We start from the raw sequence: 144,179 nt of genomic DNA, 5'->3' as shown, positions 1-144,179 counted from the left end.
CTCCCCGGAATGTGCATTGCTATCAGAAGATGGCTGGAAGAGATCACCCACAGCCACACTCTGAGCGCTTCTCAACAAAGGGGATAAGACTTGGTTCCTCCGTGTTTGTTGTTGTACCAAACTACTGACATATCGTCTGTTTGAATTGCAATTGTTCCCAGAGGAGGAGCTGTTTGAAAGACTTGCAATCCTAAAAGCATTGTTCCAGAACATTGATATGCAAGTTGGCCTCTAAGGGGGACCAAGTGCCTTTGACAGTCTTACCCAGAAAATGCCCCCCCCACTCTATCTAGGAGGCATCTGTGGTCACTATGGCCTTGAGTTCTTGAAGGAAGAAGGGGTGGCCCAGGAGAATTTCTTTGGAATGAATCCACCAAGCTAAATCCTTCCTGCAATGGCTGGTGATCAGAATCTGGTCTGACATGGGTTGGTATAGCATAGACCATTGAGATGCCAGCAGCCATTGTAGAATTCTCATGTAAAATCTCACTAGGGGAACAAGAGTTACTGTTACTGCCATAAAATCTAGAGCCTGTAAGATTAGTCAAGCTGGTACTTTTTTTCTGTGGATTATCTTCTGAACCTGAGTTATGATTTTTTTGAAGTCTCACTGGAGGAAGGGATGCTATGGTTGTTGTCATATTCAGTATTGCCCCTGCAAACTCTAAACTTTGAGTTGGAGTCAGTTGAGATTTTTCAAGATTTACAGTTATTGCTAGGTACCCACAGGTCTGTCAATGCTCATGCCTCTATCAATCGTTGCCTAGTTGGACCAGTAATGAGCCAGTCATCCAAGTACAGAAACACTCAAAATCCCTGTAGTCTCAAGTGAGCTGCTACTACTGCCATACATTTGCTGAGCACCCCAGGGGCTGTGGTAAGACCAAAGGGCAGCACCCTGAATTGGTAATGACTTGTTCCCAAACAAAAGTGGAGGAATCTTTTGGAGTCCTTGTCCAGTTTTATGTGCAAATATGTATCCTGAATATCTATTGAGCACATTCAGTCATCCTTTTCCAAAAATGGAAGAATGAACTGTACCATGATCATCTGGAATTTCATTTGCTGAACTGATTTGTTCAGCATGCTGAGATCCAAAATTGGTCTCCAATCCCTTTCTTTTCTGGCACTAAAATGAATCTTGAGTACATTCCAGATCTTCTCTGGTCTGGTGGGACTTCTTGGATGACTCTTTTTTTCTAGCAGTTTTTGAATTTTTAGAACTGCTGGTTCCCCTCTGACTAGGTGTAGCATAGGGAATTATTTTGCAGATGGGGTGAGGACTGGAAAAGCATATGCTATAACCTCTGGATATGATCATTTGCACCCATGAATCTGTTGTTATATTTAGTGAGGCATTTTGGTGCAAGCATAAGCATCCTCCAACTGCCTCAAGAGGAAGATAATCAGGCCCTTTTCAGAAACGCTGAAAAGGCTTACCTGGGAAGGAATCTCTGAAGGCCTGATTATGCAGACCACCTCTGCCAAGTGGATGGCATCCTCCATTGTAGCCCCCCCCACCCCTGAGATAACTGGCACGATGTGTGTCCTGGAAAGGCCCTTGTGATTTTTTTGAACCACATCTTTCCACTGCTTCTTGGTTTCCTGGAAAAGGACCTTTGGGAGGGGAAAAAATGTATGCTCACTACAGAAAGGGTCTTACCATTCTTCTCAACCTGGATAATGTCTCTCTAACTATTGGGCCAAACAGAGACGATTCATCAAAAGGTGCATTGATGAATGAAGGTTTAAATGGTTCTGCAATGGTTCCACAAAGTCACAAAGGTGCATCCAGTCATGTCATCTTATGGCTATGCCTGAACCTGATGGCCAGGTAATCCCTTTGGCTACATGTGCAATGAGCCAAATGGATGAATTTGACACAGACTCCAGGGTGGCCAATTAGCAAGCAACCTTGTCTTGGACTTCCTCAGTAACTGCTCCTGTGACGGCATCCAACAACTCCTTGATCAGATCTCTTTGGAGTCTGGAAAAATATGCCAGGAAATTAAAAGACCTTAAAGCAAAGGTTGATGAAGTGTAAACCCAATTTCCAAGCTTATCCATCACCAGAGATTCTCTGTTGGGAGGATGGCTAGAGGAACTCTCTTCAGCAAGTTTTTTTTTGTGGCAGCCATTATTTCCATGGCATCTACCGGTAAACCTTTGGCCCAGAATTGCTTGTCCTCAGAAATGGATTAAACTATGTCCAGTCTTTTGGAGATAGGTTCAATGTTGTCTGGCTTCTTCCACACCCACTGCAAGATCAACTGAATGAGCTCATCAGCAGGTGGAGTCACCCAAGAGGTATGTAGGCATGTACACCAACTCCTCTAAGGAAGGATTTTGGGACTTCCAGTCACCCCTCTGTTTCAAATTTTTCAGGATGTCTGGATAGGAAGATTCATCAGTGGGTGACATTGGGGACCCTTACTCCTCATCAAAATCAGTGTCTTCAGTGACCGATTCCTGTGGGGAGTCTAAGTGCTTCATCTTGCACTTTTTCTTCTGAGGAACTTCCTCAGGGGGATAGTCTGGGGAGGTATCAGAAGAGGACAGAATCTGAATCTGTGGGAATTGCAGATTCATTACTCTCTGCCTCAGTGGAGAGACAGGTAAAATAAGGGAATAAGTGACCACTGTGGACAAAACTCTCTCCCTTTCCTCGAAGTCTGGCTCCCCTGAAGAGAGAAGGAAGCACAGAACTGAGAGATACAGCCTCAGAACTGTGGTCACTCCCTGGTCTAATGAGAGAGCCCCCAAGACAGAAGCTGGGGCTATACTGATCCAAGCCAAAACTTGAAGGTGCAGGCATGGCTCCAAAAAAATTGGAGTTGACCTCAGCTCCAGGCCATGGCAGATATGTCTCCAGGATGGCTCTGGATCCACAGGAACTCAGGGTAATAATCAGTTCTGAATGGAGAGAGATCTCCAGAACCAATACAGTCGGCACTGCATGACTCAGAGCTGACATCTGTAAAACCACAGAGGAGGTCAGAGGAGGAGTAGTTAAGGGGGTAAAAGCTGAATCTGTTCTGAGACCCAAATGGGGTCAATGCTGAGGGGAGTCCTGTAAGTCCTCTCTCCCACAGAATTTTATTCACTAATCTCTCCACATCAATTTCTGTGATGCTTTTGGTAGAACAGATAGATGCCTGAGAAGGTGATTCAGGTTATTGGAAAAAGACCTTGGGTAATTCACCAGCAAAAGGGTCAATAGATGGTGAATAAACCATTCTTGGCAACTCAGGTTGTTGACTTGTCTATGCAGAGGTAGTCAGTGTTGAAGAAAAGGTGGTAATGCATTTTTCCTCAGTAGGTATTAAATTTCCTGTTTGTATGGAAGATTTTGGTGTTAAAGTCTTAGGCGGTGAAGCAGTTGTTGGTACCGATTACTTATTTTCCGATACCAAAGTTTTTGAGCAAGAATCCATTGGATCCAATGTACTTTGTGGAGACAAGGATTTATGCTTCTTGTGAGTCAGTTTCAAGGGGATGACAGAATTGAATTGAATTAAAGATGATGAAGAAGAAGGGAAAGAAATATCAGTTTTACTCTTTTCAGCAGATATGGCTTCCCCAAAAGTTGAAGAAATTAACCCTTTCAAGATTAATTTATTTGTTCTCTCCATTAGAGCTCTAAGGCTAAAGCTGTGGCAAATGCTACAGTCTTCTTGAAGATGTATGGCACCTAAATAATAGATGCACAAGAGATGTGAGTCTGAAAAGGGAATATTGTGGCCATACTCACACTACTGGCATTTTTTGAAGCTATCAAGGCCTTTGGGTTTGTCAGCCATAATGATGGAAGATGATAACACCACACTTCTATGTATCTAGAGAGGGAGATAAGAAAACTAGAAAGGTTTTTTTTTTTTTTTTTTTGGAAAGAAAGAATAAAGAAAAAGGGGGACTATCAACAATGATAGTTTTAGGTACACTGAAGTGTCCAAAGAGAAAGCAGAACACACACTCTAAAGAAGGGGAACTATCAAGAGTGATAGTGTTGATACATGTAAGTGTGTGGGAAGGGATCGACAATGCTAGTAAAGGTACACTGATGTACGGACATGTAGTAAACGAGGAAAGCAGATATTTCTAAGAATATTTTAACAGGAAATGATAAAATGTTAATAAAATGAGCTTAACTTGAGAGAGGAGTCTGAAAAGGTGGCAAATGAGATCTGAGGTAACTATGGGTAAGGTTGAAGCTTGAGTGTTTTTGGTCTGTGCAAGCTGTAGTAATGACCAAGTCAGTTCCGATATCAGAACCAAACCCATATGTCAAGGATAAAATGAAGATTGACAACGTCAGATTATAGGCTTAAAGACGTTAATTAAAGCAAATACAAACTGATAAAATGACTTTAAAATCATATCAAGAAATGAAAACACTTATTTATCATTTTCTATCTAATAGAACTAATACAATGAAAAGGTAATATAAAAAGACAAAAAAAAAAAAAACAACTTTGGAATTATTTGATCCTTAGCTCTGAGCTGACTGGCCTGGAACTGGCCCAGTGCAGTCTTGAACTAGCCTGACATACACTCCATACACAAGATGGATTCCATGGCTTAATAACAACAGCTCAATAGCTAGACCACTTAAACAGTGTAAATACTGTGCAGCTATATATTGGAATCACTAATAAAGGATTAAAGACCTTAGCTAAAAGAGATACAGACAGTTAAAAATTAAAACAGGCAGTCAAATGGAGATGATTGATGTCTGGTATATCAAACACCCCTGTTTTTGTGTGAAAAGATCCTGTCTGTAAGGAAGCTTGTGGTAATTGCCCTGGCCATTTCCAAAAGAACGGAGAACCATGGCTACCTGGGACAGAAGGGAGTCACCACAATGATCTCAGGAGATTCCTTCTGAATCTTCAGAAATACCACGTATATTAATTGAAAGGTGGAAAGGCATACAGGAACATTCCTGCTCATGTAAAAGAATAGGCATGCATTTTCCAGACCCTCTTGCATGGAGTCCTGGTGCAAAACCTTGTTGTCTGAGAGGAGGCAAAGAAATATAATTGAGGAACTCCCCACAGATGGATCAAATCTTGGAAGACCCCCTGATCTAATTTCCATTTGTGAGGGTCTGCACAGTTCCTGCTTGGCCTGTCTGCCACACAGATTTGCTCTAACAGAATGTAGGATACCCATAGAATGAAATTGTGCTGGGAAGCTAAATCCCAAGCTAACATGGTTAGTCTGCAAAGGGGTATAACCTGGTTAACCCTTACTTATTTAATTACCAGATGATGGTGATATTGTCAGTAACCACTTGAAGAGGTCCCAGGGACCAAAGATGGTTCAGAGGATTGAGTGCCTTTATCAGGGAAAACATCTCCTTGGCATTTATGTGCTTGTGTCTATCCTAGGTGTCCCATGCCCCCTACACTTTTATCCCTCCTGAAAATGCTACCGAAGCAAAATTTGAAGCATCTGTGTTGACTGACTGCTTTGGAGCTTGGAGAGAGAGAGAGAAAGGGTGACCTGGATTTAGGAATATCTGTTGTCTTCATAAAATATTTTTCTTTGCACAAACTCCAGTGCTAGAATTTGAAAAGATAAACAGTGTTGATGCTTGGACCAAAGAGATTTCAGATACTACTATATCTCTCTTAAGTAGATTCTTGCAGAGGGTATCATGAGAATCATTGATGCATGAGACCTCATATCCTGAGGTATTCCCTCACTGTAATCAAAATATGACTGGAGAACCTTAGAAATCATTCTAAATAACAATCTATTTTTTCCTGTGGAAGAAAAGCTCTTTGAACTGAGGTGTCTAGTTGAAATCATAGGAACACAGCTATGTGTGAAGGAGTCAAGAAAGATGTCTGAACATTCCCTTGGATTCCCATCTTGTGTAAAAGAACTCTCACCTGAGAGAGATTCTTGATAATTTGAAAAAGTGTCTGCAAAGATAAGCAAGTTGTCTATATGTGGAAAAATGTGGATACCCTATGGCCAGTAATGAGCTATAATGGGAGCTAGACACTTTATGAACACTCTTGGTGCAGTGGATAGGCCAAAGGGTAAGGCAGAGACCTAATAATGTGATTCAGACACAACACATCTTAAAAAACATCTGAGGTCTGAATGAATAGGGATGTCGTGATAATCATCTTTTAAATGTAGAGTTACTAGGAAACTTGAAAGAGGAAGAAGAGGTAATAGGCTGTGCAGTGACATCATTTTGAATTTGGGCACTATCACAAACAGATTTAGGAATGAAAGCAACAGAATTGGTCTCCAAGCAAATTGGGCACTATAAATATATTTGTGAATGAAAATCCTTCCCTACCTCGGAAGAAGGAACTGATTCCATCACTCCTTGGGGCAGCATGTGTTGATGAACAGGTGGAAATAAAAGAGACTGATTGGGGGATGAGGAATGACCTCCTGAAAAGGAGGAGTTCCCTTCCACTGCCTTCTGTAACCTTTGGAAATGATTTTCAGAAGCAATTTAGCCTGAAACAAAAAGAGAGAAATTGAGATTGAGACTTTCTTGAAGAAAAAAGGAGTGAGGGTGGGTGTGGGGGGGGGTGTCACAAAGTCTGTTGAATAGTCATTAAGACATGTCAGACTCTACTTGTTTTGGTGGGGGGTTCAAGACTTTATTTTAGGACTCTCCTGCCATTTCTTCTTAAATGACTATTTACCTGAATTTTGTTGAGACTGTTTATTCTGTTTTTTTACAAAAATTGGATGAGGAGATAGAAAATGTCTTGGACAATGAGGAACACGATGGATGAAAAATCTTATAGATTACCTGGATCAGCTTGCCCCTTTCCTCTGCAGCAGAGGGGCAAAACACTAAATCTCTATCCTAGGGAGAATTTAAAATAGCATTTTTAACATGATCTGGCAGTTACTGAGAATACAGCCATGCATCCTCCTTAAAACAGTACCAGTGGCCATAGTTATGTGAGAAGTATCAATAGACACACACTACAAAAAATGAGTAGTGACCTGTGTAATAGAAAAAGTAAAGTAATTTACAACAGATTTTTTCCTCACAAGAAGAAACTGTACATTAAACATTCATAATATTTTCACAATTTGTCAAAACAGTTGTTAACATATGAGCATGACAATTCAAAACTCTGAAAATCAAAGTTGCAGAAATATACACTTTTTTCCCATACCTATCAATAATTTTCCTATCCATATCAGAAAGAGTAGGAGTGGAATTAATTATGTGCTTAGCAACAGAAGAATCAACTAAAGCTATAGCTGCTCAGTCAAGTTTGGGAATTGTGTATGAAACTTTAAAAGGCTGAGGAACTTCATACATCCTATTTGCCTTTTTAGGGGCAGCTGGCTGACTGTCAGGAAAATTGCAGACCATAACATACACATCCTCTAAAGCAGACAGGACAGAAGGAATGGGTGTAGATTCGGGAAAGTCCTTCTGTAACAACTCATATTATTTCCTGAGGGACTTAAAAACCTCAGTGTCCTCAGTGATGCTGCCAGCCCAGCTAGGTGGAATTTTGTAAATAATTCTATGTAATTTGTGAATATTTGTTTCCACAAAGTACATTGGATCCAATGGATTCTTGCTCAAGAATGGTTTATTCACCATCTATTTACAAATGTAAGAAAACTATATGTTCTGTCGATATTAAACTACTGTTGCAGAAGTGTGTGTTAAACTGTATGTTCTGTACTAAGCTTCAAGAACGTAACCACAGTGTACCCTACTGGAAAAAAAAACAGATTTAACTTGCAAACTCTAAGAAAAAAAGTGAATAGTTTTACGATTGTGGTTATCTCAGTTTCAAGGCAGCTATGAGACACAATGTCCACAGCTAGAAGTTCTTTCTATTGTCTGGAAACAGAAATAATTACAGGATTCAAATCTAAAAGTGTTTAACTGTTTTATGACTTACAGTTCTAGGCAAACTTCTGAGAGATAAGTATTTTTTTCACAGAGAAATGTTAAATTCTGTTGGTATATGTTAGCCTTGGAACTGAAGGCAAGTGACAAATAGTGGCGTCATCCAGTTGATCCAGCAGTAATGTGTTGTTAATTTAAGAACTATCTGTCAGAGAAAGTCTATGCATTTTTTATTTATCTTTGGACCTAGAAACATCCTCTCATCAGCACTTCTGCCTTGCTAGTAGTAAGTATTAGACTATAGTAATCTATCTTTGAGATAGATAGGAATATAGTACATATTAGTTTATATGTTTTCTGTATTTATTTGAGACTGCCCTGCAATTTTGTTTTAAAATATTTCCTGTGATTCTGAACTCTGCAGTCACTGTGTTGAGTTGAGCATTGTCTTGTTCTTTTATTATCTATTATAAAATATATTTAAACCTTTTAATTGTGGCTGGTTTGTTTAGAGATATTTATGCTCTTAGAGTACTTTCATATGTATTTGGTGACACTGTACAGGCCACTCTTAAATAGCCTTACAAGTCTTGCTCACACTTTCTATTTGGATAATAGGAACATTACACAGCAGAATTGGTCACCCTTTGTAAGGGCCTTATAGTAGCTGATAAAGAGCTGGTTGGTGACAGTGATAACTACTTTATAGTCTGGGCAGAAGGGAGTACAACTAGTAAACCTGTGCCAGCCCCCACCCCCCGGAGTGTCAGTGCGTTTGTATATATATCAAATCTCAAAGTTTGTGTGTGTCAGCTACTTGGGCAGGGACAGGAAGCAATGGTTGGGCAGAGAGTGTGCTGGAGGTTTTGGCTTGACCGATTGGCTGAGATCTTAACCCTATAGCTATGCGAGTGGGGAGTCTTATTGGGGATCTGGAGGATCCCCCAGACTGACTGTGATCTCTGTTTGCTCTTAAGGGAAATGTTACTTTACTGTTTGTGTACTTGTCATTCTCCCAATGTGCACGTCCTTCACTGGTGCTAGTGGTGAGGATCGAGGCTCCTTGATTACTGGGCCAGTGCAGGGGTGACACATCCTTCCACTGAAAACAATTGCACATTCAATCAGTAGTCTAAGAAAAAGGGAAACACTACAGGAGAAACAGAATGAGCTTCCTCTGGATCTGAATCAGAAATTTAAGGAAAAAAAATGGATGCATCATTACAAGAAAGATCAATAACCTGAATATAACCCTAATCAAGACCCAGTTAAGTACTGCTATCCAAAGAAGTTTATTTAATAATAAATATTTTGATTTAGATTTGTTGAAGGAGAGTCCTGAGATTTTTGGGAAATTTGTTGTTACTATATTCACTTCACCTAACACTTCCTTAGAGTTGGGTAAGGTAAGTAAGACATCATCAGCAAACATCATTATTTTAGAAATATATTGGCCATATATATTTATACCTCTTATCTTTGGGTTATTACATATTAAAATGGCAAGTATTTCTATGACCAGAGCAAATAGGATAGGGGACATGGGACATCCTTGTCTAGTACCTCTAGTGATTTGGATTGCTTTGGAAGTAAAGGAACCTAATTTGACATATGCTAAATTATTTTCATAGATTTTCTTTATCATTGTTATAAAAAAGGGGGGCAATCAAATAACTGTAAGACTTTAAATAAATACCCTCAATTTAATGAGTCAAAGGCTTTTGAGTATCTAGACCTATTATCTATGCTTCATGGTTTCCTCTGTTGAGGTAATCTATCAGAGTTTAATACTCATTTAATATTATCCTGTGTATGCATATTATGTATGAAACCAGTTTGGTCTTCATTAATTATTTTAGATATGGGTATTTTCAATCTATTGACCATAATTGACATAAATAGTTTATAATCATTATTCAACAAATAAATTAGTCTATATGAGTTTCAATGATTAGAGTCCTTATTCTCTTTTAATATATGGGAAATTACAGAATATCTCCAAGAAGGAGGAATATTTGCTAATGTTTGAACTTTAAGAAAGGTTTTATGTAGGAGAGAGATTATAGAAGAAGGGAAAAATCTACACATTTCGATAATTAAGCCATCTATTCCAGGTGCTTTAATAGACTTACTTCATTTAATCCCATCATACCTCTCAACCTGGAAACATCAAAAATCCAGACAAGGCCCATGAAAAATAGGTACAAATCGGTACGTTGATTAACATCTAATTTGCATACATGATTATGTAACCCCACCCATCCTGATGAAATTGTGGGATACCAACTTTCAAATGCAAACTGAAGAATAGACAACCAAAATATGGCACCAGAGTTCCCCTGCAGCCATTATAATGTTCCATTACCTGGCTATTTCACCCCATTTACCATAAACACTAATGTGTGCATAGTTTGTGATGGTCCTGAGATGGCATTTATACTAAGAGTCATTTGGCTAGGGCATGGGAAATTTTCATAACTAATTTTTAGTAAATTATATGGAATCTTTTACATCCACATGAGTTACCACCATTTCAGACAGATGGGACTCAATGTAAAGTCTCATCTAGAGGATGATACCTTAGGAGCACAGAATAACCTATACCACACTACAGAAAGTGTAGGTTTTCAAAAATACAAGTGTTGAATTCTTAAGAAATGATCGAGTAAATAAAAGTCAACAGGAGACTGCTTATTCTGTAATGTATGTGTATGAAATGGAGTGTGAGAAAATAACAAATTTATACACACTATTAAGTATGAAGAACTACATAGAAACAGCCTAGCAAAACAAAAATTTCCCTGACAGTGTACACCAACAAGAAAAAGGCAGGAAAATGTAATTATAAGTATCTTAAACTCTACAGCACATTTAGAAGAACATAAGACTAGTGAGGATTGTTATTGAACAAGTAAAGGGCTCAGGCTACTTCTGGTAAAGGAATTTATGTACAGAACTTTTGAATGGTTTTCATGGTTTTATGATCAAATGAAATGTCAACTTCATTAATGTGCAGAAAACTAAATGATATTTATATAAATTGATGAACATATCCTTGATTTATATTCTGACTCCCTCAAGGAAAAATAAAAATGAAATCAGAAATAACATTCACATATTAGACTCGGATAAATTTAGACAACTAAATGCATAGGTCAATTAAATGGAAAGTAGAAAGACTAAACTAGCAGCTTCAACAAAACAGATTGGGACAGAATGTCTGTAAAAGACTTCTAGATGTTTTTCATGTTTGAAAGGCATTGGCTTATTATTTCATAGTAATATAGCATATTGCTTTTGGCTTGGTTTCAGGTTTTGATCTAGCATATCTATATAAATGTGCATTCTTCACTCTAATAATATAAACATATTCTTTCCTCTGTTCACAAACAAATCATTAGACCTGTGTGCCTAAGAGTGACAAGCTGTCAACCTTTTGTTTTGAGTGAAGAGTGTAATTCTACACTCCATTGAATATACTATGCTATGTGTAGGGGATCCCAGCACTGTATTTTGAAGGGTCCTTGTGTCCTGATAGACATATGCATTTAATGTTCCTTTAATATCACAAGTTAATATGCATGACAACTTAATTACTTCACAGAACAAATAAGTGAATTACTTAGACCAGAAAATATCTGACAGGATGTTCTTTTCCTTATAAAAATCAATGATGTTAGTTGCATATGCATTTTGGGAGTCTTCAGACAGGTTGGAACAGTTTGATAGCTGCACTAAAGATGTTACCAGTAGCTATGGGATTCCCTTTTTCAGGTGCTTTACTCCATCGCAGCAAGAAGGTTAACTCCCACAATGCAATCACGAGTAGTGGTGGCATCATTTAAAAAATTTCATACAGCTTGTTAGCAACAACAACTGTGTTGTCAGTAACTACATTGTGCCCTTATTGGTATCAAATTGTCCCACTAAGAAGGTCCCCTTTCTTTTTACAATCAGGAATAGTGTAAAAAACAAATGAAGAATAACTGCTAGGAGAAACAATTGTGCCAACAGGCTGATGACTGTATAGATCAAACATATAGTCTCTATTTTTATAGTTCAACTCCATTTTCTTCATGTTTCTCATTGGCTGTTTATTGCAGCCACAACACACACAGACACACACACACACACACACACACACACACACACACACACACACACACACACACACACACACACACACACCTCGTTCCTTACTTGAGTGTCTTTCCATTGACCTGAAATGCCGATACATTCAACAGTGCTGCTGCATAAATCCATTTCTTCTAAATGCTGCCTTCCCCTGAACTGCTGCCTATAAACACAATACATTCCTTTTGTTTCCCCTGAACTGCTGCCGATAACTTCAGCAGTGCTGCATAAATCCATTTCATCCAAATGCTGCCAATAAACACAATCCATTTCCCCTGAACTGCTGTCGATAAAATCCAGTTGTTCCCGGCTTCCCACTCGCATTTGCAGCTGGCCAGCCAGAAATGAGCTCCTTGAGCTCAGTGCCAACTGGCTGGTAGCCCTGATGGAGCTGGCATCATCATGCATGTGATGACATCAGCTCTGAGCATGAAAATCAAAAAGCAAAAGGAAAAAAAAAATCGGAAATGAAGGGGTGCCACTCGGGAATCGTGGCACCCCTTCATTTGGACCCCAAAACTCGGTAAAAACCGAGTAATTTGGGATGGTTGGGAGGTCTGAATCCCATCTATAATTTCCTTTTGAGAAATAGTTTTTTGCAGATCTAACTTAAGTTCCTCAGGAATTCTTGTTATGTTGGGAACTATATTCTCTATCTTCTCACATTCATTTGCACTTATTTTATCTTTATGATTCTCTGCATAATGCTAATTAAAAGCCTCCAGAATGTCCCCTATGTCCGAGACTTTTTTCCTTTTCCCTTCATGAAAGATACTATCAATGTTATTAATTTTTGATTGTATCTTAACTTTCATAGATAAGTTATGAAGATGCTTAGGAGAGGTAGCATAAGTTTAATTTCAGTTTTTCCATAGCTAAATTAGTTTTATGGGATAATATTTCATTGTATTTCTTATTTGCTTCTTCTATTTTCTTCTTATTATCTGTAGCAATTACGTTTGTATTAGATTTAAGAGATAATATTTGATTTTGGAGTTGCTGTAACTCTGAGTCCCATTCTTTAATTTTATTTTTGTACCAGCTAATGGTTTTACTATATAGATAGGCCTTAAGAGAATCCCAAACCATAATTGTGTTTGCTTCAGGTTTTTAATTAATCTCTAAAAAAAGCTGAAGTTCATAAGTTATCCAAGATTTAAAGTCTTTAATTTTTGTGATATATGAAGGCATCCTTGAAGTAATAACTAATTGATTGAATTCCAAGTGTGTTGTTAACAACAGGAAATTATGATCTGAAAAGGGACAAGGTTGTATTGAAAAATTCAAGACTTTGAATAAAGATCTTGTGAGATAAAAATTTTATCTACTCTAGTTTGGGTACCATGTCTATAGTCCTAGTGTGAGAATAGTAAAGAATTTGGTCCCAAAGCATTCAAGGTATCTTTTAACTTAAACATTTCTGTCCATTTTTTAACTGTTTGACTAAGGACAATAGTCTAGAAGATTTCCTTTTGGTAATTTCTGTAATGTCTGTGATACATTTGAAATCACCTCCTAGTATAATATTACCTTTAGAAGTAGTTGTAATAAAGTCTAAGTGTTTCTTAGCTAGTCCAACCCCCATACCCGGGAACCAGTATAAATTAACCAGGGTCCAAATTCTATTATTAAACTTAAGCATAACTAAGGCCATGAGTCCATCATTATCTACATGTTTGCAAATGATTTGGGGAATTAAGAAAGCCTTTTTCCATAGAATTGCTAATCCTCTGGTCTTATTTTTATAAGACGATTGAGCAAGTATTGTGTATTTTTTAGGGTCTCACATAAATGTGTCATTTGAGGAGTAGAAACATTCTTATTTTTTTGTTTCTTTTTGACAAAAAAAAAAATGGGTGCGCTATGGCACCCAAAGGTATCATAGAACACTGAGAGAGAAAAGTAAACCAGAATTTTATTACAGTCATTAAGCACTTCCATCTTAAAATAAGACTTCTTCAGAATAAAAGATATACTTCTAAGACCAGTATTTATACAGAACTCAAAGTAATTAATTACATTCATTAATATATGAGCTTGATAATTCACAGTTCTGAGGGCGGATGTATCAGAAAACTGTCAGGTATGTAAAAACATCTCCTATGGTTGGCAACAAAGAAGGAATAGAAGTTTATGGAAAATCCATGTCTATTAAGTCCTAATATTTCCTCGAAAGAGGAATGACTACTGTCTTGCTCTGACTGATACATACTGTTCATCCTAGAAGCAGTTTCAGAAAAGGAAAATTTCTCTATAGGAGATTCTGAGGAATCACTTTCCTCTAAATCATAATCTGGAACATGGGCAGAAAAAAAAAACAGAAGATGTCCTTTTCCTGTTCTTTCTACATTCGTCTGGCAGGAATTCCTCAGGAAAATGAGGAAATTGCCCTATGTATTTATTTGTTTGTTTGCTTAACTATATATTTCCACAAAAATGCTAGTCACATTTAAAATGTTTTAAAGCCTGCAATAAACCTCTAGCCAAAGTAATATACTTTCCATTATCAACTGCAAAAAAACAAAAAAAAACTCTGAGCAGGGTAAGAGTTTAACTTTATGCTTCGTTTTTTCTAGGAACATCCATTGAAAGGGGCCATGGTACTATTTCACAGAATATTAAAAATGATAATAAAATTTATAAAACAGTGTGGAAGGTATTCATGAGCAGGAACTTATCTGTCCAATAATGTAGAGTAGAGCTGACTGAAAATTTCCCAAAGCCCAAGAGGAGAGCTCACAAAGGACAGTGAGAAAAAAACTGAAGATTTTGAATCCCAACCTGCTGATTTTTCCCTTGTCACCTCATGTCATCAACAACCTAAGCACATGTGGAGGGGCCCAAAAGCTTTGGAAGACTGGCTGGCTGTTATATCCCTGACAGCATGTAAATCATATAGCTATAGCTATAGGCCACTAAAGCAGTGATTTATGATGAATATCAGAAAGGATTGAGACTGATAGACAGACTAAAGGTAGAAAAATGCTGATTGGGATGGCTGGGGAATAGACTGGAGTAGGAACTGAAACACAAGGTAGGGGAGCATCATTATGAGGGGTCTCCACTAACTCCTGTTAGGTAACATATTGTGGCCTATAAGTGGTATCCCCACAAAATAAAAAAAAATCATTCCCCTATTATTTCAGACCACTCAAGGTCACAATGGAACCCTCCAGGTTTCTCCAACTGGACAATTTCTGTCACCATGTGAAGAGATATGCGTGGAGGCAGCTACATACTCAGCAGGGGATAGATAGCAGGGTAGATTGATGGCAAGGTGACTGCTGCTACATAACAGCCACAGTTGTGGCTGACACAACATAAAATAGTGACATAAATGGAGATAAATAAAACAACAAACCCCAAATAACCATAAAGGAAGAATAGCAAGCATGAGAGAGACACAACTAGGGAAACATTAAAACATCTGTGCAATACTGTCAGGTACAAAAGTACCTGAAAGAAATAAAATGCTGCCCTATCAGACCAAACAGAATTCTAGGCAATGGGCATGCCTCTTATTTGGATCACATGTGTGTGTGCAGGAGACCTATGCAAGTGGTGCAATGGCACTTGAATGGTGGTGTTTGTGAAGTATGCTGGGTAATCAGATCAGTGTGCTCTGTATGGATAGCAGGGCTACATCTGTAGACACAGAAATGTAGACAGTCAAACTCATAGGTGTGCTGTAGAATATGGCAGATGGCATGCTGGATGGGTAACCAGTTGCAATCATATGAACCTTGCCCTGATCCCGTGAACACCTCATAGAGTTTGGGTGGGTGGTGACAGAAGGGTGGTCTATATGTACAGTGCATGAGTGCCAGGAGGTGTGCAGTTCAGACAGAAGAGGTTTCTGTTCTACCAACAGGATACTATTACAAAAATATGTCTGAATCATAACTATATACTGATACACTATTGTTAGCATATATTTACCCTGTAACTGAAAGTTCATCCAGTTTTCCCCTATTGGCTCAGAAGCTGAATAACATATCCTGAATTCTAGATCTTATAAAACTCAGCAATTATTTTAAATAATATGACAAAAATCTGACATTGGTTCAGTGAGTGAATCATTCCCTGCTACAATTGGTCTTCCTAGTGGGCTCCTCGCATTTTTATGGATTTTGGGTAACTTGTAAAAATATTGCCTTACAGGATCCTGCACTGATACAAAACATCTTTGGAAATAATCCCTTCCTCATAGGTGTCTTTCAAAAAATTATCAGTTGGAAGGGATTATCTTTGCTGAGTTTTATAAGATCTAGAATTCAGGATATGATAGAGTTTTTGTCAATTATAGGGGACATGCAGTTGGAATCAGGATGGCTTCTTTGCACTTTGGATGTTAAAGCATTGTACACTAGCATTCCATACTGGGCAGAATTAGTGGCCATCGAACATTGGTTAAATAGTGCATCTATATACTGTCCAGGGTGCAATACTTTTCTACTATGTCTAACAGAACATGTATTGATGAAAAATTAATTTTACTTTAAGAAAGAATGCTATTTACAGCTTAATGGTACTGCTATGGGGGCATCCTTTGCACCTATTTATGCTGACCTTTTATGGGGTTTGTGGAGAAACAAATCATTTATGATAATTTACATAATATTTATTTGGAATGAATGTACTTCTGGAGGAGGTATTTGGATGACTGCTGGTTGGTCTGGAGGTCAGATGCTACCTATTTTTTTTTAATTTTTACAGTCTTTAAATGAAAATAAATGGGGTATACAATTTACTGTGCATCATGACACAAAGAAAATTACATTTCTAGATGCAGAGGTACGGGTGGAATCAGATGGGACACTAAGTAGTTGTGTCTTTAGGAAATTTCCAGAAGTAAATACTTTATTGCAGGCCAACAGCTGTCATCCTCCACATTTGGTAAGAATATACCAAAAACAGAACAGTTTCTTAGATTAAAAAGGATTTGTTCCTCTGAGTTAGAATATGTTCAAGAAGCTGAAGATTTGGTTTAGACATTTGTTGACAAGAGTTATAATTATACAGATGTCAGGAAAACATTAAGCTCCATCGAGGACAAAGATATGAAGGTGGAAAAGGGACCTCTAAGGTTGACACGAAGTTTGGAAATAACACCAAATCTTTTATGGATCGTGTGAGAAAATATTGGCATATATTGCTTTTGGATGAAAATTTAAGTAATATTTTACCAGCCAACTGTCTGTTCACATTTGGGTGTGGAGAAACTTTAGAGGTTGGTTTAACCATTATAAAAATATAGAGGCAGGTTCTACTATGGGTCAATTGTCACTTGGAGGATATTTAATTAAAGGATGTCAAACTTGTGGACATTGTAGTAACTGTAAATATGTTTGTAAAACTGAACAATTTTCATCTTCGAATACACCACAGGTTTTTGATATCAGAATGTTTGACAACTGTAATACTGATAGGGTGATAATTTTAGCCACTTGCAACTGCTCGGCTTTTTATATTGTCAGACTTCTCGTCCTTTAAAATTTAAGAGCACAGAACATAAAAGTGATATTAGATGCAAAAAAAATTTCTAATGCTGTATATAAACATGCTTTGCAACATAATACTGCCAGGTTCTATTTCACTATTATTGATAAAATTAGTTATAAGAGGAATAATAAAGGTGGATGGCATCAGGTGTTGGAGCAAAAAGAAAAAAGGTGGATTATAAGGTTAGGGGGCCTGTTTCCACCAGGGTTAAATGATTATTTGCGATTGAAAAATGGGATGCAAGTAGAAATTATTTAATAATAGGATGTTTTATGTGGTTCTTTACACTGATGAAGGCTTATGTAGCCGAAATCGGTATGTGAACATGAATAAAATATTTTCCAGGAAGTAGGGTGCTGTCTTAGTTTGTTGTTTGTTGGATACTATAGTGAGACTGGGCACCTGCGGACTATACTTGCACAGAAGTGTTGTTTTTTGCTACTGACATTCACACCCATCTAGGATTAAACAATGCTCACTTATAAAGTCAAGCCTTTGGCATAGGCCCAAAGATGTCTTTTTCATGACTCTTTCTGTGGACTATGGTGTCTTCCATTGTCTTTTACTCATAGCAACTGCTTTACAAACAAATTTCCACACACATAGAATTGTGCACATACATGTGTGCACACACACATACACAATTCCCAGTAAAGGCCAGTAGAGTTCTTCAGTTCCCTAGAGCATTCATCCTGGCATGGAAGTACTGCTACCACTCTGAATACCACAACAGATCAAACACAACAGCTATCCGACTGCTCTTCATTTAGCAAAATACAAATTAGAAAATAATAGTACCTAGTGTGCTCAAATGATCTCGTAGAGGTAAGTATCACAACTTTACTAACTGCAGTGTTAATAATAATAATAATAATACCCTTTTCTCAGACAAGAATCAAAGCAGATTAATTCATAATTAAACTAGTCACAGGATCTTAAAGATGAGTTAATACATTTTTACTTAGAAAATAAAGAAAACAGTACTGATGCAAAATAAATATGTATAAGTTAAGACAATACAGACATGGCATGAAAACACAAAACAATCTGATTTGCAGCTAAGTAACTACCCTAGCTGTTTCTTACTGAAGGAATATTTGCCTTAAATATACTAAGTTAGTATAAGACAGAATTCAAACAACGAACCTCATAGATGTGTCCCCAGTCTCCAAAGCAAAGGTCAGTATAAGACAAGATGGCTCCCGTGGCTTTAGTTCTAAATATATGCATCTCAGCTCATCATTCCATTCCAACACAAAACTTGATGTAATCAGATTAAAACTTTTCTTTTCTCACAGGTATAATTACTTACATCAGATTGTATTAGTTAATTTTCAACAAAAAATAGTTGTAATCAAATAATTTTTTAACCTTCCCAGATGAATGCATTTGCATACTAATTATTGTTTTTTTTTAGTTATGACCATCTGCCTCTTTGAAATATAATAATAATAATAATACCTATTTGTTAACTAGATAGGCCGACTGGATACACCATCACTTTTCAGCAGCAATCCAGGAGCAATGTCTGGTTAAATTACTTTCTCAAGGTCACACAGTAGCAAATGAGGGCTGATAGAATCAAACCCTGAACCACAGAAACATAAGGTCACAACCTTAACCTCTGCATCAACTGCATATGCATTAAATATATGGCAATTGCATTTTTATGGTCTGTGGTCCTCCTGTCTACAAACCATTGTGCGACTTAGTTATATGCAAGCAATTAAATCCAACCTGACAAACTGCAGTAACACCTTACAGTTAAAATACAAGGGGCACACATTCTTTTTCATTGCCTTTTCTCATTCACAGAGGAAGGTCACGTGATTATACACAATTTTATGAGACTGGAACATGAAAATATTGCATAGTAACATAGTACAAGCATTTGTTTACAAAGTTTCCAACATTTTGAAATAAGAAAAAATATGTATCACATTTTAATCAGGTTTTCTACCCTTGTACCTGAATTCTCCTCCAATAAGAACCTAAAACAAGTCTACTGAATGCAAATGTCAAACAGTGCTGCTTTACTCAAAGGTGCACTGTTTTGATATACTATACTCTTCCCTTTCTTGACAGCTTATCTGTATTGGCATTAGTATTAAAACCTCTGTACTGCAAAAAGTCATATTGTAGGACTACAAGGGTAAATTCCATCTTTGAAGCACTACCTTCTGCCCACTTGCTCTATGTAGGTAGTTTAAAGAGTTGTAGTCTGTAACCACTATGAATTTTCTGCCATAGACGTAGGATTATTACTTTCTGCAGAGCAAAGGCTTTGCCAAGATACTTCTTCGCTATGGTCTTATAGGACTCCTCTCTTGGGTGAAGTCTGTGCCTCAAGTACACAACAGGGATCTCTTCTCCCTTTTAGTGAAAATGGTTATGTACAGCCCCCCACACCAGAGTTGGAAGCTCTGGTTGGAATCTGTGCAGTGAATTCATGACTATAATCAGGAGCTATCTGTATAGTGAATTCACGACTATAATCAGGACTCTCGAGAACAGGGAGACCACTCTAAGCTGACTTCAGGTTTTGAAGTGACTGCTCACAGGGTGAAGCCCAGACAACTGTATTTGGTCTTTTTTCCTGATACGGTATATAAAAAGAAGTAGCTACTGTACTGTAGTGGGGAACAACTTCAGATAGTACCCCTCTATTTGCAAGAATGCCCTCAACTGGTTCTTGATAGGAGTGGTGGACCATGGTCCAATAGCTTCTGTCTTTGCAGGTTTCTTGCTTAATCTGTCCACTAGATTAATAGGTTAATAGTTGTATATTAGGATCTATATTAGAATATTGAATGTTCTAAATAGCAAACACTCACATGAGCGAAAATGCAGGACCTCAAAAATGTAATTGTGGCAGCTATGGTCTTTTCATCTAGTACTTCTGATGGCATTTATTTTGCAGATGTACAAAAGGTTCATCAAAACAGGATCCGGGATTCAATGTATACCAGATAAATATCACCACTCAGAAATCTGTATGATACTGACTAAAGAGACAGAGCTTTGATACAATCAGTGTAAGACATTGTGTTTACTCCCTGTATTCTTGTTGCAAGGAAACTTTATGGATGTTACAGTTGCTGCATGTTCAGGTACATACCAAAGGGGTCATTATACTTTATGATGGATCCGATGAGAGACAAATACAGTGGTACATTGGCCTCTCTGGACCTAGATGCCACACCCTTACTTATAAGTTGAGTTTTACCCAAAGCTTTAGCACCAGGTGTTTTTTTGTGTTAGACCTTCCTGAAGGGTGCTGTCATCTTGGTGGGGCTTCAGTGACTGCTCCCAGTTTATGATCATCTGCAAACTTGGCTTTAACCTCCAAGATGTAGATGTCAAATGGGATCAGGCCCAGGACAGATCCCTGAGGGACTCCAGTGTTTATTGGCCTCTTTGTGGAGGTGGTCTCACAGAGCCCATCCTCTTGGGTCCTATTCATGAGCCAGCTTGCTATCCAGTGTGTTATAAAGGAGTTTATGCTTAATTCCACAAGATTGCTGACAATGCCCGATTGGTGTATTGTATCAAATGCTTTAGCCAGATCTAGGTAGGCAGCATGCACCACTTTTATTTTTATTTATTTTATTTATTTGCAGTTGGTTAACCAGGATAGTCCATTGGGCCAATCAGAACTCGTTTTCAATGGAGTCCTAGGGAGAAAATCTCCAAAATAAAGGTTACAAAAAGATTACAGCCGTTTACAATTTCAATTATTTGTACGTTAAAGAGAAAGCTTCAAAACATCGGTAACAAAAAGATTACAGCAGTTTACAATTTCAGTCATTTGTGGGTTCAAGACAAAACAAAGATTAAGCAGTTACAATGCAATTTTTAGGTTTCATTTTGTAGAAAAGCAAGATTTAAGCAGGTGCAATAAAAATTTTCAGTTTAAAGTTTGTAGAAAAACAAAGCATTGCTGTAGTAAATATATAGTTTCTTGAGTGGAATAGTAGGATTAGAGAATTAGAAGAGGTTATTTACAGTTGGCTTATTATTTGGTGTCTGGTAATATATGATATAGTTGCTTGTAGGAATTGGAGAATAGGCTATGAGGAATGGGAGCAGGAGCATTCCCATGAGGATTTTAGATGTGAGTGCAGTGATTTTTTTTGCGTGCACCATGCACCACTTTTCCCTCATCCATTGCCTTAGTGAACTTTTCAAAGAAGTCCAACAGGTTCAGTAAGCATGACTTTCCTTTGACAAAGCCAAACTGGGATGGATTCATGTCTGGAGGTCTCCCATGTCCTTGCTGATAATTTCCATGATAATTCTTTGTATGGCATGGCAAATAAGACTAGTCAGACTAATGTGTCTGTAGTTTTCAGGATTTGTTGAAGGCCCACCCTTATGCAGGGAGATGAACATCTCAATCTTCCATTCTCGTGGTACAAAGCCTGCTTTAAGACTAAGTTAAATAGTGACTCCAGAGATCTTAATAAGTTGTATTTTAGATATATTTTAGACTATTCAGGAGGCAAACTGAGATGTTACTGGGGCCCGTTGAGGCTGTTTTCTCGGCTTTAGTAAGTGCAGCCAGTACATGCTGCCTAGTTACACTTGTAGGGGGGCTATATTTGATGATGTTTTTTGGAAGACTGTTGAGGTGAGACGGAGTTAAAGTTGGATATGAATTTGGCCATTAAAAGGTCTGCTATATGGCCAGGCTTGGTGAATGTAGGTTTGTTAACCACCAATTCAGCACATTGCTCTGTTCTGCTGTTCTGCCCTTGAGGTTTCTGCCTTAGCTGAAGAAGCTTTATGGTCATATTTCACCTAGGATGCTATCTTAACCTCAGATTTGACTTTGTTTGACTTAATTAGCCTTAATTGCCTGTTTTTTTTTGTTTATCATTTTTGGGAATCACCATTCCTGATTTTGGCTATATATATATATATATATATATATATATATATATATATATATATACATGTATATACACATATATATATACACACATATATATATATATATATATTTGTTTTTTTTTTTTTTTTTTTTTTTTTTTTGTATATCCTGTTTAATTTGGTTTGTTTCTGGAACTATTTCTGGGCTTACTTTTGTTAGCCTCTGTGCAGCTATTGAGACAGTTGTACAGAGTTTCAGAGAGCAATTCAGTGTCGGCTGATGTGTTCTTGGGGTTTGGAGGGGCACTGCATTTTAAAAAGCCATCACTTAATAAAATGTAGTTTGCTTTGGAATGATTTCTAACTGTTACTGGTTTTCCTGGCTTTATGGAGTTGACTTTGATTTTGAAGGATACCGCTTTATGAACAGACCTTCCCGGAAGGAAGAGACATTTGGGGGTTCAGTGTTCTCCCATATTTGTGAATATGAGTTCCAGTATATTAGAGCCTGTAGTGGGCTTAGTCACTATTTGGTCAAGAGTATTCATATGTACAAAATCTAGGAATCTCTGTGCCAATATATGATGGCATGTAAGATTCCCAGTCTATAGAGGGGTAATTAAAGTTTCCTTCGAGTAGGTTGTGAGGTTGGATGGTAAGTGTCTCCAGTAGGTTCAAGTATGCATTGTGAGCCTCTTGGGACATGAGGGGGGGTGACCTATAGCTGGCTAAGATATGGTATGGGATCTGTGGTGATCTGCACATTCAGGAACTCTAGTCCTCCATCCTATTTGACCAAACTAGAGGTATGCTTGTTATGGATGAATATTGAGACACTTCCACCATTAGCCCTTGTCTGTGCAGCTACTGGTCTAAAAGTGTGGAAGGCACCGAAACCTTGCACTGCCAGGGCATTATCTGCCACTTTAAACCATGTCTCAGTAACTGCACAGATGTCATTATTCTTGAGTTTGAAGAAGGCTTGGAGGGAGTGTAAATTTTTTATAGGATCTTGACATTGAGCAGTAACACCTTGGGGTTAAATTGAGTTGAAATTTATTTGTATAAATAGAGAAGGATTTAGGAATGTGATGAAAAGCGTGCACGAGATTTTCTATGTTTATTTATTGTTACTATTCAAGTAGTAGTACTACAGAACTGCAGAACTAAAATCCATCTTTAAAGAATTGCATTCTCCCCACATGCTTTATATAGGCACTATGAAGGGCTGTATTCTGTAACCACTATCAATTTCCTGCCATACAGGTAGGGTTGTAGCTTTTACAGAGCTATGGCTTTGCTCAGATAATCCTTCTCTATACTCCTATAAGATTCTTCCCTGTGTTGAAATCTGTAGTTCAAGTACACAACAGAGAACTATTTTCCCTCTGAGGGAACATGGTTACATACAGCCCCCATGCCAGAATTAAAAGCGTCCATCTCTACAGTGAATTCTTGACTGTATCAGGACTGTCTTGTACAGGGAGACCACACAAAGCTGACTTCAGGTTTTGAAATAACTGCTCACAGTCTGAAGTCCAACAAATGCTATTTGGTCTTTCATCTTTCTGTTAAGGTCTATAATACATATTATCTATTGTATTGTGGTGGGAAACAACTTCAATAGTACCCCTCTGTCTGTAAGAATGTCCTCACCTATCTTGTGATCAAAGTGGAGGACAGTTTTTCAATAGCTGCTGCTAACATTTTCTAGCTTAATCTGTCCAGTACGCACTCTGTGACCCAGATATGGCACCTCTGACAAACTGAACAGACATTTTTTAGAGTTAATGATTGCATTTTCCAGTCTTCCTAATCCCTCACATACATTCTGAACATGCTCTGCCCATGTTACTGCAGATCAGATGGCAAAGTCATCTAGGTAAGAAAAAGCATACTCTCATGTTTTTGCTAGGATGTGATCTAACAACTTCTATGAAGACATTGAGGTGTTCTTCGTTCCAAAGGGCCTTTTTATAAACGTATACAACCCAAGTGAAGTCACAAATGCTATCCTCTCCCTATCAGAAGGTGTCAGGTGTACCTGCCAGTAACCCTTGGTCAAGGCAAAGATATTTAGATTATTATCACCACTAATCTGCTCTAAGACATCATCTGTCCTGGTTACAGGGCAAATATCTACCACTGTGAGATGGTTCAGTTTTCTGTAGTCTACAAAGAATCTGATGCTGCCATCTTTATTAAATACCAGCATATCTTTTGAGACCCAGGGACTGATAGTTTACTAGATTACCACAATTTCCAACATATCATAGACTTCCTTTCTCTCTGGACTTACCTAACTCTTTATGACATGTTTTAAAGGGCTTTTATGATGACTTTTTAGGGTCACATGTCCACAGTTTTCTCCACAAGATGGATACTATCCATCTTACTGGTAAATATATTCTCAGATTCCTGCAGTTTTCCTTAGATTTCTTCATCCAGGGTAGGAGATAGATGCTGGGAAATGTTTATGCCATGCTGTAGATCTACAAGGCTAAACTCCAGCTTTGAAGCATTGCATTCTGCTCACTTGCTCTATGTACGCACTTTAAAGGGGTGTAGTCTGTAATCACTATAAATATTCTGCCATACAGATAGAAGTGTAGCTTTAGCATAGCCAAGGCTTTGTCCAGATACTCTTTTTCTATGGTTCTATAGGTTTCCTCCCTTGGTTGAATTCTTTGTCTCAAGTACACAAAGAATTGCGTATATTCCTTTTCTATATAGACATTTATATTTATGTTTGCATTTATGTTTATACATCTATATATTTTTTGCTCTTCAATGTACTTTTCTGGTTTAACTATTAGGGTCATTCAATGAAGCAGGAAGAGGCACATAAAAAAGATGCTGAAAAAAGACTATGAAACCTTAACAGTGACCTCTCAACCTCTTTGAGCAAGAAATCTGAAAAAAAACATTAATAAAAGTGGGACAAAGACCCCAAAATAGGGACAGTTTTTAAATAGTGTTTTTACAAACTTAGAAAGATGATAGAATAACAGGTTTTGCATTAGCATAAGTTTTCTGAAGGTAATGAAGTCTGAAACTCAAATGTCTGTTATTATTTTCTAACTTCAGTCTTCAATGATTTGCCATTAATTTGCCAGGAAACCACAATTTTACGGAAAACAGACAACAAATATCAGGCAAAAATCTGGACATTCTGCAAAATTCTGTACAGTGAAGAGATTTGATTCTAAGGTGTTAGCATAGTAGAGAATATCAAAATATGAAAAAAAAAACATTCTTGGAGCTTCTAGGCAGAGTTTTCCTACAGGCAATTAGTTTAGAATCTGTAACTAGTCAAATCTCGCAATCTTTATTTTCCTCATTTTCATTAATAATTAATCCCTGGTTTAGGAGGCTTGATGATAATAACATAGAAGCAGATGGATTCCTTAAACTAGACAAAAGGAAAGAGCAGTGGGATGAGGAAGCTGTGTTTATATTTAAGGAATGAAACACCTCCAGAAAATTCTAGTGCTTCCTCAGCCATAAACACTTTTGCAATGGACACCAGATGCTCCTTTTGAGCTAGTCAGACAATATCTCCAAAGTTTTTATATAAATTCTCTTGTAAGAGGATCTGTTCTAAAATGCTTAGCTGGTTGATTAGCCTCACTATACTCCACTTTCATCATCTCATTTGTACTCATCATAACGGTTTCTTATTTTAGGATTCTAATGTTTATGAGACAAAAGTGTATCCCAGAAGTACTATTAACTGAAATTGCAATATCAACAAAAGTGTTGCAACAGTAAACATATCAGCATGCTGCAGCTAATACATATATGTGAATTATACAGGAAGCACAAATAAATATAATTCTAATTGTTCTGAAAAAAATATCTTCATTTTGTAATATCTGAAATCTGGGACAATTAATCAAATAGTAGAAAGCAAGATAAAAAAAATTGCCTCAGCTGTGCAAATGGTAAAATTATGATTCATAGGAAGAAGAGACAGATTTAACTGTGTTCCCTGGAATTGACATTTACTTCAAATAGAGTGGAAGGACTGGTATTAAGAAAAATGCAACTATAAACATCAGTGATGTACAAAACTAACAAAAATCACACCAGGATATTTAAAGAATAGCATAGGTGCTTAAATTTAAACTACCTCTATGATAAAATGAAATTAACAAATTTGCAAATCCATGAAAACATGCAACATGTGAGCATAGTATTTGCATTAATTATCCAAATAATTACCAGGAAACAGTCCATTCCTTCATTAGCACAAGTTCATTATTCTGAGGTGTTTTAGAATTTAGAATAAGGTTAGGCTGGAAAATACTAATATGGGCGGCCTGAACTCCAGGATGTGTTAAATACTAGAACTGCTAAACGTTTTTCCCATCAATTATTCTACTGCCATACTGAAATCAATCATATGAATATGAAAACAGCACTAGCAAAGAACGGAGACCATTTTTGTTTACATGCTGCTTTGTGAAATTTTATGACAAAAAATGAAAATGTAAAGGTTTTCATTAGCCAGAGGCACAAATAAATAATAAATGGAGTTACAAGTGTAGTATACGCACGCAGATTTGAGAACTGAATACCATTCCTTGTCAGTTGCTTGAATAGCTTCAGAAATAAGAACAATGTCATCTGGAATTTTTTCCTTGCTTATATCAGCAATTAACTGTGTATCTGCAAGAAAAAAAAATAAATCAACTATTAAATCTCCTAATAAATTTTTCATATAGTGAAAATAAATTGATTTCACACTCTTCTCCAAAGGAGAAAAAGTTAACTGTCACTAAACTTCAAAGCTGCTATTTTCAGGATGAAGAAAACCCATCTCTGCCATTAATATACACATTAGCTATCTTATATACCCAAAACATGTATGAAAATGGAATATATGGCCAAACATTGTTTACTACTTTGATGACAATGAGTCTATTGATGCCAAAAACAATAACAATCATGTGTCAGCAAAGGCAATAGACAGTAGGGGGTCTATATTACCATGTCAACAGGGCTGTTCATTGAATGCCCTTATGCTGACATGTATACACCGGAATACCAAAATCTTGAACGGCCAGAAAAGTGATTTTTTTTTCCAGTTAAAATAATTACTTGGCCATTGTCAGGAATTTGCTTTTTCCTCCACTGTAGTGGCATATTGGAGTTAATATATTTAAGTAGGGACTTTGGGGGTTACAGCCCCCCACATCTTGGGGTGTGAGGGGCAAAGTCTCTCACTTCATTTTGTCTGTTGGTTTGTTTTGTTTATTGTTGGCCCAGAGATTTTTTTCCCTTGGAAAAAAAATAAGTTTTGTGGCCGTTTGAGATATTGGTATTCCAGTGTCTATGTGTAAACGCAAGGGTGTTCAATGAACAGCCCTGTCAACATGGGAATATAGATCTGACAACAGGATATGTAGTTCTGTTTCATCTGTGTAATATGCCATAAAATACCACATGCAGTAGGTCTTATGCCTACACCCCAAAACATTATTTTTCTATAACTCCAAGGTCTCAGCATGTTGGAAAAATGTAAATTCCCAACTTCGCCTGACTAAACATTATATCTTACGTTAGGGAAAATAAGTATCAGATTTGCAGACATAATAATACTAGCAGCCATTTTTTTTTACTAAGATTTATGCACAAAGAGCATATCAGTTAAGCAATTGTTCTTTATTTTCAATGAAAATAAACTTTTCATAAGAAAAATGAACTGAAACTTCATTATGCGGTTACACCTATTCAGGGATAATACAGTTTTTCATAAATGCCTGACTTTTTTAAAATGGAGCACAAATAAGCAATAATTATTGTCAGGCATTTATTATTTGTGATGAATGACATCTTTAATTTTGGTGTAGATTTCTTTTTAAGAAAATTATTTATTGATTTAACATATATACAATATATACACAAAAGGAATAAATCCAATATCACATATTATTACACAGTGTTGAAATACATTAAATTATCAGACTAATCTAATATAATTATCAAATTAAGTATCTTGGTATTTCAATGGCAACATTTCAAGGTTATCCCAAAAACTAGAAGTCTTAATATGATCTATAGATCTTATTCTAATCACTTCTTTTTCAGTTTTACATAACATTGCTGTTAAACATAAAACTTCTTTAAATGTAGGAAATGAGTTTGATTTCCAATTTTTTGTAATATTTTTTCTACTGCAAGGAAACAACAAAACATGTTTGATGTTTGGCCTTTACAGGTATAGGAAGTAGAACATTAATTAGTATTGTTGCTCTTGTTAGAGAACAATTATCAGACCATAACCATTTAAAAATAGTTATCTCTTCCCAATAAACATTTGATTTTCACAATCTTTAAACATATGTGCCCAATCAGCTTTTACATCTTTATTGCATCTCCAGCAAACTGAATAAGTCACTTTAACAAACTTAGACATTTTATAGGTTGTAACAAACATTCTTTGCATATATTTTCATATAAAAACTTTCCAATACAAACTGGCTAACTGACTTAAGTAACACAGCTTTATTCTTGCCATCAGTTGAGTTAATCGATCCACCACTATCTAAAAAATTCCAAATTTTTGAATCCAAGTTATTATTATTTATGATTAACTTGTATAACTTGGACAGATTTTTGTTGTAGGCTGATTTACATTTGATGGTAGCACCTATATACTCATATAATGGGGAACAGTGGTCTGTTCCTTTTCATCCATATAACCTATACATTCATCTAATTTCTTTGTAATAGATAATATTATTTGATTAACAGATTCATTCAACTTATAATCTTTCATTAAATATTCTGTTGACTTAGTTTTCCCTTTTTAAAGCAAAAAAATAACACTAACCCATTCCTTTTTAGCAAATTCATATCAACATTGTTTTAGCTTTCTATAAAGTTAGAGGTGTATACAATAGGAAAACACAGCATTTTCCATTTTAAAATTAATATGATTTTAAAAACATGATTTTTAACTGTTTTTAGGATTAATCTCATATTTGAACAATATAAATATTGCAAAGCTTCTTTCAAGCATATGTTTTAATAACCAAATGAATGGGATGTTGCATACTTCTAATTTATTATATTTGTTAAATGTATAAGAATTTAGTATAATCTGTTCTTGAATGGTTTTCCATTGACTAGCATGCATTAAGTCTAGCCAAAATATAATAGAGTTAACATTTGCAGCAATGGAATAAGGTTGTACATCAAGAAAGCTAATACTACCATATGCCCACAGTGTAATATACTGTTTGTAAGCTATTTTTGGCTTTTTAAGGTACCATAACAATCAAATTAATATTTTTTCTATTTTCTCTAGGATCCTGAAAGGTAAAAAAAAAAAAAAAAAAAAAAAAAAAAAACACTCATTCCAGTTTTTAATAAGGAGTAACATTTCTTCAATTATTATTTCAGAATTATGATTAAAATCTTGGTCATGTCCCAATAAAATTTTATTCTTAATTATTTTAAGTCTTGTCCTACCCAATTATATTTATATTTATCTTTTAACTTACAATATAGTAGTTGATTTAATATTGTTTTAATTCTATTATTATTATTACATTTTAGCAATACTTCTTAAAATGTTTTCAATTTTCTCATTTCGTTCTTCAATTGAATAGTTTAAATGCCTTATAGTCAGTAAAACATCATCTGCAAACAGCTGCATTTTAGATTGACAATCATTAATTGAAAGAAAATCGGTTTTGCCATTGTTTCTTATACTGTTAGCTAAAGTTTCAGTAACTATTGCAAACAGTAGAGGAGACAAGGGACTTCCTGGTTTTGCACCTTTCTTTAAGGTAAATGCTTGATAGATATAAGATCCAATTTTAATATATGCTTTGGAATCTCTAGACAAGTTTTTTTTTTTAATATTCCAATAAATTGCTCTAAAAATGCAAATGCTTCCAAAGTTTTGAAGAAATAGCTCCAGTCCACAAACTCAAACACTTTCTGAATAGCTAAACTAAGTATTGCCAGTTTTTTTCTTCAGTTCATCTGCTAAAGCTAAGAGAGTTGCTACCATTTTAATATTATCATGAGTTAATCTATTGACTATAAATCAAGTTTGATCTTTATTAACTAACTTATCTACTACATCTCTTAATCTTAATATGAAAATGGAAGCAACTATTCTATAATCTACATTTAGTAATGAAATCAGGCTAGAATGAAACTAGCTTTTTTATCTTTTCCTTGTTTAAGTATAGGTGAAATTACAGAAAATGTCCATGATGAAGGAATTATTTTGTCAGTTGGATTTATCATGAAAACCTCACTGAGTAATTCTAAAATATTTAGCAGAAGTAGATTATGTAATTCCATACTTAAACCATCTAATCCTAGAGCTTTTCCATTTTTAAGTCTTTCTAAAACGTCTGTAACTTTTATGAAGGTAATAGTTTTTTTCAACAAGAGACAATTGTTAATCATTAAGTTTATTAATATTATTCTTTAAATACTTAGCAAGTTTGCAATCATCAGGTTTATTATTTTTATCTTTATTGAGATCCTCATGGATCTTTTTAAATATTAAGCAGTTCTCTGTGTCTGAAGTAAGTTTATTAGTGTGAAGGATCCAGATATTATTGATTTGTCCCTTTTTGCTTAATATCGTACTTCTATAAGCTTATCAGTGAAGATTTTATGGAGTCATTGCATAACTTTGTAATTTAAATTTTTTAGTGCTTTCTCCACTTTATGAATTAAAATCGATTGATGTTTTGTTGTTAATTTTTTAATGAATTCAGTATTATCTAATTTCTTTGTTTGCTGTTCAAACCTCATTTTATATTTGTCATCTTCTATTTCTAATATCTCTTTGCCCCACTCTTTCATTTTATTGTATGCATTTTTAAGGAGTCAAATAGTATAACTTTCCTAACCTGACCATCATCATTCAAAGATAAAAAGCTATCAATTATTTCCTTAAGATAACTCTTAAATTATTTTTGTTTCATTAGATATACTGGAATTCTGTGAATAATCTGAAATATCCTTAAATCCATTGATATGTTAATACTTAATACATTATGATCAGATAAAGGACAAGGAATAGCTTTAAAATAATTAACTTTATTAAGCAAATCTACAGAGGCATAAATCCTGTCAATTCTAGTTTGCATCCCTGATGCAGATTTCATACTACTCAGAAAAAAATTATATACAAAAAAAGAGATTTTCCTCACAGTCCAAAATCCACAATATACAAATGTTAGCCCTTATATTAGTAAAACAGTGGTCTCTTTATTTTCTCTGCATTTCTTTCTTTCATTTGGAGTTAAAGTGAAAATACAAAATAAAGGTCAAAAAGCAAGATGGAGTAAAAAATCTAGAATAATTTGCCAAAAGCTAACAAGGAAAACCAACTACAAATAAATATATACAAAGGAGATGGAAGAAAGTGTAAGCTGAAACAAGAGTGAAGCCTTAGTGATTCATATTTGAGGTATATGCATTACATGAATAAAGGTACAATAAGCCTATTCTTCCAGACATTTAACTATATTTAACACTGTACTTAATTGGGTGGCCACGGTGGTGCAGTGGTTAGCATTGTCATCTCACAGCAAGAGGTTCTCTGGTTTGATCCTTGGCTGGGGTGCCTTCAGTGCGAAGTCTGCATGTCCTCCCTGTGGTCGTGTGGGTTTCCTCTGGGTGCCCCGGTTTCTTCCCACATCCCAAAGGTATGCTGCAGGTGGATTGGACACTCTAAATTGGCCCTAGGTGTGAGTGTGTGTGAGTGTGTGTGTGTGTGTGTGTGTGTGTGTGTGTGTGTGTGTGTGTGTGTGTGTGTGTGTGTGTGTGTGTGTGTGTGTGTGTGTGAGTGTGTGCCTTCTGTGGAAGGTTGGGCGACGGTCTGGCAACTCAACACTGTAAAACTCCACTGCCAATCATGAGCAGACAGGTGATCCGCTGTGGTGACCCCTAACCGGGAAAAGCCGAAAGAAGAAGAAGAAGAACACTGTACTTAATTCATAGGGACAACTTCTTAGGTAGATACAAGGCTTGCTATCCAGGTGTAAATTGAGAAGCCTAGCCCAAACCCGCAACTGTTCCCAGGCTTTGTCTTGTTAATTAGCAAATGAGGGCTGAGAGAATCAAATGGTGTACCACAGGATCTAAAGCTTGCTGCCTTAACCCTCTGCACCAACTGCCAGTACTCACAGCTGTTGCTGTTTCCTTCCTTACCCTTTTTGCTTTAACCTCATTTTCTCTCTAGAATATTTCTGTGAATTCCATTTCTACCCCCAATTCTGCCAGACCATCTCACATGCCTAGAATATTCTCTGTGCAGTAATTTTTGAAAACCAGGAAGTAGCTCGCCAACTGTGCCCATATCTCGCCCCTCCCCATTGCTCCCACTGCAGTTCTGTTTCAGGATGTTACTTTCACATCTACATCTTCTGGACATGATCTAATGCATTACTATTATGTTGCCTCCATGTCTTTTTGGTCTTGGATGGGAAGACCTCTAACATCTCTGGTTTCTGATCTTAGCCCTTCTTTTCTGTCCCATTCCTTCCTACAGTCTAATATCCTTTTCTTTGCATGTCTTCTACAACTGCACGTAGTACTCATAGTCTAGACTGATCATTGCAGTGTAAAAATTAATGATTACATTTCAGTTTCTAAAGTCCAGCTCTGTCACTAGTAGTCCAGCCAAGGTGTGATCAACCCATACATTTAAACCTCTCAACTTCTTAGTGCAAGAAATCTGGTCAAAGACAAAAAATATAGGGGAACATAGGCTGTAAAATATGGGCAGATTTTAAATAGTGCTCTTATAAGCTTAGAAAGTTTCTAGAATAGCAGGTTTTGCATTAGCATGCATTTTATGAAGGATATAAAGGCTGAGACTAAAATGTCTGTCATTATTTAGTGACTTCAGTTTTCTCCAATTTGTCAGAAAACCACAAATATTATGAGTAACACACCAAAAATATGAGACAAATATATGCACATTTGTTTAGACTGACTTGCTGCTGCCTCCTTTATGCCTATTTAGGAATTATATCTAAATCCTTTTCTAGATTTCTCTCTCTTCACTGATGTGTATATTTTGTGTTTCAAGAAGAGATAGCTTTATCCTGTTCTATATGTCCTCAGATATATGTAACAAACTGAAGATGATGGTGTTTGTCATTATAAAATGTCTTGTCAGTTATGCAGTCATATTATTAGTAAAAAATTTCCACTAAGGCAAAACAGAAATATTTATAGATACCCAGTTATGGATTTATTTGAATTTTATTTGTATTCATTCATCTGTTTAATTATTTTTAACTGACTGCGTTGGTGTTCTAAGCATCATAGTTGCATTTTTACAAGCATGTTCTAGTGGCAAGAACACACTTATACTTAGATCATTCTATGCCATACTTTAGAAATGGTCATTTAGGTGTACATTTTAGGGGTCTACTTTAATTAAACGAAAGCGGAATCTGTTGAATACGAATCTGTCGACACATAAACAGCGAAACACGGAAATGTCGAATGCACTAAATAGTGAAATCGGAAATATCGAATTGTCATAGTTGGCCCGTCTGCGGTATAGCTCCGTAAGGTAAGTGTGTGATAGTTACGGACCTTAAGGTTAGGGTGCAGGTTAATGTAAGCGCATAGATAGGTAATGTATGTAAGGTTTATTGTAGGGTTTTAAGTGTATGTGTGTGAAATATTTATTTTGTGTGGGTATAGTTCTGTAGGGTAAGTTTGCGGTAGTTACAGACCTTAGGGTTAGGGAGGGGTTAAGAGTAGTGCATAGATAGTTGTGTATGTGGGGTTTAGTGTAGGGTTACAAGAGGGGTTTTGGTGCTTTAATTTAGGGTTAGTAGTAGGGTTTTGGTTAGTGTATGTATGCGTTTTTTGTTGTGTTTGCGTATGTAGTATGTTACGGGAGGTGGGTTGGCCGGCTATTGCGGTTTCAATGTTTAAATTTCGCGGTTTTGCGTGTTTGACGTTATCACGTTTTGCTGTTTATGTGTCGACAGATTCGTATTCGACGGATTCCGCTTTTGTTTAATTAAAGTAGACCCCATTTTAGATAACTGGCCATATTTTTAGACAAGTGTGAGTAAAATGGAATGCAGCAGATGCAAGGAGGATGCCTGGTACATTCAAAAGCAATAAGCAAGACAAACATGCATGGCAAACTGTGTGAGGTTTATGATAATATGGGCAATAGTCAAAATACAAGAAAATAAACATAAATAATAGTATTTTGTTGCAAGTGGAGCACCCACTTAAGTGGAATGATGGTGCCAAGTTGAATTAGTACCATTATTCAGAGATGATAGCTTAGGGGCAGATGGTATGGTGAAGTCAAGCAGTGTAGTAGCAGACTTGTATTATGGAGTCTTCTCTGTAGGTGAAGAAGCACAAAGAAGTTGAAAGTAAAGAGAAGAGAAGACAAACCACAGGAGAGAAGGATGTTATCATGGTAAATATATACTCCCAACAGAGATATCAATAAGGAGACTATTTGATAGTGGAGTAGTTAGTCAGAGTTTTGAAAAGCTTGCGACAAAATAAGAAATGATGTAGAAAAAGAAGGGGATATGGAAGCACTAGTTAGTAGAAATCATCATGGCGGCTGCAGTGGTGCAGTGGTTACCATTGCTGCCTTACAGCAAGAGCTTCTCTGGTTTGATCCTCAGCTGGGGTGCCTTCTATGTGGAGTCTGCATGTCCTCCCTGTGGTCACGTGGGTTTCCTCTGGGTACTCCAGTTCCCTCCCACCTCCCAAAGACATGCTCTAGGTGTACTGGGCACTCTAAATTGGCTCTAGGCATGAGTGCATATGTGTGCCTTCTGTGGAAGGTTGGGCCCTAGGCTGGCAACTCAACACTGTAAAAAACTCCATTGCCAATCATGAGCGAACAGGTGATCCGCTGTGGTGTCCCCTAACTGAGAAAAGCCAGAAGAGGAAGTTAGTAGCAATCATCTAATGCATTCCTGTTTTTTTTTCAGTTATTGCTCTCAACATGTTATACTTTAGAATACTTCTAGAGTAATTAAAAAAAAATAAATAAAAATAAAAAAACAGGAAGCTCCATATAGTAAGAAAATATAATTATGTAATTTGAATTTACCATAACAGCTGATGTCAAATGATCACTGCTGCAATAACTTAGTAATTTTGGTTATATCCTGCTAAAGATATAATGAAAAGCCAGCTTCAAAACCTTCAGAGCACATTCCACTCATTCAAACTGTCAAGCATCTCAAGATGGGCTGACTAAGGGGGTCTATATTAGAACATCGAAAGTTCATTATTTCAAATGTTCTAACATCGAACCCTGTTCAGCGAACGCTGACAACATCGAACATTCGGAACAGCAAATTCTTTCCCTAAAACACATACACACAACACAAGCACACCAAACAAACAGAAATCCACACACATATACCCAAAATCTTGCAGCTAACCCTACACTAAACTGTACAAACACCACTAACTATCCACCTACCTTAACCCAAACCCTAACCCTAAGGTCCATCATTATCGCACACTCACATCACCCGCGCCCTAACCCTAACTCACCTAACTCACCTTACCTGCCCTAACCCTCACGTCACACAATCGCACACATACCTCCCTTGCACCCTAACCTTAACTCACCTAACCCACGCCCAATCACACACTTACCTGACCCCGACTCGTAACTTTCCACCACAGCGCTGAAAATAGCAAAACGACAGAAACAGACAACCAAATTCTTTCCCTAGGAAAAAATTCAGTTATCTGTCGTTTCGCTATTTTCAGTGTTCGCCGAATAGGGTTCGATGTTAGAACATTCGAAATAATGAACTTTCGACATTCTAATATAGACCTGACTAAGGTAAGTCTGGATGCAAAGCCTTTCGGAGCTTTCCTACTAGCAGAAGGAGGGTGGTTGAACATGGAAAGGACTATGCCAGTAACAACACATAAATGTCTACAACCTGGCATAAAAAAAAACTAAAAACAACTAAAATACATAAAAAACACCTAAAAACCAAGGAGGATTGAGGGAGGCAGTGGCTACTGCAGTAGTGATCCTTTGAACATCTACTGTTATGGTAAGTTTAACTTATGCAAGCGTACTGCATTCTTCATATTCATCTTCATATTGATCACTGCTGGAGTAGCTTTACCATAGTTAACTCCATTTGGGAGGTGGAAGGAGAAGAGTCAAAGAACTCCTGTAAAATGGTCCTAGCAAATCTTGATCTGGACCTAGGGAAGGAATCAAGCTTATTATGCTTATAAAAGTTCATACAGAGGAAGAAGTAACAGCTTCTAGAATATTTGTACAATCTGAACCTTTCCAAAAAGACAGCAATAAAGCCAAGGCCCTAGTTGTAAGGTCCTTGACCCTACCTGGAATAGATTTCTTATGGTGAAGATAACAAAAGGCAATAGCCTTATACAACCATTTGGAAATAGTTTGTTCTGACACAGATTATTTCTTATAAAGGTAATAAGGTGCAAACAATTGATCTGAAAATCTGAGAGATATAGTTCTCTCAAGACAGTTACTATGTTGTCTGTGGACATCCAAGGTATGGAGTATCTTTTTTTCCCTCATTTGTAGATTCAGTAAGGAAAACAAGGCAATGGATAGTTTGGCTTAAAGTAAACTTGGATACCACTTTAGGCATAAAAGAAAGAATACTTCTCAAAGAAACGCTGTCCCTATGGAAAATGAGGTAGAGTTTTCTCACCATAAGAGCTTGCAACTCAAATATCCTTATTGTGAATTATATTCCATAACCCTCCCAAACAACCTTACTACTATCATAATAACACTCCTGTTTCCTTTTACCTAATTCCCAACTTCCATTTAATCTTTTAACACCAATTTCCATCTACCTTTCTCCCTCCCATATTGCTTTCTATGGTATTCATTCATAGTCACACTCCTTGCTAATAGTGCCAAGCTGTTCTACAGTGTATCCTCTACTTTTTCCCAAATAAACCCTCACTTCTTCCTATTTTACCTACATTCTTATACTCTAGCCTTTTAAACCCCTTTATTCCTTACATTCCAGAGAAGATACTAGGACAACCTAACTACCTTCATAGAAAGTAACTCTTTCCTACCTACCCTCTATCAGTTTTCAGACTGCACCACTACTAAATATCATTCTGCAATGCAACTTCTTTTTCCTTCTTGAACCCTACTTCCACACTACCTGACAACTACAACATACAGATCCCTATATTTAATCATGCTACTCCTCAGCTTATCCTCTATTTTTGTCCTGCTGCTGGGTCATATCTCATCCTACCATGACTTTATAATACCTCTCAACATCTCTCCAACTCTGTCCCAGCCACCTATTCATACGTCCTTCCTTCCCTCTCCACACATAGCACTGAACCTATTTATGTCCCTCATCTTTACTCCAAATATAGATTGATAAACTACATTTCAGCTCAAACAAAAACAAAATTAAGTTGAAAAATACTCTCCAAAAAACAAGTATCAATAATTCCCAAATATACTAAAATCCTTCTAGGAGTAGACATTCATCCTAATCCTGGCTCCACCTATCACAATGAACATCAAGACAATTATCTTCCACACAATTTCCTAATCCTACAACAGTCAGTTTACAGCCCCAGTAATCTGACTTTTGTTGCCATAAATGTTAGAAGCATAAGAAATAAAATTGCTGAAGTATATGCCTGGATTACCCAACATAAGCCTGATATTCCCGCTGTAATTGAAACTTGGATTAAACCCAGCATACATGACTCCAAAGGTATACCTCCCAGTTATAATATCATCTGTAATGAAGATATAAAGAGGGAATGTGGTGATATTGCTGTAATATTTTATATCAACTACCGCATTTCCCCCTGCCCAAAGAAAAGAAAAGGCATCTGCCTTCCAGATCTTCTTGTGTAGAGTCCTGGAACAAAATTTTGCCAGTAGATTGCCAAAGAGGAGGCTAAAAGGTTTATTTAAGGAACTCCCCACAGATGGACCAGATGCTGGAAGAACCCCTGATTTAGAGTCCAATCATGAGGGTCTGCTCTGGTCCTGCTCAGCTTGCCTGCCACAGACGTTTGCTCTGATAGAATGTAGGGTGCTTTAAAAGTGAGATTGCTCTGTGAAGCTATATGACTAGCTAACATAACTAGTCTGCAAAGGGGGTACAACCTGGTTTACCCTTGCTTACTGATGTAAAACATGACAGTGGCATTGTCAGAAAAACTTTGAAGAGGTCCCTGGAGCCAAAGGTGGTTCAGATAGTTGAGTGCTTTGTTCTCCTAGAGCTTACATCTGCCATTGGTGTCTCACACCCCTGCACTTTTATACCTCCTGAAACTGTGCCACAAGCAAAATCCAAAGCAGTTGTGGTGACTGACTTCTTTGGAGCAGGGACGGAGAAGGAGAGACCGGGATTTAAGAATATCTGTTGTCTATTGTCTCCACTAAAAGATTTCTCTTCTGACAATCCCCAGCATTGGGATTTGAAATGAAAATGGAAGTTGATGCTGGGACCAAAGTGATTTCAAATACCAGTGTATCTTTCTCATGTTGTATATTGCCAGGGGTATCAATAATTATAGATGCCATGTGACCCAAAATTGTGACATATTCCTTCACAGTGACCAAAGACTGAGTGGAAAACCTTAAAAACAGATCTAAATATGGATCTATTTTTCTCTTTGAAAGAAAAGCTCTTTGAACAAGGTGTCAAGTTGACATCTCAGGAACATAGTCCTGTGTGAGGGAGTCAAGAAAGACTTTTGACTGTTCTTTTAGAATCTCAGCTTGTGTGAGAGATCTCTCATCCAAGAGAGAGATTCCTGACACTTTGAAAAAGACTCTGTAAAGATAAGCAAGTCATTTAAATATAGAAAATATGGATACCCTGCAGCTTGTAATGAGCTATAACTGGAGAAATGTCTAAAGTCTGGATGAATACTAACGCGATGATAAAATTCTTTTAAGTTGTTACCAGAAAACTTGTAATGAAAAAGAAGAGGTAACAGGCTGTGAAGTGAAATTATTTTGAATTACGGCAACATCACAAACACGTTTAGGAAAGAATGATCCAGAATGGGTCTCTAAGCATTTTCTTTATTTGGCACGACAAACATCCTTGAATAAAAACTATTCCCTATTTAGGAAGAAGGAACTGGTTCTATCAGTCTTTGGGACAGTATGTGATAAAGAACAGGTAGAAACAAAATAGTCTGATGTGAAGGATAAGGGGATGATGCCCTGGAAAGGAGGAATATACTCCCACTGCTATATGGAACCTTGATGAATGATATTCATAACCCATTTGTCTTGATGCAATCTGTTAGCAAAGAGAAAAACAGAGATTAAGACTTTCTGGAAGAAAAAGGGGGCCAGGGTGAGAGTGGGTTACAAGGTGTCTTGAACAGCTATTCCGATATATTCTGTTTTGGGAGGTTAGAGACTTCTTTTAGAACTCCCTTGAGATTCTTTCTTAAATGTTTATTTACTTGAATTCTGTTGAGACTGTTTATTCTGTTTTCTGCCAGAAATGAATGAGGGAAAGAAAGTGCTTTAGACCATTTGGAAAAGGAGAGTTGAAAAATGTTATATATATTCCCTGGCTCAGCTTGCCCCTTTCATCCCACTTTTGATCACCTCTGTAGCACAGGGGAGTAACACTAAATTCCTATCTAAGGGAGAATTTAAAGTTTTACTTTTAACATCAGCTGAAAGGTTCCAAGAATGCATGCAAAGCTCCTGAAAACAGTAGCAGTGGTTATAGCCCTGGAAGAAGCATCAACAGACCCATGTACACACTCTACAGGGCATCCATGGATTTGAAAATTTAAGTTATTATGAAAGACTGAAATATCTGAACTTCTACAGTTTCTCATATAGATATTTAAGAGGGGACCTTGTTCAGTTATATAGAGCATTTATTTATTTATTTATATTTGTTGACCGGGAGTGTCCGACTGGACGTAGGTCCATTTTCAGCGGAGGCCCGGGGAGAAAAGCTCCACAGTTAAAATAAACAGACAGTAGTTACATTGGATTACATAGCGATTAACAATTTACATAGCAATTACTTACAACATATTTACAGATGAAGAACATAGTACATCAGTAGACAACTAGAATCTTTATCTGTGAAGTACATAACAGACATTAACAAATGTTACAAGAAGAAGTTCCTGCTGTATAATAAGTACTGGCTTATGAGCATCTGAGCTTGCTATAATCAAGGTAGTTAGTGGAGTGGAAAGAAAGGTAGTGGTTGGATGGGGTGGGTGATATTAGAGTGGGAGTTGCAAGGGCATAGCCAGCATGTTTTTAGGTGCGCTTTTAGTAAAGTTTTGAAGTGAGTGCATGATGGTATGGAGGTAAATGTGGGTGGGAGGAAGTCCCATAATTTGGCTATGGTGCAAGAGAATAGTGCTTCACCATTTAGAGACAACTACCTCTGGGAATGTCTGGGGTTATCAAAAAATTGTAGAGAATCATCAGACAACCTACACAGAAGAATGGTGACCAGTGCAAAAGAAGAAACTAAGTTATTTAATGCAGATTTTTCCTCATCAAAGAAGCTGTAGATAAAGCATCTTTCATAATTTCACAATTTGTCAGATAAAACGTAAATGAATCCCTCTTTTACCAGAAGCTACTTTAAAAGAAGGATCAAAAGCCCAAATTAAATCCTGAGCCAGAGGCAATAAACTATTCCTGTCTAAAGAAATTTGACAAGAAAAATGGGGGCAACCTTGTCACTAATGGTGGCAGCTGCATCCCCAGAGATGGGCACAGCATTCTAGCACTACATTGAAGCCTTCACTGTTCCCTCTCCTAAGACCAACACAACTGGCTTTCCATTGCCCTCTGAGGGGACTCTACAGCTGCAGAGGATGTGGACTGGACTACATGAAAAGAGACATGGAGGAGCTCTCCGATCTTGTAGCCCAGGCAGGTGTGACCCTAGTCCTGAGTAGCATCCTGCCATCACCCAGAATGATACCACAGTACAAAGACAAAATGATTGACTTTAACAATTGGCTAAGCTTCTGGTGTCATTCTAAGGGAATCCAGTATCTGTCTGCCTGGGATGACATGATTGACAGACCACGCTGCTTTGCCAGAGATGGCCTGCACCTGTCACCCTTGGGATTCCGAATACTGGCAAAAGCTCTTGCCACCCCTATAGTGCCTTTTTTAGGCAAGGTTCAAATGACAAATTTACCACCATAACAGGCACAAGCAAGAAAAACCTGAGGGTAATGCTACTCAATGCTAGAAGTCTAAACCTCAAAATGCACTCACTCGAGACACTCCTTAAAATGGATAACATTGACATCTGTGCAGTGACAGAGACCTGGTGCAAAGCTCCAGAGAGCTCCCCTGCATTACCAGGCTATAATTCATACCACACCTTTCGGCCACCAAACCTGGACCAAAACACTAAAAGTGGAGGCCTGTCCATATTCATTAAAGATATCCACACCTCCAGGCTAGTTGCTCAGCATAATGCATCTGAGATTATCCAAGTTCAACTAACTCTGGGCAAAACCGCAATCCAGATTGTAGCTTGCTACAGACCCCCCACCATGCCCCATTAAGGTACAACCAAACACTCTAATAATGGGTGATTTCAACTACCATACCATTAACTGGGAAAACTACTCATGTACTAACTCTTTTGCTCAACGTTTTCTGGAAATCCCCAATTCCAACACCTTGGATTAACTTATCCACACCCTCACCAGGTGCAGCAATATCCTAGACCTGGTTATCACCAACATGGGTGACCGGTGTTCCACACCAGAGGTCAGCTCCTCATTGGTCAGATCCGACCACAAGCTAATCACCATAGGCATCCACATCCCGCTCCCACCCCCCATTAGGAAAACAACCGTAAAACATTTCTCCAAAGCCAACTTCATGCTTCTTAAGACAGATGTGGCAAACTTCACAACACCCATGCAGATGGACAATAGAGGTACGACTGCTGAATCCTACACAAATGCACTTTATAAACACTTACACGAGTGCATGGATTGTGCTATCCCTAACAGAACCAAGATGCTATCCTCCAAAAAAAGGAAGCCAATCTGGTGGTCTTCTGTTATAAACAAACTGTACATCAGATGAAAGAAACTGTTGCAAAAAAAAGTAAAATCCCACGATTGGAGGAACTCCCTGGTCAGCCTCAGTAAGAAGCTGAGATCCCTCATAAAATCCTCCAAAGCTAGTTAGGAAAATAAAATTGCCACTGATTCTAAAGACAACCACAAAGCATTCTATAGCTATGTCAAGAATCTCAATGGCAACACTCAGATCTGCTCTGAGTTGCAGCACAATGACACTAAATATACAGAACCAACTGATATTGCCAACATCCTGGCAGACAGGTTCAGTGCTAACTTTACCCCCCCTCTCACCCCCTAAAGGGCCCATCTTTATACCGGAAGAATGCAACGTTCCTGTAATCACGGCTGCACAGGTAAAAACCTCATTCTCCAAAGCCAAGAACACAGCATCCATGGGACCTGACAACATCCCAGGCTGCCTTCTACATGAACTACAAAATGAACTGGCACCCCACCTAAGTACCATGTTCAATCATAGCCTCACCTCAGGCTTTGTGCCCATTGAATGGCGCACAGTGTTGGTTATCCCACTCCACAAAGGGGTGGCCACAACAGACTCTGGGAACTACTGCCTTATTAGCCTGATGAGCCTGGTCTGCAAGGCCATGGAACGTCTCATCATGGAACTCATAAACAAAGACATTGGAGATCTCCAAATGCTGGACCCCACACAGTTCGGATTTGTAAAAGGCAGATCATGTCTCCTAAACCCGATAGACTTCTTTGAAGTAGTCACCAAAGCCATAGATGAGGGTAAGGTGGTTTACACAGCCTATCTAGATCTCCCCAAGATGTTCAACACCATCCCCCACTCTGAAATTATAGATAAACTCACTAAACTAGGTATACATCCCTATGTCACAAGATGGGTTGCCAACTGGCTTACTGACAGAGCCCACACTGTGAAAGTAGCAGACTCCAAATCAGACTTCAGACCAGTGACAAGTGGAGTACCACAGGGTTCAGTCCTGGGTCCTCTCCTGTTTGGTATCTACTTCTCTGAAGTACAGGCTAACACAGAAGGTCTTTGGCTAACTAAATTCGCAGATGACTGCAAACTAGGAGCTATAATCCAAACTCCTAACGATGTGGACATCCTACAAAAGGGCCTCACTGAGACAGATGCCTGGTGTCAAAGCCATGGTCACAAGCTCAATGCCAAAAAGTGCATTGTCATCCCCTTTGGCAAAAACTCTGTACCCATGAACTACCACATAGGTGGTAGTATACTTAACACCGAAAGTGTGATAAGAGACATTGGGACACAGGTGGACAGTAGTCTTTCCTTTGATAACCACATCACCACAGTGGACAGGAATCCTTCTACGTGGCACACCTCATCACAAAAGGTTGCTCATCCAGAAAAAAAGAGGTCATTGTTCCCCTCTACTCATCACTCATTAGACCCATTGTAGAGTACAACGCCCCTTTTAGTATGTACCTCACAAGACATCTACAACAACTGGAAAGGCCACAAAAATACCTCACAAAGAGGATCACTGGCCTCAAACAGATGCCTTATGCAGACCGTCTCAAAAAACTCCAGCTTTACTCCGTCGCATATAGCCTACTCAGAGGCAATCTTTGCCTAACATACAAAGCTATGTCAAGCCCAGAGCTGTTGGACATGCTCCACTTAAAGAAATCTCAATCCCTTCGAGCTACACACTCTAGGGACCTAAACCTTGTCACCACAATAAACAAAACATGCTGGAGGGATAGATTCCTGTCCCAGAGACTTCCCATACTCTGGAACAGACTACCTATCTATGTCAAACAGAACTCCTCATTAGCATTCTTCAAGAAAAATCTTGATGATTGGATGGGTAATAGGAAATTCACCCCTGGGATCACTTCTGTGGTTCTGCTTGACAGGGGCACAGGAAAATAATTTTCTTGGGTGGTGAAAGCCAAGGTACCTTTTTGGCTAGGCTTGTATAGGCCCTAGGGCCTATAGCCTAGTACCTACCTATGAACCTATGAACCTATGGTAACCCCCTGTCCACAGTGGCTGTAGATGCTTTCCAGAGGGATCCAGCGTAAGAGATGAGTGATCTGAGGTGCAACAAATGGCCACAGTAGACTCACCCACCTGCGGCTGAGGCAAATTTCTAGCCTGCTGATAAGGCAAACGTTGTTTGCTTTACTTTTCTTTTTTATTGCTGGAAGACAGTCTAAACAAGGGACAGGTAGTCTGTTCCATAGTCAAGCCAAAAATGGTGCCTCTTCCCTGGGGAAGGCAAGCAGCAAATGCTGTTAAAACTACCAGCCCAAAAAAGTTATTTTTTGACAGAAAAAAAATCACAGTAAAAAGCACTTTCAAATACTATGCCAGACCCCCAAGAAAAAATAAACACAATTGCTCCACAGAAAATATGTGTTCAGTTAGCACTACTTTTAAACTGACAGAAAAAAAAAAACAAGTGATGTATTTAAAAATATGTTACAGTCTCAACACATTTCATTAAAGCACTACACTCCTATCTTTTAAATACATTTCCTAAAGAAGAACGCAATAAAGCATCAATAAATTTAAGAAAAGAGAAGTTTTTCCCCAAAGGGAGCTTATCTGCCCAGTAAAGAAAACAAAAGCCAACCATTGATACTCAGACGCCTCAGAGTAACATAATCTTTGGCAGCAGTAAAGCTCTGAAGGGCTTTGTTCCCAAATTTGTCTTTTACTCAGCTCAACTTGATTGTTTGACATTTTGGGTAAATGGAGGGTACACTGAAGTTTTGGAAGCTGGACAGCTGTTATATCCTTGGCAGGATATAACCCATATAGCTAAGGCTACTGTAGCAGTAATCAGTATGAAAAACATCTAGTTTATTGAAAGCACCTTCTTCTTTGGTTAAACTGCAAACACGTCTCAGTAAGATTAGTGTCATTTATGCAGAATGAACAGATAACATAATGCTTAAGCCTATTTAGTTACATGAGTTTGTGCATAACTGAATTGATCAGGTAACCTGTACATTTATTCAGTTGAAGATAACCTGTTGTCTGCAAAAAGAGGAAATGATGTCTGCAGGGATCACCAAGTGAGGTGAGTCAGCAGATCTTGAATGTGATGTTTTGTTTTCCAATAGTAATAGTATCCTACAAAATGCAATATAAATGGGATGGCATAGTTCGATCAAATGGAAAGTATGTTTTGCCTATGGAACAGTGTGCTTCACTAGTGAGAAGACTAGTTACTTTGTATCTGTACCTTAACTGACCAGAAACTTTGCTTATTTTTCATCAGACATGATGACCAAAGGACAAGGTGGTGTTCAGTAAAACTCTTCGTACTTGAACAGATCAGTTAGTTAAACCTGGTAGTCTTTGGAGTTTTTGAAAAGGACTGGATCTACTTTGCTGGATTTTGATGCATATTAATAGCAATAGCTTTGCCTTGTTTGAAATTGTGTCCAATTGTCATTCGGTGAACCTACCAAATAGTCTATAAAATTCATGATGATGAAGAGAACCTTGCAAAATATCAGTGCCATAAAGTATAACCAAGAATTGTGAGTTCCAAGCTAAATCCAGAACCTCATACAAAAAAAGATGACTGCAATTGCCTTGGCTTGGAATCCCAGTCAGTAATAATACAAATTATAAAATATGTTGTACCAACTTTCATTGGGTCATGCCTTTCAAGAAGATAGTCCTCAAATCATTTCTGAGGCCCCTCATGAATAAATAATTTTTGAAAATGGGCTGTCAGAGGGATATGCATGACAAAGTTAAATGCTCCCTGGATATCCACTCATAATGAACCAGACAAGGTAGAGTAGTCCATGCTCTTAAGAAGGTGTTAGTGGCTTGAAACAGAGCAGTGAAACAACTACTGCGTTTTGGTAAAACTAAACTGAAAGTAGATTGCATGTGATGATGTGTCCACCTAACAAATTACAGACCATATTTTTCTAATACTTTCCATAGAATTGGAAAAATAGTAATAGGACTGAAATGATTTGCATCTTAGGAGTTTGAACTTTTTGGAAAATGAGTAGGATTACTTGCCTTCATTGTATAGAGCTATTCCAAAGGTGAGAAAAGAAGGACCCAGGATGTAAACTATAGGGCAGGAATTTGAGAGTGAAGGATGTAATCATGAAGTTTTCTTTTATAAAGAAAGTTTTGAAGAAGTACTTTGACTAAGGCAGCAGAAGCATAATCCAGTTAAAAAGTTGGCTTGTAGTTATTGACTCAGTTTTTGTCCAGCACATTAAAGGGTATAGAATAACCGGGATAATACTCATTGCTTGGTTTCCAAAACAGTGAGTAATCACATCTTTTGACTATATCAGAGCAGGTAGCTGAGGTGTGCTCTGGTACTGCAATATTAAACATACTGTTGTAGATATCATTAGGTAGAGTACTGCTTCCTTGGCAGAAACATTTGGATAACTGAAGAGGAACCTTTGACTACTTTGTAGAAATACTGACTTCGGTGGCTTGCCTTTAAAAAAAGAAGTTATGTACTCACCATAACATTCCATGTTTGTTGTCCAGGATCTCACCTTCTTTCTTGCTTTGTGGGTTCGGAGCAGATACTCAGCTCTGACCCGGCCATATCCTAAAGCTCGAGAGCTTCCACTGGCTCGAGGCTAGACCCCATCCTAACATGCCTAGCAAGAGGTACCCAGATCTTGTTTGTGATAACCCATAACACTAGACTAAACATATATATATATATATATATATATATATATATATATATATATATATATATATGTATGTATGTATACATATACTAATCAGTACCAGTAGACAACATTGGTAGATCCTAAGCCTAACCAAGTCATGAGGCAGGAAGGGAATCATAGCACAAATAGCCAAAATCAAATAATTCCTCTCAATCTTCCAGGAAGGGGAAAAGGTTGGAGGGATGCAAGAAAGAAGATGAGATCATGGACAACAAACATGGAACATTATGGTGAGTATAAAGCTTCTTTATGTTATGTTGTCCCTATATTGCCTTCATTCTTGCTTGGTAGGACAGCATCCCCAGTACCTTCTTTCTTGGGTGGCTCAAGGGAATAGAATCTTCAGAATTGTGGAACCTAAGGATGCCCTGTTCCAGGAGGCCACATCTACCTTGTAATGCATGATAAAGGTATGAGGATTAACCCAAGTAGTTGCCGCACAAATTGAGTCCAAAGGCAGTCTAGCTTGAAATGCCATAGAAGTAGATAAAGCTCTAGTGGTATGCCCACAAATGTTTCCTGGAAGTTGCTTACCTTGAGAGCTATAGACATCTAGTGGAATGCCCACAAATTTTTCCTGGAAGTTGCTTACCTTGAGAGCTATAGACATAGGTGATGGTGTCTGTAAGCCATTTTGATAAAGGTTACTTTTGAGACTGAAGTACCCTTTCTGTTTTGTGAAAAAAAATAAACAATTGGTTGGATTTTTTTAAGTCTTTTGTCCTGTACAAGGAGAAATGCAACTGCATGTGCACATCCAGTTGGTGGAGTCTATATTCTGCCTTGTTGCTATGATTTGGGAAGAAAACAGGGAGTTCTATTGATTGATTTAAATTTGACACAGAGGAAACTTTTGGTAGAAAAGATGGATTAGTTCTGAGAGAAACCCTGCCTTTGTGAAAAACTAAATAAGGGGGACAAATGGAGAGAGCTTGTAACTCTGATACCCCTGAGCTGAGGTAATGGCAGTCAAGAAGATTGTTTTCCAAGTCAAGAACTTCAGAGGACAGATAGCAGCTGGTTCAAAAGGAGGGAGAATCAAGGAGGCTAAGACAAAGTTTAGATCCCAAGGAGGAGGTGGTTCTCTTAATGGGGGTCTCAAGAGGATAGTACCTTTCAGGAAAGCTTTGCATAATATGTGGGACATAATGTTTGAACCCATTTCTCCAACATGATAATTGGAAATAGCAGCTAGCTGAACTTGAATTGTAATTGCAGCTGCCCCTTGATTAAAAGACTCAGTCGGGAATTCCAGAATTTTTGAAATCGGTGCAGTAAAGGGATCAATATGATTTTTGGTTGCCCAACAAGAGAACCTCTTCCATTTGCTGGCATAAATATTTCTAATTAGAGATTTGTGAGAAGAGATCAAAATGTGTCATACTGCTGGAGAAACATCAGGAAGCCTGGCTAAGACAGGAAGTGGAGAAACCAAGCTGTCATCTTGAGGGTCTGAATAGAAGGGTGGACCATTCTTGACTGATGCATCAGAAGCTCTAGAACTGGGTCCAGAATCCAAGGCTCCTCCTGGAGATGGGGCCAAAGGAAGGGGAACCAAATCTGATGAGGCCAGTTAGATGCAATGAGGATTAGCCTGCAACCCAGTGATTTTTCTTTCTGAAGAATGTTGGGTATTAGAGGGAACAGGGTAAAAGCGTAAAGAAGTCCCAGTGGCCAATCATGAGCAAATGCGTTCCTGGGTAACTGTCCCGGTTGGGGGACAAGGGAAAAATAGCTGCTGCATTTGGTATTCATGGACATGGCAAAAAGGTCACAGCAAGGCTGACCCCACTTACGAAAAATTTGATTCACAATTTCCTGTTTCAGGAACCACTCATGTGGTATGAGAATTGCCCTGCTTAGCTTGTCTGCTATCACATTGGATTTCCCAGGATGTGCATTGCAATCAGAAAGCGCTGAGAGGACACCGCCCACTGCCATACTCTTAGAGCCTCATGGCACAAGGGGTAAGATCTGGTTCCACCTTGCTTGTTGATGTACCAGACTACAGACATGTCGTCTATCTGAATTGCAATCAACCCCATCGGTAGAGAGCCCTGAAGTGCTTGCAATGCCAGAAGTACCACTCTCATCTCCAGGATGCTGATGTGCAAGTGGTATTTGTGTTACTGCCAAGTTCCTTGAACAGTCTGTCCCAGATAATCCTCCCCACCCTATCTGGGAAGCATCCATGGTCACTGTGTCTACCGGTTGGGGAAGGATGAACGGCCTGCCAGTTATTACTTGCATAGACTGAAGCCATCACTATAGATCCTTTTTGCAGATCCCATAATGTGGATCTCATGTGACATGGGAAGATTCTGTATGGACCATTGAGCAAAAAGAAGCCACTGCAATATCCTCATATGGAAGCATGCCAAGGGAACTAGTGTTATTGCTGCCACCATTGAGCTTGGCACTTTTAGGACAAATCGCGCTTGAATCTTTTTTCTCCTGACCAAAATTGACATCTGATGTCATATGGTTGACACTCTCTCCTGAGGCAATTTTGCGATCATGTCTTTTGTATTTAAATTGGCCTATATAAATGTAATATGCTGACAGGGCAACAAGGCAGATTTTTCATAGTTAATAGTGATACGTAACTCTGAGCAGAGACAAATTGAGGTGTCCCTTGCTGAGATTAGTCGATGCTCGGTGGTGGCAGTAAGGAGCCAATCATCTAGATATGGAAACACCCGAAATCCTAGACACCTCAGGTGAGCCGTAACTACTGCCATGCATTTGATGAACACTCTGGGGGCTGTAGTGAGACCAAAGGGCAGAGCTTTGAACTGATAATGACTGGCTCCCAGCCAGAAGTGCAGCTATCTCCTGTATTGCCTGTCCATTTTGATGTGGTAGTACGCATCCTGGAGATCAGTGGAGCACATCAGTTGTCCTTTCACAGAAAGGGAAGAATGGACTGGAGTGTCACCATCTGGAACTTTGTTTTCTTGACAGACTTGTTCAGCCTACTGAGATCCAAAATGGGTCTCCAGTCCCCTGTTTTCTTTGGAACTAAAAAGAACCATGAGTAAGTTCTGGATCCGATTTGGTCTGCGGGGACTTCTTGGATGGATCGTTTGTCTAGCAACCTTTGAACGTCTAGGTTTGCTTGATCCCGTAGATTGGGTGGTACATCTGGGATGTATTTTTGTTTTCTGGGAAGAGGTGGCATGGAGAAAGGAACACTGTATCACCTAGATATTACCGACTGTACCCATGAGTCTTTTGTGATACTTTGCCAGGCTTCTGGGTACAGTGACAATCTGCCCCCAACTGCCTCCAGAGGTGGATAGGTGGGCCTCCTTTCAGGAGTGCTGGAAGGGCCTGCCAGAGAATGTATCTCTGTTGCCCTGATTCTGCCTTGGGGGAAAATTCACCACGTGCATCAGGCAAAGCTCCCTGGGATTGCTGGAACCACATTTGTCTGCCTTTTTGACCTTTGGGATAAGGTCTAGTAGGAGCGGAGAAACGTATTCCCACAGCAGAAAGAGTTTTACCATCTTGCTCTCACCTGTAAGAGTCTCTTTTACCTTGGGCCCGAACAGTAATGAGCCAACAAATGGGACATTTGTAAAGGAGGACTTGAGTGGCTCTGCAAACTCACAAAGGCGCATCCAGGAATGTCTTCATAATGCAATTCCTGTGCCTGCTACCCTGCTCACTTCATTGGCTGCATAAGAGACGAGTCGCATGGAGGAGTTGACTATAGAAGACAAGGTTGCAAGCTGGAAAGCAATCTTACCTGAAGCCCCCATAGCTGTAGGATCCTGAAAAGTATCTCCCAGCTCTTTAAGGAGATCCCTCTGGAGACGAGTGAAATGGGACAAATAATTCAATGACCTAAAGGTAAATGCTGCTGATGAAAACACACACTTCCCATATCTGTCCATTGTATGGGACTCTTTGTTTGGTGGATGGACAGAAGAAGAAGTTTCTACTAATTCCTTCTTTATGGCTGCTGCAACCACAATAGCATCGACTGGAACCCCCTTAGACAGGAAAAGCTTGTCCTCTGGTGCTGTGATAAATCGGTTGGGCCTCCTCGGAACCAATTCCATAGATTCTGGAGAGCTCCAAGATTTCTGCCTGACCACTCCCAGTAGCTGGTTGAAAGGGGGAGACACCCATGAGGTGGAGGGTCAGGAGGGTCGGGATCCAAAAGCCTTCAGGTACACGGATTCATCTTCAGAAGGGGGGATAGGATTTCCAGCCACACCTCTGCTTGAGGATGTGTGAAAATGAGACATCCTCTGAGGGGGACCATGGGGACCCTTCTGAGTCCACCAAATTTGTGTCTGAAGTGAGAGACTCAGGGGAGTCTATATGCCTCCTCTTACAAGTCTTCTTCCAAGAGACCTCCTCAGAGGGGTACTCTGGGGAGGTTTCAGAAGAGGGAGGTCACCCAAAAGGGCATCCTGGGGCATTGGTTCCCTACACCTTGGATGGAGGGATGGTGTGGAGGTAGACACTGGCCCCGAAGGTGACAGAGCATCTGAAGTAGAGGGCATAGTGGTCTGGGAAGACAGGACACTCCTCAGCACATCGAAGGCACCACAATCCCAGCCCAAGAGACTCTCCAGCTCCAAAGAGCCCAGAGATGTCCCCTCGCACCAAGGACAATGGCTCTGAGGCTGATATAGGAGACAAACTCACCTGCGCTGAAGCCCCGATTGGGAAAGTAGGAACCAACAAGTGTCCAATCCCACTACCCCCTGGAGCAGACGTGGGAGTCTTAGCCCCAAGATCTCTCGACAGAAGGTGGTATCGAAGAGATCAGAACAGATGGTGGACCTGAGAGACCAATGGTTTTCAGGTTCGATGGTTCCACCACAATAATTTCCATGCACTCTGGCTCCAAACTTGAATGGGTCGAAGGAGGAATCAATGACAACGTAGGTTGGACAGTCGGCTCCACATCCATATGAGCTGGGCTTGAGAAAATTTTTGCCAAGACCGGAGTCTTGAGAAACCTCTTCACCACCCTCTTAAAATCATCATCTGAGAGGCTCCTGGAGGATCGATAGGAATGGGTGGACGAACTGTGACTACCTGTCCCAGACTGGAACAGAGGATACTGAGGTATAGAGTGAACCAGATTTAAGGAGGGGGGCCAGTTTCTATTATGACTCATGGTCGGTTCTGAGGACACTGGAGGAACTGAAGGAGATTGTTTCTTGTCTGACTTGGCCGACTTCGGATCTGACAAACATGTGTGTTTGTCATGAGCCTTCAATGGTTCTGAGCTCAGAGGCAACGAAGATGCTTTTTTGGAGGGCATATCTGATTTGCCTGCCTGATCCTCTTCCATTGATGCCTTGAAGGGCACTTTCAGTAACCCTCTCAGGATCAACTTATTTTTCTTCTCCTGCAGGACCCTAGAGCTAAAACCATGAAAAATAGAACTGCAGGTGAATGGCTACCAGGCAGTACATGCAGCTAGCATGGCCATCGGTCAATGACATCTTTTGAGTGCATGAATTACATTTCTTGAATCCTGAAGGCTTGGATTCTTTAGTTGACTCCTTGGACATGTCTAATAGGGAAGCATCCCTTTATATTTCCCAGCATTGGCTACTGCTGATAGCCCTAAAGATTTGATGTATGTGTCTTTAGTACCTTTTTTTTAAATTTCCTAAGACCTGTCTGAACAGGGCCAGCACACTTGCGGAGCCTACCTAGGCCGTCTTATCTCCCATTTAGAATATTTTCCTGTTTAACCTAAAGTTGAGGTCTTTCCCCCCTTACACCACTAGATGGCAGCACAATACAGTGACTTATTTTCTATAAATCTGCTGAGGTTTGTTCTTCATCTCTGTTAAACTAACCTTATTTTGTAACCTAATTTATCTATTAAAACCAATATAGCAGTCAGTGATTTACAGAATAAAAGTAAACTGGTTTTGATTACCTTTAAAGTAAACTGGTTTGCCTAAATTTACTGTCATAAAACTTCTACAATAAGGTGCTACTTATCTGCCTGATATACTTCAGCGATAAGCTCTCTGGAAGGTCTGATTGGCTCCACACAATTTACTGACTGGTTCTGCCCCGCTTCGCTCCCCTACCCCCATATCCCACCCACCCCCAGTGCCCTTACACTTATACCTCCCTAACCACACCCCCTCCCTGAGCCATCCTATCCCCTGTAACTGTTCATTAATATAACTCCTTCTCATCCCTCCTTAACTACCTTATCTATTATCTCTCTCTTAATTATTATAACCCCACCTCATCCCTCCTAATTTTACTCTATCTACTCTCTCTCTCCTAACACCTATCTTTCACTTATACTCATAACTACTCCTCTCAGGAAAACTATTACCTTTCCTATACTTTAACTTGCTTTTTACATATTAACCCTATCTCCTAGGGCTTACAACTCTTCTTAGCAATATGTCTCTCTTATCTAAAACTATACTAACTAAACTAATATTCACATACATATACTCTCTATGCTTAACCTTCAGCTATCTCCTTACTTCTTATGAAAGAGCTAATTATTTCCACTTTACTAACTGTCACAGACAAACAGCCTTCCAACATCCTAGCAATATTTATACTCATTCAAACATTATAAGCACCCCCAACTACCTACTACCCAAATACCATCGACATACACACATTAACTTCAACAATCCAAACATAAGATGGCTAAAATACCTAAACAACTTCTTATGCAAACCATCACTTGAACTAAAAATGTCAATCCTTAGTGATGGTGACATCCACCCTAACCCAGGACCAACTAACAACTCTACTGACATAACTTATAATATCTCATACTCTACCCCACTTACACTAACCACTGTTTCAAACGCCTTACTTATTGGACATCTCAATATCCGAAGTATTAACAATAAGATTGCCCATCTCCATGCCCTCCTTGATACTCACTCCTTTGACATTCTCTGTCTTACTGAAACTTGGCTGAAACCTGGTACTAAAGACAATGAAATACTTCCCCCTGGATATAACATTTTGAGAATGGACCGCTTAAAATGTAAGGGTGGAGGAGTAGCACTTCTGTTTAAAAATGGACTAAAAATCTCCTCACAACCTTCCAACCCAATAAATGATGATAAAGCTGAAATCCTTACTTCTAAACTACAACTAAACCCTAATAAATCAATCTATATCATCTGTATCTACCTACCTCTTGGCAATAATTACACTAAAATTGAGAATATCCTAAGTTGTATATCTTCTTCCTACCCACAAGAAACAATAATTGTAGGAGATTTTAAATGTGATTGGTCCTCTGTCAATACAAATAATCCTTCATCTCATATAAATCTTCATGGCTTTACTCAGACAATCAATAATCCCACAAGAATCAATAAACCCAATAACAAAGAAAGTATTTTAGACTGGATTCTTACTAACAAACTGCAACAAACATATACAGTAGGAACTTTGCCTGATGATGTAAGTGATCATTCCTTAACTTACATCATAAGACAAAAGAGTGACATTAATTACACCCCTACCTACAGGGTCTCACGTAGCAATAAACACTTCAACCCATTATTATTCCAAAATGAACTAAAAGCCTGTAACTGGAATCTTCTAAAAATCCTAACCCTTGAAGATGCTATCAATTACTTCAATACCAAATTCCTATCAATCCATGACCAACATGCTCCAAAACGATCTGTCAGAGTTAAATCTAAATCTGCCCCCCTGGCTGTCCAAAGAGACAAGACAAAAAATACTACTTAGGAATAAATCCTGGGCTAAATGGAGAACTACAAAAACTATTTAAGACCTTCAAACCTTTAGACAGCTAAGAAACAGCACTAAAAAAGCTGTTTATATAGATAAAAAGAACTATTACTGTAAACTACAGCAAACTCATCATAACAACCCCAAAAGGTTCTGGTCAACCTTAAATTCACTCCTACACCCAGGCCACTCTAGTACACCTTCCCCTTTAGGGGTCGAAAAGAATACCTCACACCAAACTGCCAATGCATTTAACTCCTTTTTCACAGACACCATTAATTCACTAGCAAGTCAACTTACTATAGACAAATCTAACCCTCCCACCAGTATATCTGCTAATCTCCCCATATTTCAACTACAACCTATCTCTACTTCCTACATCCTAAAACTCATCCAAAAACTCAAACCTTGTATCCCATCTGCAGATCAGTTACCATCTGAATACCTTCAAAAAGCAGCTGAAGCAGTAGCTTATCCCATATTCCTCCTTATAAACAGAACCATCAATGAAGGAACCATCCCTGCTATCTGGAAAATTTCCCACATAATCCCATTACATAAAGGAGGCAGCTCAAATGAGTATTCTAACTACAGACCTATAGCACTCTTTATCACCCTTAGCAAAAATTATGGAGAAATGTATTCATCATCAGCTAATGCACCACTTAACTCAATATAACTTACTAGCCAACAACCAACATGGCTTTAGGCCATTTCATAGCACTACCACAGCTCTCCTATCCTTTACCGAGTGTATCAATAGAAACTGCAATAATAGTATCCTGTCATTAGCACTCTTCATAGACCTGTCAAAAGCCTTTGACATGGTAAACCACCATATGCTCTTAAAAACCCTTGAATCTCTCTCTCTATATACCAAAGCTGTTCAATGGTTTACTTCCTACCTTAGTAACAGGCAACAGGCTGTTCTCTGGGAAAACACACTTTCATCCCTTCTGCCAGTCTCTCTTGGAGTACCACAAGGTTCCATCCTAGGTCCTCTCCTCTTCTCTTTATTCATAAATGACTTACATGTAGCAATACCTCAAGCTACATGTATTCAATATGCAGATGACTCAACACTCATATGCTCTGCAAACACCTCCTCTGAACTACAAACCCTAACACAGAATATATTTAGCAGAGTTGAGGCATGGTTCTTGAAACACTGCCTCCTTTTGAATGCCAATAAAACCAAACTCCTGCTCTTCAGGCCTAATAGTAAATCCCCCCACTTAGACTTCTCTATTACTTCCAATAATGGTACACATATAGTCCCTGACTCTACCACTAAACTGCTAGGTATTATAATTGACAATAACCTCACTTTTGATAACCACATTAATAAAACCATTAAAACCGTAAATAGAAAACTTGGCTCCTTATATAGAATTAAAACCTTTCTCACTCCACAGGCCAAAATTACACTCGCTCACTCTCATCTTATTTCTACTCTTCTTTATGCCTCACCCATATACACTAACCTAAAGAAAAATAACCTCACTAAACTGGCAAATGCATACTATAGCATTGCTAGATTTGCTACTTGAAACCCATTTATAACTCACCACTGTCAGAATCTACTACAACTAAACTGGCTAGAACTGGAAAATACACTATTACTCTCCCAACTTACCTTTGTTCACAGGATATTTCACCAACCAAAAAATACCCCTATACTTTCTGACCTTATTTCTCCCTATTCTAATCTAAATTCACTACGCTCCTCTAATAAACTTCTTGTGAAGCTAACTAAGTCCAATAACATTGCAGGTGATTCACTATTCTCCAACACCATAGGTAAATATTGGAATCTTCTACCTACCACTCTAACTTTTACATCATCACCCTTCCTCTTTAAACAAAAGCTCAAACAACATCTAAAAACACTCTGGCTATGCCCATGCATCAATCCCGACTAATCTTATGATTCTACTAATTACTCTTCTCATAATCACCCTCTCTTACCTCTCTCTACTCACTCCCTAGAGTAGACAATCTCAAAAACACCCCTGTTAATTAGCCACTGATATGAATTAATATAGAACGTTGTATGGTTGTATGGTTTATATTTACTTAATCGATTATACTCTTCATGAATGTCTTACTAAAGTATAACTCCCCTATTCTTATGCTGTAAATAAAAGTAAATGTCCTTCCTAGTATAAATTTTTAACTAGTATATTTTAGACTGAACCTAATTTCTGTCTGTATTTTTACTAACAACTTGCTTTCTTTATGTAATGACTTGTTTGTATTAACTTCAATGTGGAGCTTTTCTCCCCGGGCCTCTGCTGAAAATGGAAATATATCCAGTTGGACTAGCCTGGTAAACAAATGTAAAATAAATTAAAATAAATAAATAAATAATAATTCCAGTAACTACCACAACGATTATCTATGACAACAGTTGAAGAAGAAAACACCCAAAATGAGTAGGTATATATATATATATATATATATATATATATATATATATATATATATATATATATATATATATTTTTTTTTTTTTTTTTTTGACAACCCCTCCAATTGAGGAGATGCCTCTAACTTAAACGATGAGCTCCCCTTGAAAAAGGGAAAGTAAAAGAAAGGGGGGGAGAAGCCCTCTAACTAAAATGGATTTGTAAGGGATTAGTAGGCCTGAAAGAAGGACATGATGGCCTCAACAACAAACAGCCAAAAAATAGCGAAAAATAGGAAGATAGACAGGAAGAACCTAAACAACTATCAACCCCTAACTACAGGAAATACTACATTTAAGAAATATCCGAACTGTTCACAACAAATAACAAGAAAAAAACAAAACTTAGCCTCAGCCAGTCGCAGACAATCCCAAAGCTTCAAGTGGCAAACGAGATCTGGGTAACTGTTGCTAGGCATGTTGGGATGCGGTCTAGCCTCGAGCCAGTGGCAGCTCTTGAGCTTTAGAATACTGTTGAGTCGGAGCCGAGTATCGGCTCTGAAGCCACCAAGCAAGAATAATGGTGAGATAGGGACAAAATAACATTATATGTTTCTCCTATATATTAGCGTTTGACTGAATGTAGTCCTGTTAATATCAAAGATGGCCACTTCTGTTCTTGGACTAACTCATACTATAAGCATATCCTCGTAGTAACACAACATTTTAATTCTATCTAATTTGAATGTTAAATTGTAAAGTGTGCAATAACTATTATTACTTGCTTATGGTATGCATTCTGTAATATCAGCTGTACCACATGTATATGTCTTGTTTATCTTCTTCTGCATATTTTGTGAAAAAAAATATTTAATAAAAAAAAAATTGATACAAAGATGGCCAGTTTTCTTGAGCTCAAGTATGTTGGCCTTTGTTAGGCAAGGTACTCCATTGTTTTTAATCTCTGGCATTGTTCAAGAAAAAGTCAGTTCTGAAGTTAAAGAATACATGCTGAAATTAGATGAATGGGGCTTTAACGTTTACATAAAATTGCACCAGGAAACAGTTAAAAACAAATTGCATGGAGTTTGTTTATCTCTTTTAGAGTCAATACTGATCAATGAAAAGTACTATTGGAGGTGGCATGATGATCTTTGAGATCCGGTAATTAAATAATGGACTACAGTCATTCATGCTGTTTTAAAGACTAAACATATAGTAACTTAAGTATGTTTCAAATAATCTGTAGTAGAAGGCAAGTTAATTCTAAGTATAGGGTTTGTCCTTAGCAAAACCTTAAATTTATAAAAGGGGAAGTAATGCTCTGTGCCAAGAGCTGTGAACTCCAAAATATGTTCAGTTGATGTGGGTGGCACTGAACAGAAATCTATCAAGAGAAATATTTTTGCTTAGCTGTGGAAGTGGGTTCATATGGAGAATGAATAAGCTTAACTAACAAAAAATTATGGTTCCATTGTAGAAAGGGAGTCCTTAAGTGATAGTAAAGGAGAAAAGCAGTCTGAAATGTTCTTAGCAGTGTAGATAAGGCTATTAAGGAACTGTTAGAAACCACAGCTCAGTGCATGTTAATAAAAAAAACAATATGCATGTAACAGCTCTTAAAGATAATCAGGAGACATAAAAGCCTGGGCCAGTCCACAGTAGAACTGTAAACTTGTTTGCATCATGTGTGATAATTTCTTCCCTATGTGTTGGCATTCCATATGTCCATTTCTATAAGAGGAGGAAGACAAGCTGTACTCATTTCAGTTTCCACTAATTGCTGCTTCACACTCTGGATCATCAGTCCACAGCTCAGGAGATGCTAATGGTTCATCTATTGGAGGTGATCTGTAGGGGTCAGTGGTGTACTATAAAACGTATCATCTAGAGGTAGAAGGGAGGAGACTGTATTAGTAGCAGGAGGTATGGAGACTGCGTGTTGTTGAGGTGGACTAGCAACTGGATGCTCATATTGGCAAACAAGGAGCATGTTTTGGCATAGCTTATAGAGTGACACAACTGATAGACTCATCACAGCAATGTGGAATATGTTCTGGCATGACTTGTAGAGTCAAACAAATGTCAGACCACACCCATACGGCTTCTAAAGGAAGAACCTGCCAATAACATTGACCAGCCAGGTGAGTTATGCCTCAGTTTGTTGACCACTGGGTTAGCCTTTCTGCTACTTTTCCTCCTTACATGTCATTTCCAATTCTTTGTGCGATGTCAATCTCTCACCATTCCTAATTGTAGAGCCTTGGTCTGTATCTACGTATGTATGTATTTATGTATGTGCCAATCCACTGTCCTCCACACATTTTTTGTGTATGCCTCATCTGTCTGTCTGTCTGGCTACATCTATTTTACACCCTTTTCTGTCTGTCCATGTTACCTGTTCTTCTCCTTCTATCTTGTCCTTTGTCGTGCCTTCATACAGTCCCCTCCTACCTCTTTTACAAAACTTGCTCTATCTCACAAAAATACCTTTCCACTATCGTCTTTCTATCTTTACTTCAGCTTTTGTTTTTTTCACTTTCCTACATTCCTATTCGCCTGATTTCCTCCTCATTTATATGATGAACAGTTTCCAGTTTGCTGTGCACACCCATTTTGGTGTACTTGCTGGCTGCTTTGTCGCAATATCCTGCATGAGCAAGTGTGCTAATATTATCATCATCATCATCATCATTATCGTCATCATCAAGATCCCATCTCCGGTTTCCAAATTTCTACATGGGGTCAGGGTGACATGTCAGCTGTTGTCATCTTTTTTAATTCAATGCCACTCTTCTACATTCTCAAGCAGTCATACCTGACTGTCTCAGGTCTTCTCTCACATAGTCAATCCATCTCTTTGCTGGATGCCCTCATTTCCTCTTGCATTCTTCTTGTCTGTCCCAAATCTTTTTCACCACATTGTCAACTGTATTGCTGCACATGTGCTTGAACCACCGTAATCTGTTCTCTTTGACCTTCTTTGCAATTGGAGCTACTTGGGCTTCTGCCCTGATGTCCTCATTCCTTCTTCTGCCCTACAGTGTGTATCCTACCATGCATCTCAGCCACTTCATCTCCATCAGTTCCCACTGTTGACTGCTCTGTCTTCCCTGCCCAGGTTTCTGTACCATACAGTAGTTGTACCCCTGTTTGTAATACGTTACTTTTCAGTTTCTTTGGCATTTGTCTGACAAACACTACTCCTAAAGCTCTGTGCCAGTTGTTTGCAGCATCTTCAATTCCAGCGTTGACCTCCTCATACTGACTTCCCTTTCCTTTCCTTATTCCTCAATCATCTCCCCAAGGTACTTGAAGCTGTTAACCGGTTCCACTATTTTTCCTTCTATTTCAATTCTCAGAGTTTCCAGATTCCCCCATTTGCTGCAATTACAACGTTCTTATTTGTACTCAGTTTCATCACATGTTCCTTCAGTTTTTCATTCCATTCCCCTATCATTTGCTGATTTTCTTGTTCAGATTTTGCCTGTAATGCCACATCACCTTCATATAACAGCTTACTTTATATGTCCACTCTGACCTGTTTGCTAATGTAATCCACCAAGTAACCTTTTGGAAATAAAGGGATTGGCTAGATTGAGTCCCAAAAAGAGAGAGAAAGAGACTGAATGGCCAAACAAAATGTTCCATTCAATAAGACTGAATTGGTCTGAGATGGCCATTTATCAGAATATTCTCTTTTTTCCTGATGTATGGTTATCTTGTAGTTAGTATATATGTTTGGGGGTGGGGGTGAGATTAGCTCTTCTTCTACATTTCCAGTCTTCTCTTTTTTTCAGTTTCAACAGGGAGCTGTCTACCACCAGTATGAACAGCAGTGCACTCAGAGCTGAACTCTGATGCACACTGATTCATACTGGGAACCCGTATGTGAGACCGAACAGTGTTCATACTTGTGTCATTGGGTCCCTGTACATAGCCTGCACTAATTCTGCCAGTGCTTCTGGAACTTCAAACCATTGCAGGACTGCCCAGATCAGCTTTCTTGGGACCTTGTCATATGATTTCTCCAGGACTAAGAATGCTCAGATAGACTTTTTGCTATTCTCTAGCTTTTTCTTACCTATCTGTTTCCTCAGATGAAAGTAAGTAATGACACTAAATACCTGCCCCTTAGGGCTAAATCACTTATCAAACACTATCCCTAAAATTTTCAATTCCTACATACATTCTAGTTTGTCACTATAGGCAATGTTAGAGAACAATACTGACACAAATTAATTTTAGACAGTTATATGTATAGCCATGGCAACCATTTTGGAAGGGTGGAGCTTCATAGGTTCACAGGTTCATAGGTAGGTACTAGGGTATCAGCCCTAGGGCCTATACAAGCCCAGCCAAAAAGGTACCTTGGCTTTTGCCACCCAAGAAAATTATTTTCCTGTGCCACTGTCAAGCAGAGCCACAGAAGTGATCCCTGGGGTGAATTTCCTATTTCCCATCCAATCATCAATATTTTTCTTGAAGAGTGCTAATGAGGAGCTTTGTTTGATATAGATAGGTAGTTTATTCCAGAGTACGGGAAGTCTCTGGGACAGGAATCTATCCCTACGGCATGTTCTGTTTATTGTGGTGACAAGGTTTAGGTCCCTAGAGTGTGTAGCTTGGAGGGATTGGGATTTCTTTACGTGGAGCATGTCCAACAGCTCTGGGTTTGACATAGCTTTATATGTTAGGCAGAGATTGCCTCTGAGTAGGTGATATGCGACGGAGTAAAGCTGGAGTTTTTTGAGACGGTCTGCATAAGGCATCTGTTTGAGGCCAGTAATCCTCTTTGTGAGGTATTTCTGCGTCTTTTCCAGTTGTTGTAGATGTCTTGTGAGGTACATACCAAAAGGGGCATTGTACTCTATAATGGGTCTAATGAGTGATGAGTAGAGGGGATTACCTCTTTTTTTTTGGATTAGAAACCTTTTGTGAAGAGGTGTGCCACTTTGAAGGATTTCCTAACTACTGTGGTGATGTGATCATCAAAGCAGAGACTACTGTCCACCTGTGTCCCAAGGGCTCTTATCACACTTTCGGTGTTAAGTATACTACCACCTACATTGTAGTTCATGGGTACAGAGTTTTTACCAAAGGGGATAACAATGCACTTTTTGGCATTGAGTTTGAGGCCATGGCTTTGACACTAGGCATTTGTCTCAGTGAGGACCTTTTGTAGGATGTCCACACTGTTAGGAGTTTTGATTATGGCTCCTAGTTTGCAGTCATTTGTGAACTTCATTAGCCAAAGACCTTCTGTGTTAGCCTGTATTTCAGAGGAGTAGATACCAAACAGGAGAGGACCCAGGACTGAACCCTGTGGTACTCCACTTGTCACTGGTCTGAAGTCGGATTTGGAGTCTGCTACTTTCACAGTGTGGGTTCTGTCAGTGAGCCAGTTGGCAACCCATCTTGTAACATAGGGATTTATACCTAGTTTAGTGAGTTTATCTATAATTCCAGAGTGGGGGATGGTGGCAAAAGCTTTAGCAAGATCTAGATAGGCTGTGCGAACCACCTTACCCTCGTCTACGGCTTTGGTGACTGCTTCAAAGAAGTCTATCAGGTTTAGGCGACATGATCTGCCTTTTACAAACCCGAACTGGGTGGGGTCCAGAGTTTGGAGATTACTAATGTCTTTGTTTATAAGTTCCATGATGATACATTCCATGGCCTTGCAGACCAGGCTCGTCAGGCTAATGGGGCGGTAGTTCCCAGGGTCCGTGGTGGCTCCCTCGCTTGTGGAGTGGGATAACCATCACTGTGCACCATTCAGCAGGCACAAAGCCTGAGGTGAGGCTATGATTGAACATTGTGCTTAGGTGGGGTGCCAGTTTGTTCTGTAGTTCGTGTAGAACTCAGCCTGGGATGTTGTCTGGTCCCATGGATACTGTGTTCTTGGCTTTGGAGAGTGTGGTTTTTCCCTGTGCAGCTGTGATTACAGGAACTTTGCATTCTTCCGGTATGGATATGGGCTATTTAGGGAGTGAGGGGGGGGGTCAAGTTAGCACTGAACCTATTTGCCAGGATGTTGGCAATATCAGTCGGGACTGTATATTTAGTGCCATTGTGCTGTAACTCAGAGCAGATTTGAGTGTTGCCATTGAGATTCTTGACATAGATATAGAATGCTTTGAGGTTGTCTTTAGAATCAGTGGTGATTTTGTTTTCGTAACTAGCTTTGGAGGATTTTATCAGGGACCGCAGCTTCTTACTGAGACTGACCAGGGAGCTCCTCCACTCATGGGATTTTACTCTGTTTTGCAACAGTTTCTTCTTCTGTTGTACAGTTTGTTTATGGCAGGTGACCACCAGATTGGCTTCCTTTTTTTTGGAAGTTAACATCTTGGTTCTGTTTGGGATAGCACAATCCATACACTCGTGCAAGTGCTTATAAAGTGCAATTGTGTAGGATTCAGTAGTCGTAACTGTATTGTCCATCTGCATGGGTATCATGAAGTTCATCACTTCTGTCTTAAGAAGCATGAAGTTGGCTTTGGAGAAATTTTTTACTGTGGTTTCCTTAATGGGGGGTGTGGGCAGGATGTGGATATCTAGGGTAATTAGCATATGGTCGGATCGGACCATTGAGGTGCTGACTTCAGGTGTGGAACACCGGTCACTCATGTTGGTAATGACTAGATCTAGGATACTGCTGCCCCTGGTTGGGGTGTGGACAAGTTGATCCAGAGCATTGGAGTTTATGAATTCCAGAAAGCGTTGAGCGAAGGAGTTGGTACATGAGTAGTTTTATTTTCCAGTACATCAAGAAAAGAGGAGTGGGAATCCTGGGGCATGGTGGGGGTCTGTAGCAAGTTACAATTTGGATTGCAGTTTTTCCCAGAGTTAGTTGCACTTGGATAACCTCAGCTGCATTATGCTGAGCAACTAGCCTGGAGGTGTGGATATCCTTAATGAATATGGACACACCTCCACCTTTGGTGTTCTGGTCCAGGTTATATAGCCGAAAAAGTGTGGTATGAGTTATAGCCTGATAGTGCAAAGGTGCTCTCTGGAGCCTTGAACCTGGTCTCAGTCACTGCACAGATATCGATGATTTTCAGGAGTGCCTCGAGTGAGTGCATTTTGAGATTTAGACTTCTAGCATTGAGTAGCATCACACTCAGTTTTGCTTGCCTGTTCCTGTTACAGTGGTGAATTTGTCATTTGAACCTTGCCTAAAAAAAGGCACTATAGGGGCAGCAAGAACCTTAGCCAATATCCAGAATCCCAGGGTGACAGGTGCAGGCCATCTCTGGCAAAGCATCATGGTCTGTCAACCATGTCATCCCAGGCAGACAGATACTGGATCCCTTTAGAATGACACTAGAAGCTTAGCCAATTGTTGAAGTCAATCATTTTGTCCTTGTACTTCAGTATCATTCTGGGTGATGGCAGAATGCTACTCAGGGTTATGGTCATACCTGCCTGAGCTACAAGATCAGAGAGCTCTTCCATGTCTCTTTTCTTGTAGTCCAGGGAGGCACATCTCAGGCCATTCACACCAACATGGACATTGACAGAGTCATAATTGTACTTGTTGTGGAGTGACCTGAGTGCATGGGTTATGTGGCGGATCCTGGCACCCGACAGACAGCTGACAGTAACCTTCTCCTTGTTTAGCCAGGTGAGTGGGGCATCAGTGTGCTTGACTATAGAGTCACCTATGACTAGTGTGTTGGGTACACTGTTTTGCCTTATTGGCTGTGGTTGAGTGGCACACTGAGTCTGCGGGGTATATGTCATTTGGGCTGTGTTGGGGGTTGGAGGTTGCGTGCATTTCTGCTTTGGAGGTCTCTGTTGCTTGAGCAGATTATTATTCAGAGACTCTGCGAATGTTTTTGTGTTTCTATGTGTGGATTTTGGTAGTGTAGATTTAGTGAAACTATGTGATGAGTGTGGTGTAGTGCAAGTGTTTATCTTCTCCTCTTGACTCTCAAATTCAGTCTTGGTTGGAGAGAGCTTTACCTCCAGTTTGGCTAGATAAGTGCATCTCTCACAGGTTGTAGTGTTGGGTGGTAGGAGGAGAGAGTTGTCTGTGAACATGAGCAATTTCCTCATTGCCCCAAGATGCCCAGATTCATCAGATAGACAGGAGAGAACACTGGGAGCTGACCCTTGGACATGCCTGAATAAAAAACTATTTTCCTCTAGATAAGTGAGGAAAGTGAGTACAACAGCTGTTTTTCTCTAAGCAAGTGAGGAAAGTAAGTGCCAAAACTGTTTTCCTGTAGGTAATGAGGAAGGTTGAGTGCTGTATTAATTAGTAGGTTATTTAATGCATACAACAAGTTCTGAACATGTGCTGATCACGAATAAGCAAATTCAAGTGCTAAAACTAAGAATCTGTATCTGGACTAAACTAGTTACAGAAAGGGGGAAACAAGTGCAAATGTGGGCTTTTAAATCAGAAAGTTGAGAGATATGGAAAAACTGCCCAAATGGCCAATAACTACAATTTCTGGGCCAGAACCACTCCTTATGTGGTAGATAGGTTACCTAGTCCTTACCACTCCCACTGATAAGCTAGAAGGCTTCCATCCAACACAGAAAGCTTGGGGGGCTCAAAAGCTTACATACAGTCCTGGATACAGAAAATCTGAAACTGGACTACACTAGTTACAGGAAATGTAAGAAACAGGCTTACATTTTTTTTTTTCAGCTAATTATTGGTCACTCAGTTGTACGAGCATTACAAGTCTGTAGCAAGCTTGTTGATGACTGACATCAATTTTTTTTCTGGGAAGAAGAGGTAAAGCCGTGTTTCATCAATATAATACGTTTGTAGTGCATACTGTTATAGAATTACACAACAATATCGGGAAAAAATAAACTTGTTAAGAACTTCTGTAGCATGAGACCTGCTTGTAATAGCATTTGGGGAGGGTTGCAACAATTGTTACTCATGCCCCTAATCAATTAACCATTTGATTCTCGAACTATAGACTAACAGTAGACTGTTGTTGTGTCTTTCGGCTTTTCTCGGTTAGGGGTCGCCACAGCGGAACTCCGGTCCGCTAATGATTGGCAGTAGATTTTTAAGTGCTGAGTTGCCGTCCCTGACGCACAACCTTCAATGAAGGTACGCCCATTCATGCATGTCTCCACACAGAAGACGCTCTAGCTGAGAATCGAACAGGACAACGTCTTACTGTGAGGCGACAATGCTACCGCAGCACCACCAACAGTAGACTGTGATGGCCAGCAAAGAACTGCAACAGAAATAAAACAGTTTCATTTCTGCCTGCAGCCCTTATCTCTCAACTACCCCCAAGTTTTTCTCACTCATTTTTTCTGGTAAATCACCAAAGATTCTAGAGTCCAAACTGCCGAAATATGAGTTTCATAGATCTTATAGTTCAGAAACTAACTAATTGATGTAAGACCTATTATGATATTAATTTTTAAGTGAATTAGATGAATATTTAGGAAAAAAAAACTTTCCTTAATTTTCATGCTTTGTCACCCCAGAATTCTTAGCCAAATAAGGTGAGAAGTTTGCTGCTGTCTATTTGACAATCACTCACTAAATGCTTTACTAGCTTTCACCGTAGGAAGATATTGGTTAGGAGATGTCAACTAAGGTTGATCAGCAACAAAGCAAACCAATCTATAATCTGACAATGTTTGCCCCTCTTGAGTCCACTAAAGTTAAGATGCAAAATACTGAGACAATGTAAGAAGTGGATGGCTTCACTGAAGACTAGAACATTGAGACTTCATATACAAATGCAAATGGTCCTGAACTCCCTTCAGTACCCATTTTAGTGCTCATTTCCTGTGTCTAAGTCTTAGGGAATATGTTAAAAGTTAATATTCACAATCCATAGTTACTCAACTGCCAATATTCAGGGGTACACTATTTATGGCCCAACAATGAGGATCTTAGTGAACTCAAGAATTTAAGACTAAACCATCTGTCACTGATTCCATGTCACTGACTATAACACACAGATGGACCACAACAAATCTGATGTATGTCCTTGTCTGTAAGTAGGCAGATAACCTGAGCAGGACTCTGTTCCTCCATAATACAAAGGAATTATTTTACAAGAGTCAAAAACTCCTTATCAACCCTGATGTTGAAGTCACTCAAGAGTTAACCAAGTGGGGGGCGTGGCCAAGGATGAACACAGGATAGCAGCAGATTTCTTCAGCTCCACCAATTTCATTACACTGACAGGAATTAATTACTTAAAAAATTAATTTTTGAAGTAATTTTCTTTCTAAATATGTTTGTTTTATATAGTTCTTGAACTATATCTAAAAAAGAAAGGAAATCTTAACAATATTCCTGTCAGAAATCACTTTGGAAATTTTCCTGTCAGTTTATCAGTCTGAAATGAGTTCCAGTAAGACAAACTCTCAAGACTCCAGCATCAAGAAAGAACTTCAGTCTCTGATAATTATAATCCAGCAACTTACTGCTAAGATGGATAAAATGGATACTAAAATAGACACCTTCATAGAAAAACTACAAAACAAATAGACTTGTTACATATAGACCTGCAACAACAGAAGATCCAGATGACAGGCATAGAAGAAGCTGTGAATGACATGGAAAATAGAATACAAGAAGAGGAAATCAACATTGAGTTTCTGCTGAAACAAAATACACATTTACAAACAAAGCTGGATGACCTGGAAAATAGATCTAGGCGCAATAACATTAGGATTTTTGGACTGCCAGAAAATATTGAAGGTAACAATATTACTTCTTTTTAACAACATGGCTCCCTAAAACTTTAGACTTACCAGAAGCATTCTCTTTGGTATCGAAAGAGCACATAGATCTATAGCTAATACTAACTCTAACAAAAACTATCCTAGATCAGTTATAGTTAGATTTCTATCATCTTTTGATAAAGAGATGGTTCTTAAATCTGCTTGGGCTAAAGCTCCTGTTAAGATTAATGAGACAACTGTGCGTTTTGACAATGACTATTCTTCCATGGTAATGGCTAAAAGAAAAGTTTTTCTGCCACTAATAAGGGAGCTTAAAAAAGCACAGTTTAAAACATACCTTCTGTTTCCTGCCAAGCTTAAAATCTTCCTTCCTGATGGTCTTAAAATTTTCGATGACTTAGACTCTGCTTTACTGTTTATCAAAAAAAAAAATAAGATTTTGGATAAAATAGGGGAAATGGAATGGGCTAGTCCTTCATTAAAGAGACTGGCAACTGAAACTTCATGGAAGACTTCAGAGAAGAAGAAGAGACTAAAAAAATGATTTGCTCTATGTTTTTTTTTCTCTCATCATTTTATTTCATTATTAATCTTTTTAAATATAGTTCCTGCATTTCCAAGAAGCAACAAATATTTTGAAAAAGATTTAATCAAAGTTATTCTCTGTGTGCAAAGAAATGTTTTGTTTCATAACTAGTCAAAATATCTGGAGATTTAATGGCAAGTTGTGATTCAACTTGTTTCTCTTTCTGAAAAGGAGAAGTAAGGTCAGTAATTTGATACATTTTTTTTTTATCTTTTTTTTCTTCTCCTTTTCTTCTTTTCTTTGTTTAAACAATGACATTCTATTTAGATTATGTAGTGGGTAAAGGGTGGGGAGGGCAGGGAGAGAAGAGTAATGAAAATATGATTAATAGAATAATAACATATTTATTCCTTGTAAAAAGTTTATATGTTCTTCAAATGCTATTCCTAATTATACTTTCTTGATTACACTGCTTATGCTTGTTTGTAAATAATCTGTCATGCTTTAACTAATAATAATTAGAACTAAATAATAGTTAATAATATGTTTTATTTTTAACTTTATTAATATAAACAGTAAGTAATATTCCATTGTATATACTTCTTATAGCTTTCTCTTACATTTTTTTTTATTTATGCCTTACACCCTTTTACTTTCTACTCTCTTTTTCTTTTCTTTATTAATATATAGAAATGCTTTTGATCATATAGACACAGTAAATAATAAGATTTGCATAAAAATTTTGTTGGGACAAAAATATTGAGTTTTATTACTTATTAATTATTTTGGGCTTAATTTGACTTACATAGAGGCTGTAATAACCTGTAAAATACATTGTGAAGGTTTTGTCATGTTTAGATGCATTTACACTGCTAAATGAATGTTTGTCACTAGTTTTTAATAAGTTTCCCGCCAAAATGTTAAGAGAGACAATCTGGGATGTGGGCTGTCTCATGCACAGTGTCCATGAGCTACTTCAAAAGCTTCAACTCTCAGAATTCTCACAGAGAAGCTGAAAGCAGCTAGTCTCACCTTTGACCTAGATATCACACTGACACATCACAGATTCAGGAATGACACTCTACCAGGAAATAGAAATGATACAAATGCGACTATGTGAAGGAAAATGAACTCTTTAACATCTAAATGTGAGTTATTTTATATATTTACTTAAATATCTATGTTATAATTCATAAAATATGTCAGTTATAATGAGTTTAAATGATACAGTTTCTTGTAGTAAGTAAATGTCTTATTTTAGAAGGCATAGAAAATGAAACATTTATTCAAGTGTTTCTGAAAATCTACTTAACAGCAGCTTAATAATCTGTGTTAAAAACTTATGTTCCAAACATATACATTACTATAACTCATTTAATTCATCTGATTGACAAGCATAAATAATTTTACAACTCTATACTGGAAGAAATTGCCATGTGATATATTTTAAAGCAGTAGTATAGCATGGTTGTAAAATCTGGTTACTAAAATGTGTTTGCTGTGCATTATTTTGTATAAAGCAGACAGATTTATTGTAGGGACAGCAAATAAGATAGTGCTCAGTAAGGACACAACTCAGGGAGATCAGATATATATATGTGTGTGTGTGTGTGTGTGTGTGTGTGTGTGTGTGTGTGTGTGTGTGTGTGTGTGTGTGTATGCATGTGTATATATATATATATATATATATATATATATATATATATATATATGTATATGTGTATGTGTGTGTGTGTATATGTATGTATATATATATATATATATATATATATATATATATATATATATATATATATATATATATATATATATATATATATATGTGTGTGTGTGTGTATGTGTGTGTGTGTGTGTGTGTGTGTGTGTGTGTGTGTGTGTGTGTGTGTGTGTATATATATATATATATATATATATATATGTGTGTGTGTGTGTGTGTGTGTGTGTGTGTGTATGTACATATGTATATAAGTGTTTCTGAGAATCTGCATAACTATGCAGTATGATTTATAACAATTTCTATGAATACAATATTTTATTCTATTGACAATAATGAGTTTGAGTAAATGCTCATATACAAGCAATTCAAGGTTTTTTTGGAAGCTGTTAATTGCATTTACATGACAGAAAATAGATGCATCTTAATATATGTAATGTCTGAATCATATTAGCCAAAGTTTTTGATTTAAATGAATGTTAGAACTTATTTTTCTCTCCTTTTGATTTCTAACATCAAGATTATTTGAATGCTATTTGAATACAAGTGTTTTATATTACATGGATGTATATAGTAGTATGAACAGTTTTTAAAAAAAAAAAAAAAAGTCTTGTCTTGCTAGATATTTGAATTGAAAACTGTTAACCTCAGTTAAATATAACTAGTAATAAATTGATAAGGTGGTAGCTGAGGTACTGCTGCTTAGGGTAGGGGGTTAACTTGAGTGGTAAATACTACTCTAAGTTGGAGTTTATAACTCCAGGCTGGATGCAAGGTTTAATCCTTACATTATTTTCACTTGTTCATTGTTATTTGTATATAGTTTTGACATCCACAATATATTTTGTACATTCATTGTCACTACAAACAAAATTGAATCCTATACGAAATCCCATAAGAGATTCAATAAATACAGCTATATTTAAAGGTACACCTAAAGGAGGAGATGTAACATTACTTATCTTGTTATTTGTTATTTTGATCATAAGATTCTTAAGTTTTAAAAATGCCAAATGACATCTTTAAAAGGAATTTCTTTAAACATTAATGGATTGAATAATCCATGTAAAAGGGCAAGCCTAATAAGATACATTAATTTACATAAGGCCAACTTAGTCTTCCTGCAAGAAACCCATCTCTTGAAAAAAGATATTGATAAACTAGCCACAAACAAATATACAGTATTGGTTAGTTCAGAGCACACTCAGAAAAAAGAGGAGTGGCTATTTTATGGAATAAAAGTATGCCTATTCCTAAAACCATTAAGTCTTATCAGGATGACAAAGGAATGTTTTGTATGGTTACAATACAAATTAATGGGAAGACTTACACTTTAATTAATGTATATTGGATACCTGGAATTGGTATTAATACAGTGAAACATCATCTTGATAAGATCATATCATTCTCTATAGGAGATATTATTTTAGCTGGTGACTTTAATTGTATACTACATGAAAGTGATACTACCACTATAGGAAAAGAAGAATTACATCTAATGCAAAACATTTAAATGATTTTGCTAATTCTTATCATTTGAATTATATTAATAATCAGATAGATTCAAAATCATTACCATACACCTTTTTTTCTAACAGATATAAAACTTATTCAAAAATAGATAGGGTCTTTATTTCTAACCAGATGGTAACAGATTTAATTAATTCCAAAATCATTTCATGTCCTATATCTGATCATAATTCAATTGTTTTTGAATTCATGATAAAAATACTCATAATGTTCAGATCAAAAGGATACCAGCATACTTAACTCAACTAAAAGACTATAAAGAATATATACTTTCAGAAGTAAAACATTTTTTAGACATAAATAATACTCCTGAAGTATCCATTGTTTATGTTTGGGATGCCTTAAAATCAAATCTATATGGACAAAGTATCAGATGGTATAATAATAAAAGGAAATCTTGGGATAAGGAATTGTTAGATATTCAAAGTAAATTAGACTCTTATAAAACATAATAATAAAGAAAATATTATGGACAAGAAAGTTATTGAAGAAATAAACAAACTAAATGAGAAATACAAAGAAATTTTAACTCATAAAGTTAAAATAACTTTAGAGAAATACAAGTTTTTGTCTTATTCAATAAGCCCTAAATACTTACATAGACTTAAAAATAAAACAAAAAGGTTGAATAAACAAAACCATATCAAAGAAATCTTTTCTCTAAGAAAAAGAAGAATGTTTCTAGTATACCAGAAATACTAGATGAATTTAGAAATCACTTTCACAAAATTAACCATAATAACATTAACATGGAACCTAAAGATAAAATAAAGGAGTTTATAACCACAAACATGAATAAAAAGCTTAATAAACAACAGATTAAACTATTGGACAAGAGTATTTCATATACAGAAGTTATTACACAAATAAATAAGCTTAAATCAAACAAAGCACCGGGTAATGATGGTATTATACCAGAGATATATAAAATCCTTTCTAAAAGTACATATTCATTAATACATAAGGTTTTTATTTTGGCCCAAACTGAGTTAATAACCCCCCCCCATCTTGGCAATATACATTTATTTCGCCAATTTTAAAACCTAATAAAGATCCAACTAGATGTTCTTCATATCGGCCCATCTCATTACTTAATGTTGATTATAAAATGTTTATGAGTATCTTTGCTGATAGATTGAAGACAATCATTCCCGGCATTATAGATATAGATCAGACAGGCTTCATTGTAAATAGAAATACTTTTGATAATATAAGAAGAACTTTAACATTAATAGATTTTGTAAATAGGAAAAAGAAAGATTTAACACTTATTAGTCTTGATATAAGTTCAGCATTTGATTCAGTAAGTTGGGACTATCTGTTTACCTTAATGAAGTGCAAAAACTTCTCAGATGCATTTGTAAATCTAATTGAGCATTTATACAAAGGAACGTTGGCTTATATTAAGGTAGGAACATATGTTTCACAAAAAATACCCATTCTTAAAGGTACAAAACAAGGATGTCCACTTTCTCCACTATTATTCACTTTAGTAATGGAGCCTTGGGCTAATTTGATCAGAAACAGTACTGACATAGAGGGTTTTGAAATAGATGAAAATACAACATCCAAAATTCAACTTTTTGCAGATGATGTTCTAATTACATCAGCAGGATCTAATTCTTCCATGCAGTCTCTATTTGATAACATGATGAATTTTAAAAGTATTTCTGGTTTAATATTCAATGAAGAAAAAACTAAAATACTATCTATATATACACGAAAAAATATTCTCATTAGTGATTTTACTAAATATGTACCCAATTCAGGTCAGATAACTTATTTAGGTATAATACTATCTAAAGATATTAAATCTATTATATATAATAATTATAATACCTGTTTTCTTAATATACAAAATCTTTTTAATACCTGGAATAATATGTTTTTACTATGGAGGAGAGACTTACAATTATTAAAATGATAATATTCCCCAAGATTTTATACTTAATACAATCAATAATACTTCCACCTACAAAAATAATTATCAAGAAATTGAATACACTAATGTTAAATTTCCTATGGGCACCTAATAGACCTAGGATTGCATTAAAGAAACATACTAATAGCTGGTCTCAAGGGGGTATTTCTTTTCCAGACTTTAATTTATATACTATCTCTTCTATTGTAAAAGTTATTACTTTATTAATAGATCAGTCATATGTCACAAAATGGAAAGATTATTGGGAGCTAATTAGTATGCACTTTATGAAAATCTCCTTAACACATAAAAATATGATTGTAAATAACTCCATGTTATGGTTCCTAAAGGAATTTTGTACTTCACCTATTACACCTAAACATATGGTTTGTTACCCATTAAATATTATTATTAGTTATCGTAACTTTATATTCATGCACCCTAAGTATAGGGAATGGAATTTTATTGTATTCCCTATAATGTATACTCAGGGTATGCTTTTGTCATCTACTTCTGAAGGAACTCATTTAGCTATAGATAATGATCTAAAGTACTGGTATCAGTTGATATCTGATAATAAAGTTAAAAATCTAGATTTCTTAAAACAAGAATTTGATCTAAGAGAAACTTGCTGGTTAGAGGTTCAGACCTTTAGACAACATCTCATTAATAAAATAGATCTAATGTCTATAACAGTTAAAGAATCTATTCCAACACTGATTGATTACTTGATATTAAATTTACAACAAAAAGTTTCTGATAAAGTTAAACTTTCATACATACATAAAATTATCAGACAAGAAACTTTTTACAGTGTAGATTCATACTGGAATTATTTCACTTCTATTAATGGGGACCCACCAAATCAACAAGATAAACAATATATATTGGAATCTGCTTATAGAACTACGTCTTCCATTGTCTGGAGACTTTATACATGGAAATTTTTACATAGATCTTTTTATACACCTTTATTGATGAATAAAATAAATAATAAAGATAATTTATGTAAGAGATGTAATGTAGAAATTAATGCTGACTGGGCTCATATGTTTTATGACTGTATAAAATTGAAAGAATACTGGAAGTCAATTAATGAATTTTTGCAGGCTCTTTTTACAGATAATTTCATTATTTCTAAATCTCTTATATTATTCAACACACCTGTACCTCAAAGTGTTAAACAGGTTAAGCTTCCCTTGTTATGGTCTATTCTAGCAGTGGCTAGGAAAATAATAACTAGAAATTGGATTTCAGATACACCTCCTTCGTTCAATGAATTTAAAAATGTTATGAATATAGTGTGCCATATGGAAATAAACACAATTAGGACAAGAACAAATAGAAAAACATCTTATTATATTGTATGGGATAATTTACAAAATTTGTTAAAAAAATTTTAATTTCAATAGCATGGTATTTTAGTTTAATTAATTGATCTGATTGTAGTGGATGTCTTTGTAAATACTTTAGTTGTTTTGTTGAATATTATAATAATACCTATTTTTAATTACTTGTATAAAATTGTTATGATATTTCTCTTATATGTTAAAACAATAAACCTGTTTTGAAAAAGAGTTAACCAAGTGGATGACATCAACAACTCAGAGAGAAAGTTCATGAACTCAGGTGAATGATAGAGAAGGTACTAAAATTTGCTACTGCTGCCATAACATGTTCAAAGAAGTTGACAGCTGCAGCCCTAACATGTTTGTACTTTGTGGTCAAATGTTGGAATATGGTAATTCCAGCCCAAAATGATCTGCTATACGACACAAAACTTACAGGATATTATCACCACAAGAAAATGCAGTTGTGTAAGTAAACTTACCATAACAGTAGATGTTTGAATGTTCACTGCTGCAGTAGCCTAAGCTACAGTTATATTATATTAAGGATAGCTTCCAAAGCATCAGTACACCTTCTATGTGCCCAAACCATTAATCAGCTTGAGATGAGCTGAACAAAAGTCAAGTTTACACACTAAACTCTTCAGAGCTTTCACTCCAACAGAGAGAGAGAGAGAGAGAGAGGGAGGCGAAACCCATGAAAAAGACAATGTAGGAATAATAATAATAACAATAATAATAGCAATAATAATAAATGTCCACACCCTAGCATAAAACATATAAAAACAAGGGGGTTGGAGGGAAGGACTGGTTACTGCAACAGTAATCATTCAATCATCTGTTATTACAGTAAGTTTACATATACAACTGAATTACTTTCTTCATATGGATCACTGATGCAGTTGCATAAGCTATATGTGTAGATTACCATAGCTCTACTGATTGGGAGGAGGAAGAATGTGGGTCCAGGAGCCCCTGGAAAAAGTCTTAGTAAAGCCTGAACTGGATGTGGAGAAGGAATCTAGTTTATAGTGCTTTGTAAAATCATGTACAGATAACTAATTTGCTGCTTCTATAATGCTTTTAAATTCTTATTGAAAAGCTGTATCCCATGCTTTCATGGTTAGCCTGTATAGAGGGTTAAAACTGGTTCACCCTTGTTTGTGGAGTTGTCTATAACCATTTGTAAAGATCCCAGTGATCAAAAATGAACGAGAATGAGAGAGCTGAGAATATTTGTAAGTGCCAACATCTCTTATTTTTTGAGTTTTTATCTGTTTTTTTTTTATGTTTCAAAGATCTTGCACTTTTATATCCATGTACACTGCTACCCAAGCAAAGTCTGAAATGTTGGTAGTGACCAAATGTGTTTGAGATGGGAGAGAGAATGGGAGATCTGCATTATGAAAAAGATGGTATCTCTAGCCCAAAATCTCTGTATTCAGAAATCATAAAACCAGAAATTGAAAAGTCAGGGGATGCAGATGTTGGGACCATACACATTACAGGTACCAATGGATCTTTGTCATGTGGAGTCTTCCAAAAGCTGTTCCGAATATCATGAGAGCCAGAACCATCAGGTATCCCCTTCTGAGACAGTAGCCTAAGTAGAAAAACTCAGGAATAGATCTAAAAACCACATACTTGAATGAACTGGAAAGGATTCACATTCAACCCAACACAATATTCATAGATGATTTTAAGTACCCTAACATTAACTGGGAATCATACATGACCTCTAACATGCAGGCCCAGTGATTCTTGGACTTTTTTAATACAAGCACCCTGGAACAGCTGGTCTGCAAGCCCACCAAGGGTGCAAGTATCCTTGACCTTGTCCTCACAAACAAGGGGGAGGATGCACTCCCCCTAGTGTAATGTCCTTATTAGTCAGGTGAGACCACAAAGCTGTCACCTTTGAAATAAATATTAAGCCTGGAACCTCACCTAACCCAAGAACATTTAAAACTATTCCAAGGCTAACCACCTCCTGCTAAGCAGCAGTCTAGAAATAACTGCAAGCCCCACCTCACAAACCCTAAGGACACAACTGCCTATGTGGAATTTTAAAAAAAAAAACATGTACAGTCATGTAAATAGCTGCACAGTCAGCTGTAACTACCTAAATTAAACATAATACAATCTCCAGAAACAAACCAACCTGATAGAATTTCAGTATATATAGGTTGCATAACAAAAGAACGATAACCATGTCCAAAAATAGGAGGGGTGTTTGCCAGCAAGGTAAAAACACCATCTTCAATCTGAACAAGCAACTCATGAGACTAATTAAGTCCAATAAAGCCAGATATGAGATAAAAAAACTCCAATGGTAATAATATCCATAAGACCTTCTTCAGTTATCTCCACTAGTTTAAAGGCAATACCCAATAATACACAGAACAAAAGGTGAAAGGAAGCACTTTTACAGAGGCAAAGGATATAGCAAATCTACTGTCTGATACATTCATAGGTTCATAGGTTCATAGGTTTATACTAGGCTATCTGCCCTAAGGCATTTATAAGCCTAGCCCAAATTATTGTGGCTTACGCCACCCCTTATATGAAAAAATACTGTGCCCATTAATTTGTTGTGCCTCTGTCCAGCAGTGACACAGAGATGATTCCTGGGGTAAACCTACGATCTCCCATCCACAGGTCTAGATTTCTCTTGAACAGAGTCAGCGAGGTGCTCTGCCTCACATGGACCGGGATTTTATTCCACAGCATATTTTATTCCTCAGCTCCAATTTTTTCCCCTAAACCCCAAGTCACCCTCCCAAAATACCTCCACAACATTTCTCAACAACTATCACTAGGTAGCAGGTCCTGACTGCGTTCTCTAAAGCCAAGAACATTCCTTCAATCAGCCCTGATAATATCACTAGATGCTTCCTACATAGCATGAAACAAGACCCGTCAGGCCTGCTAGAATCTCTGTTTAACCACACCCTCCAGACTGTCCTGCCAAATGAATGGAAGATTGCAGTGTGTGATCCCCGTTCACAAAGTGGGGCCTTCCTAGGATCAGGGGAAGTACAGATCTGTATATCTGACTAGTCTTTTTAAGGCCATGGAAAGAATTATCATGGATTTGAAAAACAATGACATAAGAATCCTACAGACACTAGACACTACCCAGTTCAGTTTGTCAAAGGCATGTCATGCTTACTTAATCCAGTTGACTTCTATGAGAAGGTCACTAAAACTATGAATGAGGCAAAACAATCTACATTGCCTACCTCAACTTGGCCAAGGAGTTTGAAACAATACCTCACTCAGGCATTGTAGATAAACTTACAAAATTAGGCATGAACCCATATGCTACCTGAAGGATGGCCAGCTGGCTCACTGATAGGACACAAACAGGAATAAAGCTCCACAAAGAGGCCCGTCACTAGCAGGGGTCCCACAGGGATTAGTCATGCAGCCTCTTCTTTTTGGCATCTACATTTCTAAACTCAAGGCAGATGTCAAGAATCTTTGACTAACAAAGTCTGCAGAAGACTGCAAACTAGATGTGGCCCTTGAATTCCCTAAAGACACAGATACACTTCAAGATGGCCTGATGCAGACAAGAGCCATGAACTAAAACTCAGTTAAAAAATGCATAATAGTACCCATTGCAAAGAAAATCATCCCTGGAAATTTCTACATTGATAATACAATCTTAAACACTTAGGCCAATGAATAGGATATCATAAACTTACCTGGGGTTTGGCACCTATGTCTCTGATGGACAGGGACAGTCTGTGAGTGCTTGATGTGTACAAGCCTATATTGTAACCATAAAATTCCTTGGGGTACTGACACATGTCATTAATAGTTTGGTAAATTTAGGCAAAGCTATGTTCTTCAGCCAATAGCCGAGTATCCACCTAAAAATCTATATAAACCTATATTTCCATGTGGAAGAAAAGCACTTTGAACAGATATATGTCCTAGAGACATCCCAGAAAATCACTCATGTGAAAATAAGACAAAAATGACATCTACCCTGTGGAATCTCTGTCTCTGTAGGAGATCCCTAACCAAAGTGAGTGATTCCTTAGTAAATAGATGCCCATTGAGTAAAACTCGACTCATGGTAACTCTATGGTAAGCCACACAGGGTTCTCGTGGCATATTACAGAAGTAGACTGTTAGGCCTTTCTCCCATGCAGATTCTGCTAATGCCCAGTTGTGCCCCAACCAGGTTTCAAACCTATGTCTACCAGTTAGTAATCTTGCACATTAATCACTGAGTGATTCCTTAAACATTAAAAATACTCTGTAAAGAAAGGCAAGGAATCTAAATAAGGAAAAATGTGAGCATCCTGCAGTCAGCCGTAGACTATCATACGAGCTATACACCGTCTAAATTCCCTTAAAGTAGTGGATAGACCAAAGGTTAATGTAAAGTAACTAATAATGTATTCTAGAGTCAGAAAGTCTTTAGAAGTTTCTGACAAGTGGGTCTAGGAATATGATGACATGCATCTCTGAAAATCTAAGGTTACCAAAATACTCAAAAGAAAGTTAAAGCATAACAATTATAATTTGATATAAGAAGGAGGAGGAGCAATGTCTAATCTCCCCAAAAGATCATATGCTCCATGATAGGAGGGAAGAGGAGAATTAAGTCTGGCAAGAGAGCGGGAATCCCACAAAAGGGAGGGAACAACTCCCACTTCAAAAAGTAAACTTGATAGAGTTAGGCTTGCGATGGTGGGGGGAGGGGTCTTGAAAATAGTCAGACTTATTAGACTGCCCTTATTGCAGGGGTGGGGGTGTCAACTGCTTTTATAACCTCCTTGATATAGCTCTTTAAATGTTTATTTACCTGAATCTTGCTGAGACTGTTTATTTTTTCCTTAACAGAAAGTAGTAGAAGGAGCATAAAATCACTAGAACAACTTGGAAAAGGAAGGCTAAAAAACTGAGAGAACCCTTTGGTTAGCATACCTCTCTCATCACAGTTCATCTATCCAAAGGCACATTCAAAACTTAAATTTTAACACTTAATGGAGGGTTTTCAGAATACAAGCAATCAAGCCTCCTCATGATATTTTCAATGACAACAGCCTTGAAAGTGGCTTCAGCAAAATCATAAGAATGTTTACAATAGTGCGTAGCCACATGAAGAAGAGAAGCAACCAATTTAAACAATGCAGAGTTCTCCTCAAAAGAGGAAACACATGCCAAAAACACTCCTCATATTCTCAAAGAAGCAAACAGAAACATAGGTATGTGAGCTTGACAGCTGAAAATTCCAAAACAAGTATTCCAGAAGACAGTTTTTTCCCAAATATATCAAAACTCTTTCAGTCCTTATCAGAGGAGAGGGAACAGTATTAACCAAATGTCTATCAGCAGCTGGGTTCAGAAAAGCAATAGCTACTTGGTCTGATCTGGTATGGTGTATAAAATCTTGAAAGACTGAGGAATTTTATGCAGTTTATCTACTTTTGAGGGTGCATCATACTGGCTGTCAAGCAAGACACAGGCTGTGAGAAAAACATTCTCCAAAGCAAAAAGATGAGCAGGAATAGAAGGTGGTTCTGGAAATTCAACAAATAATAAAACTTTTTTTTCTCAAAGGGGAAAGCCTTAGCAATCTTGCTGACAGGTTTGCAGATGGCTGCAAGGTAGGAAGAGTCATTGACTCTCTAAATGATTTATCCATCCCACAAAAAATGTTTGTCTCAAATAAATACTGGTGCCAAAACCATGGACTGAAAATAAATGCCAAAAAAGCATTATTGAACCTCTTGGAAAGTCAGCTACCAAAGGGAACTACTGCATTGACAATATACCTATAAGAGTTGACCAATTTGTTCGGGATTTGGGAACATATGCGAACAGTGGCCTAAATTTTGACCAGTCTGTGTCTATTGTTGTCAGAAAGTCCTTCTATATTGCACAGCTTATAAACAAAGGGATTGCGTGTAGATCTAGGGATGTTATTGTCCTCCTTTACTCAGCACCCATTAGGCCAACCATTGAATATAATGCCCCCTTTGACATGTATCTGTCTAGACACATACAACAACTGGAACACCCACAAAGGTACCTTAATAAAAGGAGAAAAGGCCTAAACAACATGTCTTACATGGACTGACTCAAAGCCCTGTCACTATACTCGGCATCCTGTTGCTATGAGGTGACCTGTGTCTGTCCTATGAGGAATCCTCCCATCCATTATTGATGAATTTACTACACATCAGCAACTCAAATAATATCATAAATAATTGATATAGGGATCTAAACCTCTTCTGCAACATTAGCAGAACAGTTTGGAAGGACAAGTATATCTAGGAGATGATACTGCTGCTGTGGGTACATATTCCCCATCGACATAAAACAAAGTTCATCCCTGTCCATGTTTAAGTGCAAATTAGATCTACAGATGAGAAAGAGAAAATTTACCACAGGATGCCCCCCCCCCCATACAAGTAATGGACAGAGGCAGCTCTTAAATGCTTTATCCCAAATTACCTATGATATGATACCAGTTATTCTTATTAGGGGTCATATATAATTATCAACCATGAGATGGGTAAGGCCAGTCTACAACCAAATGGGATATGTTATTTCGAGCACAAAAACGGAAACTGGCTAGATTTAACATGGACCCCAAGAGCAGCTAGTGTAGTACTTACCTATGAACCCATGAACCTATAAAAGTCCTCCGTCTGATATTTACATAATTACTGTGTCCTATTCAGGCAGCAGAAACAGGTCCAAAAATCCTGAAAACATTTAGCAAACTTGGTGAATTTATAAACAGACAAAACTTTGTGCTCATATTCCATTAGTTTCCCTGTTAAATCACTAGACCCAATTTTCTATTCACTAAAAATTATAGCCAAAACTATTAAAAGTAATATTCAGACCCGTAAAGCTTGCTATTTACTTAAGTGTATGTATTGCATGTGCATGTCCAGCTAAAACTCCAAGTTATCTGTGTCAAGGAGATTAATCCGGATTTCCCAGGGTGCTGCATCCTGAATACCTTCCTATAAGAAAGCAACCTTAGTGCAGTGCCCAATTATGTGTATGTAGTCTACATAATGCTGAATTACTTTACAGTATGTACATGCTAGAGCGGGTATGACTTTAAACTCTAGCCAAGCTAGTAATAACTTTTTCTAATCCTTCTCTCCAATGGGATGTCTAATTATTGCCAACTACTTGCTTCTAAGATTACCAAATCAACCCATGGAGCTACTATCCAAATGTTTGTATTATGTCTGTATAACAATGTCAAACTCACAGGAGTCCGAACGTTGCAATATCGAACCGTAAACTTCAAAATCCAATGATAATGAAAACATAGAACAGCGATTTTTTTTCCCAGGGAAAAATAGCTGTTCTGTGACAAAAAAAAATATTACACTTTAAACTTAACTTAAACTAAAGTGGGGGGCTTTGCCTCCCACACCCCACAACATGGGAGGCTGTGCCCCCACACCTCCCCTACTTAAATATACCAACTCTGTGATCGCACCACAGTGGAGGAAATAGCAAAGCCCCGAAAAAAGCCCACCAATTTTTTTTCCCTGGGAAAAAAATCAGTGTGCCTTGGCTTCGCTATTTTCGTATTTCGAATGTTTGGGTTTGATATTACAACGTTTAAACTCTTGTGAGTTTGAAGTTGTAATATAGACCCATTTGTATACTATAGGTACAAAAAATCTTAGGTACCTCTCTGCTCAAAAAAATATTTAAATTGAGGCTGAATTGGTTCACAAATTATATCCAGAGGTTCAGGAGGTTTAATTTGTGAAAGTGATTGGAGTTATAGGTATTGCCATTTTAGTAACCAATTGCCACCACTAGTAATTCGAAAAATATTTTCTGGGAGCTGATAGGAACTGAAGTGCTAATAATTTAATGAGGTTTTGGACGGAGAGAACTATTTGTAAATGCCATAGATATGTGTGCAGTGAATACTTTGTCTATTGAAAAGGCAGAAGTGCATGACTGTTAAAGAGAAAATGGATTACTGAACTAGAAACCTGTATCCTGATGGCAAATGTGTAATCTTAACTCATTAATGCCTATGTGGTATGGAATGTCACATCACTTACAGCTTACACACATCCTTACATTCTAGACAGTTTTTTTTGAAAAATCAGCTTGAAAAACATAAGATAATTAAGGCTTTTCTGCTGTGGGGCATCCTAGATTAACAATCATAGTGTAATTTTATTAATAATTCTTTTCTCTTTTTAATCCTGCCTGTTATAAGCTGGTAAATCACAGAATTAGTGATGCCAGAACTAAGAAAGGTGTGGAAGTGATAAGGAGGTATGGGTATTAACTGGAAGCATACAAAAAAGGCACTGTTAGGCTTGAATGAGTTAAAGCTTGATACTGGTGTAGAGTGTAATACCATGACAGAATGTATATATAGACAGATGCACATGACTGATGTGAGAAAATAAATTCCTGCATTGGAAACATGTACATTAATGATAAAAGTGTTGATTTCAAGCTTGATGCTGGTTTAAAGTATGATATGTTGTCAGTAAGTATATGATTATGGTTTTCAGCACACAGAAAAGGATAATTTGACTGATTTATTTGTCATAATCTAACAGCAAAGGTGCAGAAAGGGATGCACTGTATTTAAAAAAAAATCAGTCTTTTATTTTGAATTGTGTTACTGCAACATTCCAATACATTAGGAAGAACTGTTTGTGTACAGTTGAACAAGATTAAACACATACAAGTATTACAGAAGGTATCTCAGTGTAAAGGGGATAGTATGATGACAGTAATGAAAATAGTTATGTACTCACCATAATGTTCCATCTTTGTTGTCCATAATTTCACCTTCATTCTTGATGATTGGGTTTGGAACTAAGCATCGGTTCCAACTCGGCCGCATACTAAAGCTCAAGAGCTTTCACTGGCTCGAGGCTACACTTTATCCCAAGATGCCTAGCAATTGTTACCCAGATCTCATTTGAGAGAAACTAATCACTAGACTATGCAACCCACTACAACAACTACAACAGATCCTCTGCCCATAATTCCTAAGGCATGAAGAGAATCAGGAAATGTATAGCCAATTTCAGAAAATTTCTCTCGATCCTCCATGAAGGGGGAAGGAGGGTGGGAAGCAAGAATGAAGGCAGGATTATGGACAACAAACATGGAACGTTATGGTGAGTACATAACTTCTTTATGTTATGTTGTCCTATCTCACCTTCATTCTTGATGGTTGGGACAGCATCCCCAGCACCTTCTTTCTTGGGTGGATCAAAGGAATAAACTCTTCAGAACAGTGGAACCAAAGGATGCCCTGTTCCAGCAGGCCACATATACTTTGTAATGAGTGATAAACGTATGAGGGTTAACCCATATAGCTGCACAAATTGAATCTAAAGGGAGCCTAGCTTGAAAGGCAGTGGAAGCTGAGACAGGTCATTGAATGACCTCTAATGTTTCCAGGCAGCTGTTTATTCTGAGAGTTCTAAACATAAGTAATGGTGTCTGTAAGCCATTTTGATAAGGTGACTTTTGAAACTGAGGTGCCTTTTCTTTTTTCTGAGAATGAAACAAACAGTTGGTCAGATTTTCTAAATTCTTCTGTCCTGTGTAAGTAAAAACATAACTGCCTATGGACATCCAGTTGATGAAGCTTGTATTCTGCCTTGTTGCCATGATTGGTGAAAAATATGGGTAGCTCAATAGACTGGTATAAATTGGCCTCAGAACATACTTTTGACAGAAAAGAAGGATTTGTCATGAGAGAGACACTGTCTTTGTGGAAAATCAAATAGGGAGGACGGATAGACAGAGCTTGCAGTTCTGAAACCCTCCTAGCAGAAGTAATGGCTGTTAAAAAGATTGTCTTCCAAGATAAGAACTGTAGTGGGCAAGAGGAGGCTGGTTTGAACAGAAGGAGAATTAAAGAAAATAACATCAAATTGAGGTCCCAATGAGGTGGTGGTTCTCTTATGGGAGGTCTTAAAGGAATGTACCCCTCAGAAAGGCTTTGCATTATCTATAGGACTTTATATTGGATCCCATGTCACCTATGTGGTAGTTTGATATGGCAGCTAGTTGTACTCATACCTTGGCTGACGCTGAACCCCAATTAAAGGTTTCTGTTAAAAATTCCAGGATTGCAGATATAGGGGCTGTAAAGGGGTCTATATGGTTTCTGTCAGCCCAACAAAAAAAATCTCTTCTATTTGCTTGCATAACATTTTCTAGTTGTATTCTTGTGCGATGAAACCAGAATGTGTCACACTGCCAGGGATAGTTCTGGAAGCCTGGCTAAGATGGGAAGTGGAGTAACCAAGCTGTCAGCTTGAGGCTTTGAAAGGGGAGGTGGAGTTTTCCTGACTGATGAGTCAGAAGGTCCAGCACTGGGTCCAGGATCCAAGGCTCCTCCTGAAGATGGGGGCATAGAAAGGGGAACCATATCTGATGAGGCCAGTAAGGAGCAATGAGAATTAGCCTGACTCAATGATTTGGCTTTCTGAAGGACTTTGGTTATTAATGGAAATGAGGGGAAAGCATACAGAAGTCTCGGAGGGCAATCGTGAACAAGTGCATCCCTTAGTAACTCCTCTGGAGGAGGAATTATTGCAAAGTAGTTGCTGCATTTGGAGTTGATGGATGTGGGAAAGAGATCACAGCAAGGCTGGCCCCACTTGCAAAAAAATTGGTTTGCAATTTCCTGTTTCAGGGACCACTCATGAGGCATAAGAATTGCACTGCTTAATCTGTCCGCTATCACGTTGGATTTCTCCAGGATGTGTGTTGCAGTCAGAAAATGCTGAGAAGAAATTTACCATTGCTATACTCTCTGAACCTCTCGACAGAGGGGCTAGGATCTGGTTCTGCCTTGTTTGTTGATGTACCACACCATGGACATATTGTCCATTTGTATTGCAATTGTACCTATTGGAAGAGAGCTCTGGAAAGCTTGCAACACCAGAAGCACCTCCCTCATCTCTAGGACATTGATGTGCAAATGGTATTCAAGTTCTTGCCAAGTCCCTTGGACAGTCTCTCCCAGATAATGACCCCCCGCCCTAGCTGAGAAGCATCCGTGGTCACTGTAGCTACAGGTTGGGGGAGAAAAATGGTCTGCCTATCGTTACCTGCATGGACTGAAGCCACCATCATAGGTCCCTATTGCAGGTGTTTGTAATGAGAATCTTGTGTGACATGGGTAACTCCTGCATTGACCACTGAGCAAAGAGTAGCCACTGTAATATTCTCATGTATAGACGCACCAGTGGGACTAATGTTATTGCAGCTGCCATTGAACCCAGAACCTTGAGGACAAATTTTGCCTGCACTTTTTCCTTCATGAGCAATATTGATACCTGGTGGCATAACATTTGAATTCTTTCATGAGGCAATTTTGCAACCATGTCTTTTGTGTTTAAGTCTGCTCCTATAAAGGTAATATGCTGTGACAGCAACAAGGTAGACTCTTTGAAATTTATGGTAATGCCTAGCTCTGAGCAGAGATGAATGGTGGTGTCTCTTGCCTTGGTTAGTATATGCTTGGTGGTGGCGGTAAGGAACCAGTCATCTACATATGGAAATACCCGGAATCCTAGATGCCTCAGGTGAGCTATAACTACTGCCATGCATTTGGCAGTCGGAAGTGTAGATATCTCTTAGATCACCTGTCCATTTTTATATGGAAGTACGCATCCTGAAGATCTATGCAGCACATCCAATTGTCTTGTCCCAGAAAAGGGAGTAAAGACTGCAGGGTCACCATCTGGAACTTAGTTTTCTTTACCAACTTGATCAGTCTGCTGAGATCCAAAATTGATCTCCAGTCCCCTGTCTTTTTTGGAACTAAAAAGAACCTTGAGTAAATTCTGGATCCGATTTGGTCTGTGGAGACTTCTTGGATGACTCTTTTTTTCTAGCAACCTTTGAATTTCCAGGGTTGTTTGATCCCTTTGACTGGGTGGTATGTCTGGGATAGATCTTGGTGGAAGAGAAAAAGGAATGTTGCATCCCCTGGAAATGATAGACCATACCCATTTGTCTCGAGTGATGTCCAGCCAGGCTTTTGGGTAAAGCGATAATCTCCATCTGACTTCCTCCAGAGATGGACAGGTGGGCCTCCTTTCAGGAGTGCTGAAAGGGCTTACTAGAGAATGTATCTCTGTTGCTCTGATTCTGCAGACCCCCTATGCTGCGAGGTCAGTGTCTTCTGTTGTTATTTCCCCCTCTGCCCCTGGGGGAAAATACACCATGAGCATCCAGCAAAGATCCTTTGGATTTCTGGAACCACATTTTTCCACCCTTCTGACCTTTGGGATAAGGTCTGGTAGGGATGGAGAAATGTACTCCCATGGAAGATAGTTTTGCCATCTTGTTTGCAACTGGTAAGGGTTCACTTTTGGCCCGAACAAAGATGAGCTATCAAAAGTGGCATCAATAAAGGAAGACTTGAAGGGTTCAGCAAACTCACAAAGATGCATCCAAGAATGTCTCTTCAGAGCTATTCCTGTGTCTGCTGCCCTGTTTGCTCCAGCAGCCGCATAAGAAATGAGGTGCATGAAGGAGCTTGTTATAGAGTTTAAGGTCGCAAGCTGAGACTTTACCTTGTCAGGTACCCCTCCAGCTGTAGCATCTTGGAGGGTATATCCTAGCTCCTTGAGGAGATCTCTCTGAAGTTGAGTAAAGTGGGATAAATAATTCAGCAACCTAAGGGTAAAGGCCCCTGAAGAGAACATACGCTTCCCATATCTGTCCATCGTTTGAGATTCCTTATTCGGTGGATGGACAGATGAAGTTGTTTCAGCTAATTCCTTCTTGGTGGCCACAACCACCACCATAGCATCTACTGGGACACCTTTAGTTAATAATTGTTTGTCCACCAGGGCTGTAATAAATTTGTTGAGCCTCCTCGAAACTGGTTCCACTGACTCTGGAGAGCCCCATGCCTTTTCCACTGACTACACCCAGGAGCTGTTCGAAAGGCGTAGACACCTAAGAGGGGGAGGATCGAGAACCAAATGCCTCCAGGTATACCGACTCATCATCAGAAGGGGAGAGGGTCTTCCAGCCTCTGTTTCAGGATCTTTAAGATGTCTGAAATGAGACATCCTCAGAGGGTGACCTTGGGAACCCTTCTGAATCTTCTAAGTCAGTATCCGATGTGACAGACTCATGAGAGTCTATATGTTTCTTCTTACAAGTTTTCTTCCGAGGGACCTCCTCAGAGGGTTGCTCCGGGGAGGTTTCATAAGAGAGGGTCTCACACATTGGGGCATCCCAGGACATCATTTCTCTACACTGGAGCTGGAGGGATGGTGCACAGGTTGACACTGGCCCTTTTGGGGGAAGAGTAGCTGGATCCAAGGGTGGAGCAGTCTCTGAGGAAAGCACACTCCTCATCACCTCTAAGGCACCATGATCCTGGGCTGAAAGATCCTCCGGCTCCAATGAACCAGGAGACCTCCCCCACACCAAGGAGGATGGCTCCAAGGCTGATGTGGGCACCAAACATACCTGCGCTGAAGCTCCGAGTGGGAGAGTTGGTCCGACAAGGGTCCAATTCGACTCTCCTCCCTGGAACCGATGAGGGAGTCTCAGCCCCAGATACCACGATGGACAACAACATCAATGAGATCAGAGCAGAGGTCAGCACCGAAACTCCAGGGATGGCTTTTGGGTCTGACAGTTCCACCACAAGGACGTCCAGGCACTCTGGCTCCAAACTCGATTGACTCAGAGAAGGAACAGAAGATAAAACAGCTACTGAAGTTGGCTCCATGACCATTTGGGCTGGACTTGTGAGAATTTTTGCTAGGGCCTGTACATGAAGCAACCTTCTAACCACTCACTCTACAACATCATCTGAAAGGATCCTGTATGACCAAGAGGAATAGGTTGAGGACTTGTGGCTACCCACCACCAATTGCAATAAAAGAGACTGTGGCACTGAATGAATTGGATCCAAGGAAGCTGACTGGCCCCTTTTTTGGTTCCGAGATGGTTCCAAAACTCCAGGTGGAACCAATGGAGACTTTGCCTTTTTGGAACTGACAGACTTCAGAGATGAAGAATGTGCTTTCTCATGTCTTTTCAATGGCTCAGGAGCTGGAACCAAAGAAGTTTTGGATGACTTTTCTGCAGGTTTGGAGGCTTGAGTCCCTTCAACAGCCAATTCAAAAAGCCCTTTTAACAAACCACTGCCTATCAACTTGTTCCTCCCTTCCTGTAGGACCCTTGAACTAAAACCATGGCAAATAGAACAGGAATCCTGCAGGTGGACGGTGCTCAAGCAATACACACAACTAGTGTGTCCAACTGTGAGCGACATTTTTTGGGTGCAACAATCACACTTCTTAAAACCGGACTGTTTGGTCTCTTTTGGCATCCTGTTTACTCACAATTAGCAAAACTGTTACAACCAGTAATGAAGTCACAGAATAGGAAATTTGTCAGTAAAAGCCCAAGAACACACAAAACAGATCAGCAAGACTACAAAAAACAACTATACGAGAAAGATAATCAAGTGTTTTTTTTTTTTTTTGTTAAGAAGAAATTAGAAGGAAAAGGGTTAGAGAAGAGTCTCTAATTTAAATGACATACTCCTCTAACCTGAGGAGATGCCTCTAACTTAAATAGAGAAATATGGATTTCAGAACAGGGAATTGGGAGCCCTCTGAATAAAATGGGCTAAGCTAGGGAAAAAAGGAGAAAAAGGAATCCTCTAACTTAAATGGATTCACTGAAAGGAGCAGCCAATAGATAGAAGGCCTAAGAAAACAACGGCCTACACAAAATCAGCAATAAACAGTGAAAAAAAACTTTAACTAATGCAAGGAAGCACTCAAAGGTATAACTATCTAAAGAAATTAATCCTAGTACCTTAACTGCTGAAAAACCACACAAAAGGTTAAAAAAGAAATTCACTTAGCCTGAGCCAGCGAAAAAGCAATCCCGAAGCTGCAAGTGGCAAAGGAGATCTGGGTAACAGTTGCTAGGCATCTTGGGATAAAGTGTAGCCTCAAGCCAGTGAAAGCTCTTGAGCTTTACTTATGCGACCGAATCAGAACCGATGCTCAGTTCCGAACCCAACCATCAAGAATGAAGGCAAGATAGGACAACATAACATCAAATATTCAGATATCTGTGGAAGCAAACATTCATGCATTCTTGCAGTGCATGATTGATACAATTATGAACTGAAATCTTAGCATAATAGTAAAGGACACAAATCACACATTTATAGAGAAAATAATTCCCCCGTTCATGAAATTAACTCACAATGAAATTAAAATAATTGCACAGTACTTTAGCACAGAAAATAAATTTGCTGGTATGTATAGTATGCATACTACCTTACAGACTTATACAATCCATGTAAAGTTGTAAGAAGACACAGAGTTTATTTCTGAAAGTTATTTTGTTTTTTTGTTCACAGGGCATGGCTGAATTTTAGGTCAGTGCAGTATTAAGATAAATCTAGACATGTTACCAATGTTACCAATGTTACATGCACACAGGCAGGTCAAGCCCTATGCACAGGCAAACAGGGCAATTATCTAGGGTGCTGTTCTTGCCATTCTTGCAGGGGTGTTCTTTCCCTGTTTATATATTTTACATCAATGTTTCTTTGTTCATTTTATTTTATTTTATTGTTTTGCAAAGCACTTCAGAAGAAAACAAAACATGCCTGTGGAACATTAAGCCATCCAGGGGGAAGGTGTTTCACTTCACATAACTCAATCAAAGTTGCAAGGTCACAGGAGTTGAGACCACACAGCCTTCAATGTAGGTATGAAGGTAAGCCTGTAGGGAATTTTTATACTTGTAATAAAATCAGGGACATTCTCCACATACAGTTCAAGGAATGGTGAGTAATTTAGCTTTACTGAAAATAATGCTGGCAGTGATTAACAAGCTACTTTTTTGACAATTTTTTTTTTTGCTTTGCAGACAGCTGAGATGAGAGGAGTTGCACAGTGATGAAATAAGTGTTATTACTATTTTTACATTACTGCTGGTTGGCAGTATTCAACCAGATATTTTTGGATATATTTCTAGTTTTGTGATTTGTTTGGACAGTTGAGGCAGATGAGCATTATTTTATTTTTCCAGGGATGCTGACAGTGGTCACCTGCTATATTTCTCTGGCATTGTGATTTATGTGGAATAACTTGAATTATTATACTTTAATGTGTAGAAACTTGCTTGTGTGGACTGTGGAGGTGAAATAATATTACATCAGATGTCATGGCTATAACTTCTAGGTGGAAGTTTGGGGTTGAGGTTGGCTGAATAAAAGTAACTAGGCTATCTAGTCATTTGCTCAGTTTAAAACCGTCACTGGCTTTGCAGGACTAGTGTGCATTTGTAAGAAGTAAGATGGACCATTTAAATGGATATCTCATAGCAAGGACAGACTATGCATAACCACCACGGCTGTCTTCCTTGGAAGGAAATGGCTAGCTGGCTGCTGTTGTTTCCTTTTATTATTTGACTTTGCAGAACTAATGTGATTATGTGAAGCAACATGTGATATTTTAATGTGTGGTGACCATTTGTTTGGAACAAAGCTGAAATCCATTACATGTTCATCCTGTTTTTGTAGTATTCACAGATATGATACAAGTATCCTCAAAGCATATGCCTTCAGTTTATCATGAAGTGGTGTTTGGTCAGCTTTGAGCAAAATAACTTGGATACAACTTAAGTCTTCCTTGAAAGAAAAAGTAGGATTGAATTTCTTTTTCATACACATGATTTTTGTTCAGGTCATCATTGTATCTAATAGTTGGAATAAAGCTCTTAAATGCATCCCAGAGCATCTCTAACCCCATGGCTGCTGGCTGCTTATCAACCTCAATTTAATTAAGTTATTACTGGGTAGTGAATTAGTTCTTTCAAAGCATTTCTAACTGCCGCCATTTTTTTATATTTATATGCTTTTGTCTGTCCTGCTTGTATTGTTACACAAACTTTGCACTTTCACCCCTTTGGATGCAGCTGCCCATGCTAGATCTAAATCATCTGTAGTGACAGACTGAACAGGAAACAGAAAGGAGAATGGGAGACCTGGATTCCAAGAGTACTGGTGTACCTGGCATCGAACTCCACCCCCCCCATACAAACCCCATTATTGAGATCTGAAAAGGGAAAGGATGCAGATGCTGAGAGCAGACTGACCTGAGGTACCACTGAATTTTCTCATGTGAAGTCTGGCCAAAGGAATCATAAGCATCACAAAAGACTAACAGTTGACTTTGTTACGTTCTCAAAAAGGAGAAGTAAAACTTTTAACATGTGAGCCTGTCAGTTAAAATTTTTTAATGTTAAAGTGACAGAAGAATAAACTTTCTTCCCAAATTTGTCAAAAGCCTCTCCGTCCTCATCACAGGGAATGGGATTAGCATTAGTATTTTGTCTAGCAGACACAGTTTTGGATAAGGAAATCACTGCAGGGACTGCTTTAGGATTAGACAATAAGTATTTGTGAGTCTGAGGTACCCTGTATAACTTATTAAATTTACTTCAGACAGGAGCTTGAATGGTAGGTAAACTACAAGCTGTCAGGAAAAACATTATCTAAAGAAAATAAAACGGGGTAACATGACAGATTGTGGAATATCCAACTGTAGCAAATCATAATGCATTTGCTGAGGAACAGTATTTTCATTCTGATACCAATTAAAAATTTATTTTATTTTAAAAACATTTTCAAAAAGAAAGGTCTTCTGGAGGGAAATATTAGGCAACAATTTGTGCTGAGCCAGAATCTTGAGGTTGTGAAGAAAATCCTGCAGCATGACATTCTCCTACCAATCCCAGCAAAGACTAAAAATCAAAATCAGAAAGTGAAAAAAATATTTTTCTCTTCTTTTTTGAAGAGGACTTAGATAAAGGAAGCAGGAGAGTTTTTTTTTCCTTCCACTGGGAAACTTCTTCAAAAGGGACTGATCAAAAACAGGTACAGAATCCCAGGACTCAGGCTACCTTTTGCAGCTATGTGCTAGACCTTCACCCACCCATTCTCTTGAGACTGACAAGAGTGCTTCTCCCATGCCTGAAGTCTACTCTACAGCCACAAAGGACATGTCTATCCCACAGTCCTTAGTAGATGTAGGTTTCACAGCAGAGGGAATGGGGGAAAATGATGATCATTCAAAGGAAACAAATTCAGCCCCAACAAATTCACATATTGATAGCTGGTGCAAAATGGGAGCTGGCTTGACCCTCAGAGATGCCCTGACAAATTTCTTTTATTAGTGGATGGGGGAAGAAAAAGTCAAGAAGGCAGATTCAGTCTCCACAAATCCAGCTACACAGGAAGCCTCAAAGATGGTTAGCCAAGCTTGTAATGGTCTACAACCTCAGTGCCAGATAAAAAATAGGTTTTGTGGATAAAGATTCACTGAAATTCTCTAAAAGCACCAAATCCTTCCTGTAACATAATCATTATATGCTAGAATATTAGAAACAGTTGAAACATAGATTTAAAAACAATATATATTTCAACAGGTTTTCACAATAATAAAACCTCCTAATACAGAATGACAGTCCAAACAAAATAAGTTTCTTATTGTAAATAATATTAGTTTTGCAGAAAAAAAAAAAACACTAGTGTTCCTCACAAAACTAAAACATTGGAAGGATTTCTGTAGATGGCAAATTATCTTCCCAATCTTAAAGGCTCAATATCAAACCACCGATTCCTCAAAACCCTCAGAAGGAGTACACTTCAACAGCAAGAAAGCTCTGAAGCTATTGATACTCTTAACTGCTTTTTATATGAAGCTCTGCTTGAGTTCCTTGAGTTAGACCATGTGGAAGGCACTCTTGTTCAAATCAGCTTAGTTTACTTCAACAGTAATTTAATGTTGAACATCTAGTATTCCAAGATGTAAAACCCTAGAGATTTAATACACATTTGGGAGTGGAAGTAGAAGCAACAGCAACAAAGTCAGTGAGCCATGTGGTAGTCAGAGCATATGACCAAAAGGTGAGGAAACAACAAGGAGTGCTGGTAAATTACTAAGATGCAGTGGAAAATGCATAATAAATGATATGAGCCAAGTATCATGGCATTATGTAGACAAATGGATACACCCCATTTTGAGTACCATGTGCATCATTGTAAAAGATGTCATCTTAGTAACAGTACCGAATGGCTATTATACATATAAAAGCATAATCTGCACTAGGAGCAATATAAAAAGGTTAAAAAAATTAACATATGTATGGAAGGTGGAAAGGAATGGAAACCTTTTACACTACAAGATTGTTGATGAAATCCAAAAGACGTCATCATTCAGAATAAGAGTCCCTTAATAACAATGTATGAGGAAATGGTGATGTATAGCTTTCACAGCTTATCTGGTGACAAGGAAGGGGCACAATCAGTAATGAGATTCAAAAGTGTACGGTAAGTACAGTAGAACAAACAAGTGGGATAGTTTATACAAGCTGCAGTTGTTAAATAAGTGAAGAAATCAGCAGACTAAGTGGGCCAGGCAGTCCTTACCTGATCTCAAAATAAATGCTTCTGTCTGTTATATGCAGGTTCTCAGCATCACATTAGTCATCAGTGATCTTTGTAACTGATCTGTTAAAACGTATTATGTCTGTGATACAGAATAGTGAGGAGGTCTGCTGCAGTTGTCTTCTGTATGAGTTTTTCTTTTTTTTGTTCTATGAGAATTTCAGCAGATGTGAAATACCCGCACAGACACACACTCATACATACACATACACATATGCACTGATTTGTATTTGCTTCGTCACATGGATCACAAACAGTTAACATCTCTAAGGTACCTGGACCATGGGACTTAATTAAATCACTTCCAGAAGGGTTGTCTTCACTCGCGGCTTCTTGCATTTTTCATCAAAGAGCGATAGTAACTGCAACATAAAAAATGTAACTCACCAGCCTGCAGATCAAATCAGGATTCTTTACTCAACCAGATTTTTATATAATTTTAGTACAATTTTAAATAATCAGAGCAGTGTCAGCCTCATAATAAAATCCTTTACACTGTTTGATGTGTCACCTGAAATAACAATGAGTCAGAGGTTTCACTAGTGAAGTTCTTTCATCTCTTCGGCATTCTCATTACTCAGTTATCTCTTGGTGTATATGAATAAGATATGTCAGCTGCATCTCCAATGCATGTATCTGGAGTATTTGAAATGACAGTCTCACATTTCATTATCCTGATACTTACTTGCTGGTGGAGGGTTGGCACTGCTGCCTACTTGATAAGTATTTAGCTTTGTGAGTGTGTGAGGCACAGCTCTGCAAACATCCTGATGTAAGAAATCAGTTTCATATTCCATATATTTGTTTTCCCCACATGACATGAAGATGTACAAGGAAGGCAGCTGAATGCATAATGAAAACTGATAAGATATTCCACCCATAGGAAATAATAAGACATCAAATCTTATTTTTGCTTTGATTAATATTTTAATTTAAATATCCTCAGCAATATTTAACAGTAAAAATGGATATAGAAATCTTGAGGTATAACTGATTAAGTAGGACAAATAACCAGACAAAAATATTTACTGAATGAGAAAATGCTTGGTTGTATTTTTATACTACAATTGCTTAAAATTCTTCAGCTAGTAGTCTGGTGCACAGGATTTATTGCTGTCTGTTTCAGTGGTGACCAGGGTTCATTTACCAGCCTTGGAGCTAGAAGACCCACCAAGGAGTGTGTGTGTGTGTGTGTGTGTGTGTGTGTGTGTGTGTGTGTGTGTGTGTGTGTGTGTGTGTGTGTGTGTGTGTGTATGTGTGTGTGTGTGTGTGTGTGTGTGTATGTTTGTACACATACAGCTATGATGACTCAGCTATCTTATCTTCATATGAAATAAACGGTTGACTAGAATTCCTGAAAGTGTTTGTTCTGTCAGTTTAACATCGGAGTTGCCTGTAGTCATCAAGAGTTTGACAAATTAGTTCTCCTTTCTATGTTCTGGAAAGAAAACAGGGAGATGCTTAATGTAAACCCTGAAACCACTTTAGGCATACTGGAGGGGTTTCCTCTTACAGTTACCCTATCTTTGTGAGAGATGAGATTAGGCTTAATCACCATAACAGCATATAATTCAAATACTCTTCTTGTTGAAGAGCAATGAGTAACATTGTTTTCCAAAATAAGAAGTTCAAATCTGCCTTTTGAGCAGTTTCAAAAGGCATAAGTGTACATATCTCCAGTACAAAATTAAGATCCCAACAGGAAGACATCTTGGTATGTAAAACCCTTTTCTTATATTTCACTTGAAGCAGGGTAGAAAGGGGGTCAATGGGCAGGCATGGAAAAATGACAAATAGACAAATCTTGACAGAAGAATAAGAGAAGTGATAGGATGGTAACTCACACAAATACTGTAGAACTAGAGGCATCTGGGCCTTAACTCATTCAAGCCCACAGCACCATTTTTTGTATAATTCCAGGTAAGATTTATAGTTCCTTATGGCATGCAGAACTTTTTTGGATATGGTTTCTTTAACTAAGTGACTTTTATTTTATTTTTATTTATTTTACATTTGGTTACTGGGAAAGTCTGACTGGACACATATCCTTTTTCAGTGGAGGCTTGAGGAAGAAAGCTCCACTTGTAACAAACAGTAATACAATATAACATTTAAAATAATGAGATAAACATATTGTTTGTATAACAATAATCAATTTCACAATATAACATTTAAACTATAAAAGAGGAATTATATGAATTAGACAGTCATAGTTTCTAGTTTGAGGAGTCAGCAATCAGGTAGACATATGTTAGTTAAGAGAATGGGTTATCATGTAAGGATAGCATTTTGGCACCAGATTATATGCATACATACAACCATTTACACAATTGTTATTAATGTCAGAGTTTGTCATCTAAGATAACACAACCAATTCCGTGTTGTTAGTAAGAGTGCAGAAGAGGTAATTAAAATCTTCAAAAAGAGAAGGTTTAGTCAAGTGTAGAGCAAGTGCAGCACCACTTGTTATGTAAGTGAGTTTTTTGTAGGAATGTGAAATTTTCCAGGGCAAAACATACCCACTGCCAATGCTAAGGACAGAACCTCACATTTTTGTCAACATAAAAGCTTATTTTTGCAACATTTGTGTTACTTATGCTGTTCTATATAATATTTATGTGTTCCAGATACAAAAATAAGAAGTTATGTACCTACCATAACGTTCCATGTTAGTTGTCTTCTTCTCGCCTTCTTTCTTGCTGGATGGGTTCGGAGCCGATCCTCGGCTCCGACTAGGCCAATATTAAAGCTCGAGAGCTAATTCCACCGGCTTGAGGCTCCCCTATATCCCACAATGCTAGGCGGTAACTACTTAGATCTCGTTTGATAGCTATACCAAGCAATCCTAGTCTCCATAGAATGGAGTAGGGAAACCCACCTCAAAACAATCTGCATAAAAAGTATTGCAGACCTCAGTAAGGATAAAAGAGGTGGAAGAATGTGTGGGAATGACAACTTCCAGAGGAAGAACACAAACTGAATTCCTGTCGGTCTGTCCAGGCTTGGGGGAAGGAGGGTGGGACGCAAGAAAGAAGGCGAGAAGAAGACAACTAACATGGAACGTTATGGTAGGTACATAACTTCTTAATGTTAAGTTGTCAATCTCGCCTTCATTCTTGCTGGATGGGACCGTGTCCCTAGCACCTTATCCCGGGTCACCTATCGGAACAGACTCTTGAGAACAGTGGAACCAAAATTGGCACGGCTTCTGGAAACCATGTCCAATTTGTAATGTGAAATGAATGTATGAGGAGAAGCCCAGGTGGCTGCTGCACAAATGGAATCTATTGGCAGCCTATCCTGAAAAGCTACGGATGTAGCTAATGCCCTAGTTGAATGAGCTCTAGGTCTTGAGGGTAGTTTTTGATGTCTGATCTCATAGATGAAGCTAATTGTAGAGGTGAGCCATCTAGAGAGGGATACTTTAGTAACTGGAAGGCCCAATTTCCCTTCCACATATGACAGAAACAATTGATTAGATTTCCTGAATTGTTTAGTCCTGTCTAAGTAATATCTAAGTTGGCGATGAACATCCAAAAAATTTAGCTTTTGTTCCGACTTGTTTGAATAGTTAGGGAAAAAGACGGGGAGATCAATAATTTGGTTTAGGTTTACTTGAGAGGAAACTTTAGGCAAAAAGGATGGATTAGTACGGAGGGATACCCTGTCTTTGTGAAACACTAAGTAAGGAGGACGACTGCACAGAGCATGGAGTTCAGATACCCTTCTCGCTGAAGTTATAGCTACCAGAAAAAGTGTCTTCCAAGAAAGCAACTTCAGAGAACATGAAGCCACCGGTTCGAAGGGGGGGGGGGAGAATTAAAGATGCCAGAACCAAGTTCAAATCCCATTGAGACGGGGGATCTTTGATTGGAGGTTTGAGAAGAAATACGCCCCTTAAAAAGGCTTTACAGAGTTTGTGAGCCATGATGCTAGACTCCGAGACACCAACATGAAAATTAGATATGGCAGCCAATTGAACTCTAATGGTAGATGCAGATGATCCTAAATGAAAGAGTTCTGCTAGAAAATCTAGAATAGACTGGATAGGTGCTGTAAAGGGATCTATGTTTTTTGACGTTGCCCAAAAGGAGAAGCGTTTCCATTTGCTACTATAAATCTTCCAGGTAGAAGATTTATGAGAGGCTATCAAGATATCTCGGACCGAGCGAGATACTGAGGGAAGCCTGGCTAAGGTTGGAATCGGAGAAACCACGCTGTGAGGTTTAGAGAGGGCAGAGATTGGTTCAGCTGACCCGATTGGTGGGTTATCAGATCTGGTACTGGGTCCAGATGCCAAGGCTGCTCCAAAAGGTAACGATGAAGAAAGGGGAACCATATCTGTCGAGGCCAGTAAAGGGCAATGAGGATCATTGTCACTCTCAAGGCGATGGCTTTCTGAATTAGTTGAGATATCAGTGGAAAGGGGGGAAAGGCATATAGAAGTCCCCGGGGCCAATCGTGGACTAGAGCGTCTCTGGTGGGATGGCCTGGTAACGGGAAGAGAGTGAAGAAGTCGTGACACTTGCTGTTTTGGGGAGTAGCAAAAAGATTGCAGCAAGGCTGGCCCCATTTTAGGAATACTTCTTCTAGAACTGATTTCTTTAGAGACCACTCGTGGGGGATGAGAATTGCCCTGCTCAATTTGTCTGCAATAACATTGGATTTCCCAGGAATGTGCGTTGCTATCAGAAAACGCTGAGAAGAGATTGCCCATTGCCAAAGTCTGAGTGCCTCTCGACATAAAGGGTATGATCTGGTTCCGCCTTGTTTGTTGATGTACCACACTATGGACATGTTGTCCATTTGAATTGCAATAGTCCCAGTGGGAAGAGAGTCGTGAAGGGCTTGCAACGCTAAAAGCACTGCTCTCATTTCTAAGACGTTTATGTGCAAGTGGCACTTGAAAGGTTGCCACGTGCCTTGGACTGTCCTTCCCTGATAATGCCCCCCCCACCCGATCAGGGAGGCATCTGTTGTCAATGTGGCGACTGGGAGGGGAAGAGTGAATGGTCTTCCTCGGAGAAGTTGATGTGATGTGATCCACCAAGACAGTTGATTCTTGCATGATTGAGTTATCAATATGGTATGGGACATCAGGAGCTGTTGAAAGGACCATTGAGTAAACAGCATCCATTGGAGGATCCTCATGTGAAAGCGAGCTAAGGGAAGAAGGGGAATAGCTGCTGCCATGAGTCCTAATACCTTCTAAACTAGTCTGGCTTTGACTTTGTTGCATTGTAAGAGAAGGGAAACTTGGTTCCGAATGTCTGACACTCTCTGCTCTGTGAGTCTGGCTGAAAGATTGAGTGTGTCTAAGGTGGCGCCTATAAAGGTAATAGATTGACAAGGCGACAAGGCAGATTTTTCGAAATTTATCAAAATGCCTAGAGCTTGGCAAGATTGGATGGTGAAGTCCCTGGATAGAAGAAGCTGATGTCTGGTGGTGGCGGTAAGGAGCCAGTCGTCCAAATATGGAAACACCTGGAGTCCTTGACATCTCAAGTGAGCCGCGACCACTGCCATGCATTTGGTGAACACACGGGGGGCTGTAGTGAGACCAAAGTGCAGGGCCCTGAACTGGTATTGACTGGCTCCCAGCCTGAAGGCTAGATATCTCCTGGAGCGTCTGTTCATTTTGATGTGGTAGTACGCATCCTGAAGATCTATCGAGCACATCCAATTGTCCTGACCCAAGAAGGGTAGAATGGACTGTAGCATGACCATCCGGAATTTTGTTTTCCTGACATACTTGTTTAAGTAGCTGAGATCCAGTATGGGTCTCCAGTCCCCTGTTTTCTTTGGTACCAAAAAGAATTTGGAGTAGATTCCGGATCCTTGCTGGTCTGCCGGGACTGATTGGATAGCTGTTTTTGATAGCAGCTTTGAAATTTCTAATGCTGCTTGTTCCCTTAGACCAGGTGGAACATCTGGAAGGGATCTTTTGGGTTGGGTTGGGAAGTGAATAAAGGGAATTTTGTAACCCTCGGATATGATCGACTGTACCCATTTGTATTGAGTAAGGGAAAGCCAGGCTTTTGGGTACAGGGATAACCTTCCCCCGACTGCCTCCAAAGGAGAACAGCCAGGCAGCCCCTCAGGGATGCTGAAAGGGTTTGTCAGAGAACATTTCTCTGCTACCCTGGTTTTGTGGACCTCCTCTGCCTCTAGGGCAGCATCTATTATTATTCCCCCCTCTGCCTCTAGAGGGGAATTGGCCTTGTGCGTCAGATGAGACTCCCTGGGATTGTTTGCGGAACCACATCTTTCCTCCCCTCTGACCTTTGGGATAGGGTCTAGAAAGGGTAGAAAAATGGACTCCTACAGCAGAGAGAGTCTTACCTTCTACCTTGCACCTGGTCAATGTATCCTTCACCTGTGGATCAAACAAGGATGATCCATCAAAGGGAGAATTGGTGAAGGACACCTTGAAAGGGACCGCAAAGTTGCATAGCCACATCCAGGCGTGACGTCGTAAGGCAACACCTGTGCCTGCGGCTCTACTCGCCCCATCTGCTGCATATGAGACCAGACGCATGGAGGAGTTAACGATGGAATTCAGGGTTGCCAACTGGGAGTTCATTGTGTCTTTGAACCCCTCAGCTGTAGGATCCTTTATCAGTTCACCCATATCCTTGAGTAAATCTCTCTGGAGACGAGTGAAGTGGCATAAGTAGTTCAGCGACCGCATTGAAAAGGTCGCTGATGAGAACATCCGCTTGCCGTACCTGTCCATGGTCCTAGATTCCTTATTAGGAGGATGAACAGGAACCGAAGGATCAGCTAACTCCTTCCTAGTGGCCGCAGCCACCACCATGGCATCAACAGGGACACCTTTGGATAAAAAATCTTTGTCTCTAGGGGCAGTAATAAATTTAGATGGTCTCCTCGTGGTGGGTTCCACTGAGTCAGGAGCCGTCCAAGCCTTTCTTGCCACCACTTCCATAAGGGGGTCAAAGGGAGGGGACACCCAGGAGGTAGAAGGGCGAGAGCCAAATGCCTCAAGATACACTGACTCATCCTCCGAAGGGTTAAGGGCTGGCCAGTTCCCCCTCTGTTTCAGGATCTCAAGGATGTCAGCAAAGGAGACATCCTCAGAGGGGGATCGAGGGGAACCTTCGGATTCCTCTAAGTCAGTGTCAGAGGTGATAGACTCAGGGGAGTCAATGTGCTTCCTCTTGCACTGCCTCTTCCTTGGGGGATCTCCTGCTGGGTCAGGAGAGGCCTCGGAAGAGGAAGAAATTCCCAATGGGGAAACTTGAGGAGTTGGCTCACTGCGGTCTAAGACAAGGGGGTGAGTAGAAATCACCGCAGGCACTGTAGATGGAGGGGCTGAAGGAGCCGACTGTGGGGCAGAACCTGGTTCTAGCATGCTCCGCATGACCTCGAAGGCACCCCTGTCAGGCAAGGCCAGAGGCCCCCGCTCCGAAGAGACAAGGACCTCCCCCGGCACTGACAGGGATGGCTCCGAAGCCGATGTTGGAGCCGAACTCACCAATGCCGAAGCCCCGAGAGGGAGAGCAGGGTCGGACAAGGGTCCGATGCCACTCTCCCCCTCGGAGTCGAGGGAAGCCCGGTGCCGAGATCCCGCCAAGGAGGAGATTGGAGCAGATGACGGAGCCGAAAGGGAAGGTATCGATCTGACCCACCGACAGTCATGGCTCCGACAAGCCCTGGCTCCGAACTCAAAGGAATCGGAGGAGGAATGTACTGGGGAACGGAAATAGCCACTGACTGGTGAGTCGGGCTATGCAGCATTTGGGCCAGTGCCTCGGACTTGAGAAGTCTACTCACTACCCTTTGCAAATCATGGTCAGATAACCTGGAAGACCGTGAGGAATGAGTTTTATGGCTCCGTTCAGAAAGAAGAGGGGATCCTGGCGCCGAATGCACAGAGCCGATAGAGGGGGATCTGGACCTCTTCCTAGACTGTGGCTCCGATAAAAGTATCGGAGCCAACGGAGTTTTATCAGCCTCGGCTCCAGCCGGAGCCGAGGTAACAGTATGAGGCTTGGAAACGTTGGCTCCAGCCGGAGCCGATGTCGAAGCCGACTTAGTCTTTCCAGCAGTCGACTCTGGAACCGGAGCCAACTGTTTGGAAGTTTTGGAAGGCTTCCCCGACACAGACTGAGTCGGGGGGCCTTCAGGCTTTAATAAGCCCAACAAGATTAGTTTATTCTTGTGTTCCTGCAGGACTCTAGGGCTAAACCCATGACAAACAGCACAAGAGTCCTGCAGGTGCAAAGGCCCCAGGCAATACATACAAGAAGTGTGACCGTCTGTCAGAGACATTTTCTGACAGCACGAGTCACACTTCTTGAAGCCTGAGACCTTGTCTTTTGACATAGTAAAAAGGAGTGCCTGACACAACACAAACACACTACAGACACACCCTTTACTGAAAAAATGATTAAATTATTAAGGCTAAAACAAGCCACAAACACACGCACACACACAAGCCCTTAACAGAAAAAAGGACAACTAATTTAGTCACTAATGGACTGGGGGAAGGGTAGGGGCCGAAGGCCTACAAGATAAGGGAAGAAAGGGAAAATAGACTCGAAAAATGGGTCGATTTATCTAAATACTTAATTAAACTAAAAGGTTATGGTATGAAAACAAAAAAGGGGGTTTAAGAAGTACCTAATAAGGTAAAACTCTAACTCACCTGCCTGAGCCGGTAGAAAAGCACCTCGTCAGCTATAGCGGCAAACGAGATCTGAGTAGTTACTGCCTAGCATTGTGGGATATAGGGGAGCCTCGAGCCAGTGGAATTAGCTCTCGAGCTTTAATATTGGCCGAGTCGGAGCCAAGGATCGGCTCCGAACCCATCCAGCAAGAATGAAGGCGAGATTGACAACTTAACATTAACAGTATTATGCAACTATTAATGAAAACTTGAGAAATATATTCTGTCTTAAAATCTCAGAACATTTGGCATTTGTTAGTTTTTTTCGCAGGATACAACTGCCCGAAGTGGGACTGTCCTTCGCAAAGAGGGACAGTTGGTAACCCTAGTGAGTTTATAGCATTTTTTTTTAAAGTGAGGCAAGACTGAGGTAGATAAAATTTCATATGATAGTAAATTCAAGACTTTGCCTGTGTAATTAGAGAACAGGGATTCTCCAGCAAAGCTTTTGGCTGTATTGATTTTAAATGAATGGTTTGTTGGTGGGGCATAAAGTTCTGGTACTATAGTGTCGTAGCAGCATATTTAGTTGAGCAAGTATTTTCTCGCCTTGATAGAATATCTTGTGGGCCATGGTTAACTGATTATAGAGCAGAAGTTGAGGGAGTTCCAGCCAACTGAGTTTTTTAAGTGGGATACAGTGGTGAGATCTTGATAGGGAATTGGGGTGTATCTGGCGATTTTATTGTAACACATTTCAGGTTTTACTACTTCAGATTTTCTTAGGTTTGCGAGTATGGGGGATGCATATAATATGGTAAATATCAAATAAAATTGGGCAATAGTAGCTTTAGTGACATTTGTAAAGTAGTGTTTGTTCTTATATAATATTTCAAGTTTTTTTATGTAATTTTTTATTGTTTGGGATATGTGGGCATCAAATCTCACATTGCAGTCATTTTTTTATTCCTAACATCTTGGTGTGAGGAGAGGGGGAAATGCTTGCATTATCTAATGAAATAATGTTAAATGAGTTTGTGGCTACACTTGACTTAGTAGGTTTAAATAACATACATTTGTTTTTTTGGGGGGGGTTCAGAATTAGTTGGGAGTTTGTTAAGTCTCTACTGCTAGGAAGGATTGTTGAGTTAGTTTTTGAAGCTCATCAATAGTAGTGACAGATTTCTTGTATTTTGTATTACTTTATTGCCTTTTTTATTTTGTATACTGTGATTTGTTTACTTTACACTACGTTTTATTTGTATTCTGCTTTTAATTGCATATTAAAACTTGAAAAGAGACCACAGTTTTGTCTCTTGTGAGTCAGGCGGAAATTAAAACAGGTCAGTTAAGAAGTCACACAAAAGTTAAAACAGGTCACTTGAGGTTAATCATCTGTGAAGTGAGGGGGTGGAGCTAGGAACTAAGCCTTCTATTTAAGTGGTAAAATAAAACATTTCAAAGCTTTGCTGAAAAAGCTCACCCAGACTCTGGAACAGCTTGCTGAGAGAGAAAAGTTAGTTTGCTTTTGATTTCTTGCATTTTCTATTACTTTATTGCTTTCTTTTACTTTGTATACTGTGATTTGTTTTCTTTAAACTGTGTTTTAATTGTATTCTGCTTTTAATTGCATACTAAAACTTGAAAAGAGAAAAGAGACCACAACTATGTCTCTTGTGAGTCAGACAGAATTTTTCCTACCCTCCAACCCTGTTACTTTTGTGTTCTTAAACACCACTGTCTTACTAGTTGCCTGCCCCTTATGTTGATTTGACCATATATCTCATCCCCTCTCTCCTTTCACTGGTGTGAGTAAGCACAAAATTATCATTTTGTGAAATCGCTCACATTCAACTATTTAAATTTATTAGCCATTCCACTGTATTCCATAGTACCAGAGTACCAAAGTGTCCATCCCCTTTCAATCTATCTTGCTCTTTTAAAAATAGTGGCTCTCCACTTAGACAGCTACATTTTAAGTTGCCCACTTCCATATCTAACTGCTTAGTGCACACTTCAGTGTTTAGGATAAAACATTTTTTCATCTTACCTTTAAACATCTATTGCAAGCCCACCAGTTATTGGAGAGCCCACATTCTGCCTCTCAGTCATCATCTTGGGATTAGTGTTTCTGTTTTCTCCTGGTGAGAGAATGAGTACATGGATATTGTTTCCTGGACACTGCTGATCACCAGAAAGCCTAATAACTGCTTTACAGGTGACAGCTTGGAATCTGTGCTTATATTCTGATCCTGGTGAGAGAAGGAGCAGAGTGCATTGATTTATGACTGTCTCTGGTTGGAGAATGATTCTCTGTGCTTAATGTTCCTGATTGGTTTGGTTTCTATTCAAGGCATCTACCAGAAAAAGGCTACAAACCTACAGACCCTTGCCTGATCTAGGACAAGACTGTGGAGCACCAAACAGGCTGTGGGCTGCTTCTCTTCTTGGGATTGGTGCTAACATTTTGTTTCTGGTGAGAGTAGAAGCAAAGGAGCATTGTATCCCAACAGAGTGAAGCTGTGTTGAAACCAGCATTAGTAGTAGCCAGACAGTAGCCATGCATGCGACTCCCCAATTTTCATCATCCTTGACAAGATAATTCTTTGTTTTCAGTAAGTACTGCTTGATTTGTTTCAAAATTCAGAATATCTGCCTAAATACTTCATTCTTAAATTTTCAGGCTCTATGTACTAATTTCCCCACAAGTGTTTGGCAGTGCTCTGTACAGACTAGTAAAACTCAAAATGAAACACAAACTAGATAAAAACAAAAAAAGCCTGAACAAACTGGCAACCAACTCTCTTTAATAGTCCAATTAATTTGAAGCGCTTTTCGGCTGATACAACAGCCTTCATCAGAATACAAAAAACACACAAACCAGCTCATTTAAATAATAAAATGCCAAAAAAGGCGCCAAAATGAAAAAAACAATTAATCAATTAAAATACCATTATATCTTAAAGTTACTTAACCCTACTATGTTAAAGTAAAATAAAAATGAAAAATAATAATAATAATACATCAATCAAAAAACATTTATACTCATCAAATGCGCAGTATTCTGTTATCTGCTTAAACTCCTAAGTCTCAGCAAACTGCTGATAGAAATTGCATCATTTAAACCAAGTGCATTACAAGCGTTTAACATAATTTGCCATTTCAATTCTAATTCAAGTAATCTAAAAGCGTGTGGACCTCCTCTAGGATTCCTAGATATAGAATCAATCACCAAGAATTTAAAATAATGATTATTATACAAAGCAACATGTTTGGCTAGGGCATTGTCTGCCTTCTTGTGGTTTATGGCATAAATATACTCATATATCCTATCGCGGAGCCTCCGTACTCTGTACAGACTCAGACACCTTGAGTGACTTTTTCCTGTAAAAGCACAATTTAAATTTCTCTGATACTTAATTGCACACAGGACAACTAGTTTGCAGTGACAAGCACGTCCATATAGTTGCAAACCAGATACTCCTGACAGTGATTGATATTCTCACTCCAACTGTCTAATCAATAAAAAAGGGTCTGTTGCCATGGATATGAACTTTCCTACTGTCTCTGTTACCAGCTTGGTGTATATGGGCATCTTGAGGCAATGTAGAAATTGCCTCATGTTTACTGACAACCAGTGAATTCTCAAACAAACTGATATGGCATGTGAGAAGTGTATTTACATAATGACAGACATATAGACCCACATATGTTGAGGCACTTACATGTAACCTTCCTAAACCACAAAAACCTCCTAGATGAAGTACACATAACAAATACCCTCAGCAGCCCAAAATGCGCTCTTTCAAAACAACACCCACATCAACACTAAGCCCATAAGGCAAGCTACCACACAATACAACATTCATTGGAGACTCCGTCATAAGACACACTGACATCCCTCTCACCAGGCTGAGTTCATAGGTTCATAGGTTCATAGGTTGGTACTAGGCTATCAGCCCTAGGGCCTATACAAGCCTAGCCATAACAATTCCCTGGCTATTTCTTCCCACATTATTTACTTTCCTGGACCCCTGTCTAGCAGGGCGACTGACGTGATCCCTGGGGTGAATTTCCTTTCTCCCATCCAATCGTCAAGGTTCCTCTTGAAGAGGTCCAAAGAGGCACTCTGCTTGACATGTATGGGCAATCTATTCCAGAGTCTGGGGAGTCTCTGGGTCAGGAACCTATCCCTCCAGCATGTTTTGTTTATTGTGATGACAAGGTTTAGATCCCTGGAGCGTGTAGCTCTGAGGGATTGGTATTTCTTTAAGTGTAGCATGTCCAACAGCTCTGGGTTTGACATGGCCTTGTATGTTAAGCAGAGATCGCCTCTGAGTAGACGATATGCGACAGAGTATAGCTGGAGTTTTTTCAAGGTGGTCAGCGTAGGGCATCTGCTTTAGGCCTGTGATTCTTTTAGTGAGGTATTTCTGAGGCCTTTCCAGTTGTTGCAGATGTCTTGAGAGGTACATACCAAATGGGGCATTGTATTCTATAATGGGTCTAATGAGGGATGAGTACAGTGGGACAATGACCTCCTTTTTCTGGATGAAAAGCCCTTCGTGATGAGGTGTGCCACATAGAAGGATTTCCTGACTGTTGTGGCGATGTGGTTATCGAAGGTGAGACCACTGTCCACCTGTGTCCCTAAGTCTCTTATCACACTTTCTGTGTTTAGTGTACTGCCACCTATATGGTAATTCATGGATACATGTTTTTTCCCAAAGGGGATAACAATACATTTCTTGGCATTGAGCTTGAGCCCATGGCTCTGGCACCAAGCATCTGTTTCTGTAAGGCCCTTTTGTAGAGTATCCACATCATTTGGGGATTCAATAATGGCTCCCAGTTTGCAGTCATCTGCAAGCTTTGTTAGCCAGAGTCCCTTAGTGTTGACCTGTACCTCAGAGAAGTAGATGCCAAACAAGAGCGGCCCCAGGACTGAACCCCGAGGTACTCCACTTGTCACTTGTCTGGAGCTGGATTTGGAGTTGGCTACTTTTACAGTGTGGGTTCTATCAGTAAGCCATTTAGCAACCCATTGGGTGACATAGGGATTAATACCCAACTTAGTAAGTTTATCTATGATTCCAGAGTGGGGGATGGTGTCAAAGGCCTTGGCAAGGTCTAGATAGGTTGTGTGGACCACCTTACCCTTGTCCATGGCTCTGGAGACTGATTCAAAGAAGTCAATCAGGTTCAGGAGACAAGATCGGCCCTTCACAAACCCAAACTGGGTGGGGTCCAGTGTTTGAAGGTTGCCAATGTCTTTGTTTCTAAGTTCCATGATAATACGCTCCATGGCCTTGCAGATAAGGCTTGTCAGACTGTTGGGACGGTAGTTTCCGGGATCCAAGGTGGATTGGGATAACTGTAGCTCTGCGCCACTCAGTGGGCATGAAACCTGAGGTGAGGCTATGATTAAACATGACACTTAGGTGATGTGCCAGTTCATATTGTAGTTCATGTAGTACACAGCCCGGGATGTCATCTGGTCCCATGGATGCTGTATTCTTGGCTTCAGAGAGTGCGTTTTGTACCTGTGTGGCCGTTATTACTGGAATTTGGCAATCTTCCGGTATTAAGATGGGCCATTTAGGGGGTGAGAGGGGGGTGAAGTTGGCACTGAATCGATCTGCCAGGATATTGGCAATATCCTTTGGATCAGTATATTTATTGCCATTCTGTTTTAGCTCAGAGCAGATCTGAGCATTGCCATTTAGATTCTTGACATAGTTATAGAATGCTTTGTGGTTGTCTTTGGAATCTTTGGCAATTTTATTTTCATAACTAGCTTTGGAGGATTTTATGAGGCATCTCAGTTTCTTACTGAGGCTAGTAAGGGAGTTTTTTGCATCCTGGGATTTTCCTCTTTTCTGCAAATGTTTCTTCCTTTGCTGTAAAGTTTGTTTATGGCAGGGGACCACCAGATTGGCTTCCTTTTTTTGGATGAGAGCATTTTGGTTCTATTTGGGATGGCACGATTCATGCACGAGTGGATGTGCTCGTACAGTGCCTTAGTGTAGGATTCAGCAGTTGAACTTTCAGTTCCCGTCTGCATGGGTGTCATGAAGTTTGTCACTTCTGACTTGAGTAGCATGAAGTTGGCTTTGGAGAAGTTTTTTATGGTGGTTTCTTTACTGGGGGGTGGGGGTGGGGGTGGGATGTGGATGTTAAGGGTGATTAGCTTATGGTCAGACCTGACTAATGAGTGAGAGTAGTTCTTTATTTGTCGGTAATTAATTTATTTTGTTGGAGTAATATTTTGTCTGAGTGGATGAGTTGGGAGATGGTCACTAAGGCTATCTGGGAGACTACCAGAATGAGATGAGAGAGTTGGCCTTTTTATTAATATCCAGTCAAGGGTTGAGTGCGTGTTGGATGGTTTCTTAGTCCTAGTGGGTTGTTGTATGAAGTGGATGAAGCCGTGCAGATTGATGTAGTTTTTTGGGGTTTGGGAATTACAATTAGTCCAGTCTATATTAAAGTCTCTATGATTTTCAGTTTTTGCAGTTTTTGTCTGGTTTTTCCTGCTTGTGTGGAACATTTTGTCTGAATTTTGGAATAAAGCTGTGTTTTTTATCGTTCACTGGTGTCACACTTGGATTATCTATATTAAAGTCACCCATAATTATTGTCTCCTGAGGCAGTTTTTTTGATAACCAGTATAATATATGTTCTAGTGTCTGAAGATTATCTCCTGGCGGGATATAGATACCTATAATGTTTATATGTTTCTTGGGATTAATGATCAGTTTAGTGATTAGTAGCTCTACATTCTCAGAATTCACTGTTTTAATGTCCAAGATTTCTAACTTACCTGCCAATAATGGTAAGCATTAGAAAGGTCAAATATTAATTAACACAATGAAGCTAAGATTTTTAATCTAGGATGTCCTGCAGTAGCAAAATTAATCACTGTTACATATTATCCATATTTTCATGTTTATGTACATATTTTCATGAATGAAAAACCAACATTCTTTTGAGAGGTTATGGTATAAAACATTCATTGTTAAATTCCATTTATATCACACTATACTGGATGTATTGCTAGTTGTTTGTTAGTAAATAATGAAAATAAGCAATATTTCTATATGTACTTAATACTTCAAAAGCAAAGTGACTTACAAACTAGTGTATAATATCAAATAAAACCTCAGATGTTGTCGAAGGAACTATCATTGATATTTGCACATCTTGAGAGATATTAAGTTTAGGTATATTTAGGTAGGGGGTGGAGCGGTGCAGCCCCCCACATGGGATGGTGAGGGGAAAATCCTCCACTTCGGTGGGTGTAATTTGCTTTTGTTTGTATGAGTGGTGGACAAGTGGTTACTTTCCCAGAGAGGCAATACAACATTCCTGGAGTTCATGATTGTAAGCTTGCAATGTTTTCGTCCCACTGTTTTGAACGTCGATGAAACGTTTTTAAGTAGCAGATCCATATATCTTTATATATATATATATATATATATATATATATATATATATGTGTGTGTGTGTGTATATATATATATATATATATATATATATATATATATATATATATATATATGCATATGGCTGTATTTCTAACTATACAATTAGTTATATATTTTCATATTTCTGTAATTATGTCAATACAAATGCACTTACAGAGAAAGTTCTTGCTTACATGAGATAGCTTATGTCTGGTTAACAAAAGTATTCTAACAATATATGTGTAGGTTGTACAGTTTCCAAGATATGACAATTAGTTTGTGAACATTTAGCAAAGAATGCAGTTCTGGGTTTGCCTGCAAAATAATATAGTATGGTCTTTATGGAAAGTGTATGAATGCATTGACTATTATCACTGTAAGGAATACTTCATTCTGAAAACATTGCTATTTGTACATTTTAATAGGGTTTACTGTTCTAAAGATATTTACGTTTTTTACCCTTTTAAAATTGATTTTTCATAAATTGCACTGAAATGCAAGGATGCGTATAGGTGGCTAGAGGTGTGAGACACCATAACAGATGGGATCCAGGTACTAGTTTTGACACCAACTAGAAACTCTTTCTTAACCTCCTTTAGTGCCTGCATCACATGCTTAGAAAATGGGTACCTATAAGGTATTAAAATGTTATCACTTAGGCAGCGAGTTGAAGGAATCCGAAGTAATTGAAGGCTGGGGTGTATCAAAAAAAAACTGTCCTGTTTGAGTATGTCCATTATATAAGGAAGCATGTGGTAATTATCCTTGACTAATATGAAAATAAATGAGAAACTACAGTTGTATAAGAAAACTTAATGTAACAGCAGTTTTTCAAAATATTAGTAATGCAATATCTTCAGCTATATGGGTTATATCCTGCTTAGGATATAAAAGGGGCCAGCTTCCATAGCTTATGGGCACATTCCACATAACCAAACTGTAAGATAACACAAGCAGATCTAAGGAAAAAGATAGTTTGGGTGATAAGCCCTTGAGAGTTTTCATGCCAATAGAGAGAGGGAAGCTAGAACCTTCAGAAAGTCAAAGTTTGTAAAGGTCTTCACCTTGGAAACAAAAGACATAGAAAAATATGGGGGTGTAGGAAGAGAGTGGCTACTATAGTGGTGATTGCTAGAATATTTATTGTTATGGTTAATTTAGTTACACAACAATTTCCTCATTACACTAATGACTTGTTACATTAGCCTTGTCTATAAGGGTAGATCACCATCACTTAAACAGGTTAGGAGGAAGCATGATGAGGGTCCATAAGTCCATAACTTAAACAGGCTAGGAAAAAGCATGATGAGGGTCCATAAGTCCATAACTTAAACAGGCTAGGAGGAAGCATGATTAGGGTCCATAAGTCCATAACTTAAACAGGCTAGGAGGAAGCATGATGAGGGTCCATAAGTCCATAACTTAAACAGGCTAGGAGGAAGCATGATGAGGGTCCATAAGTCCATAACTTAAACAGGCTAGGAAAAAGCATGATGAGGGTCCATAAGTCCATAACTTAAACAGGCTAGGAGAAAGCATGATGAGGGTCCATAAGTCCATAACTTAAACAGGCTAGGAGGAAGCATGATGAGGGTCCATAAGTCCATAACTTAAACAGGCTAGGAGATAGCATGATTAGGGTCCATAATTCAATAACTTAAACAGGCTAGGAGGAAGCATGATGAGGGTCCATATGTCCATAACTTAAACAAGCTAGGAGGAAGCATGATGAGGGTCCATAAGTCCATAACTTAAACAGGCTAGGAGAAAGCATGATTAGGGTCCATAAGTCCATAACTTAAACAGGCTAGGAGGAAGCATGATGAGGGCCCATAAGTCCACAACTTAAACAGGCTAGGAGGAAGCATGATGAGGGTCCATAAGTCCATAACTTAGGCTAGGAGGAAGCATGATGAGGGTCCATAAGTCCATAACTTAAACAGGCTAGGAGGAAGCATGATGAGGGTCCATAAGTCCATAACATAAACAGGCTAGGAGGAAGCATGATGAGGGTCCATAAGTCCATAACTTAAACAGGCTAGGAGGAAGCATGATGAGGGTCCATACGTCCATAACTTAAACAGGCTAGGAGGAAGCATGATTAGGGTCCATAAGTCCATAACTTAGGCTAGGAGGAAGCATAATGAGGGTCCATAAGTCCATAACTTAAACAGGCTAGGAAGAAGCATGATGAGGGTCCATAAGTCCATAACTTAAACAGGCTAGGAGGAAGCATGATGAGGGTCCATAAGTCCATAACTTAAACAGGCTAGGAGATAGCATGATTAGGGTCCATAATTCCATAACTTAAACAGGCTAGGAGGAAGCATGATGAGGGTCCATATGTCCATAACTTAAACAGGCTAGGAGGAAGCATGATGAGGGTCCATAAGTCCATAACTTAAACAGGCTAGGAGGAAGCATGATGAGGGCCCATAAGTCCATAACTTAAACAGGCTAGGAGGAAGCATGATGAGGGTCCATAAGTCCATAACTTAGGCTAGGAGGAAGCATGATGAGGGTCCATAAGTCCATAACTTAAACAGGCTAGGAGGAAGCATGATGAGGGTCCATAAGTCCATAACATAAACAGGCTAGGAGGAAGCATGATGAGGGTCCATAAGTCCATAACTTAAACAGGGTAGGAGGAAGCATGATGAGGGTCCATAAGTCCATAACTTAAACAGGCTAGGAGGAAGCATGATGAGGGTCCATAAGTCCATAACTTAAACAGGCTAGGAAGAAGCATGATGAAGGTCCATAAGTCCATAACTTAAACAGGCTAGGAGGAAGCATGGTGAGGGTCCATAAGTCCATAACTTAAACAGGCTAGGAGGAAGCATGATGAGGGTCCATAAGTCCATAACTTAAACAGGCTAGAAGGAAGCATGTTGAGGGTCCATAAGTCCATAACTTAAACAGGCTAGGAGGAAGCATGATGAGGGTCCATAAGTTCCTGGAGAATTGCCCTAGAGAAGGGATCTAGCTTGTAGGGTTTTCCGAATACAAATACACAGGAGTAGTTGCTGCTTCTAGAATAATTCTAGAATCCAATTTTCCAAAATGCCACAGGTAAAGCAGATTTACTTGTAGAATGCGCCTTGACATTTCTTGGAACTTCCTTGTTGTTTTGTGCAAGACAAAAGGTAATAGCCCCTTTGGAAGTTACCCAGTTTCACACAAATTTCCCTTTTTCTTACCTTCACAAGAAATAAGACATTTATTAGTGCTCTAAAAAGATTTAGTTCTGTCAAGATTATATCAGATTTGTCTGTGAAAATACAACATATGGAGTATCCATTCTATCCCATTTTAGGTATGGAAAGAAGACAAAAAGATGGATAGCTTGGTTTAAAATAAACTTAAATGCTGCTTTAGGCATATAGGAAGGAGTAGTTCAAAAGAAGACCCTGGTCTCTGAGAAACAAGATAAACTTGACCCATCATAAGAGCTTGCAACTCAGATAATCTTCTTGTAGATACAAAAGTAACAAATAAACTTGTTTTCCAACTTAACAACCTAAAGTAAGCAAGATGACCTAGTTCAGCTAGAGCAAGAGTTAATTTTTCCAACAAAAAGTTAAGATCCCAAGGAGGAGCCATTTGTTTTCCAGGAGACTTGGTGTGCAAACCTTCTTTCTAACCATTTTTACATGTGAATGCACTGGAGGAGGAGGATCCATGATTCTAAAATATCTGACAAATATACATTCAAAGAGGAGTATGACATGCCAGAAAACAGTAACTTATACACATAATGTAGGACAAGAGAAACACTAGCATTAAATGGGTCCTGATGTTTTCTTAGCACCATCTAGAAAATCTTCTCCATTTGCTAATATATGATTTAATAGTAGCAAATTGTCTTGCCTCCTTCAGTAAATAGGTATTAGGACTCTTTTGTCCAACAGCTCACTACAGTTGTTTGGAGTTTGATGGATCAAACATACCCTGCCTTGTGTGAATTGGTCCAACACATGAGGGAACTTGTGGCAATTACCACTGACCTTTTTCAAAAAAAAGAGGGAACCACTGTTGCCTGTGACAGAAGGGAGTTCCCACAATGGTCTTTGGAAAGTCCTTCTGAATCTTCAGAATGACTCTGGATATTAGAGAAATGGGGGGACATCATACAGGGAAATCCCAGTCCAAGGAAAAGAAAGGTAAAAAAAGAAACATGTTTTCCATGCCTCTTTCAATGGAGTCATGCAGCCAATGTTTGCCCAATGATTGCTGAGATTGGAGGCAAAAAGAGCTATCTGAGGAATTCCCCACAGCTGGATCAATTCTTGAAAGACTCCTTGATTAAGTTTCTTTTTGATAGGGACTGTTCTGGCCCTGCTCAGCTTGTCTACCACAACATCTTGCTCTGTGTGAATGTAAGCTACCTGTATAGTAAGATTTTGCTGAAAACCTTATCCCAGGCTACCACGGCTAGTCTGCACAGAGGGTAAGATCTGCCACCGCCATTTGTTTATGTGCCACATCAGGTTTACTAATGAAATTCTGAATCTGCTTCAGTCGACCATTCACAATGTTGACCCAAAATGCTGAATTCGGAATTTCGAAACAGCAACCAAGGCGAAAATGAATACATTGACATCCATAGTTCAATGTATTCCACATAGCCTCCTGCTATGCATGTTAATGTTCTGTTACATTAATTGTACTATTTTGAAGGGGGGCTATGCCCCCTGCACCCCTATGTGGAGGGATGCACCCCCCACACTGCCTGCACATTAAATACAACAAACTCCGAGATTGCACTACAGTGAGGAAATGGGCTAATTCCCTGTTCCTCATTGAACCGCAATCTCCCTGCACAATGTCAAACCCAAATATGTGAACTACACTACCAGTTCACTGTAGTGTAGTCTATATCTTTTGGTTCGACATTCTGCCAACTTGAAACCTGCCATTCGACCACATGCCAGTCGACCAATTCAGTTTCCAAGTTATGAATGTAAATTGCCACTTCCATGTCGTAGTTTGTGTCTGCTTCTAATTGACCAGGGGGCATTAGGATTTGTGATGTTACGCCTTATTGGCTTATTTATTGAGACACTGGTGTGTGTTATTATGTGTTGTGGTTCTTTTTTGTACTGTTGTGTGTGTGAGCGGTTTTCGATTGGGAAGCCTCTGATCTTTTTGTGAGTTACTAGTGAGTACCTCTGCATATGTGTGTTTATGTGTCATATCCTTGTTTAGTGTGGGAAGTGATGTGTGTGTGTGAGTGAGTGTGTGTGTGTGTGTGTGTGTGTGTGTGTGTGTGTGTGTGTGTGTGTGTGTGTGTGTGTGTGTGTGTGTGTGTGTGTGCTGACAACCTGTTTGGCTTTTAGTTTGTCCTTGTGTGAGTGTCTTGCCTCCAGTTTCATAGTGTAACTACATCTCTCATATAAAAGATTTCTTTATTTCAGCAATAAGCAGTTGTCAGTATATATGAGGCAATTGCTACATTGCTTCAGGATGCCCATGTCCATCAGGCTGGCCAGAGAAATGATGAGAGACTGCCTATCCTTGATAGTAGATTTTTACTGTATATTTTATTAGGGAAAGGAATGAGTTAATTTGACAGGGCTTTTCTGGTAGCTTCAAGACTACAAGAGGGACTTATATTTTGAGTAGGCTAAGGTTGATCAATAAGGTAACACTGCTCAGTGTGCAACTGAGTTGCTCTTAGAGCAGCAGAAACGCTTGCAAGGGTTTCACTGACAGCTGTTTATGGAAAAAATGAGCTTCTAGGCTTTTGCATCTATACAGGACACTGCTAACTGTCACTCTACATAAAGGAGCACTGCACAAATGTGAAGCTTAAATATAAGCAAAAAGAAACAAGTTGGGAGGGTTTGGTATAATGGTTAAGATCTTCCCCTCTCAGACACAAGGTGCAGGTTTTGATCCTGACCCCAGACTACTGGCTAGGCTTAAAATTGCCCTTCACATCAGTTAGCCTAGCATTCACCCATGAACCTATAAAAGTTTTAGGCTAACTTCCAATCAGAAACAGCACACAATAAGCCTTCCACTAGCAATCCCCAACTCAGACAGGTTAGATCAGCACACTTCTGCCACAGGATTGCAGAAAAAAACATTCTTAATGTAGAATAGCTAGTTTGGAGCCCAAGTGTAAAAAGACCACACAAACTGCCCAAAAAGCCCTACCACTATCAGATACAATGTAATACAGTGCAATTAGTTACTTAAAGCAGCAGTAGACACTACAGTTTTTTTTATATAAAGTGCAGAAAATTAAGAAATAACTTAAGAAACTGTTAAAATAAAATTAAAATTAAAATGTAAAAGAGAAGTGCAAAAAATACTTATTTTTGACATTTTAGTAATGGACTGCTCCAGACGGAAGGAGATTCTTAGCAACCTGTAGCAAAGTCAACAAATGAAGAGCAAATCTGAATATCTATGCCAAGGCCCTGGTAATCATAAAGCTTAACTATGGCCAAAGACAGATAAGGGTAACCCACTATAAAAGTTTACAGCTTGGATACTCTTCTTGCAGATGAGAGAGCAATTAGTAATATTGTTTTCCATGTTAAAAACCTCAAATCAGCTTGATAAGCTTGTTCCAATGAAGCATGTTTGTTTTTCTGACATATAATTAAAATCCCAAAAAGGAGCCACCTAATTTCTAGGAGGCTATGTATGCAAGACTCCTTAGAAAAACAATTTTACAAAAGACTGCATAGAAAGAGGACAAATCCAGTGGCAGATACACTGAAACAGCCAACAAATTAACCTTGACTGAGGAGTAAGACAGGTCAGAGGATAATAACTCACACAATGTAGAAACAGAGAAACTAGCTCTCTTCTTGGCTAGAAAACCTTTTTTCATTTACTAATCTATGATTTTTTTAGACACATGTTTTTAATACCTGCTGCATGTCCTCGGAAAAAAAATTGCCTAAAAGATTTTGAGATTTTATCATCTAGACAGTCATTTATAGTTGTTTGATGTCAGGATGTATCAAACACCCCTGGTTTTTGTAAGTAGATTTAGTCTGTGAGGAAGAATGTGCTAATTGCCTCTGGCTATTTTCAAAAGATGAGAGAGAGTACAGTTGTGAAAGTAAACTTACCATAACAGTAGATGTTCGAATTATCACTGCTGCAGTAGCCTTATCTATATGGGTTATACCCTGCCAAGGATATAACAGCTGGTCAACTTCTAAAGCTACCTAGAAGACAAATTTGGGCATGTAGCTCTTCAGAGCTTTCCTGCCAACAGAGCGAAGGAGGCAGTACCAGCATGTTTGATGTGAAAGAGTACATCGGAGCATATTTAGTCATTGTTTATAAGGTGGGAAACAAAAATATTTATTTTTATATATAATGTTAAAAAATTAAAAAGAAAAATGCTCTTTAAACGGTTTTGATTTATTTTTGCACCGAACAAACATTAGAGAGTACAAGCAAAAATACTGTGGTATGGCAAAGCAAATATAGCATAGTGGGCAGATTTTGCACTAGAGATATAAAAATCAAGAAAACGTGACTATATTTCTAATTGCACTGTATACTTGCTGTTCTTTTTCTGTTCTTTGTTTTAAATATAGCCACAGTTAGGACATGGCCACACATGCAGCCAGGATAGCGGGTTGATGTGGTGGATATTACAAGTATGTTACACTGGTCTCCGACTGTTATATTAGTTGTGAAACATCTATGAGCAGCTGCATATCATATCATCCCAAGCTCTCAAAATATATTGCTCAAAAAACAAAGGCAGGACCTTAATAATGTGTAGAAAAAGGACATGTGTAATTGACATTTTTTTAATATTACTCATTCATTTTTGTAAACAGTATGAAGAATGACTCAATATCTGATAATATTTATCTAAAGGGATAAAGCTTAGAAAAAAATGGTATAAAAATAGAACTCTAAATGCCTTCCAGCAATTTAGATATCTTAGAGACTTTGCAAAACTCCATGTCAAACAGGACAAGCAAACATACTCTACCAACCAACAAGAAAAACATCAAAACAATCCAAATAATTTTTGCTCATCATTAATTAAACTACTCCACCCTGGCAAGACCACCATTCCCTCTCCTAAAACAGTCAATATGACAGACTCTGCTCCTACACAGTTTTATTCTGACTTTATACAATCAATATTATGTCTCTTAGACACTAATACATCTGACACTCCCTCTCTCTACCCCGGTCCAACCATCACCACTCACAGCTTTTCAATTTTACTCCAGTAACCATCACACTCATAATGAAGTTGCTCCTTAAACTAAAAGCTACCTCCAAAGCTGTATACCAACTACCATAAGACTACTTAAAAATGGCCACAGAAATCATAGCCTTCTCTGAGTCCATACTAATTAATAGGTCCATAACAGAAAGATATGTCCCATCACTGTGGAAAAACTCCTACATCATACAGCTGCACCAAGGCAGCAGCACATCTACAGAGTTTAATAACTACAGACCAATAGTTGTTATCTCCCCCTTAACAAAATATTAGAGAAATGCAGTCATATACAGCTGGTAAGATACCTAACCATATAACCTGTTCTCACAAACATGCCATGGCGTTAGGTCCCAGCACAGCACCACTACTACTCTATTACATTTTGTCAAATTAATAAACCAAACATAGTGTCCACCATGTCCTTAGACTTGTCAAAGACATTTGATACTGTCTCGCACCAGCAAGTACTCATTTGACTCTCCTCAAAAGGACTTTCACAAAACTCCTTGTCATGGTTACTTAGTTACCCATCTGGAAGGCAAAAAGCCATTAAATGGCAACTAACCTACTCATCCTTTGTACTAGATAATACAGGTATCTGGCAGGACTCAATCCTGGGTTGTCTCCTATTTTATGTATTTATTAATAACCTGCACTCTTCCACTTACCATGCTAGTTTAGTTCAGTATGCAGACAACTCAATAATATGTGCAGCATCAACAATACATAAGTGTCAAGACATTACCCCTAAATATTTCTCATCTGTAAAAATGTGGCTCAAAGAATCAAACCTCCTACTCAACCTCAAGAAAACTAAGTTAATGATTTTTTACTTCAAAAAGATGCCAAAATCAAAACCAATCTTTCACCATAAAGGCAACAATTAATACTGTCATTGAAACTGTAATTGACAGTAAACTTCTAGGCATTATAATAGATGACCATCTCAAATATGACTATCATATAGTGAAACACCATAAAATCTACACTCCAGAAAGTAAGCTCCCTTTATGGGATAAATGGATTCCTTACAGATACTGTAAGTAAAACTCTAGCCACCACTTTCTTACTGCCAACTCCCTTATACTCTGCTCCTATCCTAACACACTTAAATACTCAAAGAAAGAAACTCACCTCCTGCTACAATAAAATAGCTAAATTTGCTACTAATCTCCCTCATAGGACTCACCATTATCATAGTTTAAAGAAATTAAATTGGCTTGAACTGAATAATTATCTAACATATTCACAACTAATTACAGCACAAAAACGGATTCATTGTCTAGAAAAATGTCCTGCACTAAACAACATATTACTGCCTTACTGTCAAGCAAGGGATCTCTGTTCTAGTAACAAATTCTTACTACTCACAAATAAGTCAAATAATATTGCAGGAGACCTGCTCTACTCCCAATACATTGCTAAACTCTGGAATACTATCCTCACTCAAATAAAACTCTCTGACAAACCCAATAGTTTTAAACAACTGCTTAAACAACATCTTAACCAGTCCTGGTCCTGTACATGTTCATCACCAGGTTAGGACTTTGTACTCACTGTGCAATACTTTCCAAATACTCTCCTTAAACAAACTACTTTCAACCTCTGACTGAAATGAGAAAACAATTTTTATACATATCTGTTGTCTGTGCAATCCACTAAGTTGCACATGGGCTTTCTCTTTAGTAACTTCTCCCAGTGATATTGAACTTGAGGGCTTCACCAGATGTGAAATAGCAAGCCCCACCCAAAACCCACCGCCATGATATGTCATTCATGAATATGCATTCCCTCCGAATGCACAATAAAATGTAAAAAGAAAATAATAGCTTCACAAGGGGAGTCCTTACAAGAACAATATCACCAAAAATGATTACATCTGTGCTTATTCTGAATACAGTTATTTTATTAGTACACTGTGCTTCATGTTGTGACCCCGAGGAGGAAGCTTTAGGTAAGACTGTGGTACTTTCTTTCTATGCTCTCATGTCCACTTCTTTTATTACTGGTTATTTCAGCTTACACACACACACACACACACACACACACACACACACACACACACACACACACACACACACACACACACACACACACACACACACACACACACACATTTGTACCTACTTTTTTTTTTCTTTTGAGACCAGACCGGAACATATATAAAGGTAAATGTAATAGATAAGACTTTTGAAAACGTAGCATGAAGTCTGGCTTATTTGTAATAGTGATTAATACAGCTATACTTGTAAAAGCCACTGAGTATTGCTGTCTTATAAAACTTCCTGAATTAGTTCTGTTTGACTCAACGCACAGTGAAACGATTGTTTTGAGACTAGGACCATCACAGGCCAGTTTCGTAATTTACAGACTATTGCACAGCCCGGGTCCACCGCATCTGTCACTCAGTTCACGACACGCCCACTTCTGCGCAAAATGAAATGGTGAGGCCAAGTACAATATCGCCCTTCTCCCTCTCTTAAATCTTATAATCTATAAATGTAACTACTGTATGTGTATAAACCTAAATAGAAATGTAACTACTCTGTGTTTAACTGGAACTAAATATAATGCAATGTAAGCAAATGTAGCTTTTCTTCCTAGGCCTCCACTGAATATGTATATTACCCAGTTGGACTCTCCTGGTAAACAAAGATAAATAAATAAATAAATAAATAAATAAATGCATACATAAAATCTGTCTGCAATTTCCAGGGAGATTTCAGAGGGACATATTAAATTAACAGATCTCTCAGTAACATTGCTCTCAACTTCTTTCTAACATCCAGAATCAGGAACAAATCCAAAAATAATCAGGGGCACTTTTTTAAATATTAGTATGATATCATGAAAAGTTGAAAAAATAAGAGAATATGAATTAGAAAATATTTTCAAAAGTAAAAATGTCTAAAACTCTAATTATTTCCATAATTTAGTAAGTGGAACCCACTTCCATTTCTCCCTAAATTGTAAGTTTTAGGATGGATTGTAAGGGGCAGAACACTATTTTGAGCAAAAATCAGGGACAACCAAGAGATATGCTAAATAATAATGAAAAACATTTTGATTACTTATATTATACCCAGTGGTAATAATAGATTGAGATGATATCACTTGCCATTCTTGATCTGCACTCCCATGCATTCCAGTGTTCTCTGTTATCACCTTATACATAAGCTGATATAACATATAACAAGTTCACATGGTGAAGTTCAAGTTTTAAGCTTGCTATGCGAAGGATAAAGGCTTCTGGACTGGGAAGGAAAACAGTGTCAGACCATTTTCTATTATTTTTATATAAGAAGAATGAATGTGCACATGGCCAAAAAGAACATATAGCCATTTGCCTGAGATAAAGTGATTGCTTACATTTTGTGCACACAATGTTGCAGGTTGTTGGTCACCCTGAAACATATAATAATGCACTATCACTGTAAGTGATATTTTGTAGAACAATATAATACTGGATTGTTCTTCATTTGTGAGCAAGTTTCTCATGCAGCTGTGAGAGTGTAAGTTTAGGAATAATTAAACAGAACATAATATTAACAGATCCGCTGTAATTTGTAGGAAGTGTTATGTTTTTTACATCAACCAGGAGAAAGAAAACACAATACATTAGCAACAGTTGTGTAATAAAGACGAAAACACTTAAAATAAATACAAAAGCAAATCTCTAAAGACAAAACAAATTTCTACATCTGTTTAGAAACTCTGAGGCTAAGAAAAATAAGCTTCATGAGATGAACTGGAAAAAATGTAAATAACTTTTTACAATTACTGTCCAAGAATGCCTTTTAAAATTTCTTCCAAGACATGCAACTTAGGTTGTAATGTCTTTTGGTACTTACCTAACACAATTTTGGAAAATCAAGCAGAGTTCCTACAATTACAGCCTCTGACAAGACTGCACTGCTACAACTGCAACCAGTTAGAAAATTTAATTAATAACATATGCATTAAGCCACTGAACATTGTACATATTCTTTAATCTGAGAGTTACAAATATGTGAACAATACTTAACTGTTGTGGAAAAATGACTTTGAAAGGTGATTTTCCTAGTACAGAGATGATTCAAAAAATAACTGCCTTAGAATGGAAGAAGTCAGAGTTCTGTCATGATGTCACTGTTTTTGATTTGTAGTGGGTCACATTTTGTAATCGTGTGTGCTACGCAGTAGCAAATGGGTATAATATGACTCTGCAGAATTACACCTAAAAGAGTAAACCAGAAATGTTTGTAACACCAGCAAACTTAATTAGTAAGCCAGTCATTCTGATTGGGTTTCTCTAAAGACTGATTTGTTTCAGTCTTGTTGTGTGTGCCCTCATGAACTATTCCTGTGCATAGTAAACATGGAGCTTAGATTTAGATTACATGTAAAAACATCTTAATGAAAAAAGTGTGTAAATGTTAATATAAATCTAGTAAACTAGTCTTTTAACATAATTATAAGCAGCTACTTTTTGGGGATAGCATGATCCATCTATTTATTTCCTAAATAAGTTGCCCAAGTAACTTGCAAATTAAACTTTATTTTGTTTTATGTAATTAAAATTGACATTATGTTATCTGGAATACCATACAAATTATCAAAATGTCCTGCTTATGGTATAAGTTTCAAATGGAAGTAAAATAGCTCTGGTATACAAATATAAATATATGGGTCCCATGATGGACCCTGTTAAATAAATTGTTAAAATCAGACTGTAAAAATCATTAGGCATTTTTAAAATGACAGTCAATAACAGACAGTAATGCAGGAAACTCAAGTATCTAATTTACAAATACTCTAATGTACATTAGGAGGCAAAAAACCATACACAAACTTGTACAGAATTTTGTCTAGTTTTATTAGTGAAACACATGTCATTTATATTGTTTGCAATCAGCTTTTGCCCACCTCACTGACGTGGTCAGTGACAGGGTTTTTACATCATGATCATTCATAGAAAGAATGCTGATATTACAATTTTTAAAAAGTTACTTTCCCATGAGAATATTACAGCCTTGCAAGCACCTGGTCAGTCACAATGTCCTTCCGAGGATGTAGCCAATTCAAGGCTCTTAGATTAGTTCGAATACAATGGGTGCATGTCTTCTTTAATGCTTCTCTTTGTCTCTTTTTTGTTCACCAGCTGGACATTATCTCTGATAGTGCGCACAAGGCCATTCTTCTGGCGGAAGCAGGAAAAGATACACATGCACACAGATTCATTATTTTCTAACTTTGCAAAATAATCTTTCACTGACAGCCATGAGCCAGGCCGAGCTGGTCGCTGCCAAGGCCAAGTTTTTAATTATACTGCAGCTTATGCTTCAAGCAATAATATGCGAGTTTATTTCTACTATTATTCTAGTAAAACAGAATTAAATGCATTACATATTATACTATTTTTCAACCTTTGCTCTCCATATAGATTTGAGCACATTTATTCCTGTCTAAAGCACACATTTCTCTATATATCTGACCACACAACTTATATATGTCTGAATGTTTGAATACATATTTTCCTAAGCAGCATATATGTGAATATATATTTTTTTAGGCAGCATATATGTGAATATACATTTTTTTAGGCAGCATATATGTGAATATATATTTTTCTAACATTCTCCCTCCTGTTAATGCATTTCATTCTATTTGAAACATAAACAATATCATTTCATTTCTTAGCCTTTTCCTTTTCAAGGACTTTCAGCTAAGTAAGTCATTTATTTTATATTTCAGAAAAAGCATCATCTGAAATTAATCTTTCAATTTCAACACTTTGGTAAAAAGTTTTAGTAACAGATATATTAACAAATTTTTGATTAATCTTTTCATGCAGGGAATTTCACAGTAAACACATGCTCCTATTAGGAGTATACCCACACAAATAGCAATTAAGTGTTTAATAGGATGGAACCCCACCCCCCCAAACAGATTCTGGAAAAAGTCCGTCAGTGGGTTTGGGTCTGGTTTAGTCATTGCTGATACTTGCTGAATTACCTCTAGGTGGTTATTTGTCTCGTGACGATCCTCAGGGATAAAAGCACAGCATTCTTCTTCGTGTACCACCTCTTGCCGCTAGGGTGAAGTAAAGAGCCATTCGATTTTGTAGCACAACAGTTCTTATTGCATTCAGTTTATCAGTCACCAATTCTAGGGTGGAAATTGCTCATGACTTCTTGACAGCTTTTTCAGCTCCCAGATCGATTTGACTGCTCCATAGGCTGGTGGTATTCCTGCCCTGGATATAACACTGTTGCCCAAGTCCATATGAGTCAATTTACTTTTGTCTTTCACTGAATTATGGTCTTTTCAACCAGCTTCGATTTTTCCAACTGGATTCACAGGTTTTTTTAACTGGACCTTCAGATTCTCGAGCTGTTTTCCTTACGTTTTGTATTTTACCCAAAGGTAATTCTGCAGTATGTCTTATTGCTGAAACCAGATAACCCAAAAAACAACTGCCGGACCAATTCTCAGGTAACCATTTATATGCCTTTTTCCCACAAATAAAATCATTACTTTGGTACTAATACGTGTTATTCCTGCATGAAACATTTTTCTATCCTTAATAGACAATTGCTTAGTTAAGACTGGATTGTCACATACTGCATTTAATGTAGTTTTCATTGAACTCAGATATGAATCATGGTTAGTATTACAAACAGTACCCCCACTTTTGACTTTAATGTAACATTTATAAGACATTGTTATATTACCATTACTCCAGCCCACCGGAGGGTATCACTTTTGTAGAAACATACAACTCCTTTTTGTGTGACAGGTAAAAATAAAGCAATTTTGTCCTGTGATCTCACAGTTTCTGTATAAAAACTTTCCAAAGTCTCATTTTATCCCCAGAGGGACAGTGGACATTACAGTCTTTTATATGCTGTTGGTATAGCTGTACAAACCCAGCAATTTGAAAAGTTTATAGTCTCTGTATACACTTGCTTCATGGCCAGGTATGTGTTAAAGTTTGGATGCCAGTCTATAAACAGTTCATCACGTCTTCTCACTTTTACTCGTGTGGTTGAGTGCAGAGAAAAACCACAATAAGAGAAAATTGTCATATTTAGTCAACAAATGCACTGCCAAAGAAAATAATTATGCAATAGTTCTTGGGTTGCTCTGCTTTTTGTTTGCTTTACTCTTGGCCATTTTGCCCTTGTGTATCAGTCACAAAGTTCTTATTCAGCTGAAAGTTCTTTTGTCTGAAAAAGAGTTAAACTGCAAAACAGATTTATTTATTAACAGTTTCTTTATATAATTAGCTAGTGAACTGTCAGCCTCCAGCTCTGCAGGCATGAGAGCTTTTTACTGAGGCACATAATATGCCCTTCCAAATACTACTTCAAAGGGGATCAGACCCTTTACATTTGTTACTGTTTTTATGCTCAGCAATGCTAGAGGTAAACAGCAAATCCAATTCTTCTGAGTCTCACTCATCAACTTCCTTAACTTGTTTTTTAAAATCCCATTGTACCTCTCCACCAGTCCTGCTGACTGTGGGTGGTAAGCACAGTGATTCCTTAAGGAAATCCCAAAAAAATCTCCCAAGTTGTTGAATTGTCTGATTGACAAAATGTGTCCCATTGCCACTATAGATTCTTTCCGGTATGCCAAATCTAGGAATTATTTCCTTTACTAGGGCCTTTGCCACTGTTGCTGCATCCGATTCCTGGTTGGAAAAGCTTCTACCCATTTTGAAAACATATCTATGATCACTAAACAGTATTTCTTTCCTTCACATTTATTCAACTCTATGAAGTCCATACAAATAGTATGGAATGGATATGGTGGTGTAGGGAAACTCCCTTGCTTGTTTTTAAATGCTCCTTGTGCATGGTGCTTGTTACAAGTATGACAAGCTGCACAAAATTTTATTGTATAATTTATGTATCCATATGTTTGGAATATTTTATTTACTAACTGTACCATCCCCCCTGTTGAGACATGGCTCTGCCCATGGCTCAACAAAGCTGCATATCTAAATAAATTAGACGGCAATATTGTTTTTTTTTTTTTTCCTTTGGAAATGTACAGTCCATTTTCAAAAATTGCACCTTGTTTTACCCAGTTTTGTTTTTCTGCTTTTGTAGTAAGCATTTGCATTGTTTTTAACATGTCTAAATCTAAAATCTCAAAGGTTTGTAATTTTTCATTCAAAAATAAAGTTTCTGAGTCTGAGGCTGCTTGCTTTGCAGCTGCATCGGCTCGTGCATTACCTTTTGAAATCTTATCCTGTTGTTTTGTATGAGCTACACATTTACAAATAGCTATTTTGGTAGGCAACTGAATAGATTCTAATAGCTCCAAAATAAATTGCGCATGATTAATAGGTTTTCCACTGGATGTAATCATCCCTCTATTTTCTTTATTGTTGTGCAAACACATGCACTGTAGAAAAAGCATACTGATTATCAGTATATATGTTTACTTTTTTGCCTTTTACTAAAATACATGCTCCTGTCAAAACTACCAGTTCTGCTGCTTGAGCATACAAGTTGTGTGGCAAAGTTTGTGCTTCTAAATTTTTAGTGTCTGTAACCACTGCATACCCCACCAGATTTTTCCCTGTAGGACCCCTTCTGCATGAGCCATCCACGTAATATGTCACCTCAGCATCATCCAAGGGCATATCTGTAAGATCTTGTCTAGGTAAAGCTAACTGTTCATATGAGGTTGACTCAGCAGTATGGTCATACATGAAAGATGTCTAGCAGGAGAAAGGTATGCAACTTTTTCTTGTAGCAGAATTATTGCAACTGCATGAGGCATTCTCAATGTGAAAGGGTGGAATAACACCACTGAGGCTGAAGCCTGCACTGCCATTGCTGCTGCAACTACTGATTGTACACAGTGAGGCAAAGATTGCACCACTGGGTCTAACTGTGATGAATAGTAAGCTTATGGGGCATTGCTTATCCCCATGTTGTTGCTTTAATACTGATGTCATGTACCATTGCTTACAATCTATGGTCTAAAAAAACGTTTGTGATAACTTGGAAGTCTTAAAACTAATGAAGAAGCTATTAACTGCTTTAACCTGCAGAAAGCCATTTCTGCTTTTGTTTTCCATTGTAAAATAATTTGGTACCCAGTTCCAACAAAAATTAGTTGTACCTAAGAAAGACATTATTTCTTTTTTTAGTTGTTGGTTTGGGTGCTTGCAAAATTGCTGTTTTTTTTCTTTTCTCTTTCCCATTATCTAGTATTTTACCTTTATTGAATATCACATATTCCAGGTATCTAACCTGTGTTTTTTTCCCAAAGTTGTAACTTACTTTTGTTTACTTTGTGTCCTTGTATTACTAAAAATTTTAATAATGCTACTGTATTCACCCTGCACTGCTGCTGGGTGCTGCTAGCAAGATGTCATTTACATAAAGTAAAATTTGACTACCTTCTGGTGGGGCAGCCAGGTTGCTAGCCATTTTTTGTGCAAATATTATTGGGCTCTCACAATATCCCTGTGGTAGTCGAGTATATGTATACCTTTTACCCTGAAATGTAAATGCAAACCAATATTGACTATCAGGATGTATAGGTATTGAAAAGAAAGCATTGCTTATATCTACCACAGTAAAATACTTCTGTTGTGGCTTTAAATCATTTAACAAGGTATGTGGGTCTGGCACCGTAGGTGCTCTAGGTATTACTGCATTATTTACAGCTCATAAATCTTGTACCATCTGCCATTCCCGTTTGCTTTTTAACAGGAAATAGGGTGTATCACATGGTGAATCAGGAGATTCTACCAGTACTCCTTTTTGAGTAATGCTGCTTATTATAGGCTTAATTTTTACTTTTGCATTCTTTTCCAAAATGTATTGTCTTTTCTGTGGTCTAAAAGCTGACTTTGGGGTAATTGTAACTGGTCCTGCTGCTTGAATAAGCCCTACATTTAACTTGCCTGTTGACCACAGAGTTGTTGGAATTTTACACAAGGCCTCTTCTTTTTCTTTTAATAAAATGCTAATCAGCTGTCCTTACTAGATTGCAAGTGTACAGCTGTATGTGTCTGTGTCAACCAATTCAGTTTTGTTTTTATATCCCTTGTCCTGACATTTCTAAATCAGTCTGTTTTTCCATTTTGTTACCTTTTTTTCTCTAAGTCTGCCCATTTAACACTTTTGTTTTTTGTCAAGCTGACATGTGGCAGTCTATTGGACTTATACAATCTCATGAACTCCTGAGGTAATGAACAGCTTAATACACTGTTTTCCTCAGTATCCCAGCATAAAGTTTGTAATATTAATTTGTCAGCAGGATTCTTACTTATATTTCTTATCAGGTCCTGGTGTGCTACAGTAGTATGGAGTACAATGTAACAAGTGCTGCTGATCAGTGTCAAGGGAGGGTACCTTACTGATGGCTACGTTTATCAGTTCTTTGGTTACTGCCCCTGGACCAATCATAACTAGGTCCTGGCTGTACCAATAATAGGCTTCACCCTCTGATCACACCACAAAAGCATCCATTTGTCTTTGTGCTTCCATACCCTGCATGGTAGGAACTACTGCTATGCCAAATATCTGCACAAGGTCTCTTCCCAGTAAGTTTACTGGATATTTTTGCAGAAACTACAATTTTACTTTTCTGAGTCATACCTGAAACAGGGTCAGTTATTGCTATATTATGGGAAAGTGGTTCCCTGTATAGCTGTCCATTTGCTGCTTTTACTAATATATAATCAGGTGATTCAGAATGTTTTGGTAACTTGGAGGGTGTATCAAAGTCCGTGACGCTCCTGAGTCACACAGGAATTTGACCTTTCTTCCCTCCACCAGAAGTGTTACTTCTGGTTTTGTATTTGCTAGGTAGAGCTCCAGGCTCAACAATGCTAAATCTAAAATTTTATTTTCATTTTATCCTCTACATCTGTTTGTACTTCCTCTATTCCCTCTACTACATTCACATTTTCTTTTTGTTTATTAACCTTTCCTGATGATTTTTGGTTATTATCACTATCATATAGTCAGTCCACATCTCCTTTATCTTCTGTCATTGCTTTCTTATTTTGTTTATAGTCCCTAGCTAGATGCCCTTTTACCTGACTGTAATACAAATACTTCAGCCCCGTCTTCAGCAGTGAAGACTTGTGCCTTTTTTTCTTTTTACTATTAAAGTGTCTTTCAGTACGTCTAGCATACTCAAGTAAGGCTTGCAGCCTGCTTGTTCAGTGATCTATCATATGCCTTGTAATAAAGCTACTAACAGAGGCAATGCAACCTTTTAAAATGTATTTTTTAATTGTTGTTTAAAGCATTTTAATAATCTAGCATAATATCCATCTACTGTCTCATTTTCCTGTTGTATGCATTAATTAATGCAAGTCCAGTCTGCTCTAAGTTTTCATTTTTTAGAGATTCTGTCTGTTAGACCTTTCACTCTGTTGTCTAAAAATGTTTCAGAATTTAAGCTTTTGTTTTTTTACAATTTGCTTCCTCAATCCACCTATGTGCTTGAGGTATGCCTAGTTGGTGCTGTTTTTCTTTTGCCTGACGCCCTGCATCAGATTAAAGCTTGTTTAAGGAGTTTAACTAGTGAAAGTTTATCTAGTTTACTATCAAATTTATAGTTGTTAACATATTTTGCAAAATATCTCACATTATCTGCTTACTGCAATTGCATATGCTTCACATTATCCGTTAGGGGCGGATCTCGTGATCTCTTAGTGCACTGATCTCCCATGTCTTAAAAAGACTGTTACGTAACCCTTCTCTTGTACCACGTGGTATCTTATTTCCCCATATCCACAGTAGTGTCTAGAATGACTGTTTACTTTGCTTTGTTATTCCCTGATCTATGACTCAAGATACAATACTTTGACTCTCTCTCTCCCTGCTATCACAAACCTTAGCAATAGCACAGTGTAACCTGGTCCCTGATCTAAAACAAAGACAAAGAGGGAAATTCTTCTTACCTGAGCCTCCCGCTTACTGCTGTTTTGTCTTCTTGGGGCCCAGTCTTCCGCTTTTCAGCCACAGATCAGAAAGTGGACAGCCTCTTTACACACAACAATTCAGTCGGAGGTCTTTTCACTTTAAGAAGAACCATTTTGGTTTGGCAGCTTCTCCTGCGCAGATTTATAACCACCCATGCACTCTGTGACCTGCAGCTTACCAAGGGAATTCCGGCACGATTAGGACCAAAATGTTAAATAAATTGTTAAAATCAGACTGTAAAAATCATTAGGCATTTTTAAAATGACAGTCAATAACAGACAGTAATGCAGGAAACTCAAGTATCTAATTTACAAATACTCTAATGTACATTAGAGGCAAAACCATACACAAACTTGTACAGAATTTTGTCTAGTTTTATTAGTGAAACACATGTCATTTATATTGTTTGCAATCAGCTTTTGCCCACCTCACTGACGTGGTCAGTGACAGGGTTTTACATTATGATCATTCATAGAAAGAATGCTGATATTACAATTTTTAAAAAGTTACTTTCCCATGAGAATATTACAGCCTTGCAAGCACCTGGTCAGTCACAATGTCCTTCCGAGGATGTAGCCAATTCAAGGCTCTTAGATTAGTTCGAATACAATGGGTGCATGTCTTCTTTAATGCTCCTCTTTGTCTCTTTTTTGTTCACCAGCTGGACATTATCTCTGATAGTGCGCACAAGGCCATTCTTCTGGTGGAAGCAGGAAAAGATACACATGCACACAGATTCATTATTTTCTAACTTTGCAAAATAATCTTTCACTGACAGCCATGAGCCAGGCCGAGCTGGTCGCTGCCAAGGCCAAGTTTTTAATTATACTGCAGCTTATGCTTCAAGCAATAATATGCGAGTTTATTTCTACTATTATTCTAGTAAAACAGAATTAAATGCATTACATATTATACTATTTTTCAACCTTTGCTCTCCATATAGATTTGAGCACATTTATTCCTGTCTAAAGCACACATTTCTCTATATATCTGACCACACAACTTATATATGTCTGAATGTTTGAATACATATTTTCCTAAGCAGCATATATGTGAATATATATTTTTTTAGGCAGCATATATGTGAATATATATTTTTTTAGGCAGCATATATGTGAATATATATTTTTCTAACAGACCCTAATCTCTAATTTAACATCTTATCTGAATTAAATACGGTCACCTCACAGAAAGAGGTTCTCTGGTTCATTTCTTGGCTGGAGTGCCTTCTGAGTGTAATCTGCATGTTCTCCCTGCGTTCGTGTAGGTTTTTTCAGGGTAGTCAGGTTTCCTCCCACATTACAAAGACATGCGTCTGGAGCGTTTCTCCCTGGGCTTCCACTGAAAATTGTCTTTGTTCCAAGTTGGATTTTCCCAGTAAACAAATGTTAAATAAAATAAATAAATAAAATAAACAATCTATTTCCTTGGTCACAGCATGCATGCGCCATTAGTATCCTTATCCATATTTGGAATATAATCTTCAAGTAATAACAGTAAATACATCCTTAATCTATGGCATCTTACAAAAGGCAATAGATAGTATTGATACATTTATCATGCTAGACTCTAGAAATAAACATTGCAGTATCACCTAAATAAAGCAAAATGACTAGCTTTTCCAACTAGATCCAAGCTGCTCTTCTCCACCCTTACTATTAAAGGAATATGTAAGCAATAATGCCCGGCAGTGTGTGTGTGTGTGTGTGTGTGTGTGTGTGTGTGTGTGTGTGTGTGTGTGTGTGTGTGTGTGTGTGTGTGCGTGTGTGCGTGTGTGTGTGTGTGTGCGTGTGCGTGTGTGTGTGTGTGTGTGTGTGTGTGTGTGTGTGTGTGTGTGTGTGTGTGTTAATGTATAATTAACGCCTGCCCAGGGGTGTTATGAAGCCTGACAACACAGGCATCTACACTCCTATTAGGGCATTAATTACACATTAACACAAACCCTGAGAGGCATTATTGAGCTTAGAGAATGGGATCTCTGTAAAATTGATGTGTTTTGCTTACTTATTTACTGTATTTTTTTTAGGGTTTATATTATATTTTCGAAGTTTTCAAAACTTCGAACGTCATATAATCAAACTTATATGACCGAAGTTTTAAAACTTCGAACATATAAAAAAAAGAGAAGAAACTTACCAACACTGTAAGCAGGGGGGCAAACCCCCCTGCAGCCCCCACACACCCTGCTACTTAAATACACCAACTACAAGACTGCACTTCAGTGAAGTATAGGGAAATAATCTCTACAGTGATCTCACTTCACTGAAGTGCGGTTTTGGAGTTGGCATATTTAAGTAGCGGGGGTGTGGAGGGCACAGCCTCCCTCATGGTGGGTGCAGGGGTGCTTGCCCCCCTGCTTACAGGGTTCAGGTAAGTTTCTTTTCTTTTCCTTTTTTATTTTTATATGTTTGAAGTTTTAAAACTTCGGTCATAGAAGTTTGATTATATGACGTTCGAAGTTTTGAAATTTCAAACATATAATATAGACCCATTTTTTATATATTTTTGATGTAAAATAGTTCTTCCGCCTATTGTTCAAACTTTCTGTAGTATATGTTAATGGTGTTGGGGATGCATTTTACATCAAAAATATATACAAATAATATAACACTTAAAAAATAAGTAAGTAAAACCCAACAATTTTACAGAGAGCCCATTCTGTCTCTCGCTCATACATTGTATCTTCTGCTTTCACACACACATACATATACACATGCCGTCTCCTCTGGTTTCATACTTGCATTCACTCACACAAGCATAGCTCTCAACTTCTTAGCAGAAAAAACTTGAACAAAGCCAAAATTAATTGGGGGACAAATCCCTAAAAATAGGGACACATTTTAAATATTGCTCTTATAAACTTAGAAAGTTGCTAGAATAAAAGGTCTTGTACTACAATGCATTTTCTGAAAAACATAAAGCCTGAAACTCAAATGCCTGTCATTATTTAGTGACTTCATTCCTCATTAATTTGCCACAAAACCTGAAACAGACAAAAAATATAAGACAGAAATTTGGGTGTTTTGCAAAAATTTGGACAGTTGGGGAGTATGTACATAAGACCACTTTCTCTCTCTCTCTCTCTCTTGATCTCTCTCACACACAGTCTCCTCTGCTTTCATACATGCATTCACTCACACAAGATATCTCTCTCTCTCTCATCTCATGCACACATTCTCTTCTGCTTTCATACACGCATTTTCTTACACACACATAGAAACATAAACACACACTCGTACACATATGTACACACACACACATACATTTTTTATTTTTTTTGCACTCACTAAACAGCAAAAGTGTTGCTTAGCGAGTGTAAAATAATTGTGGCTGTTAGTTTTTTTCAGTCTGAGCTCCACTGCAGCTTGATATGCTGCCATGAAGTGACGGACATATTTTTCAGTGGGTGTATATATATATATATATATATATATATATATATATATATATATATATATATATATATATATATATATATATATATATATATATATATATATATATGTATATATACATACATACATATAATTATATATACATACATAGGTTCATAGGTTCATACTAGGCTATCTGCCCTGGGGCAATTATAAGCCTAGCCCGATTCTGTATGGCTTACGCCACCCCTTGATTTGAGTATACTGTGCCCTTTTTAAGGTTTAGTTTACTGTGCCTCTGTCTAATAGTGACACGGGAGTAATCCCTGGGACAAATCTACCATCCCCCATCCACCTATTGAGATTCTTCTTGAAGAGATTCAGTGAGGTGCTCTGCCTCACATGAACTGGAATTCTATTCCAGAGCGAAGGGAGCCTCTGGGTTATGAACCTGTCCCTCCAGCAAGTTCTATTTATTTCTGTGCTGAGGTTCAAGTCCCTCGAGCGTGTGGCTCTAAAGGATTTAGATTTACTGAGGTGGAGCATGTCCATTAATTCTGGATTTGACATAGCTTTGTATGTCAGGCATAGATCGCCTCGAAGTAGGCTGTATGCAACTGAGTAGAGCTGAAGTTTTTTTAACCGAGCAGCATATGGCATCTGTTTGAGACCCTTGATCCTCTTGGTGAGATACTTTTGGGGTCCTTCTAATTGCTGCAGGTGTCGGGTAAGGTACATCCCAAAAGGGGCATTGTATTCTATGATGGGCCTGATGAGGGATGAATAAAGGGGCACGATTACCTCTCTTGATCTAGATGTGAAACCCTTCATGATGAGGTGGGCTATGTAGAAGGTCTTTCTAACCACTTTGGCAATATGGTTTTCAAAGGAGAGATTGCTATCAACTTGGGTCCCCAGGTCCCTAATAACTTTCTCTGTACTTAATGGGTTTCCGCCTATGTGGTAATTTGTGGGCACATTGTTTTTGCCAAAGGGTATGACTATACATTTTTTGGCATTTAGCTTTAAACCATGGCACTGGCACCAATTATCTGTCTCTGTGAGACCTTTTTGAAGGATGTTTGTGTCAGCTGGAGAGTCGATTATGGCACCCAGTTTGCAGTCGTCTGCAAACTTGGTGAGCCATAGTCCTCCCACGTTTGCCTGTACCTCGGAAAAGCATATACTGAACAAGAGTGGTCCCAGGACAGAACACTGTGGGACGCCACTTGTGACCGGTTTCGAGTCTGACATGACTCCAGCAACTCTCACTCTGTGGGTTCTGTCTTTGAGCCAGTTTGCGACCCATCTTGTGACATAGGGGTTTATATTTAAGCTGGATAGCTTATCTATGATGCCCGAGTGGTGTATTGTGTCAAATGCCTTTGCAAGGTCCAGATAGGCTGTGTGGACTACCTTCCCTTCATCTATGGCTTTGGTGACTGTTTCGAAGAAGTCAAACAGGTTCAAAAGGCAGGATCTGCCCTTGACAAAGCCGAACTGGATAGGATATAGTGTCTGTAGGTCCCCAATGTCTTTGTTTATGAGCTCCATGATGATCCTCTCCATAGCCTTGCAGACTAAGCTAGTCAGGCTTATGGGGCAATAGTTTCCAGGGTCCGTAGAGGCTCCACCTTTGTGGAGTGGGACCACTGTTGCTGTACGCCATTCTGTGGGCACATATCCTGTAGTGAGGCTGAGATTGTATAGCTGTTTTATTTGAGGGATTAGTTCCTCTTGGAGTTCAAGTAGGACGCAACCTGGGACACCATCTGGTCCCATGGAAGCAGTGTTTTTTGCTTTGGAGAGGGCAGCCTTCACCTGAGCATCAGAGATGTTTGGGAGGCAGCCCTCTGCCAGGATAGATACTTGCTCTTTTGGGGGGGGGGTTTGCACTGAACCTGTCTGCCAGGATATTGGCGATGTCTGTGGGTTCAGTGTATTTTTTGTCGTTCAGAATCAACTCAGAACAAGTCTGGGAGTTGCATCCCAGGTTCCTAACATAACTGAAAAAAGTCTTATGATTGTCTTTGGTGTCCTGTGCAATTTTTCTCTCGAAGCTGGCCTTGAAGGATTTTATGAGGGATCGTAATTTTTTGCTAGTACTGATCAGAGATGCCTTCCCTATTAGGGATTTTGCTCTATCATGTAGTAGCTTCCTCCTTCTGTTGTACAGTTTATTTATGGCAGGGGTCCACCAGACTGGACGCCTACCTTTGGATGATTGGGTCTTGGTTTTGTTTGGGATAGCATGATCCATGCATTCCTGGAGAAGTCCGTAGAATGCGTTTATATGGGATTCTGCAGTTTGGGCAGTAGTTTCCACTGGCCCTGGGGCCTTGAAGGATTCCACTTCGGTTTTGAGAAGTGAGAAGTTCACTTTTGAGAAGTTTTTCACTGTGGTTTTCTGGGCTGGGTGTGGGGTCGGGATGTGGACATCCAGTGAAATTAATTTATGGTCTGATCTTACCAATGAGGGATATACTTCTGGTGTGGAGCATAGAGTCCCCATGTTGGTAATGATCAGGTCTAGTATGTTGTTCCCTCTTGTGGGAGTGGTGACTAGTTGTTCCATAGCATTTGAGTTTATAATTTCCAGGAACCTTTGGGCTAAGGTGCTGGGGCTTGAGTAGTGCTCCCAGTCAATGTTTGGGTAGTTGAAGTCACCCAATATAATGGTGTTCGGAGAGATCTTCATGTTCTCCAATGTTTTCAGGAAAGCCGAGTGGGATTCCTGACTTTGAGAGGGTGGTCTGTAGGATGCTATAAACTGAAAAGCAGTCTTGCCCACTGTTAGTTGCACATGGATGGTCTCCGATACTTCGTGCAATGCCACTAACCTGGAGGTGTGGATATCCTTGATAAATATGAAACTCCCCCTCCTTTTGTGGTTCGGTCCGGGTTTTGGGGCTGAAAAGCATGATATGAGGTATAGCCTGGTAGTGCTGGGGTGCTCTCTGGAGCCTTGAACCAGGTTTCTGTCACTGCACAGATATCGATGTTCTCCATACTGAGGAGAGCTTCGAGTGCGTGCATCTTGAGGTTAAGACTTCTGGCTTTAAGCAGCATTACTCTTAGTTTCTTGTTCCTTGTGCTGTCTATGGGGGTGGGTTTGACTTTTGAGCCTTGCCTAAAAAAGGCACTATGGGGGTGGCAAGAGCCTTTGCAATATCCGAAACCCCAGTGGTGACAGGTGCAAGCCGTCCCTAGCGAAGCAACATGGCTTGCCGAGCATGTCATCCCAGGCTGACAGACACTGGATCCCCTTTGAATGACACCAAAATTTTAGTCAATTGTTAAAATCGATGATCGATACATGATCAGAGAGCTCCTCTATGTCTCTTTTCATGTAGTCCAGGGAGGTACGTCTCAGGTCATTCACACCAGCATGTATTTGCTTTGGAGTGATCTGAGTTCTTGCGTTATGTGGCGGATCCTAGCACCCAACAGGCAGCTCACAGTGACCTTCTCTTTATTCAGCCTGGTGAGCGGGACGTCAGTGTATCTGACAATAGAGTCACCTATTACAAGAGTATCAGGTGTGTTATTCAGCCTTAAGGGCTGTGGCTGCTTGGCACACTGACTTTGTGGGCTATGTGTTGTGCGTGTTTTGTTTTGAGGTAGCGTTTGCTTGGATGTCTGTTTTGGAGGTCTCTGTTGCTTAGATAGATTTTTATTTAGAGCCTCCGAGTATGTTTTTGTGTATTTATGTGTTTGGTTCGCTGATGTGGTGGGACTATGTGATACTGGAATCGTGTTGTGTGAGGTTACCTTCTCCTCCTGACTGGTTACACCAGTTTTTAGATGAGAGTGCTCAGCCTCCAGTTTGGCTAAATAGTTGCATCTCTCACATATATTTGAACCTGTTTGGAGGAGGAGAGGGTTGTCCATGTACATGAGACAGTTGTAACATTGCCTCAAAATTCCCAGATTCACCAGCTGGACTGGAGAGGAAACCATTGACTGACCTTTGGACATGCTAGAGTAATATAGGGAAACTGAATTTAAGATGGACCAATAGAGGACAGGGTAATCGTAGAGAGTATAAGAGTAAGTAGTGCTTATGGTTTAATAGTGCTAACTTGTAGGATTACTTAATTGGACCAGTGAAGGGCCTTAGAATGAGAATATGGTGTTTAAATTGAGAGATAGAGCAGTTCTAAGGGAAAAAGTGAAGAGCAGACTTTGTGGAGCCAGGACTAGTTTAACCCAATTAGGCGGCGCTGCCCGCTGTTGCGCTATGCACAAAAATGCGCAAAACCGCGCAAAAGAGGGTTTTAAGAGAGGAAGATGAAGGAGTTTGGAATTGACCCAAAATGGCCAATAAAACTACAGTTTCAAGTCAGTAACCACTCCCACAGGGGCAGGCAGGCTGCTCAATGTTTTTCACTGCCACTGATCAACAGAGAGACTTCCCTTTAGCCCAAGCAAAAAATGGCCTCCAAGAAACTTACAAACAGTTCAAGAACAGCAAGCCTGTAACTGAACTTTTTTAAATCTCAGAAAAGTGGGAAAAAAGCAAGTTTTTTTTTTTTGTTTTTGTTTTTTTTCAGAGATAGCAGAGGTAAATTTATATATATATATATATATATATATATATATATATATATAAATTTATATATATATATATATATATATATATATATATATATATATATATATATACACACACACACGCACACATGCACATATATTTATGTGTGTGTGTGTGTGTGTGTGTGTGTGTGTGTGTGTGTGTGTGTGTGTGTGTGTGTGTGTATATAGTTGTCATAAAGTTCTTAACAGTTTAAGCCTGCCAGTACACAACAACTACTTTATAGTATTATTTTATTTTTCTAACCCTGAAAGTCCTTTGGGGAGCAGACATGCTGATATTGTGTTTTCTCAGAAAAGCTACATCTTATCCATAATGCACTGTGATGGCATTGCTGCTAAGCTTAAGATGCTTTAGTCTCTATCATCATATTACACTTCCATTTAATAGAATGTAAATGGTGAGAAATACTATTAAGTTTGAGTATCCTCACTTGGAGTACCAGGGGCTGATTTGTTGTGACTCTTAAAGATTTGTTTTCCTGCATATGTGTTTTACATTCTTTGAAATGTGCTTAGTGTGGTGAAAACAGCTGAGATAACACAGTTTTTTTTCAGATCCTACCTTAGAACTCCTTTCTAACCTTACTTAACCCTTCTGTCAGCCTCAGCTTGAATATATATTGCATAAGCAAATCTTAGCTAATTAATAAATCACAAATAGCAACACACATAAAAAAGAAAAAGAAATCATAGTGCCTAGCCCTACCTGTGAAATTGCTTATTTCTGTCCTTAACTTGACCTTCGTTTTTTGCAGCTGTTCCACAGCAAATTAGACAACACATTTATAAATCCTAAGTATTCATTTAACAAAATAGCACTATATGTGTGCCCAGTAAACTGCACAATTTTGAAATACATACTTGGTACTCAGACAAATATCTTTCCACAGCAACAATTATTTAGCATTAAGGAAACTACTTCATTTCATATAGAGCTTTATACAGGAATTAAATGGTTTTATGTGCTTCTTTTTCTTAACAATGACTACCTCTGTAACATATGATGTGCCCCTCCAGTATCTATAGCCATTAATTTCCTTTGAGCATATCACCAAATGTTTAAACTATCCATTGTTAGAAGTTAAAGCAAACATTTTGAATACTCAAAGCAAAAGCACATCTGGCCCTGCTTTGAAGACAAAGATTACCTATGAGTACATCAGTGCCTAAATGACTCAGTACCATAACAAAATCATAACATAATCCAGTCTTTATCATAAGGTAAAGCAAATATGTGTTGCAAATATGTCATGCACTTTAGGATGTAATCATATTGTTTTACTACCATGTGTGTATATAAGTAGTGAGTACACTGGTAGATTTATTTATTTATTTGATATATGTTGACCAGGATTGTCCGACTGAGCTGAAGAGCCCTTTTTCAGCGGAGAAAAGCTCCAACATATTATATAATTTTCATTATAAATTAGCATTAAACAGCAGTGTTATAGAATTATTACAAGGCATTTAGTAGCAGTACAATGTTATACAGTATCAATAATCAGGAGTATAGCAAAACTATTTCAAGATGTATAAAAAGAAAATATGTCTAAGATGAATATATTTTTTGGGGTAAGTGGTTATATAAACCAGTTTTATCATAATGTGTATATATATATATATATATATATATATATATATATATATATATATATATATATATGTTTATATAGATATAGCAGTTATATAGAAAAACAGTGTACAGTAGTAGACCCAGTGACCTATCCTTCACTTATTTTATTTCATAATGGATTACATAACTTGCTTCTTTACTTTGTCATTGAAAGTATGTATACGTGTTTTATCTCATGCTGCCAGACAGATGTATCCTTTTTTAACTAAGTATGTTTGATTATATTAAACTTTTAATTGTACATTTAGCTGTCTACTATATGGCTCTGCAGTGTATATGTGGACATGCCTTAGTGCCCATGTCACAACAGAAACAAGTCCTCCAAATAGCTCAATTACCCAGTTGGCAAACAATAAATAAATAAATACATAAATGCATAAATAAACATAAGTGTTGTTTTGATGTTAGCAAGGTGAGTGGAACTGTCACTTCTCCATAGTTAGCAAAAGTTCCACAGCTCTTCCTGAGGGAACCCAGAAATATTTAGAGGCAAGATGAACAGTACAGCCTTTCCACTGTGTCTTGGTTTGTTATTAGTCCTTTTGTGTGAAAAATTAGTCTGGTATGTCTCGTTTGACAGGTGCCTAGTGAGTATCCTCACTAAACACACAAAGTATCTCAACAGACTCTTCCCAACCCAGACAGGTAGCAGTTCTATCACCAACTCTTCCAACATTGCTGAGCTCCACAGTTTGTCATGGCGAGTTAGCCCAGTATGAATCAGGCTTACCTCTGCTACTTTTCTCCTGTGATACTTCTGTTGTTGCTCCATTCACAGGAGGACCTCTTGACCCCATCCAGCCACACTACCAAACAAGACAAAAGTTATAATTAAAGTCTTCCACTTGATATAGCTCATTCCTTCCTCAACTGCAGATGGTGATCCATTGTTCTTAGGGAAAATTGTGACCTTAGATTTGGAGGAGCTTATTTTCATCTTGTTTCTGTCAACACACAATGATGTTCAAGACCACTGCATGCAGATATCATGGCCACAGACAAAAACATTTGCAAATAACAGAGACAGGATGATATTATTCATAACTGACTATACTGGTGATGTTATTCAACAAGTCAAGCTGCCATTCACACCCTTTTATAGTTATCGAAGTCAGACTTATCCACCTTCCCACTGACATACTACTTACTGATAACTAGATATTCATTTGGCTTTTTGGCTGAAATTGGGTCTGCTGCTGGTGTTTAGCCTATATAACTTTATTTCTTTCTCAGTATCTGCTTGAGTTCCTCTCATATTTTCCATATTTGTATTTATTATTATCATTTATTTTAAGCTTGACCATTTGATGTATGCTTTCCTTCTACCTTCTGTTTTGTTCTCTATATCTCTGGATGTTTTAATTTTCCATTTGCAAGGAAATTCTCAACTTTCATTGTATGTTTTAAAGTTGCAGTATTATGTACACATTTTGGCTGCTAGTTAAACTCCATTTCATGCACATTTTCTATGATTCTGTTAGTATTTTGTTAGGTTTTCTGTTGCTTTCTATTAGTTTCCTGCATGCTATTTGTTTCTTTACTAGCTTTTAATTGCTACTCATTTTTTGTCTCACTACAGTAAGTGATAATAAACAAACTTTAATTCCCTTGTGCAGCTAGAAAAACAAGATAAACCAATTTTCCTTTTACAAGCTTTGTCAGTATCTAAACAAATGAAACAATCACTTCCTTTTATATGACACCAAAAATCATGTAATAAATAAACACCAACAGCATGCAAATCATTTTGTTTTAAATCACACAAGTAGAATGCCATGAAAGGAGGTATTACTGGGTGGACTTCCATGCAAGTACTAAACAAGTATAACCCTGTTAACAAGAACAGATTAATTCAGTGTAATGTTGTTGTTGTTGTTGGGTCTTTCGGCTGTTAGGGGTCGCCACAACGGAACTCCGGTCCGCTAATGATTGGCAGTAGACTTTTACGTGCCGAGTTGCCAGCCCTGATGCACAACCTTCAAACGAAGGTACACCCATTCATGCATGTCTCCACACAGAAGACGCTTTAGCTGGAAATTGAACAGGACAACGTCTTACCGTGAGGCGACAATGCTACCGCAGCACCACCACCACAATTGCAGATTCATTCAGTGTAATATGACTATTCATTTTTCTGTCCCTCTGGTTCATATGTAATACCAGGCTAACTGCCCTTGCAGTACATTTTAAGCCTAGACAATTTCCCTTCTAAGGTAAGAATCAAACTCTGTACCTTGTGTCTGTAAAGTAAGCACCTTAACCATTTTGCCAACCGGAAACATTCTTTATACATATTATAGGTGTTCGATAAGACCAGCAGTTAAACAAATAAAACAGTCAGTTCCTTCTATATGACTCCACAACTCACATGATAAACACCAATAGCATGCAAACCAATTTAAAAAAAATACACCCAAGCAGTATAGGTTCATAGGTTCATAGGTTCATACTAGGCTATCTGCCCGAGGGCATTTACAAGCCTAGCCCATCGTTTTGTGGCTTAGGCCACCCCTTTAGTATGGGGAACTATACCCATTATTTTTCTGTGCCTCTGTCGAGCAGTGACACTGAGGTAATCCCTGGGGTATATCTGCGATCTCCCATCCATTGGTCAAGATTTCTCTTGAACAAGGCCAGCGAGGTGCTCTGCCTCACATGTACCGGGATTTTGTTCCACAGCATAGGGAGTCTTTGGGTGATGAATCTATCCCTCCAGCACGTCCTATTAATAGCCGTGTCAAGGTTTAAGTCTCCGCCCTTGTGGCTCTGATGGATCTAGATTTTTGAGGTGAAGCATATTCATCAAATCTGGGTTTGACATGGCCTTGTATGTTAGGCAAAGGTCACCTCTGAGCAAGCGGTGGCGACTGAATAGAGCTGGAGTTCTTTCAGTCGGGCAGCATAGGACAGATTTTTGAGACCCTTTATCCTTTTGGTGAGGAACTTTTGTGGCCTCTCCAGCTGCTGCAAGTGTCGGGTCAGATACATTCCGAATGGGGCATTGTACTCAATCATTGGTCTGATGAGTGATGAGTAAAGGGAGACTATGACCTCCCTTGATCTAGATGAGAATCCCTTCATGATAAGGTGGGCAATGTAGAAGGTCTTCCTAACTACTTTAGCTACATGGGTGTCGAATGACAGACTACTATCAACCTGGGTCCCCAGGTCCCTGATAACTTCTTCTGTGCTCAGTGGATTGCCACCTATTTGGTAGCTAGGGGTAACCTTGTTTTTCCCGAAGGGTATGACTATGCATTTTTGGCATTTAACTTTAGGCCGTGGCTCTGGCACCAGTTATCCGTTTCTGTGAGACCCTTCTGAAGGATATCTGTGTCAGTTGTGTTTTCTACTATGGCGCACAGTTTGCAGTCATCTGCAAACTTTGTCAGCCATAACCCTCCTGTGTTTGCTTGTACTTCGGAAAAGTAGATGCCAAACAAGAGTGGGCCCAGGACTGAGCCCTGTGGGACACCACTTGTGACAGGCTTTGAGTCTGACATGGCGCCAGCAGCTCTGACCCTGTGGGTTCTGTCACTCAGCCAGTTTGCAACCCATCTTGTGATGTATGGGTTGACATTTAAGCTGATGAGTTTTCAATGATACCCGAATGGGGTATTGTATCGAAGGCCTTAGCCAGATCGAGGTAGGCTGTATGGACTGCCTTTCCCGCAGCAATGGCTGTGGTGACTGTTTGAAAAAGTCAACCAAGTTTAAAAGGCATGATCTGCCTTTGACAAAGCCAAACTGGGTTGGATCCAAAGTCTGCAA

The 144,179-nt window shown here is 38.5% G+C and overlaps 1 protein-coding gene and 1 long non-coding RNA gene across 2 annotated transcripts in view; both read right to left on the bottom strand.

The window, feature by feature from the left end:
- The window catches only part of CCHR17.PART0H19orf81 (chromosome chr17.part0 C19orf81 homolog), a 360,271-nt gene extending 347,955 nt beyond the window's left edge, over window positions 1-12,316 (bottom strand). The window contains exon 1 of the mRNA XM_044059194.1: window positions 12,171-12,316. Coding sequence (XP_043915129.1) covers window positions 12,171-12,316 — 146 coding nt within the window. The remainder of the gene's footprint in view (window positions 1-12,170) is intronic.
- Window positions 12,317-26,924: 14,608 nt separating this feature from the next.
- Window positions 26,925-122,864, bottom strand: LOC122791293. Its single transcript, XR_006363127.1, has 3 exons — window positions 122,712-122,864; window positions 94,823-94,909; window positions 26,925-27,037 (listed from the first exon to the last, which is right to left on the bottom strand). It is a non-coding gene; the product is annotated as an uncharacterized LOC122791293 (long non-coding RNA).
- Window positions 122,865-144,179: the final 21,315 nt, after the last annotated feature.

Source organism: Protopterus annectens, chromosome 17.part0 (genome assembly GCF_019279795.1).
Source record: "Protopterus annectens isolate FY-2018-M chromosome 17.part0, PAN1.0, whole genome shotgun sequence".
NCBI classification, from domain to species: Eukaryota; Metazoa; Chordata; order Ceratodontiformes; family Protopteridae; genus Protopterus; species Protopterus annectens.
This window is presented reverse-complemented; position numbering and strand designations above follow the sequence as displayed.